The sequence below is a fragment of the Patagioenas fasciata genome, chromosome Z, assembly GCF_037038585.1.
Source record: "Patagioenas fasciata isolate bPatFas1 chromosome Z, bPatFas1.hap1, whole genome shotgun sequence".
In the NCBI taxonomy this organism is placed as follows: domain Eukaryota; kingdom Metazoa; phylum Chordata; class Aves; order Columbiformes; family Columbidae; genus Patagioenas; species Patagioenas fasciata.
Window position 1 is genome coordinate 10,704,506 of NC_092560.1, and position 144,179 is coordinate 10,848,684.

At 43.3% G+C, this 144,179-nt stretch overlaps 2 protein-coding genes across 2 annotated transcripts; both read right to left on the minus strand.

Moving 5' to 3' along the window:
* Positions 1 to 7,820: 7,820 nt before the first annotated feature.
* On the minus strand, positions 7,821 to 79,113 carry KIAA1958 (KIAA1958 ortholog). The gene is made up of 3 exons (XM_065861249.2): positions 79,024 to 79,113; positions 42,669 to 43,936; positions 7,821 to 20,754 (listed from the first exon to the last, which is right to left on the minus strand). Exons 2-3 carry the CDS (start codon positions 43,822 to 43,824, stop codon positions 19,709 to 19,711), a joined length of 2,202 nt encoding a protein of 733 aa, XP_065717321.1. The 5' UTR covers positions 43,825 to 43,936; positions 79,024 to 79,113; the 3' UTR covers positions 7,821 to 19,708.
* Positions 79,114 to 96,632: 17,519 nt separating this feature from the next.
* Positions 96,633 to 115,743, minus strand: HSDL2 (hydroxysteroid dehydrogenase like 2). Its single transcript, XM_065861269.2, has 11 exons — positions 115,666 to 115,743; positions 112,741 to 112,904; positions 110,945 to 111,043; positions 110,709 to 110,823; positions 108,203 to 108,306; positions 107,180 to 107,278; positions 100,088 to 100,282; positions 99,534 to 99,605; positions 98,036 to 98,215; positions 97,393 to 97,521; positions 96,633 to 96,933 (listed from the first exon to the last, which is right to left on the minus strand). The coding sequence occupies exons 1-11, from the start codon at positions 115,680 to 115,682 to the stop codon at positions 96,821 to 96,823; spliced, it is 1,287 nt and encodes a 428-aa protein (XP_065717341.1). The 5' UTR covers positions 115,683 to 115,743; the 3' UTR covers positions 96,633 to 96,820.
* Between the last annotated feature and the right edge of the window lie 28,436 nt (positions 115,744 to 144,179).

The window sequence follows — 144,179 nt, forward strand, 5'->3', positions numbered from 1 at the left end:
CAGGAACTGAAAGTAGAGGATTGATGGAGAATCTTTTTATAGATGTTCAGACATTTAATATCCTTTATGAAAGAGTAATACATTTTTATGATACCACTATAATTTTATTATATCCACTATACTTTAAGTCTGGTTTTTGCAGGGCTGAAGCTAATGGATATTGCTGTGCAGGGCTGATCTGAACATCCATGCACTGAGCTAGTGATCCCCAGGGTGACCACCTCAGCGTGGCAGGAAAAGGGTGGAGGTGGCACACTCAGGAGAAGAGATATGTTGGATATCTCCTCCTCACCTTCAATTCTGCAGCCTCTAAGCTGTAACTCTGCACACTAGGAGCAGGTGATTTTAAAAAGAGATTTCTATTGTTGCGGCTTTTGCTGTTAATATACTATATAAACAGTGAAGGAACTGCATAAACCCAATGAAAGAACCCATTGCAAGCAGAACAAGCTGGAAAGCTGAATAACTGCATGATGCACAGGCTAACAATGTATGCACATTGTCTGATCGATCCTCTGAGCATTGGACCCCTCCAGAACAGAAGTGCTCGTTCTGTGGCCTGCAGACCCCTCACAGCCCAGGCTGTCCTGGCTGAAGACTCCAAGAAAGGTTCTGGGAAAACAGGGACCCTCTTTTCCTTCTGTACACTGCAGCAAGTCAGTGGACAAAAATATAACTCGTTTCCATCTGAAAGTTAGGCTGCAAGTATTTTTTTTCTAAAGCGGGCTGTGTTTACAAACTTTGCGGATACCAAAAGTTCTCCTTCTGGCTGTGCTGATGACTGCTGCCTATGGTGGCTGTCTCTCCTGCTAGCACAGGGACCATGCTGCAGAGCAAATTCTGGTGGCATAAAGTCAGATGGAAGTTCCTCTGGTCAGTGGCTTCACAAGATCAGCATGGTGAGTTACTAGGCAGACAACTCTGCTAAAGAAAGGCTGGGATGCTCATGGAAATGCCAGGCTGTTCAGTTGCCAGCAGTCTCCTGAAGTCCAGAGCCTGACCATGTAATGCTGTTTGCCCTGGAAGATAAAACAGCACCAGTCTCACTGAAGTACTCTTACTGCAATTAATCATACAGGGATTAATTAACTTCTGACACACCTCAGTTTGAAAATTATGGTGGCCATTTCCTGAATCACAGTATCACTCGGGCAATTTATGGAACCACAACAGTAGACAGAGGCTTAGATTGCTTCTGGGTTCCCAAGGCAGAGTTCATAATGCACTGGGAAATTAAGTCATAGTTCCTGGTTTCTCAACTGAAACACAAAAGGTTCCACTTAAATTTGAGAAGAAACTTCCTTCTCAGTGAGGGTGACAGACACTGGCCCAGGCTGCCCAGGGAGGTTGTGGAGTCTCCTTCTCTGGAGACATTCAAACCCGCCTGGACACATTCCTGTGGAACCTCATCTGGGTGTTCCTGCTCTGGTGGGGGGATTGAACTGGGTGAGCTTTCAAGGTCCTTTCCAATCCCTGACAATCTGTGATTCTGCGATTAGGTGATTCTCCAAATTCCAGATTTTCAAAATTGACGCATCTGGTTTGAGCTGAGCTCTGGTAGTCGATAGCTTGTTAGTAGTGCTAAATCCTGAACTGGGACAGTGAGCCAAGTGCTGCAGCAGAACAAAATACACAGATGGCCATTCAGGGGTGTTTCATACTTCATGCATGGTGAAGCCCATTTAAGTCTGTATCACTTCTTCATTTTTTTCCCACCAGGCACCTTGTCCTCATAAACTCAGAAACTACAAAAATTGGCACGGATTGCCAATCAGAGAGTGATGGCTACAGTGAGCAGCGTGCAGCTCTAATAGTTGCACCAAAGGAGTCTTAGCATAACAAAATAAAATTGGAATAAAATGATAGCATTGTGATGGCAGGCATGTATCAGCTATCATGTGTAAGGGTTTTGTGTTCCACTCCTGCAGGAAATAGATCATCCTTGATTTTTTTTTTAATAAGCATAATGAATATTTGCCTTATTTTGTCTAAGAGAAAACAGTTTATCCCTTTCATTCTTGGACAGTGCAGAGGAGTCCTGGAAAAGGCTGGCATCTTGGTTCAAAGGCGCACCAGTGCACAGGCTCTGTTTGAAGATGAATAGTCCCATCCTGCCTTCATCGCTGACTTTGGTGACTGCACACCAAACCGCATGGCTCTTTGCCCAACATCACCTATCAACAGCCAGGTGATGCTTTAGGAGTTTTAAATGATGTTTGAACACCTCATGCATTACTTGATTGAGGTGTTTGCACGCTGCCAAGTAGACAAGAAAGAACCTACACCCTTACTGACCATGTACAGGAATTGTCACTAGGACCTGTCAGACAGAATTTGGAAAAGCATTGAGCAGCCAGGAACACACAACCCATTTCCAGAAGGGCCTTGCAAACCGTGGTGCTCTGGGTTATAATCACATCAACACTTGCAGGCTCCGGGTCAAGTCCTTATTTCCAAACAACACGTCAGGGGATGCGGGCAAGAGATGTGAATAGGCAGCACTTGAACGCCTCAGTAGTGATGGTTCCTTCAAAAAAGTAATCTCTGTGTTTTGCTCAAGCGATGCCACACTCCATGCAGAAATCCTGCAAAATCACATGAAATGGCCATCTGCACAAGCACCAGGCCTCCTGCCAACCTTCTGTCACTGAGGTGATACATTGCACAGGAAATAAACAGTTGTCTTTGACATTGCTTGCCAAAACATGCACACACCCCACATCTGTGCAGACAACTGCGCTATTATCTGATGGTTCGTAGGTGCCCTGTGCCCGACCTTTTAAGTTGAAAGGCACATGGTAATTGTCTAGACATCTAATGATCTGCTTCATCCTGAGGCTGGGAGTCACACTCTGTGTGTGTTTGAGGAGGGAGGAAGAGGAGGGTTGCACACAAAGTAATAAGATGCCATCAGAGCTTGTGAGGTCTCAGATCTGATTTATCTGTACATCTCTGCAGCCTTTCCCTAAAGCAGAGGCCATGCCTCACATGGTGCCTGTTGCTGTTCACGCTGCAAATGACTGTCTCAGCAGCACGGCATCAGAAAAGCTGGAGGACTGTATTCACCTTCCTTCTGTGGATGCAAACCCCCACCCATCTACCCTAAATAAAGAAGATAAGGACCTCTGCTATATCTGGATGTTCCTAAAATCCCCAGATTCTACTCATTTTTAATGGGCCCTTACTCGCTTTTGTGCTGTCCCATGCTGCGAAGATGCCACTGTGTATCCCAGGCCGCTGGCAGGTACCAGTTTTGTCCAGAAAGAGCAGGGGCTTTAGGTGGTGTTTAGAGGCCCCCTGGCTGTCTAAGGGTGGGCAGGAACACACTGCTGTCCTCCCGCTCGCTCGCAGGAGCCAGGCGTCTGATACAGCCCCGGCACGGCCTGACCGATCTCTGTGTGCTCAGCGGTTTGGTGACCACGTTTTACAATGTGTAACCAGTCCCTCTTCCAGAGGGGGCTCCAGACCCAGGGGCTGAAGGACACCGATAGTGTGGAGAGGCAACCCCCATAGCAGATGGCATTGCTGAGGATACAGCTTAGCTGTCTGGTTTTGTGAGACGGGCAATTCTTGTGTGCTCAACAGTTCCCCCAGGCAACCCTCTGCACCTGAGAACAGCTGGCCACCCTGCCTGGGCCTCCAAATTTCCTTCCAAATGCAGATGAATGGCATAGCATCCTATCTATCTCAACACTCAATGCTTCTGCCTGTCTTTCCCTCGGTGTAGGTTTGAAGCAGGTTTTTCTCAGGTCCTGTTTGCCATTTGCATGGGGACAATAACTAAAAATGTTGTGCTCGCAAGTACATGAGGAGCTCTGAGATGAATAATGCTACAGGCAGGATTTTCTCATCAAGCTCTTCCAAGTATCATTTCCTTACAGCTTTCAGAGAACCAGCAATAAGTGTCTCTCATGCACTGCCAGCCTTGTGTGTGCATTCTCTCCCAGGTACCTGTAGGAATTTGGCCCTCAGAACAAAGTGTCCATATACAAACAGACATATCTTCCTGCCTATAGCTGTCCTTCCTTCCTTCCTTCCTTCCTTCCTTCCTTCCTTCCTTCCTTCCTTCCTTCCTTCCTTCCTTCCTTCCTTCCTTCCTTCCTTCCTTCCTTCCTTCCTCCCTCCCTCCCTCCCTCCCTCCCTCCCTCCCTCCCTCCCTCCCTCCCTCCCTCCCTCCCCTCCTCCCTCCCCTCCTCCCTCCCCTCCTCCCTTCCTCCCCTTCTCCCTTCCTCCCTCCCCTCCTCCCTCCCTTCCACCCTTCCTTCCCTCTCTCTTTCTTTTTTCTCTGTGAGATCTAATCAGTGCTATCAATAATGACAGTAGCCATCAGGCTACTCTAAAAGGAAATAAACTTGGGGGTCTTTGCAGATATAGCTGTCAAGTTCTGCGTGTCTTCGGTGTGTGTTACAAAGTAAAGCACCAGCCAGTTGCCGATCCCTCTTTACCGTCTCCACAGCTTTATCTGTAGAGGCAACATGTCATAACATCCCTGAGGACCTTCCAAATCAGTTGCAGACATGATATTCTTAAGCAATGTCTCAAGCACAGTGTTCAGATATACTCAGCTGCAACTCAGCTTCAACCTCTGTGAATACAGCTTCATTCAAGCTATAGAATTCAACATAACAGGTTTACTGTCCATTGGTAGCCCTGGCTATCACCTGTCCGTACCTCACTTCTGTCTCTCAAGCCTCAGTTTTTGGCTTCCACTTGTCACTGGGACCATGGTAGCACCTTTGACATGATGTCTTTTACATGCTGTTGTGCTGAGCAACACCACACAGTCTCACTGCTCGCACCTAGCAGCAAGAAGGGGATTTATCTAGAGGAATTTGCTAGGTGATGGAAATGCAGTCCCAGAACATCTGGTGAAAATCGTGTTCCTCTGCCCCTCACCTGTGGTGTCACTGTCCTGCACTGATGCCCTGACACCAACACCAACACATTGCTGTTCCCTAGATGGCAGTTCCCTGAGGGATTTGGCTTTTTCCATTTTCTCATGTTCCTTTGGCAGAGCCTGAGACACTCTGACCTTGTCTGGCACAGTTGTCATCCCATGAACAGCAGCTCAGTGGAATTTTGGTGGAGCTTTCAAGGGATTTTTTTCCACTTGGGAAGTTTCTTTTTCACAATAAACAAGCTTTGTTAGCTTTAGATTTCTGGTCCTTTAAATTTAAAACCTCTTGAACAGAGAATATTCAGAGCTGACAAGCAACAGTCTTAAAGGATGCAAGTCCTTGGATGCACATCTAATTTTATTCTAGGTGAACAGTAAAAGAAAACTACGTGGAGAGCAGACCTTACTGCTGAAATTCTAAGTGCAAAGTACGTAATTTCAAGCCGAACTGTGTTTTGGAATTGATGTAACCAGCTCAGGTTCAGGGAAATGTCTTTAATCCAAAAAGGCTCGTGAGGAAGGCTTTCAGTCCTACCGAAGTGAGATTAAATGAGCACATGGTTCAAGCCAAATGTGCTTCTAAGTACATTCCTGAGCAGGGACAGATTTCAGCAGTTGTTCAGCTGTTTTCCTGAAACACAACCCCAGAAGTTAAAGAGGATATGACAGCAGCTATTTCTTGGTGAGCCCATTTGCACTCTGCTGATCAAAATGCATCACAGGTCCACGGGAACTTCCCAGCTATGCTGATACTCATACTCGAAAAGCGTGAGAGAGAGATGTGCCTTTTTTATACAACGTGCCTTGAAATGCCAAGTAAATTGTTTTAACTTGATAAAAGAAAGCAGTCGACTTTGCAGAAAACAGTTTATTAAATACAAGAGACTTGGCTGCTACACTTAGTTATAGACAAAATACCGTGAATAAAGCATGCATTTATCACAGACATCAACGACTACCTTGATTACTTTTAAATGGCCTTTAATTCTGTATGTTTAAGGCTGTACCAATACAAATTTCAAAAAGCAAAAATAAAAAGTCACACTACAATAGTGGCAAACATTGTACAGACAGTGAAATAATTCTCTAATGCAGCAGAACCAGAGTTCTTAAAGATTATCATAAGGGAGTAAAAATGGACCGGAAGTGCAGTAAAGATCAGAATATGTCTGGAACTTGCAGATCAGTGAAAGTGAATGTCATTCTCCAATCAGCACACAACTGAACCCATTCTTTTCAAAAGTATAATTATCTGTCAATTGTGAAAGGGACAAAACACACACCGTTCAAAAAAACCCAGATCTCTTGGTTCTGCTTTCTTCTTATTGAGGGCACTTTTGTATTCAAACACTGAAAGAGCATTTTTCAAGGAGACATCTGACTGAAGTGTGGCAGAGAGCAGTACAACATACATTTGTTTACTCCATCCCTGTTAAAGAAGAGTGTCTGACAGTAAAATAAACCAAAAAGATGCACAACACAAAATAAACAGTTCTCAACTGGCACAAGTGACAGCTTTGCTGACCATACTCATTTTCACCTGTGAAGGACATTACCCTGTATGAAGTTTGCTTCTTAAAAATACACTACAGAAATAGCAACATGGCATCCACATGGGTCAAAACCTATCTGGCTGACAAGTGAAATGATTACCAGCCCCAGAAGCCCTGGACACCCAGCTGGGGAACTGGAGCTAAAAGTAGGTTATGGAATCTTTCCTCATTAACAGCAGTGAAACCTTCTTGTTGCTCATTTTTCTTCAGGTCCCAGTGCAACTCCAGAAATAAGGTAATTTGAGGACAATGGGGTTGAACAGGTGGCTCTGAAAAAGGACTATAGTTGGCAATTATGTTCACATCTTCAGAAAATGATCTAGTAGTCTCTTCTTTCCCCTCAGATACTCAAGACTTGCAGAGCTTAATGCATTAAAATGCATCAAAATATTACTTCTCCCTAATGAATTATTGCACACATGATCTCCCAAATGCAGTGGCAAGAGATCTGTGTAAGAAGGTGCCCTGTGTACACAAAAATGTATTTTGAGTAGAAGATACATAGCACTGCTCAGACTAAGATCTCCACCTTAAATAGCCGATTACAGCTGGGGCTTGCAAAGGGGTCTAAAAAGAGCTAAGCCCCCAAATTCCACAGGGGTTTGGGTGGATAATTCTCTCCTGCCTCCTTTCAGCAGCACAGCCTAAAATGCTACTTTTTTTTTTTTCCTAAACAAAACCAAAACCAAAACAAACAAAGAAAAGAACCTTGTCCTGCAATATAATGCACTCCAAACCAAATGCAGTAACTACAACAGCGATTGCAGGACTGACAACATGCACACTGAAGGCATCACGGCGGTTGGAAGGTGTTACCTAAACCAGCACACCATTACTGTCAGCCAGTTTGCATCTTGAAACCAGTGAACCATGGTGAAAAAAGCAAGTAAATTCCAGCAGAGACCCTGACACGTCACAGGCAGCAGGATAAATCCTAATGCCACATCTGCACCTGTAGAACCACAACTGCATTTCCAGCGTGCAAAGTGCTAAATCAAGGATATTCAAACCTAAGCTAGAGAAAATGCAGATATACCAAGCTTCACAACAGAAGAGAATAAGACGGGGGAAAAGCAACTGCTGTGCTGCATGGATCTGGTGCATTTGGTTTGCAAGTTGTGGCAACACATAGAAGAACCTAGGATGACTAGCTGGTAAGACAGTTAGTGCCTTCAGTGGAGACTCAGATCTAGCTACAACTAGAAGAAATGCATGAAATAAGACCATGTATTGCTGCCTTGCATATTTAATATTAGGGCCACATAGGCAGGAGTTCTGCCGAGTCAGAGCTCTTCACTTATACTAGTGGAAGTGTATATTCATGTGTAAATGGCTACATTGTGTATATTCATGTGTAAATGGCTACATTGCAAAAGGTCCGAGCTGGCTTCTGGTCTGCCAGAAGGAGCCTGAAGAAGCTAGCAACTCTTAAAGGACAATAAAAGGGTATAAGATTCCTGAAGAGAGCGGTATTTGTATCAGAAATAGTATGGCCAGCAGGACCAGGGCAGTGATCATCCCCTGTTCTCAGCACTGGTGAGGCCCCACCTGGAATCCTGTGTTCAGTTCTGAGCCCCCCACTACAGGAAAGACACCGAGGTGCTGGAGAGAGTTCAGAGAAGGGCAATGAAGCTGGTGAGGGGTCTGGAGCACAAGTCTGATGAGGAGCAGCTGAGGGAACTGGGGCTGTTCAGCCTGGAGAAAAGGAGGCTAAGGGGAGACCTTACTGCTGTCTGCAACTGCCTGAAAGGAGGTTGGAGCGTGGAGGGGGTTGGTCTCTTCTCCCAAGTAGTAAGTGATAGGACAAGAGGAAATGGCCTCAGGTTGCACCACCGGAGGTTTAGATTGGATATTAGGAAAAAATTCTTCCCGAAACGGTTGTCAGGCATCGGAACAGGCTGCCCAGGGAAGCGGTGGAGTCACGATCCCTGGAGGGGTTTGAAAGATGTGCAGATGAGGTTCTTAGGGACATGGTCTAGTGCCAGAGTTAGGTTATGGTTAGGTTATGGACTTGATGATCTTGAGGGTCTTTTCCAGTCAAAATGATTCCATGATTCTCTCCAAGAGATGGGAACTGAGGTGCTGCAAAAGCCTTCTAAGCATTCTAATCACTAGTGGAAGGTTTAGGCCTTCAACTGGGGTTTTCAAACTCATCGATTTGTGAAGGACTGTCTTTAGACCTACTACATGGGACGATTTCCAGTGTGTTCCGGGCTGCATCGTTTAATATTGCTTTTGGAAATGTCTTGGGTACCATAAAAACGAGCAGCTACACTGAAAACTTTGGCATAAACATTTTTTTTTAATGGAAGTATTTTACATCACAAGGGCTGTAAACTGTCTTGCTGAGGAACAGAGATGAATTTAGACCAGTACCTGTGAGGATCAGTTCAATGTACTCTTAATTTCCTATTCACGCAGTTTTTCTGGCAACTTGTTATTCTTATTTGAAAAGTCTTTTCAAGACATATAATAGGCTTTCATGTCCCAGCAGAGATGGAAAAATGATGGTTAGTTTTTTTTTTTTTTCCATACAAAATACTATTTTAAAGACCATTCTACGTACAGGTGACCATGCCTGGTGGCTGGGAAACGCGCTAGACAAATGAACATCTTGTATTTCCCTCCTGCCTTTCTGTGTTGTGTGGCGACAGTATGGTACGAGTTCAGTCTGTCAAAATCTCATCAACATGAAAATGAACGTGTACGTGTGTTGAGTGTTTGCTATACTGCCATATTCTAAACGGAGGGTGCAAAAAGGAACTGAAAACGCAGTGTCAGAATTTTGATAAACGGAGCTTGTCTGCCGTGAAAGCAGTTAGAAAGAAGGAGACCAAAAATCTTGGGCTTGAATTTCATCCAAGTCCCATTTGGCAGCAACGTGCATCTTCAGCAGAGGCGGAACAGGGACCGGAATCCACCACTTGACTGGGCTGGCGCTTGTTTGCAAGAGCAAGCTCACAACTGCTCCGAGAGACAGCAGTTTCTTACACTAATCAGAGGATTACTTTCAGTAAACAGCATTTTAGCAGGCTCTACAATGACTTGAACATGTTTTGCTAATTACTGCACCAATTACCAACAGAACAGTTGAGTACAACGCATTCCCTTGTACCTCTCGCATTCGCAGTTGGCAGACTGCTGCTGGAGGAGGTGTAGCTAGGGAAGACGGTTTCTTGTCAACTCTATTAAGCTTGCCTTTTTTTTTGTCCAAATGAAAATTAATGAGAAGACACTGTAAAGAAAGACAGAGAGTTTTTTTTTTTTTCTTTTCTCTTTACTTTCTTTTTTTTAAGCTTCAAGCTGGTAAGTGATCATCTGTGCAGAACATGATATTAGAAGTTTGGCACCTCCTGTCTACCACAACGTATTGATTCCTTCTACAGAAGGCACTAAATACTGGCTTAAAACAGGAAATGAACAGCAGAACGCAGTTTTACCATGACACACAAAAAAACCTGCTAACTGGCACAGCTTCGTAGTACAGTTCTCAGTTACCTACAACAGTGGTGATTATAGCAGCAATGGTTAGCATTTTTACAAGTACCACACGAACATACAAATGTCAGAACACCTAGAAAACATGCAAAATTTCAACAGCAACATCACTGAATCACACAATGCATAGAAATATTATTATTATTTGGCAAGACAGTGAATATTTTTCTTATAAAACAAAAGAATTAGCAAAATCTACTTTTTTACAAACTGTTCTTAAAAAAAGTTGAGTTGTCATTAAAGTCAGTGAGTGGAAGTTAGCCTTAGAGAGAGGTTTAACTCAGAAGGAATTGGTCACTTAGGAGAATTCACATTGTTCGGTGGAAATGGGGCTATGTTTGAGCAAAATATGTTTTTCAACTGCTGTTTTGGGAGAAACAGTGCTAATCTTGTCAGTTTGCAAAATCAGAGAAAGCACATTCACATTAGAAGATTAGAAAGATTAAACATTGCATGCAGGGAAAGATAAAAGCCTTACTTTAGATGTTTCTCCCTAGCACTGCTCACAATGAGACCAAGGGTTGTCAGTAAAAATGCTTTTCAAAGGCAGAGTTAGAGCCAGCAGATAATTAAAACCAATGGAAAAGATTTTCTAATTCCAATGTAAAACAAAGTAGGATATTAAAGGATAAGGATTATGCTTGCCTTATTTAGAAAAAAAAAGGACAAAAACTTCCATTGTATTTGCCAGCCTTTCCTACTGCCTTTCCACTACCTTCATCACACTTAAGATATTCTGCAATTTCTTTTTCTACCAGTCTTTAATAATTTGGTCTACCCTGACAGGTCTCAAAATGACCCTGAGACAAATGGGTCACACAGGCAAAAAAAGACACTGACAATGCAATGATGGCCAAGAACCACCCAGCTCGCAGCCAATGCCATAAACGGGAGCAAACCTAGGTTCTCACCATTTCTTCCCCTGACAGCTTTCAGACTCGGTTAAGATGTTGCACGTCACGTTTTGTCTGCACATCCCTGAGTGCTCTGGGTGTCTCTGCACCTGCATTTCTCACCCATGCACCCGGCCTTGTGCAGAGTAACCCAGTCCTGCAAACTGCCCACGGAGAAAGCTCCTGCGGGAGGCAAAGCTTGTGAGATCTGAACCATAAGCACCATGTGGAAAAAACAAGGCCTCCACAAAGTGATTAACACCACAGTCATCGTTCAGTGCACCTTCAGTCTCAGTGTCACTAGGAGAAGACTTGTTTTCCTACACAAAAGTTGCCAAAATCAGTTTGAAGCCAAATACTATTGTCTTGCCTTCTGGATCTATACTTTGCATCCACCACCGAAGGTGGAGGCTGAAGTGTCTCCTGCATTAGCTTGTTTTCAGGTTTGATACTTCAGATGTAGTAGGCGTATTAAATACATGACAGCCCAAGGGAAGGAGCAACGTGGGGCAGACCAGGGACTACTTAAGGCTAGATATGATTTAGGCCAGCTGAGAACGGGCCATAACGGTAAAGAGGACAGTCTTGGAATGACTCCAGCCTTCATAAAGCAGATCTAGTTCTAGGCATGAGCAACGTTAGAGAGTCGTCTCTGTTCATGAAAATAACAGCTGAAGTGGCTGTAAAATTAATTATAAGAGTTTAGTTTTCTAAGGTAAGAATAATACATTATTTATTCCCCAAATAACTTGCTTTTTTGTTGATTCTTTTCCCCTCACTTGGCTGTTGCATATTTTTTGTATGCCTGTGGGCTGTATAAAATGGTAGTAACCAAAAAAAACAAAGGCAGATTCTTCAAACATTCTGAAAGAGCTAAGCAACTCATTCCCACTGAAAGTCTATGCCACTGAATGGCAATGATAGCCCCTACCTCACTAGTCTCTTAAACACTGTGAATGAATTTTCTGTTAATTACAAAAGCTAAAATTGACATCTGAAAATGTACTATTCTTTAGATACTAGTGATTGCTGTGTAATGAATACTGAGTACAGAATAAAAGATTAGGCAAAACCATCTTAATCCCTTTTGAAACAGTAAGTCCATTTCCAATGCACAGCTCATGTAATGGTGCTTGTGTAATAAATCAAATAGAATTCTGTGTGCATTACCAATTCAGTGAGAAAACAGCAGAAATAAATTCCTCATTTGAGACAAAACTCTAGAATTGCTGTGGTTTAACACCAGCCAGCAACAAAGCACCACGCAGCTGCTTACTCAACCCCCACCCCAGTGGGATGGGGGAGAGAATCAAAAACAAAACCTCATGGGTTGAGATAAAGACAGTTTAATAGGATAGCAAAGGAAGAGAGAATAATAATAATAGAAGAACATACAAAACAAGTGATGCACAATGCAATTGCTCACCACCCACTGACCAATGCCCAGCCTGTCTCCAAGCAGCGTTTGCCCTCAGCCAGCCTCCCCCAGCTGTTTATACTGAGCATGACATCATATGGTATGTAATATCCCCATGGCCAGTTGGGGTCAGCTGTCCTGGCTGTGTCCCCTCCCAGCCTCTTGTGTGCGCCTCACCTTCTCATCTACAGGCCAGTATGAGAAGCTGAAAAGTCCCTGACTGCTCAGCAACAACTAAAACTTCAGTGTGTTATCAATATTATTCTAAATCCAAAATACAGTACCGTATTAGCTACTAGGAAGAAAATTAACTCTATCCCAGCCAAAACCAGGACAAGAGGCTATGTTAAAACCCATCAGTTCAAGTAATGACAAATTGTGTGCAAACCAGTTTCTTCCTCCATCAGATCAGGAATTAAAGCTTTAGACAACACCACTGCTTTAAACATGTTCCAGTGTCAAACTTTTCAACGAGCTCACAGGCGTGTCTACGCTGTAGGGCTTTTTAGCTTCTCAGCCTTTCACCACTGTAAATGCCTCTCTGCTGCTCTTGGGAACGGTTGAGGTGCTGGAGACCAACTTCAGCAGAGCTTTGCGAGGCCTCAGCCAGAGACAGTGCAATGGGAAGGAATGAGCTGGCACCTGGTTCTGCACAAGTGGAGCTGGGAGCAGTGAAACCATGCAACTCATTGGGGACCCAGAGAAACCCATCTTGTCCTCAGAAGGGCCACTCCATTGCCGGCTGAAGGAATGCTGCTGTGAAAGAAGTGGAGCAGTGATGTCCCTGGTGGCCCTTGGCTTTCCAAAACTCTTGAGGAGATACAGCACCTCCTCATGTGCCAGTCGTATGATGTCCATGGGGAAAGTACCGTCAATTAGCTGTCCTTAGTGCCTTCCCCCTTCTTGGCTTGCATATGCCTGGCTGATAGGGGCATCCTTGACAAGCCAGCCCTTGGACCTTGGATTTTGGAGAGCAGTGCAACGACATCCATACTGGCTCTGCACAGAGCCAACAGATGCACAAGGAGACACCAGCTGACATGGTTCTGTTCCCGACCACTGAGGAATGCTCAGCACATGGGGACCATCAGCAGAAAGTACAGTTCAAGTGTTTTGGCTAGGAACACCGCCATAATTTATGCTGGACTGCCTTCTCTCCACAGCACTGAGATTGTGCAGATTCAGCACACATATGAAAGCACAGAAAGAAAATAAAATACATCCTCTCTCTTAAGAACAAAGAGAGCAAAGCAGCCATCTCTTCACACTGACTTTCAGCAAAGAATGCTCATTGAGAAGTTCAGACCCACTTCCCACCACATTTCATAGTGTATGGCGGAGTTCTTCTCTACTCTAACCCAGAGGCATGAATTGGCTCATTTCAGGCAAATCAAATGACATTCATGTAAGCTCTTCTCCTTCCCAAACATTTGTGCTGCCTCTGGGAGTTCAGGCAGTCAGGGCGGTCCTGGTGCCGTGTTGCCTGAGCCATGTGAGATGAAGTGATTTCCACGGCGCAGTGAGCCCGAAGTCGTCTTGGTCCTATTTTAAGGATGCCAGTTGAAGGCCCAACAGCACACAGAGGTGCAGCTGGTCCTCTACACAGGAGTGAATTTCATCTCATTTCATGATCTGAAAGCTCTCTCACAAAGAGAAGAGAGAGGGAGAGCACTCCCAGCACGAGAGCTGTGAGCCTCCAGAGCGCTCACATGCGGTAATCCCCCAAACCTCATGTGCCCAACACGAGGCAGTCCGCCCTGAGCACGTTATCCCCAAAGCACAAGGTCACTTGACAGGCAGGGAGGGAGCTCGCAGCCGAGAGCTGCCCTGCACAAAGTGGTCCCCTCTCCCCATGGTGCAGACGGCAGGGTTGGGAATATTAGAGGATCGAGGACTGTGAGAGGAGCGGGGGTGTCAGGGGTGGGGAAGACCAGAGGGTCAGTCAGTCACTTGCAGTTTATTGTCAGGAGGAATGATCAGCCCATGAACCACATGTGCTAGTCAGGTCAGTCAATGCACTTACGGGATGTACGCAGACACGGTGACAAGAAAGAGTAAAAATGAGCTAGACAGGGAGGAAACGTAGTGCAACAGGAATTTCAGTTTCCTTTAAGGCTGTGTTTGGTCCTTAGGACAGCCCAGGCTTCTAGAATGACAAAACACCTGCTCTTCCTGATCCCCATTTTCCCACCCCACATCACTTGCGCAAACAGCAAAACAAGATCTGGTCACAAACATCTGAAACAAGCACACACAGCAGCAAAACATGTTGTTTGCGTCTTATACTCTACACAGGTTTCTGAGAGGGAAGCTATGCAGTAGATGGTATATGGGTGCACAGCAGCTTCCAAAAACAAAAACACAAATTAGCTCAAAAGCGTTAATATTCTTCATGAAGGAGAATATGCAGCAGGGATGCTGTTTACATTATTAGATTGTCCCAAATGTCAATAGCCTGGATGCCACTATCATAGAATTATTGCACTATGCAAATAAACAAGCTATGTGCTATTATTTTAGACATCCTTTGTAATTTAGTCTACAATGTAGTTCACAACAGCATTTTATTCTTCTGCACTTGAAATCACATGCTGTTGCATAAATACATATTTGAAAATTAAACAGGCAGTTTGCAACACCCATATATTAAAGACTTCAGTTCCAACTACCTGCATGAATACACGTACATTGTGCAAACCCACAATATCATAAATACATGCATGAGTGACTGATAAAACAGAGCTCAAGCCATCCAAGTGCCCACAGCTCTGCCCAGCGAAATGTGCAATCACACAAACAGATCCAAGTGTGCGCATCGTGCACAGCTGCATCCAGATCAGCCCAGTGACCTCCCTGTATAATCCCCATGTCTGACTCTTGGTTTGGTGTCATGAGAAGGCCATGTGGCAAAGCCTGTGCTAACATCGGAGCAGCCTCCTTCACACTGTGTGCAGGCCTGTGCATTGGCACTCTGCCTCCTTCTTAAGTTCAAGGCCAAAATTTGCTCTTGGTAGCACTGAGGAGATCTCCCAAAAGCTGGGAGATGGTTCTGAGGGGAAGCAGTATGTCTGTGGATGATTCAGAAGGGTCTTAGTCTGCATTACCCTTGTGATGGTTTTCCAAGGCTGCAGTAGGGAGCCAGGCTAATGACTCTGTGATACTGGCAAGTAAGAACCTTCCTCTGCCTCCCCCACTGTCTCTGCACCTCGATTTGTGACCAGATTGAACTTGGTAATGTGGCAGAAAATTATCTGAATTCCCATTGTCTCTACTGCATTTTCTGATGGGTTAGTGAGTTGAAATGACTCACTGAAGAAGTCTAACACTGAAGAAAAGTGAGTGGCAGGAAAAAAGGAAGGGAAAATGGAGAAAAGTGAGCCCCATTTTGGAGTTGGCTATTCCTACAATACGGAAATCAAACTCTGTCCTGTGGAGCAAAAGCTCAGTTTTTCCATGGGAGCATGATGTGGTCAGGAGCACGGTCAGCCACCCACAGTGCCTCACAGAGCCACCCCACTCGCTAACAGACTGTGCTGGACGGGGGCAGTACCATCTTTTGCCCGCTGCCATTTTGACTTCATAGTAAAAGGTACTCGGTATGAAGAGCTGTGGTAGGAGATGCCAATCCTTCGCTTAGGCAGAGAGGAAGGCTTGTATGAGTTGGCAGTACTAGCCCCTGACCACACTGGAGTGTCTTAGCACTGCAATGAGCTTGCAACTCGCTGGTGGAGCAGGTCTGACACTCTCAAAAGTGTCTGGGAGTACTTGGGAGATAATTACAAGCAACTGAGTTGTCATCTGTCAGCTGAGCCACAGCCACTGGGACATTTACTCTCCCACCAGCAAGAGACAAAACCACAAGAGTGGTTTAAATCAAAAATGTCCCTCCCAATTTGTTCACAAGCCTCCCAGGGCCTTAATACAAATGGTAATTCATTAAGCTGTGGTCACTCAATTCCTTGCAACTGTCTACACATGCAGACTGAGTAGTATGTTGTGCTAAATGCCCTCCATGACCAATAAAATTATTTTTGGAGTATGACACTAATTGTGTATCATATTCTGGCCATATGTGTTTAACTGCTTCAACATAGTAGTCTATTTGGGGCTGCCCTGTCAGAATTTGCCATGCAATCTGCCATCAGCACCAACTGGAAGCTGGAGTTACTAGAGATGTCACAAAGCAGAACAAAACCACCCCTGTAATGTTGAGGCTGTCACAGTAAGCACACATAGTCCGCAGCTTATCCCCCAATCAGACAAGCAAAAGTTGCAGATGTGTCCTGCTAAGCCAGGGCTATCAGAGACATTGCCTCACCCAGCACATGGGCTGGACATGAGCACAAACCATCCCAATACTGTTGTAAACAACAGCTCAGACAGTATGTGGAGTCAAGAAATCATGGGAAATTCTTTTTATGACTTCCCAGTTCAAAACCCCAGAGTGCCAGCCCTTCTTCTGGGTCACTCTAAGCACTTTTGGCTCCTGACAACAGAGCCCAGGTCTGTGTTGGGGCTGCACTACAGCACTGATGCGAAGCAGAACTGCAGAGACCTGCATACAGCACAGCACATCCGCAGCCAGTGATATGCCTCCTCAGAGACAAGAATAATTGTGAAATTAGACACTAAATAGCCCACACAAAATGGCCTGCTCTGAAGCAACACGCCTAAGGCATACACACAGAAGATGTGAACTATTGCCAAGCTCTGAGCCTGATAATAGCAATCTGGTTAAAAGGTCTGGTTTCCTGCCTTGCGAGGCTTGAGGAGAGACACAAGACAGCCACTCACAGGGTGGCTTCTTTTCCCTACAAGATCCTCCTGCAAAGAGGGGTAGTTGGGCAGAGGAGGAGAGGTGGGAAAAGATCTGCTGCCCCACAAAGGCCAGCTGATACCAAGCCTCGTGTTGGAGCATGGGAAAAGGCAAAGTGGGGAGGCAGGTCAGATCCTGCAATTGCTGCCATTGGAAGTGCTGAGATCAGTGCCAATGGGGAGAAACAGAGATCGTGGACTTTTCTGGAGATTGTCTCCATGGCTGAGCTCTCAGCTGGCACCCCTAGGGAGCTCCTTGGCATGGGACCTCCCTACTCCCTAGCAATTACTAAGAGCAGCTGCATGAGTCCTCAGTGGGAAACAGCAGAGAAATCCCACAGAAAGCAGCACTGGCTTTGCAAAACTATTTTTAACTACATCACTAAAAGCACTGCTGTGCTAACAGTAATCAGATGGCTGGTCTTATCTGGAAGCTGGGCAGCTGTCTTGCTGGCTGTACCCCAAGACTTTACATGCTTCCCTCACCTTCACCTACAAGTCAGATTTGCTGTGGCACTGAAAGTCACAGGCACAGCTTGTACTCACTTCCACAGTGGCCACGATTTGGTTTCAAGCCCCAAAACCAAGTCACAGAAGTATCAACTCTGCCATATGAATAACCATCTGTGCCCACTGCTCCACTGCCTATCCTACAGCCCCGAGATGCAGCAGCCAGCAACTCAGAGGTGGCAGATTCGGCGTGGTTACACTGCCACAGCACACAGGACCCTGGGACAGCCGGCACACAGGAGAGCCAGGCTTTGTACCAGCCTTGCCATGTGCAGACCACAACGAGATCAGAACCAGGTGCTGTCACCTGCACAAAGCTTCATGGAAGGACAGATGTTTGTTATAGTGTAAAATCTCTGCTCTCAGACCTTCCAGTGGCACATCTGCTACCTACCACATCCCCTAAAGAGACCTTCAATAAGGCTTCAGTAAGGTGCAGGCATTCTGTCACCTCCCTCGCATACAGGAACATTTCGTCCTAGCAACACAGAAAACAGGTTTTAAATGCCACCAGTTGGGTTGCTTTTACTTCTGTGTGCTATTTTTTTTTTACCCTTTATTTGGAATTAGTGATGATTAAAATCACTGTGCAGTTGCAGATCTAAAGAATACAAAGGATGTGCAGGAATGCCAAGGAATAAAGACAAACAAGCATAAAGAAACACAACAACCACAAAACCAACCAAACAAACAAAAAATCCCCTCAGTAACAGTTTGATCCAACACCCATGGGTAGTCAGTTGAGGTTGACTCCTTCATTGACTTCAATGGGCACTAGATCACTCCAGTGGACTTGTCTAAAGCCTCGTCACAGCCTTAAGAGGTCCTAGTGGAACATAAACTAAGCTGAATTACTTGAGAAGTACTCTACATCATTTTAAAGGTCAAGAACTATAATTGTTCAATGAAATACTTAATTTGTTAGTGTTTTCCCTGTACTTAGAGGAGAAGAATAATTACACTGCAAAGTCAAATGCTGGAACAGTTGCACTCATTATTTCAAGGCTTTAAGGACCAAATTCTGCCTTCAGACTCACATGCATGTTGTCCGTTGTCCATTGTCTGCAATGGAAATAGATTATGAGTAGCTTTGTTTTCCAGCGCTTAAAACTACACAGCTTTTCCATTTTCTGTAGTAAATACAAAATTATCATTACTATCTCCATGATACCCTTTTTGTGAATTTCAAATGATGGCTTAAGACATATTTGATACATTTTTTCTGTATAGTTTGGGATATTATTGTGGATTTTTCTGCACTGTTGCATTCCCCAGAATACTGAAAGAGTGGGTCTAAGTCAGTAGATTTTACATTAAGTATACAAAGTGACAAAATACTAACAACCCGCGCTTAAACAGTTAAAATTATGTATATGACAATGGTTTTGCCATTATACTCTTGCATATTGTTGAAAACAATACTTTTTAGTCTAAAGACCAGCAACATTTTGATCACAGAAAATCATCAAAAAAAGCACAAGTTAAAAATAGCCTTTAGCTGACTACAGGAATTTTTTTCCCCATCTGGCACAAATGAGCCCCAGGAAACAAACAAACAAAAAAAACCCAGACAAAAACTGTTGTAAATGGTTTTATGAACTTGCATTGATGTATCTCTTATTTCTAGGTCTTGCTGATCAAGAATAAGCCAGCAAGTAAGAAGCAGCAGCCAGTGATAAGTTTGTCTCCTCCACTCTGGGAGGTGATAGTAAAATAAGAAGTTGAAAAATGCTTTAAAATAGAATTGCTATGTAAGCCTCCCTGGGGATTTACAGTCACTGATGTGTGCATGTTAAAAATGGTATTTCCAGTCTATCTTGTTTTGCCTGAGAACCATTTTTGTCCTTTTAAAATCTGCATTTATATTATAACCCATAAGTACCTTTCATTTTTGTATTAACACTATAAATACTATGTTAGTAATACTAAACTATTTCTATTGACTTATTTGTAAAAAGAAAAATATATTATATATTTATATATTTTTATAAAGTGAATTAATACTGGAGAGAGGGCTATGGGGGAATAGTGTACAATCACAGTTGATGTGTATTATTGGGCACAAATTCAATGCCTGAAACAAAAATGAAAAGAAAAAAAAAAGTGTTCAGGTGACATCCCTCTTTCAAGCTGTGTCAGAGGAAGAGTCATAGGATGCCGACACTATGAAGTTGCCGGTATTGGAGTGGCTCGCCATGGACTGGGCAGCCTGCTGGCTCAAGTTATTGCAGATCAGCACCAGCTGGTTGCTCTGCGCTTCTGAGAGCGTGCTACAGCTCTGGTAGACACTGAAGTTGGTCTTCCTGCCAGGGATGTTGCCTTTCTCGCACATCGTCTTTACCATCTTGGCAAGCTTGTTCTTCCCCAGGGCTTGGCAGTTGTACCAGTGAAGCGCAGCCAAGTTGACGACGGGTTTGATGGACAGGTAGAAAGGCGCGTCCTCATAGCGCATGGCTGGAGGCCGCCTCTGTGCATACTCCTTGTAGTCTTGCACGGGGCAGGTCTGTGGGGAGTGCTGGGTGGCATACACCCGGGAGTCCGTCCCACCCCTCTTGCTCTTGGCATTGACGTCTCCGTTGTCTGGCCCCATCCACTCCAGGTACTCCAACCCGGTCTCTGTCACCCGCAGGCGGATGTCTCCCCACTTGAGGGTAGACCCATGGAAACCCGTGCAGTGCCCAAACGCTTTCGTGTTGTTTAACCAGACGAGGTTCAGCAGCCCTTCGGGGTTGTACCGGCTCAACAAGCCTCTTTTGCGCAGGATTAGCTCATCAGCAAAGGTGAGCTTCATGGATTTGTGGGGCTTGTTTCCTTTCCCTTTACACCTCAGCTCTATCTGCTTTTGCTTTAGAGCTTCCTGGGACCTCTTGAACTCCTTATCCCTTGTAATACTGTATCCATACCTGTGCTCTTTGAGATACCGCTCCAGACCACACTGATAATTGGCCAGACTGTTTGGCTCGTATTCAGACCCATCTTTTTGTCTGGCGTCCACAAAGAAGGAAGCAAGGTAGGCATCAAGCTCTTTGCAAGGGATTACATAGATCTCCCGGGTCTCAGAGGGGTACTTGGAGATGAGGAATTCTCGGAAATTGCGGAGTGCCGTCTGTGTACTGCGAATGGTCTTCTCATTCTGCTCCCGGCTGAGCTCTGCCGCTCTCTCATCCTGGTCTGGAAGAGGGAGAAGGGGAAAGACAAAAGAAAGCAGAAGCAGTGAGTTTGTGTGGTGCTCTTTACTCCAAAGCGAATTTTCTTAAAATGTAAAAAAAGGGAAAAAAAAAAAATATCCATTTCACACAGAGAACTTGAAGACACCTTTACATACCTGCCACATGACTGAAAAGCCAACTTCGGTTTCACAAATGACATACTAGAGTATGGCACAAAACCAAAGTGAGCTCCTCATGACATTGAGGCACAGTTTTGTGCACAGAGATTTGCAGGAAACAGTGGGATGAGAGGCAATCTGTTTTTTAGAACAAATGCAAGGTAGAAGGTTTTTCTGTGCATCCCAATGGCATGCACAGGGCCTGATCTGAGTAATCAGCACATTCTGGATTGCTTCATTTGTGAAATCAGAGGTTGTACTGGTTCCAATATTTTTCTATGAAAAATAACTAAAGCATCATATTTATGACAGCAAAAGTCATCTTTAATCAGACACATTTTTAAAGAGCTGAATAAATAAAGACAGAAACATCCAGTACAAAATAATGCAGCACATCCTAACAAACGAGTTGGTAGGTAAAGGTACTATAGGGCAGCATGTACTTTACAAATGCACAAGAATTAAAACCAACGAACCAACCAAACAAAAGGTAATATGTTTGAATCAGAAGATATGGAAGCAAAACATGATTATAAAATCTATGTAATCAAGCTGTACCTTGACAGCAGAAGAACAATTGTGACCATTTATTTTCATCTTGCAAAAAAATAAAATTCTGGAAACAACCAGATATTGCTCTGTAAGGCTATACTCAAAGGTCCTTACACTCCATGAAATATCAAACCACAATATTCAGACACTACTGCTATGATGGTTGTTACTGGTAGCTGATTTTTGGGCTGACCCTAGGGTAAACATAAAAAGGAAAAGCTTTTTACATGTAAGTAAAGGACTGTTTTCTTCACATATGTGAATATCTGTTTGTACAAGGATGTACCTTACAAGCACATAGGTGGAACTGTCATTATTAATGTGACCTTAACGGTTTTAGAAAATGAACAGCAAATGCAACGAAGGAAAAACTCAATTACTTGACTTTTCTCTGTAATTTTGAGTGGAACATTCCTTTTCCTCTCTTCCACTTAATAAGGACAACACAGGGAAAAAGCAAGGTTTTTTTTTTCCATCTCATTGCAAAATCCATACATTTCGGTGTCCTTTCACCAGGTGTTTCCCACCCCACACACACCACAAAGTGCTACGAGACCAGGTGAAGTTCCCACTGCTGCTCTGTGATTCAGGCCAAGCTCCTGAGAGGCCATGCAGCACACCATGCTCTGCAGCAGTGCTCAGACACTTCTTCCTCATGCTCACTCTGCCCTAGCACAGGGAAGGCATCAGGGAAACAAATCATAGAATCATTTTGGTTGGATGAGACCCTCAAGATCATCGAGTCCAACCATTAACATAACTCTGGCACTAAACCATGTCCCTAAGAACCACATCTATGCATTTTGTAAAGACCTCAAGGGATGGTGACTCCACCATTTCCCTAGGCAGCCTGTTTCAATCCCTGACAACCCTCACTAGGAAGAAATTTTTCCCAATATCCAATCTAAACCTCCCCTGCTGCAACTTGAGACCATTTCCTCTTGTCCTATCAGTTGCTACTTGGGAGAAAAGACCAACCCCCTCCATGCTCCAACCTCCTTTCAGGCAGTTGCAGACAGCGATAAGGTCTCCCCTCAGCCTCCTTTTCTCCAGGCTGAACAGTCCCAGATCCCTCAGCTGCTCCTCATAAGACTTCTCATAAGGAAGGTGGCTCTATCTCCTTCCCCAGCCCACCTGCAATTTTTCCTGTGGTGCAGAAATGTCAGTGCACTGCTGGGCAGCTTCCCCTTCTGCCCATCTACTCAGGGAAGTTGAAGAGAGTTCATCCCATCACATCCATACCACAGCTGCAGACGGAGGCACTGGGAGCAACTTGCCCCAGGACTTGCCAGGAGGCCAAAAACAGAGCTAAGTTTATATCCCCTGGGACCAGGTCTTGTGTCTTCACTGTAAGGCACGCAGTGCATCCACTGCACTCAGTGTAACCTACTGAGAGGGGTCCTCAAACCCTCTGCCAAGCACAGAGAACCAGGGGTCTGCAGGTGAGGCCTCTGGAGGCTTCTGCAGCCACAAAAAAACGCTGCCACAGAGCACTGAGGGTTGCTCTAACTGTGCTCAAGGGGAAAAAGGAAAGGTCACCAGCCTACTTTAGAAACTGGTTTTAATATTGATGTCAGTACCAAAGAACTCCTAACAGCCTGCAGTGAAGTCTCACGCTTTAGGCAATGTATAGGATAGATCCTTTTATTATGGCTTTTATTCTTATACTTTATTTTATTTATTTTTTTTCATCCTTTTATTAGGCGCAGGTTGGAAATGAAGAGGCAACACTGTTTGAAGCTTCAAAATAAACATTTACTCTGGTACATTGCTCACTGCACCCACCAGCACTTATTATAGCACTGTGTATGTAATCAGTGCTTTGACTGACAGCCCACATTTTAAGCACTGTTTCAATATAAACAGCACATATAAAGGCTCAGTTTTATACATGTCATCAATCATTACTTCTTAGAGGATAGCCTGTCACAACACAGCAGTGACACCCAGTCAGTCATTTATGTTATGGCACATTTCCTTAATCTGTAAAGGAAATTGCCATATCTGCAGCTAACAGTTATAAAACCCATGCTGAATTAAAGACCCCTGAAGTTGCATGAAGGAAACAGCACCCCAGAAATACTGCAGCTGTGCAGTGCTCTGGTGTGTCACTCCACAAGGCAGGTGGGAAATGTTAAAGATAGTCGGTTGGCTCCTCATCCAGCCACATGAGGAGAGCTACATCCATTTTAACTGTGAATCCAGCCTGCAATGGTGGTTGATTATTTTCTTCCTATGAGACCATTCCAATATCAGGGATATCTCATAGCATGGGGATGAATGCAGGGAGGCAGTGAGACCCAAGGGACAAAGTCCAAGACAGCCAAGGTCATCAGATGTCAGCTGAGCCACTGTCATCATCTGCACACGCTCTTTATCTACAGCAGAGGCAGATGATGCAGCTGAGCCTAACTTAACTAAGACAGCTCTTCATAGGCTAGGATAGCTGAGGAAGAGGACATAATTCTTCATGTCATTAAAGTCTTACTTCTTCATTTAACCAAGGTGATTTCATAGTGCTGAAAGAAACCACATAATCCATCTCCAGCTACCATGGAGACATAAATTGTATTAACGCACACTTTGAGTATGACCAAACTTCGTGTTTTCTGCTAATTTCATAACCTTATTCTCCATTATTGTGGTGGTTGACCCTGGCCAGCATCTAAGCACCCCACAGCTTGCTCCCCATCTCAGAGGAAAAGGGAATAGGAAGAGCAAAAGCAAGAAAACCTGTGAGCTGAGACAAAGAGAGTTTAATAACTGAAGGAAAGAGGAAGAAGACACCCAACCAACAAGGAATGCACAGGCAATCACTCGTCTCCCATAAGCAGATCAATGCCCAGACAGTCTCTGAGCAATGCCCACCTCCCCCAACAACCCTTCCTTCCAGTTCTTATTGTTGACCTGATGTTGTAGCGCACAGAATATCACCTTGGTTAGCCTGGAGCAGCTGTCCCTGTTGTGTCTCCTCCCAGCCCCTTGCCCACCCTAGGCCTAGCTGCTGGGGAGACAGAGTGGAAAAAGAGAAAGTCTCACCACTGTACAAGTCCAGCTCATCAACAGACAAAACACTGGTGTGTCATTAACACTCTTTTAGTCACAAATCCAAAACACAGCAGGGTATGGGGTTGCTACGAAAAAGTTAACTCCATCCCAGCCAGACCCAGTACAATTGTGACATTTGGATTACAAATGGAACAGTGCCTAAGACCAGGCATACCTTGCATCCTCTCTATACAGCCTTTGACAGAAGGAGACCACAAAAATTATTATCTGGGTGCAGTCTGCAAATGGCCCTTCTAACATACTTAAAACAAATTCATCTACTCTACACCTCTCTACATTGCCTGCTGGAAATCAGTAGAAACAGAATGAAAGACCTTACCAGAGTCTGGATGTTTGGCAAAAATTGCTTCTGCTCTAGCCACATGGCCTTGTGACATTGTCAGAGAAGATGAGGCTGGTGTAATGTCATATTTTTTTCCCTTACAAATCCACCCAGTCCTACAGATAAGGATAGACTACATAAAAGTAATTCAGTCATTAAGAGCTAAAGGCTAAACGGCATCTCAACTGCCATCACAGTGTGTTTTTGAAAAAGTGTGTGTTGCGGTAAGGAACTGACAAGCGGGGGAATTGCTGATGTCCAAAGACTTCCTCTCCGGGTCTGCGTATTGAAAGCGAATGTTCTTGTCCTGAGACAGAAGTGTTTCCAATGCAATGGTTCCCAGATATTTGCTTGGTCTCACTTTGCTGCATCTTGCTGAGTAGAGACTGAAAGTTCTTTTGGCCAGAGCTTACCTTTTTTTTTTTTTTTAAATTTTCTGTAGTCCTGCTGGAAACTACTGAAAACACAAGTGGGGATCTATACTAGCTCCTGGACCACTGCAAGCATAAATTGGTTTGCTGTTGGGCCTGCACAGCTCATAGTATCAACTCCTCAGTGTGCATGGGTTTCAAACCCGGGTAAAAGCCCAGAGCAGAAATCACAAAGTGCTCCTCAAAATAAGAGAACATCTCTGTATCAGCAGGGCCTTGAGCTGCAAATTGTGGTAGGATAGTACAGTGGGGAGGTGTCATATACGCTTGCACCTTTATTATAGTCTTCTGTAGGTGTCTACTGTTAGGCTCTAGGAAGACAAACACTCTCATGTTATGGTCTAATTTGCCTCAGCCAGTAAAATGGCATGAAACAAGCAACCAAAAATTATTGTTATAATTTATCTACCAAGCCAAGTTATTCTTAATGCCTTTTCCTTATCATAATGCAACCTTTGCAGTTGGCAGTTCTGTTATCCCTGTTTTACAGACTAGCAGGAAAAACATAAAAAAATAAATTTACTTGGAGACATATCTCCTCAAGTCCTGGTCCCCATAGCTGCATCACTACACAAAGGACTTGTTTGAAGCTCTAGTGCTTCCTATCTGATTCCACATAGGAGTTTCATTTCCAAGAAAACCAGCGTGTTGCAGGAAAAGCCAGTAAAACCCACTCCACTGTGGAATCCAGGGTAAACTCCCAGCTAAGAGTTTGAAAAAGTGCCGAATAGTTTAGATGTTGCAGCTTAAACATAGCCAAAGAGATAAAGTGACCTGGCAGTCATTAAACAGAAAACCTATTAGGAGCTGAATGTCTCAGTCTAGCCCAGAACCATGCGATGGTCCCTCCCACAAAGCAACAGCTGCCTTCTGATCTTTTCATAATCTGATCTTAATGCAGCCAAGACTTAACATTATCAGCACACTCAGACTCCCTGAAAAGGACATGACCTCTGTAATTATGACAGGGGGGAAAGGCACTTGTTTTCAACAGACATATGCAGACTGTTAATGTTCAGAGACAGTTTGTAACATTAGCCGGAGTCATGAACCTGAGCTATTATTGCAAACAGTCTTGAACTCTGCTTAAGGTAAGCAGTGAGATCTCAGAAGAAACACATTAAAAGTAAGCTGGGTTTTTTGGTGGTCATCACACCACCAACCAAAGTCTTCACTGCTCAGTTTGTGTTCTGATGAGGAAAATGCTTTTGCAGCAGACCTGCTCCCACCAAAATGCTTTCATTCAGGTGAAAAAGCCTAGTTCACTGCACATGAGGCACCACATATCTTCATGCTGGAGCTAAGTACTCTCTCTCCACGCCTCAGCACTTTGCATGCTGGCTCTTGCCCCTGCTCTGCAATTTTTGAAAAGCAGTGATATCCAACTTATGGGCCATGGCCATACACAGCCCACTAAAACAGTTGACGTAAACCACAGCCTGCTCCTACCTCTCTTTCCTCCTGTCCCCTCCTCCTTCAAGAAGGTATTTGCAGGCAAGAGACATTATCAAGCCAACAACTGCAGTGGGCAGAGGTCGTGATGGTGCACAAGGGAGGTATGGTCAAGTAGACAGGACAAGGGGCCACGGTTTTAAACTAAAGAAGAGAAGATTCAGGCTAGACATGAGGAAGAAATTTTTTATAATGATGGTGGTGAGACATGGGCCCAGATTTCCCAGTGAGGTGGTAGATGCCCCATCCCTGGAGACATTCAAGGCCAGGCTGGACAGGGCTCTGAGCAACCTGATCTGAGTTAAGATGTCCCTGCTCATTGCAGGGGGCTTGGACTAGATGCCCTTTGAAGGTCTCTTCCAACCCAAACTATTCTATGATTCTTTGATTCTATGATTCTAAGTCATAGGGGGAAAGGCTGGGGGAAGCTCAGACAAACACTCCCTCCTGGATCAGGGCTACAGCTCTCCTGTCAGGAGCAGCTGAATGTCACCACCATATCACTGCATCCCTGAATATCAGTGTTCTTTCTGCACACAAAATTTAGAAAGCTGACAGCTGTTTTCCACTGTATCACAGGAGTAACCATGTGAAAGACATTCTCCTGTCTCAGTGCTGAAGAGCGAGGATGAGGGTAAGAGCAGGAGGTCTCCCTGGCAGAAGTGCCTCTGAGCACTCAGAAACATCCTGAGAATAAGAGACAGGAAGAGATACACACTTGGAGAATGTTATATTTGGCACTCTTACTGTCTGGCAAAGACTAGCTTCTTGGGGCAACTCCTACACACATGCAGCAGTCAAAGGCTTAAAAATACATATGTTTTGATGTAATTATTTCATATCCAACAATAACCATTTCTTCAGGAAGTCCTAAGGCCAAATAAAGTGCACTTCCTGTGCCACAATAATCATACTTATCTAAGCTTAGGCTTGGTTAGTCAGAGTCAAAAGAGGGGGGAAAACCTTGGGACCGGGAGAATGAAAAAGCGCCCACTGTGAAAGATCAGATTCAAGATCATCCAAGGAGCCTGAAGGTGCACAAGTCCATGGGACCTAATGAGATGAATCCACAGGTCCTAAGGGAACTGCAGATGAAGTTGCTAAGCCACTATCCATCATATTTGAGAAGCTGTGGCAGTCCAATGAAGTTCCCACTGACTGGAAAAGGGGCAACACAACCCTCATCTTTAAAAAGGGGAAAAAGGAAGATCTGGGGAACCGCAGGGCAGTCAGTCTCACCTCTGTGCCCAGCAAGATCACAGAGCAGATCCTGCTAGAAACTGTGCTAAGGCACACAGATAATAAGGAGGTGATTGGTGACAGTCAGAGGGCTTCGCTAAGGGCAATAATGACTGACAAACTGGTGGCTTTCTACAATGGGGTTACAGCTTTACGGGTACAAGAAGAGCAACTGATGTCATTTACCTGGACTTGTACAAAGCTTTTGACATTGCCCCACATGACACCCTTGTCTCTAAATTGGAGAGACGTGGTTTCAATGGATGGACCACTCAGTGGATTAAGGGCTGACTGGATGATCACACTAAAGGGTTACAGTCAACGGCTTGATATCCAAGTGGAGACCAGTGACAAGTGGCATTCCTCAGGGTTGGTATTGGGATTGGCACTGTTTAATATCCTTGTTGGCGACAGGGACAGTAGGATTGAGCGCACCATTGGCAAGTTTGCCAGTGACACCAAGTTGTGTGATTGACACAGTGGAGGGAAGGGATTCCATCCAGAGGGACCTTGACAGGCTTGAGAAGTGAGCACCTGGGTCAGGGCAATTCCAAGCAGAAATACAGGCTGGGTAGAGAATGGATTGAGGAGGCCCTGAGGAGGAGGACTTGGAAATGTTGGTCAATGAGAAGCTAAATATGAGCCAGCAATGGAAGCCAATCATAACCTGGGCTGCATCAAAAGAAGCAGGACCACCAGGTCAAGGGAAGTGATTCTGCCCCTCTACTGTTGGGGTTGTCCAGGCTGGAGAAGAGAAGTCTCCAGAGAGACCTTACAGCAGCCTTCCAGTACTGAGGCCTACAAGAAAGCTGGAGAGCGACTTGTTACAAAGGCATGTAGTGATAGGACAAGGGGTAATGGCTTTAAACTGGAAGTGGATAGATATAGATCCAATGTTAGGAAGAAATTCTTTACAATGAAGGTGGTGAGACCCTGGAACAGGCCACCCAGAGAACCTGTGGATGCTCCATCCCTGGCAGTGTTCAAGGCCAGGCTGGATGGGGCTTTGAGCAACCTGGTCTAATGGAAGGTGTCTCTGCCCTTGGCAGGGGTGTTGGACTACATGATCTTTAAGTCCCTTCCAACCCAAATAATTCTACTATCCTATGACTGCCTGGAGACTTTCATCAGGTTATGACATATAATAGCTTCTGCAGGAACTTTGTAATGAAACCCTTTTGATGAAAATGTTGAACTAGACTGTAAAATCTGTAATATGATAGAAATGTATTAATTAAAATCCATTTATGAGAGATGTTATGTTTTCTGGGGGGAAAAAAAAAAGCTTCTATTCAGTTAATGTGCTCCAACAAAATTATCAGTGAAATATTTTATGGTTCTAAAATTAAAGAGAGATTTAGATTCTATCAAAGGAAAAAGCACACAGATTTCAAGCAAGTGAACATGGGAATATTTATACATGGGTATCTCCATGAAGTGTCACTAAAATAAACTTCAGTCATCTGTCCATTTTTTGCAAGGTACAGAATGGTCTGATAAATGGATGCTCACTCAGACACTATTGCTGGTTTTCAGTTTGCATTCACTTTCATTACTTTCTCACCACAACAGCCTGTAAAGATACAGCCAGCAATGTGGTAGCTGGCAAAGTCAACAATAACATTCTCAACAATATTAATGGGACTACTGCATGATCCTCAGATGACAGAAAATTTGTAGCTATTATGAGGAATTAAGAATTATGTCCTCCTATGACTGACTGGATCAACCTTTTACGCAGTGAATACTAGCCATCACTACTGAACAGCGCAAAACAGCAGCACTCTAGGGACTTAGATTTATACAAGGCTTCCCTTCTTCTCCACCTGACTGTATGTGACATCTGAGCTGTTTCAACACAAAGGTTCTAAAGATGCATTTTCTAAATCAAAGATGTTGAAACTTGATGAAAGCATGATCTCCACTTTATCTAGTTGTCTGGTTTTATTTTTGTCAAAGCTAGTGGAAAAAAGAAGTGTTGCATGTAAGTGTTACCTCACATTTCACTTCTTCCACTGAACACTCACAGTGTTGTTTTCTGGAGTATAAGACTGTCCTGTGATGCAGTGGTGTGAACTGCTGCAATGCAAAACGGGATGCATTTCCTCTGTACCCTGACAGTGGGGCTATTCGGTTCATATTTACCAGATCTCACCTCCACTTGGTACAAACAAATACACCAACTCCAGCTCTCCCAGGCTTGCCCAGCACTGCAGCACTTCACAGCAGGACACTAGAGCTGCTCTGGGGGCAGAAGCTGTTCACCTGCAAGAGCACTAGAGAAACCATGTATCTGGTATGGAAGTGATGTCCAGGCAAAATGTACTCAGCTCACAGCTGGTCTGCAGTCTGCCCTGTAAGCTGCACTGGAACCACATTCAGGGTTACCTGTCCTGCCTCATCCCTGTCTTATTTCCATGCTAGCTATTGCCATTACAGGAGTTTTATAAAAACTAATTCTTTGAATCCTTATATAATTGACTGAGGTCCAGGGACCCAACTCTTCATAGAGGTGGAGGATATAGAAGTAATGCTTGGAGTTTTCTATACTGCAAGCCTAAAAACATCAGAAAACTTTAAAAAAAGGTGAAGCCCTTTTTCTTTCTAAGTAATTAACTACGCTTGCGTCAGTTATGTCCACTTCTAACTCGCAATTGCTTCTCTTTCAGAGCTTAGGTTAAAAAAATCAGGTTGATTCGTGAAATTAGGGTGGCACTGGAGTTGGTAAGTAGAAAACCTCTACTCATAATGTAGTGAAAACTCGAAGTACTGATTTTAGTTTAAGGCTGAAGACAAGAGGCATTTTTTTGCCGATGATCTTCTTCAGGTTCAATATATAACCCTGGAAAACAGAATTCTTTTTTACCCACGACTTTTTTAGCAACATATGAAATATTACCCTTTCAAAGCATGTTATTTACTTCATGATGTGTGGCAGAAGGAATTAAAGGATTATGTCAGCGATTGTCCAACCTGCCCTGAGAACTTTAAGCTGGATGATGCACAGCAGAAGTAATGCTCTCATTTTCCAAGAGGACTTGGCTGGATTGGCACCAGTCCAGAAAGTGTTGCACACACATCCTCAGGAGAATATCTGTTTTTCTTCCAAATCAGTTTCCAGTTCAACAACGCATATTTTGAGTGCATTCTGAATTAGGATCTCTGTATTTAAGTATTTGTTTATGTAGAAATCAACTGGGCTAAGTCATTATATGCTTAGAAGGTGGAAGAGGAGCACAACTGGATAACATTTATATGTATAAGATGACTCGATTCAAAAGTTGGTAAGAGAAAAAACAATAAGAAAAAATCAAAACGAGAAGAGAAAAAGCTGTAAAGATCTGAGAAACACCTCCTTTGTTGAATTAGGGGTTCAATACAAATTCTTGTGGCAAAACTCCGTTTCTTACATAAGAAAGATGCTACATTTTCCATAACGCTCCCCCTTTACACAGTCTTGCAGAGAAAGCCAGATTTACACATGCAAACAGATTTCACAAGCACCAATTGCTTATCCAGCAATTGAGCTAGTGGGCTGGCTTGCACAAAATCACAGGTACAAATTTTTACAGCATTTTGAAAAATTTGGCACAGTGGAATTTTGTGCCTGGTTGCAGCTGCAAGCCCTGTGGAAGAAGAGTGATAAAAAGGACACAAACATGTTATTCCCTTACAGTTTAGTCTTCTCTTTACATACTACCCTACATCACCAAAGGCTTAGCATGTTCCTAGTTATGGCCTACTGCCAGTTTTAATGTAATTGCACTTAAGAACTAACTTTAATAAGCACAGTTGAGAAAACAATGCAAGAGGTCTCAAAGGGATGAGCCAGGGCTATGAAGTTTGCCTGCTTTTGATTCACTCTAAAAAGCAGCTGAGAAGCAGAGCTGGAAAATATTGAAGGGAAATAAAGACATGGGGAGAGAAGGGAGAATCAGAACAAAGGGATGTGAAAAAAAAGAACAACACTGAAGAGATTAAAAACAGATGAGGATCCTCATCATCTGAAATCTAATTTATATCTCTGTTTCAGAATGAGGCAGTCTAACTGGGGCAACAGGCAGTGAAACAAAGAAAAGGAGAATGTAATAAATATTTTATTACATTAATCATAATAAGCTGCACTTCAAGTCATGGCCAAAGCATATTTTTAAATCAAGCTCAGAATGTGAGCAGTTTCAGACCTAAGAACATGAAACCCACATGACTGTAATTAACATAATAAATCTCTCTACACAGGCTGACAGCACTTAGTTGATACATAGCTTATTAGAGACTGCAGACATTTCTCCCTCTATTTTATTAAAGTGCCAGGGGTAGTGAATCAAAAAGTACCCTTTTCTGTTCTGGCTGAACTATCTACTGCAGGTGTAATAGGAAACGTGTTGGGAGCTTGAGCCATTGACTTCTGATAACACAGACTGCAGCACATGCATCTCAAAGAACTGTATTTTGGTACCTTTCCTCCCACCCTCATATTTAATTTAGCAAAGTACCTGAATTGCCTTTTTACTGAGCTTGCAGTTCTATTTCTGAAATTCTCTGTTGGTGATCTTGCCCAACCGGACCAATTTGCTTTTACCTTTCCCCACTGTATGTCCTCCAATAGGAGTGAAGCAAGCTATGAAAGGGGCACAAAGTCTGTGAAGAGCTCACAATTTACAACCTTGCCTAAGTAGTTTCAATGCACACTTTTAATGCACTTATTTCCTTTGTCTTCACTGGGTTAGAGAGCAGCATCTAAGGACCAACTCTTTATACAATTCTGCAGAGAGGATGGAGTGCAACACTTAAAGCGAACCAGCTCCTAAGGTAGATTTTTCAGCCTTCTATTGTGCCTGCACTGAGAGTCCTCTCCAACTCGTACTCCAGAAAAATATGATGACTTTCAACTTAACTTCAACCTTTGCCAACACAGCTCTCACTGTATAAGGAAGGGGTGGAAGTTCAAAGATGTAAAGGTCCTACAAGGCTGGGAGAGACTCAACAGCTAGGCAGAGGGCAGAGACATGAATACATCCCAACTAGGTGAAAGGCTGCAGACCTCAGGTGTTAGATATTCTGCTAGGCAGCTGCTCTCACACCCCGTCTGACCTGGCACACACATTTCGTTCCAGAATAGCCACAGTATGTCCTGGCATTTGCCAGGACCAGGAGTCCCAAGAAGCACAGGAGCGGCTGGAAATTCTACAGAGAGAGGAGATGAAAAGATAAGAAATGTGAATTTGTCGGGAACCAGGATGTTATTCACAGCAAAACTCGTTTATTTCTGCCCTTGAATACATGTTTAAACTTACTTTATCATAGTTTAATTGAATATTTAGTCACATTTTGCAGGTCTACTTGAGTAAAGTCTCTTTAAATACATTCAATTTTTTTCTAGCTATGTACACAGACAGCATACACACACACACCTCTTTGCTACTCAGAATATTGTTATTATCTCTCTCTGTAATTACCTTGTCAAAATTTTCCTGCTGGGATTATATTGTTATTTCCATTAAAATAACTTATTCTTCTATATAGGATATGAACAATCAGTTTCTGTGCTACTGAATGAGTTCATAGCAAAAAACTACATAAGTAATTCATGTAAGAGGTGATATGAGGTATAGTTTAACGGATACAATTACAAATGTGTGTTATTCATATATATATGGCTATTTTGTTGTTCACTAGCACAATAAACTGAGTCTAATGTATTTAACAATAGTACAAGTGAATGGTAAATAGAACAAGTTTTTTGTCAAACCATAAGTTTTCTGAGGGCTATTTGAAATCAAGAGAGAGCAAACAGAGGCAAAAAGACATTTCTACAGAGAGAAAAAAAGAAATGTAAATATGTGAGCAAAAAGCAATCCATATATCAGCATACAAGCATGAATGCTGTGCTGTGATGCCAACAAGAGTTTCCCCATCTGATAATTTGTGTTCTTGGATGCATAGTCTGTAAGAGAGAGCAAGTACCAAACAACTGGCATCACTTCATTTCTCAAGAGTAAGGTATGGAAAAAATCCCCATAACCTGGCACATCCACATGACTGTAAGACAGAGCTCACCACAGCAGAAGAGGGCTCCAAGCTCTGGACGAAATTAAATTATTCCCATACAAAAACATCCATGCTTCTGTGGCTCATTCTTACTCCTATCCTTGACCAGCCACAGTAACGCAGAGATTAGACAGACACCCAGTTAAAAGAGCAGTGAGTGTAAACAGAAAATTGCATCAAGCTATTCAAAGATCAGAGATGAATGTCTGTATCTTTCACTGGCTTGATGTTTGGGTATGGGCATGTTCTGCTTGAAATAAATCAGTAATAGAGCACATTCAGCTTTTGCACTGGGGTGATGTGACCTGGGTCAGAATAGCTCAGTATCATTTTTTTTTTCCTTCTCTGAACAAAACAGAAGCCCAGTTATTTCCGCCAGCCCCCTCCCCACCCCAAGACCAAATCAGCAAGAGAGTAAGTATTATTAATCCATAGTTGTATGGCTCCAAGTCATGTTTTTATCATGAATCCCTAGTTAAAGAAAAGCAACATCAGACCAGTGTTACTGCCAGTCTAAATATATCCTGAGTTTAACCAACAGGAACACATGCAATATTTCTCTCTTTCTGTGTGTACACATACTGTTTAATAAAAGTTAACAGGACTGACAGGTATATGTTAGAAATAAGATGCAGTTGATGCATTTAATGGTCAATGTATAATCAAGCACATAACATAAAGCTTCCATGAGATTCAGCAAGGTCCCCAGCACCACTTTTTACATGACCTGCATGCAGGAAGCTCTGTCCCTGGCTCCCAACAGAGAACCGTTCGGTGGCAGCCAGGACTTGGGAGCTGCCACCTCCAACACAATATTGGTGTGATGAGCAGCACCCTGCCATTTTTGCAGGGCAGCATTGCTTCGCTCCAGACAAATGCAGACTCATTTGGGAAACAAAAATGCAGCTCTGCCCTCTCGTACCACAGAAGCCACTAGCCACGCTGAAACTGTTCAGAGCAACCCATGTTCAAACCAGATTTTGTGTGACCAGACCATGGAGCGCCCCCGCAAGCAAGGCTGATCAGCAAAAATAGGTGCTTCAGTTTCTCTCTCCTGAGTCTCTGATTTAATAGCCTGGTTCAACACTTCCTGCAGACAGCATGAGCATATGCTTCATTTAAGCACACTTTATCACAGAAAGATGGATTTCAGCATGTTTCAATGCTTTCAGAATATGGATGTTTTAGCAAGCACCGCTTTGCGCTGTGCCAGTCATAATAAAGTACCTGCCATCATGCTTCTGTTTTTTTTTTTTTTTTTTCTGGAAATATCCAAATAAGAATTTCTGTATTGAAAATTGTTATCTTGCTTAGATAGACAGAATATACACTCCAAAATTTTTACTGACCTGTTTCAGGCTCAAGAAGGTTCTAGGATCACTGCAAGCACAAAAAAAGATGATGTGACAGAACAAGACTCACTAAGGGGGAAATAATTTAGGTATGAGGAAAATGGGACAAATTAGAAGAACCTGTGTGCTGGCTTCACAGAACAGCTTATGCAAAAATAGCACACTCACATCATGGGGACAGGTGAAAACAGTTCTCCCCAAGGTTTACTGCTGCTATTAAAAGCTTAACCTTGAACACACCCATGAAATAGTTACGTGGATATGTTTACTGAAGTACCAGCCTCATCCAAAGCAGAAAAACACTCTTGGAAAGTATCATGACCTAAAATGTCAAGTCCTGTACTCCCTTTCTGTTCCAGCACCCCAACCGAAGTGCAAAAGGAAAGTGCATACCTGATGCCTTTCCAGGGTGAGTGTATCTCAGTCAGTGCCTTGCTGTGCCGCATCTCCTCTGCAGATCCCAATCTGATCCTGCCTTGCCTCTGTTTTCTTACTTAAGAGACCAACAAATCGTAAGATGAAAATAGCTCCAAGAAGAGCAATTGCAAAGACCAAACACACACACAAAAAAACCCGCAGATCTCTGATCAAAAACACCATCTTACATAATTTTATATTTCCTAAAAATAAAGTGATGGTCAGCACAGACTTGTCCAGTTTCCTTTGTTGTTTCCATATGTTTTCAGGACAGCTGGAAGCAGCAGAGGCCTTATTTTCTTCCTTTATGTAAAAGCATCACAAAACACAGCACTTTACACAGAACGGTAGTCTGTTGAAGGTGCCTTTAGCAAAAGGGAGAGCATATAATCTAGATCACGTTGGTCCTGCAAAAATGCTTGTTTTCTACTTCTCACTTGTGTCTCTTTTTTTTTGCTTTTCTGCCTTTCACGTTGGGGTAATGGGGTTGGGGGTACAGTTGTAAGCCTGAAATGAACAGTGATGCTCCAAAACACAACCATTTATTGAAGTGGGCAGTTTCTCTTCTGATATGACACACCTTCTTACTTAATACTGTTTGTGCTATGGCCCTTTGAACTAAAAGTGTATATTTAAATGAAGTGTCAATACTTCTCAGTGATGCAATTCCTCTATTCAGAATCCCACAGAATATTCCCGACTGTTCAGCAGCTGAACTTGGCATGCTTTACAGACTTAATCCTTAAAAACTGCTGTGACCTGGCTGCAATAGGTCTTTCTGAGGGTACAGATTCAAATCACTCCTAGCTACAGGGAAGCAGCTTCCACAGGCTGCAAGGAAACTACCATCCCTCACCTGCTGCAGAGGACCAATAGTCCTGTGCAGCTTTTATTGCACGAATACAACTCAAAGTCCATCCCCAAACACCTCCCACACCAATCTGCTTTCAGTGCTAATACCCATGAATGGTTTCCTCCAAAATGTACATGTACAGCCAGTAATGCTTCTGCCAGGAGATGTCTCTCTGTGCTGCATGCAGGAGGTCCAGTGTGAACAGGGGAAACAAGCCCTGACATCAAGAAAAGTAGCAGTCTAATCTCCTGTGTGCATAGCTGCTTTGATAAATACTTAATATATTTAGGACAGCAAGATGATTGCCATCTACATGACAAGTCCACTGCTGGTTTCAGGGTTGCAAAGAGGCTGGCATGAGCCTTCTGTATTTGGAAGGAATTTCCACTAAAGAAAATAGATGTGGAATCCTGAAAGGATGATAAATTTCTTAAGTACAGAGAAAATCTAAAGATGTTGTAATTCTTGATGAGTCTTCATTTCAGTGCTCTCCTGAAAGAACTAAGAACTTGATAAATGCTTCTTGTAGGAATAGCTTCATAAAACATACTCTTGTGTTAGAATTATTGGTACTATGGTTTTTCCCTTTTTTTATTTTTTTTTTTTTCCAATTTGATTGTCATGCTTTATACCCAGATGATAAAAGCAAATAGATGACTACTTTGCCAAGGCTGAATTTGTCTCTTTTATGATACTGGCCTGATTTTAAACAGAACTCCCTTACAATACTGTAAAGATAAGTAATATCAGCCTCATTAGCAGACCTTTTAAAATAGAGCTCAAAAACATTAGTTTATAATTTAACAGCATTTGGACACAGATAATTAAGGGTGGGGGTGGGCTGGCAAATCTATGCTGCAAGATCAGAAGGCAGTGGTAGTGCAGGAGGTGGTTCATCAACTCACTAGCTTGCTTTTTTTTTGATGATGAAAACTATAATGATCTAGTTTTATTCTTCTAAATAAGCCAGGCTATTGCAATTAAAAAAAAAAGTACTATTCTTTTTGTAAGTATGTATCTCAGCACTTATTATTTTTAGTTCAGCTACTAGAGCAAGAATAGATATCAATTATGGGACCTAGTCACCAGTGGATTCTGAACTCTGAAGTCACACAAGGAGAGGAAAAGACTGTCTTTCCTCTACATATGTTTAATTGTTTACTTGACCACTCTGAGCAGCGCATTCGTTTTTCTGGGGGCAGGCTTCAGTAAGAATTACATCAGGGATAAATTTGTCCTTTCTGTATGCATGGCTGATGCTTTGTATATCTCTAAAAACAGGTATTATTTTTTCTTGTCTGCACTTCTTCAGAATGTGCGAGTTGACACATTTTTTTTTCCTTGTAGTGCACAAAGTAATTTAGGAGTTTAAGCTAAACCTGGTCTAAACCGGCAGTTCACGATGTGTGGCACACTTTTTTCTCCTCTAAGCCTTGTAACATTTTGATGCTTATCTAACTGCTTCTAATCCATGAGTCTTATGATCACGCGACGATCTCAGGTCCCACTTAATTTAAACTCATGCAATTGCAGAGAAAGAGAGAGGGGGAAAAGAAGAGGTACTATTTCTTTCGATTGCAGAAAAATACTTCAAAAATATTCCACCATCCATCACAGCATGCATTCAAACAGCAATACCATTCAATAATCATGGCGGAAGGACAGTTGTGACATGCTGACTAAGAAAGGAGTGGTGCTTGTGGACAACCTGTTTCCTTTCCAAATTCAACAAAAACCTGTACATGTACAACGCGACCCAGCAGCCTGGTGAGTTCAGCCGTGGGTATGTGATGGTACCCGCAGAATATGATTTACCACACCTCTGGCAGAACCAACAACCCCAGTCACTTCACTCACAGGATTTTTTATTTTGCATCTCTACTCACTATTCTTTGCATTCTGCACCTTTTGTACATATGGATTTGACAGCTTTTTAGTGTATCCTCGTGAAATTGTTTTCTGCTGTATTTACAGTGTTGGACTAGCATTTGACCAGAGATGTCTTGCTGCACTGTCTTGTTAATCCAAACCATATCTTCACCCTGAGTCTTCAGAGAGAAACTGAGTATTCTTCATAAATACTTCGACAGTTCCATTTATGAAGTAACTCCTACCTTTCTGAGAACCAAAACTTGCCTTCCTACACAACAAGCACTATCCTCCTCTGAGATATAGTCTTCCTCCGTATACTTCTGCAATAACACCAAATCTTCAATTCATGGCTTCAGACATCCAAATGTCACTAAGTAGGCTGCAGGTACTACAAGCTAAAGCATCATTTTTCTCACCTTCCATCCTCACTGACGTGCCCTACCTTGCCCTTGCTGGTTCTTGGACATCAAAAACAGAACAAGTATTAGCAAAAGGGAAAGATAAAAGAGATTGTTTGGGAAGCGGAAATTGCAGAAATTCCCTGCTCTCCACCACTGCAAAAATTTCTCTTCTCTCAGGTGTAGGTCCTCTCCTTTTTTCCACAAGAAAAAAAGGACTGAACAGTTCCTACATATATTGTTGAAAGCTTTGCTAATGAAGTGGTAAATAACAATCTGAAAATTCAAAGAAGAATGTCCACTTGTAAGGGCTGAAGTTTAACAAAAATAATTTGATATATATTCCACAATGCTTAGATGGAGATTACCCAACAAAAATCAGTGTCTAACCTCACTGAATCTTCATTGGGATGCCAGTTCACTTTTAAGACATAAAAATAGCTTTGTAAAGTCCCTGCTTACATATTTGGTGGCCACAGCTTAATTAAAGAGAGTGAAAGAGGGCAAGAAAAAGTTTGAAAGAGCTACTAGTCCAAATGTATAATGTGGCTTAAATTGGCTTAAGCTAACATAGATCATCAAGATTTTTGATTTCATGGAGAATCTCACTCAAGCTTTAATGATCTATGGGATTACCATGCAGGGAAACTACCAGCTGTATCTGATAAAAATGCAAAGATATGTGACTTAAGGTAAAACTCAAGGCAATATTTCTTGTTGGTTGGATAGTAGCCTCTAATCATAACTTATCATCTAAGGTTGTAGTCCTGCAAAGACCTCCTGAACACACAACCAGTTCTAATGGGACCGGGACCAAAGCTTCACATATTATTTTAAAATCAAGCAACACTTTGTAGCTCCTTGGTATAATTACTTTCTGCCTTTTTTTACATAAGAATTATACGAGGCCTTGTTTCTATCAGTTTAGGACAGAAATATGTTTACATAGGATAGATATACATTCTCTCATTGTTCAGTATTGCTCAGATTTTATGTATCATGCATCACTTCCAGTACATCGCTCTTTGTTAAGAGACAACCTAACAAAACCATTGTACCTGAGCAATCACCCTACTCTGTCTTCAATCAGACTTCCACATTTCATCTGCAAGGATCTGCTATGCAGAAATACGCATCTGTCATAAATTCACTTACCAACATTGCCCGCTTTTCTGCAACTTGAAGATTTATTAATGCCAGCAATTCTTTCCCAAAGAAACAGGCTCTATGGAAATTGGAGACTTTACTGATGTGAGTATTGGGTTTTAGTTGTATGTCAGTCATTTTACCCTGGCTAAAATGAAGCTACTTCTGAGTACTGTAACAGCATATTATAACAATACTACATCAGCCTGAGGAGAGGAACTGTGTAACACTTTTTGAGAACACCACCAAGAAATTTAAATATTGAGACCATAACTGACTGCAGTGGAATTCAGACAGCACATGGAGGTAACACTGCTGACTATGCATGAAGCACTAGGAGGTTTTGAGGGTTGATTTGTGCAGTGAGAGTAAATCCAGATGCAATCTCACTTGGTCCCCACAGTGAGACACTAGACACAGACCAACCCTGCTCTGGAAACAATAAAAATGTGAAAATGTGGCACTGTGTCCATTCTTGTAAGGTTTAACCCTAACCAGTGACAACTGCTGATCATGTTTGGTTTCTGAGGACCTGACAAAAGCAGTTTGAAAGGTTTTGTGTTTTTTTAATGAATCTGTTGAAAGTAAATCACTCTCCAAGATAACACACACCTACATGGACAAATTCTGCCTAGGTTTGTATTCCATCATCCCAACTTGCACGTTTGAAACTAAGCAAGTTGCAAGGACAAGTTGGTAGAAACCAGTTATAATGTATACAGCTGTGATATTATACAAACTGAGGAATGCAGAATAAGCAGGATTATCACACAATTCAGACTGACATCTGGCATCCTCTATCTCTCATATTTAGCTGAGCAGAGTCAGTTCTAAACCAGAGTTTTGTAAGGAAATTTCCACAAGGGATGTTACTTGACAGGACTACTGCAAAGTAACACCTCAAAGATGCAGCCATGCAGAAATGGGTCCCAAAGAAGAATTTGCTTTGCTGTAATTAAGAGAAATATCATGCTTTCTAATTTCTAATTGTTAGTGGGGTTTTACTTAGCAAAACTGGGTATTTAATTTTGCCCATTGTTTTATTTTACAAGATCTGCAGGCTCTTGCCAATTAATAGTTTTACTGACATTCAATCAGGTTTGAGGGTGTCCACACTGAAGTATCACCCAGGCTACTACAGTCATTGCTTTTAGCGCTTACAGTAGCTGCCACAGGACTGCATATAGGCATCACTTTTCCCCCTCCACTGCCTGGCTTCACTGTGTCTGACCAGACACTCCTAGGCTGAACCAGCAGGGGAGCAGATGGAGAACCTGCTCCTGCCCACACCTCCTCCTGGGATGGCATCACTCACCAGCTGGAAGAGCAAAGCCAGCACTGTCTGCATTCAGGTCTAGAGGGTGCTGGCAAGTCTTCTCAGAAAACAGACTTCCTCCCCCTCCAGAAGACCTATGAGTTATTCTGCATGTAGGATAATCATTCAGCAGAAGTATGCTGTTTTAACATCCTCTTTATCCAATAACATTGATCTGTTTGAGCCAATTCCCAGCGCTCTGGCAGCAGTAGGAGATGAAAAAACGAAGGACATGGGATGATAACTTCCACTGAGAACAGGGAAATTTATTTTTTTTTCCCCCTTGGATTAAACTTTGAGCATTATCAGTTCCATGGTTAAGGTTGTGGTTGCCCTTCTCGTCTCTGCAGGCTCCTCTGATTTACGGGTCAGGAAAACCATTTAATTAAGATTTATAGAAGAACAAACCTCTCTCGAGGTACTCCCCTTGTGCCCTCCTTTGCCTTTCCATGTCAAACATCTCTCTTCTGAGAGAGTGAAGGCAACAGCCGACCCCCACCTCTAGGCTACAGTGGCTGAGACCACTTATTTCAGTTTCACATAGGAGTGCACAGCTGGGTGTCATGTCCTCCCCAGCCCATGCACACAGTAAGGCAGCTGCATGATCTCTCCCATGACACAATTGTACCCAAAACAGATCTATAAACCTGTCCTAAAAGAGTGCTTTCCCTACAGCAGTGGTGCACTTTCTCACAGGGGGTGCTCCTGGCCTCCACTCAGTTGAGGTCTCACAAACCCTCTTGCAAGTGGGGAGAGTTTCTCTGTCTATTGACTTAAGAGCTGGAGGGAGACTTGGGTCTGTTCAGCCTGAAGAAGAGGAGGCTGAGCAGGGATCTCATCAATGTTTATAAATATCCCAAGGGTGGATGTCAAGAGGATGGGACCAGACTCCTTTCAGTGGTGCCCAACAATAGGATGAGGGCCAACGGGCACAGACTGAAGCACAGGAGGTTCCATCTGAACATGAGGAGAAACTTCTTTACTTTGAGGGTGACAAAGCCCTGGAACAGGCTGTCCAGAGAGGTTGTGGAGTCTCCTTCTCTGGAGACATTCAAAACCCCCCTGGACACATTCCTGTGCGATCTGCTCTGGTGAACCTGCTTTAGCAGGTAGGTTGGACTGGATGATCCCCAGAGGTCCCTTCCAACCCCAACCATCCTGTGATTCTGTGATTAGGGCACCCTCATGCAATGCAGCACGCCCTCCTTGGCCGCCTTCTCACCAAGACGTGCCTGCAGGGGCCACGCCTAAAATGCTGCCGCCCTTCGACTCCTGCCATGCGTCCTACCTGGCATCGACTGCGCTGCTGCCTCAGGGGTGGCGGTGGGGACGGCGTGGGGCTGCTGCTGGCTGGAGCTGACCTCCGGCTCTGCACTCACCGCGGGCGAGCCGGCTGCCTCGCCACCCGGGGCCAGCGGTGGGGCGGGCGGGACACTCTCTTCTGCGGCCGGCAGCTCCTCTTGCCCGGGCAGCTGCAGGGCTGACAGGGGGATGCTGATGGGTTTCCCAGTGGTGGTGGTGGCATTGGAGCTGGTGGCTGGCACCTGTAGGGCGGCCACGGGGCCGGCGCCTGCCCCCCGTGCTGGGGAGGCCAGGGGGCCGCGGGGCAGCCTCTGCGTGGCCAGCCGGGGCAGGCCGGGGGGCGAGGAGGAGAGGCGCTGGGGGTCAGGGTCGGGGCCAGCAGCTGGCTGAGGCAGCGCCCGGGTGGTGCCCAGGCAGGAGGGCCCGGCCTGGGCCTGCGGCTTGGGCTTGGACATCTGCGTCAGGGCCAGGGCCGGCCCGTCGGCGCCGGCAGTCAGCTCGGCGTTGGCCACTATGTAGTAGTCCTCGGGGAGCTCCTGCTTGATCTTCTTGAGGAGCACCTCGCCGCCGCCCTCATCAGCAGGCTGTGCCTGGGCGGCGGTGGGCAGGCTGGCAGCCGGCCGCTTGCGAGGGCCGGCAGGGGCCCGGTGGGGGTGCGGCTCGAAGTCGCTGTCCTCGTCAGTGACAGAAGACTCGCAGACCATGTCGAACAGGGTGGCCTCGTCCTCGTACTCCTCCACAGGCTCACCCAGCTCCGAGGGCTCGCTGCAGTAGGAGAAGTCACAGGAGTCGCGGGTGCGGGTGCAGTCCAGCTTGGCCTTCCCTGGCTGGCCTGGGTAGCGCTGCAAGGGGCTGGCCTGCGCCTCCGAGGGCACCCCCAGCATGCTGGGGCTGTCCGAGTTGAAGCTGCGGCTGTCCTGGAAGCAGACACGCTCCTGGGAGCCAGCCCGGCACGTGGCGGCTAGGGGCCAGTGGTAGGCATGGCCGGCGCTGCAGCCCCACATGGCAGTCAGGTTGCCATGGGCCCCCTCGGAGAGCAGGTGCTTGAGGTTGGGGATGAGGCTGCAGATGGTCCCGTGGCTGTGGGCCCAGCTCACCAGCTTGGAGAGGTTTTCCGAGGAGGTGTGAAGGCAGTCCTCCATGGTACAGGATCAACAGAGCCTCGCCACGGGGAATTCGGCTGAAGACACGGTTCAGATCACAGGGTTCTGGCACTCATGGTCGCATGTTGCCAGGCTCATGTTTGCTGCTCACCTGCAAACACAGAGCAAAACCCTGCTCTTCAGCACTCCCAAAGCAAGACCACGTTTGCACAGGCAAGTGAAACATTTGTAAGCTCAGATAAACGCATTTCACTCTCACCTCATGCATTCCAAAACACATTTCTCAAAACAGCTCCTGCTTTTAAGCAGTCTCGTTCCTCATTCTGCCTGCAAAACATCTGCCTTTAAACCCAAAGGAAGAAATATCCCCGCAATACACAACTAAAATTAGATAAAACAGATTTTTAAGCAAGCCAGTATCAGTGGCAACATGATTTGAAGCTTAAATCTCCAATAATGCAAATGCAGCCCATAAGACAGTGTTGGTGTCTTCATACTTACAAAATGAAATACAATCTTACAACATACAATTCATCTTAAACACTAGGGTGGCAATCAAGCACCAACTCAGACGCTCTGCACCTGATGAAACTTTATGACATTTTATATCATTCATGCATGTTTCTCAAATGTATCAAATTATCTCTTTTTTTCAGCTGAATTTGAGAGGCGTGGTCAGAAACTTTAGTTTTCCATATAAGGAGAAAACAAGTTCATCCTTTGCTGTGCTATATTGACAGTCATCAGTTGTCCAAAGGCTTAAGAGAAGCTTAACGGACCTACGAAGTTAAAGTTGCAATTTTCCTTAAGGTCTGAGAGTTAACCTTTTGCTTTCTCATATTGTCTGTTTTCCCAGATCTAAATCATGATTCTGTTCAAGAAAAGCACTTGCCATTTTCACCAGAACTATTTAGAAATTTGCAGCACAAGGCATGGACCACTGGGGCCAAGGTCATGAATCCTACCATATTTCAGGTCAAACATAAATATACAAAACCTATCGCATGGTCATCTTTTCCTGCCAGAAACCGCTTCCTGCCCACAAGGCACAGCTACTTTCCAGGCAAGGTCTCATCCTGCACAAGACTGCAAAGCCTCAACTTCTCAGTCCTTCAGCACTAGGACTTCCTAGGAGATCCTGCAGTTGTTTCTCTGCTCTGGATTTCTTCTATCGTTATAAAAAAGACAATGAAACATGATGAAGGTGATGCTTCATTTTTTTAAGTGAATAGAGGGGAAAAGAAGGAAAAAACAAAGTAAATGTAAAGATTAACCATTCTTTCAGTAAACACAGAAGAGCAAGGAATCATAACACAACTCAGCTAAAAGTACTGAATTTTTTTACAGGTAACTTCTTTTCCCTGAGTGGTTTACCAAGGTATCTGGTATCGAAATTCAACCATCTAAGAAGTAAGCTACTGATAATTCAATAATTATTTTTTTACCTTTATTTTGTTTATCATGTTCTGTACTCTGTACACTTGCAGATTTAAGCTGCAAGCAATGCCCATTTTCCTGTTATCCAGGCATTTTATTACTTCACTGCTGCACTAATAATTTGCTTGTTTGTTTGTTTGTTTTAAATCACAAACAAATCATATCTAGTTAGTCAATGGTCCATACAATCCTAGAGCAATAATCACACTGAGAAAGACAGCATGAACCAGTTTTGACACAGATGCCGCTACTGGGATAGGGGACCCCTCAGTAGCGTGTTTCTGAGGTGCGAAATTATTACCTCCTACTGTGAAGATCCTGAATGACCATGGCTGAAATACATCAAAGTCAACTGTGAAGCTCTAACTGACCGCAACAAGCACAGGTAACTCAGACTCCAGAGGTCTGTAAGAAAGTCAGCACTTCACAGATGGATCCCAACACATAGCCCTCACCCAGGGCCGTTATTAATACATAAATGGACAGTCGCTCTTTCTTTACACTATTGTCTTTTTAAAATTAAGGTTATTTGAGTTGCTGGAGAAGATCAGTAATAATAGAGCTCAAACAATGCAAAATTTCATGGTTGCTGGGCTGAGAATGTTTTGAGGTTACTGCTCAGCTAAATCAACAGAGGTTAAATGTACATTTATATTCCTTTAACAACACTCATATTTTCCTATCTCACCAGCTGTTACTTACTAGAGGTCACTTTTTCAAACAATGGATCACATCTCAATACAATTTCAATTTGGTAAACACATATTTTAAATTATTATTCACTTATGTAGAACTTTTTTTCATTAAAGTAATCAAGGGATACCAGAGAAACGGCAGCACTGTCCAATGGTAGCGAAGTCTGAGCATCCCTCTTTGTTTACACCTGATGACAGAAAAATCACCTCCAGTGACTTTCTCAGATAGCTAAAGTAACTGGGAACTCCTGCTCATTTCTTCAGGTCTGTTTGGAGGCTCCCCCAAACCTTTTCCCTCCTGTGCTTCATGAACATGACCTGCAAGACTTGGAGCTCCTGTTATTCTCATCTCACTTTTATTTTCATAAGGCAGAAAAGCCCTTTTTTTTCCCCCAACCGACATGCAACATTCATGTCAATTTTACACCTCATTTTGTTCCCTGTCCTCTTCTACACAAGTAATTTTAGATACAGAATCAGCTGCATCATGGTTTGAAAACAGAGCTACACGGTGGCTAACTGTCCCTGGAGAATGCTTTCCCTAAAAAACCCACAAATTACTACCTGCCTACTCACTTGCTCTTCAAGGTCACCTGCCAGGTAGCAGCAGGTAAACACGTTCAGCATGTGCCAAGGGAGGTGAATGAAGATGCTGTATTCCAATGGTTTTGCAGCCTGCCCAGGCACCTTCATTCACCAGGAAAAGGGTGGCCTGTGCAACCCAAAACTGGAAACAGAATGGGCAAGTACTGCCTACAGTTCCCTCTGCAAAGCTTGCCATGGGTCTTTCGAACACACTCAGGTGCCGTGCCTCACTATTGGCCTCAAGAATGGGGCCAGCATGAGAATTTCTAGATATTTTGCGAATTTGTAAGTATTTTTTCAACATCTTTGAAATCAAGCATGACATGGAAGGAAGTCCTGGACAACTGACAAACAGGAGGAAGCACATCCTTAGGAAACAGAGTGAAAATACTGTAAAATTCCAGCTTGGTTTTCAGATAGCTCAAGCTAGAGTACATGCACAGAGAACAACTGATGCAATAAATTTCAGCTTCTATTATTGCCTACAAGAAACCCCAGCAATGTTACAGATCTCACAGCACAAAGCTCCTAGCATGACCAGTGCCTCTGTGCAGCACAATAAATGCAGTAGGATACCCCTTTGCAGGCCTTTTAGGCACTGGAGAGGCTCCCCTTCTCAAAGATATAGCTTTTAAACATCTAGAAGTTGTTTGTTATATTTGGTTATTTGTTTTAAACCTTTTAAAAGATACATTGCCAATCTTGACAGGGGTCAAAACTCCCAGGTCATCCACATTTCTGTTGACTGGTATATTCAAAGATACAGATTTACAAAGCACCTTGTCAAAGAAAGAACACTAAAAGATGGAAGGAGTAACACCACACTCACACAAGACAGAGAGGACAATCTGGAAGGTGAACAGGGCAAAGGAGAGAGAGCCATAGCCATGGCTATAGTCAGAAGCTACATCAGTGCAAACCCACGGGAAAGCATCGAACTTCCCAGTTGCTGCACGACCAGGATATATCTTGGGAAGACAGAAAGCCCAGTTTGGCTGAAGAACCATTTTCCCCATAGGGAAATGAGATCACGGTTAGATTGTTTGAGCAGGGCTGAAAATCCAAGATATTGGTTATTCGGAAGGAGTGTGTCTTCGGTTCACCTACTGCAGCAGAAGCTGACAACGCCACTTTGGCAAGGAGGGACTCACCCTGAGGAAAGCACAGCAAATCCATCATTATCTACCTGGTTTCCTGAAGAGGGACCTTGCCTGCTCAGTCAGCCAGCATGCTGCTTGCTAAATCACATTTTAAAGCTTATAGAAGTCCTTCATTCAGACTGGCAAGATTCAATAAGATGACTCATGCTTAATAACCTGCTAACACATATACTCTGAAATCATAAAGTAGCTGGCGAAAACATGCTACAGCTTCAGTGTGAATAACACTGGTATTTTAGCTGCCTTATGAGTGGCAAAGCCTTAACCTTCCACAGCACTTTTCTGCAGTTCAGAGCCAAGCAATATCTAATTCAGAGTGAAGCATGTCTAGGTGCTGGAAATTCACTGCAGCTATCTGAATCTTAAATTAAGAATCCGATTTTATGGCTTGTTTAGCTTTTATGACCTCATTTGCAAGATGTTGCTGTAGTGACTAATGTGTATGGAAATGCTGTATGAGAAAGTGTTATTGTTGCAAAACCATTCCTTAGGATCCATTAATGCAGTAACTGGAACATCATTTGTTTTGTGAAAGGGAGTATTTTCTATATCCAGCACAAGGGGTTTGCCATAGGGGATCTACTTGGTGACCAAAGGGAAATAAAAAGTAGCAACCTGTAAAGAGTATCTGTTAAGACATCTATACTGTAAAGTGTCTATACTGTGAAGAGTATCTCTTCCATGTTCTAGGATGTGACTTGGCTTAGCAAGTTTCATGCAGGCAAAATTCTTCCTGATTTTACACACAGTAGTAGCAGCAGAGAAAAAGCACTGACACCAGGCAAGTCCCAGGAGCAACAGCAGCTGGTAGCTGTAGCTACCACGAACCCTTTATCCCATGCAAAGAATGAACCAATAACAGTGGGGAGGGAAGACCTGACGATCTGAACTACCTCTCTACCTTTCCTTCCTTGTGGATGGGGCTGTTGCAGTGGAGTTTCAGTTAGGACCTCGTGGGAAGTTTCTCGGGACAAACGGGAAGATCTGTGATGTGGCTCCCCCGGAAAGGAGACAGCAGAGGTGAAGATGTAGTGAAGGAGGTGAATGCAAAAAAATAGGATGGAACAGCAGTATGCAGTGGGAAACACATGTCCCCCAGCAGCATCTGTACACTGGAACATCTGTTTCGTGGACCTACAGCTCAGGGAAGGTGACCTGTGCATTTCGTTGTAAAGAAGGCAAGAAACCTTGCTAGGATTCTGTCCTCTCATGGACGCACAGGCAGTTAGTAATGGATGTCCTTCCCAGGGTAACACTGGACAACACAACACAGACTAACTTGCATCACAGAAATGTATGTTTGAAATTCTGTTACTACTACTGATTATTAGCACTTCAGGAACCGACACGCTAATTTTTATTCAAGGGAACAGTACAGACATGGCTACACTAACCAGTTCTTGGTGCATGATCCCAAGGCTGATAATACTGGCCTTCTAACAGCCCAAGATTCTTAAGTAAGACTATGATGCAAAACTTACTTTTGTTAATAATAAAAAGTAGTCTTTCTAGTCTCACAGCTGTAAAAAACTCTAAAACCTGAATCCTAAAACATTAAGAGATAAGTGTAAAAACCCCTGCATTTTGTCATTTTACATAGCATGGATTTCAAATCTTACAGCAGCTGAAACCTGACTTTGAAGTGTTTTTAAGCAATGTTGTATCAGCTCCTACATTCAGAGGTTACCAACCTATGTGTGTTGGGCTCTGCTTTCTCATAACAACAGAAGCAGCTCAGAGTGTCTTAAAACCCTCTTTGTTTGCAGCCTCTGTGCCATGGTCGAACTTACTGGTCTGTTAGTCCACCACCACCACCTGAGGGGGAAGCACTTCTTCATTTTGAAGGATCTTCGTTTTCATATTTACAAGTAAGGAAACACAATTGTGAGCTAACAGACTGAGAGCACCGTGAATTAAAGTTTGGTGACCATCTGTTTCATTCAAGATTTTGGCCAGTAGACAATATTATGGCTTCTTTCATCATTAGCATTTATTGAGCTGAATGCTTAACATGGCTAAAGGACTGAAATGAACAACACCAGAAATCCAAGTGTTCATTCGTCAGAGAGGACTGAGCAGTACTGAGGTCCCTGCAAGGTCCTGCTGTGGCCCATAGACTCCACTAGCTGTCAGTCCAGGATCACAGCAAGAACTGTATTTCTCCTTCCCAAAGTAAGAGGCTGGAGCAGACTCAGCAGGAGCTGCTGCCTCCCCCAGATATCGCTCCGGCAATGCCAGAGGCCTCAGCCATGCAGCAGCCAAAATAACGCCACTGCCAGTCACCTTCCCTGCTACCTCCTACAAGGGGACTGCTACTAACAGTAAAGATCAACCTCTTTGACCCAATGTTTTGATTTCTTGACTTGATATTGCTAAGGATGTCATCAACTTCTCAAAAGACTGGGATGGACAGCCACTCATTCAAAACAGGCCAGCAAATTGGAATGACTGGGAACAGGTCGGTTCATTTTCTCTAATTTTAGACTTCAGGAGTACAAAACTTCCATGTCAACAATTATTGTATTTCCTTTCTGCTTGAAAGACAGACTATGAAGAAACAGCAGGGAGTGAGAGGCAAAAAAGTATGTAGAAAAAAATGACATTTAATAGCCCAGGTATGAATCAACTAGGTGTCCCACTTTACCACAGGAGGAAGGGGCAGACCTCCACCTCTGATACAAATTGCACATGGCTCCCTTCAGTTAGGAAAACATGTTTTTAAGTGAAAGTCTCGCCAGGAAACAAAAGCGTATAAATTACAGAAGAAAGGCTCACAAATTCTGGCAAGTTCTGCAAGCCTCTGAATTTGGCAATGTCATGTATCCTTAAACTAGATAATTTCTCCAGCTTTGTTCATTTGTCACTGTTCCCTTACCACTTTTGGACAGCCTCCAGCAGGTGTCTTCAGGGGAGAAACAACTTCTCACCTTAACAAAATAACCTACTATTTCCAAATTTTATGAGCTTATCCTATTTGTTCATGCTTTTAGCCCTGTAAGAACTGATTTAGAAATAAACTGGGATGTATAGCAGAAACAAAACAAAACCTTCATGCCAATTTTCCACCTTCACAATTCTAGGCTCTTCCTGAATTTTATATCAGTTCAATCATTTATGTGCAGCAAGTGCCTTCCCTTTTGTGTGTCTCAGAGCTTCTGTGCTTATATTTTGGTCTTTCTAAAGTCAGTAGGAGCTCTGCTATTGAGTAAGCAGGCCACGGTTTTACCCACAACGAACAACAATCATAATTCCTATCACCAATGAGCAGCAGTAAGAATGCTTTCCTGATGGGAGTGCAGGGGGAAATAGAAGGAAAAATAACCAAAAGCAACCAAGTGCTGTTCTCCATTCAGAAAAATCTCACGGCTGTCTGTCACCCTTGCTGCATGAGACCGCAGCTCCTCCTCAGCTGATGGTTTGTCTTCAGGGAAGATGCTCCCCTTGCCAAGTGTGGCACGCCTTCAGCTGCAGCTGTCATCACAGCAAGCCCGAGGAAAGCAGCAAAACCTGTTTGCTGGTGAAACTCCTTCAGTTGGCTGCAAATTAAAAGGTTTTGGCTGCGATGCAGCATTTGGGGGTTTCCTTGCCTTTTTACATGGAAGACTACCGCAGAATTATGAGCCTCGCAAGAGCCTGCCTCATTCACAAAATGAAATGATTCATCCATTGAGACAGCAGAATGGGCTGAGGAACAGTCTGAGGGATCCATCATTAATCCATGTGTAAAGCTACGAGCACCACTGCTTCTATTTTTGTGTTTTTCCTCCATGCCCACTAAACAGGAGCTGCGTGAACCTTGCTCTGCACAGCATGGCTGACGGACCGTAGAGGGACCAAAAGAGCGCCAAAAGGAGAAGCAGGTGAAAAGGGAGCAAAACAGATGGTGCAGCAGATCTGAGCGATCTGAGCAGCATCTCATTGCCTAAGAACCTCTCTTCTCATCTAGATGCCAACATCTCAGTTTAAGTTTCCTCAGACTAACTTGTTCCTCACGCTATTCCCTGCAGCTCACTGGGCCTCTCTTGACAATCACTCAGACATGTTAATTCCTTAGCATGAATCCCCTATCAAGACACTCCTGTGCTGGTACTTCCTAGTCTTGAGCTTCAGTCCTCAGCAAAATAGGCCTGATTTGGTTGTTCTCATTTGTAGTAAGTAGAATCATCAGCGAGGGGTACAGAAATGCATGGGACTGCTGCTTCTTTCTGAGGAAGTATCTTCTTTCCAAGGAACATGTCAGAAAGGAAAGTGAGCTTTCTACAGTTCATGAAAGTATCTGCAAAGCTGATGAGCACCTCCAGCTCCAGAGAAGTCAAAACACTTGGCAGTGCTATGCTTCATTTTTTTCTATTTTGTGTCTCATATCTCATAAAGGACATGTTCTGCCATGCTCTTCCCAGCAGCACTAATGTAATCCTGTCAAATATTAACTCTCCACACTGCTTACAACTAAGCAGTGTATAGCTGAACCCAGAAAAGATTTTAGGATTTTGAAAGCACTAAGTAGTGTAAACATAGTTGTGGGAAAGCAAAGACATGGGAAAGCAAGATGTGCAGTTCCAGCCACCTGGATGATAAACAAAGATCAATACTAACATGACCATCTGGATGGTCAAAGAGGTAGTACTAACATAATTAGATCATAATAAAATATAAAGGGCCTTGGACAGATTGTGCTGAAGTACGTTTGTCATAACTGTAAAGAGTGATAGCCCAGACTCGTGAGAATCGTATCTTGGGCTGGATGGTCGCCCCCAAGTGCACAGGATGTGTGAATGCCCTTGGGCCTTGTCTGTGAACGAGTGGGAACATAACAGAAACAAACATAAGTGTGGTGTGTTTTTAATAACAATTATTGGAAAAACATCTTATGTAACATCTTAGTCCAGGCCTGTGTCTGTAAATCCTACGAACTGTCACTGGTTAATAAAGAGGGCCGCAGCCTGGCTCAGCTCTCTGCTTTGCCCAGCTCTGCACTCCTTTCTCAACACGATCTCTGCCTGTGTGTGCGTCTTTGTCTGCGTCCCGTTGTGCGTCGTTCCTCATCGCAGCAATAGTTATAGCGCTTGAACAGCGTAAACATGGAAGACAAATAAATCCTGCTTGTTTTGTTCGGTATTTAGCAAGTGCATGCCTGAAACTTTCTCTCAAAGCCTCAATGAAACATAACTTGTTTTCTTAACACGTGCACTTGTCACTGTAGTCTGCAGCAAAAGACCTGAGGGACAAGAGGGACCCTACATTCTGGCTTGCAAACTATGCTTCCTCAGGCTGACAAATTAAAGCAAATTTTAGCACTAGCAGTTCTGTGGATTTGCAGACTGTTAGATGAACTATCTGATGACCATTGCGTGCCCCCAGGTTAGTGGCAGAGGCTGAGGGGAACTGCAGGGACCTAACATGGAAATTATTTCCCCCTCTGTATTTGCTCAGTGAGCTGCATTCAGATTTGGTGTTTCACCTCACCAACACGCACCGCTGGGCAGCATTTGTAGCTGCCTGCATCACTGGGGAAACCCAGCGTGCCTGTCTCTCCGTGCAGTCACTACCTCTGCCTCAGCACTCCAGTTAAAGTTGGATCTCCATGTCAGAATTTAACTAATAAGCCCTCCCTTTCAAAACTGTTTGGGGCTTGTTGGTTCTTGTTTCATTTTGCTTTGTGGGTTTGGTTTTTGGTTTTTTTTGCATATGTATGTTCCACTGAATGAACACAACTGTGTGCTCAGAGCACGTATGTGGATTTATTTCTGGCTATACCTTAAATTTCAATGCTGGAGAAAGAAAAGGAGTAAGAATTAATTTTCAAGTCTTCCTCATGTCATCAATCAGTTTTCACAAGGTTGCTCCCATGTAACAGTTTTCGATGCACTTTTAAAAATGGCAGAGTTTTGATGGAGGGAAAACACAATTGGTTTTAATTGGCCTTGAGCTGAACACACAAATGAAGTCCTGCTTTACTGAACTGCGAAAGCATCACGCTCCTCCTTCAGCTAGAAGTAATTTAGCCCTGCCTTGCACCTCTTTGACAGACTATGAAATTTACGTTTACATTTCAGAATGCTGCCTGCTGCAGTGGCCAAAAATGGCCGAAGACATAAGTTCAGAATGCCTCTATATAACATATAACTTTCAAAATAAAAATATACCAGCTGGACCAGCTCAAATCCTGCTTTTAAAAACATAAATGCTCCCTCATGACACAAGAAATGACAATTTACTCACTGTTCACTCCAGCGTTTGTTGCTACAATGGCAGAAAGTCCTCTGGAGCAAAAGCATGTGGATTACAAACATTTTCAGTTGCGCTCATGGCTTTCTCCACCAGCAACAGCTGGGAAAATGGAGAAACAATGAAGATCAGGGCAAAATCCATCCTGGCTATAAGCCCATGAAAAGCTGTGCAACTACTACTGGTTTGCATTAGCCTCTGTCTTCCTTTGAGGTTGTAATGGGTCTCACAATGAACTTTTCCACACCTTCAAACCCCATTTTTCCCTTTCATAAAGTGTCTTTCTACAGCAAAGTCAAAATGAAGGTTTCCAGCTCTGATATTTTGATCACTGCACTGTTGCTCGCTCCTTGAATACAGGTTGGACCATCACTGTGCAGAAATAAACAGCTGTTACGATACAGCCAAACTACCCACCATCAAATTTGCTCAGGAGAGCTTTATCTAATACCCACCAAGGTGAAGACCCCCTTGGCCTCAGTAGTCATTGAATCAGGCCTAAATATCTATTTTACAAGTTTGTAACCTGCTCAAGGAACAATGTCATTGCAGGCACTCCCCTGGTGGGTGAATTTTGATCTCTGTTATTTGGGTAGCCAGAACTGATTGAAATGAACCTCTGCTCATATAATTCTTGTATCGTTATCTTTCATAGATGGCATTTTTAGCTGAGTCATCAGTTACATGATCCCTCTAGTAAGCCAGATTCTCTTGTTTGAGTTCACATTTTGTCTACCAAAATTTAATACAAAAAATCCCAACCAGTTAAAACAAACAAACAAACTAGCAGGACAACCGATTTACCATGCTCTGGCTCCAACAACATTTGCCTGGAACTCAGCATGGGTGAGCAGCCCCACACACTACAGCAATGCTTGCTCATGGGTTTTCCACTAAAGCTCTTTCCACAGCTTTCCAAGTCATGTGTAAACATATAGGCTGTGCTCAAACACAGTTACAGAGGTGCGTTGCAGCTCTGGAAAACAGCCTTTTTGGACCTGTTTCGTTTCTGGTCCAGGTTCAGATTTTCTCCAGGAATTTCCAGCTGTTCATCAGAGCCCAAAGCTGCTCCTGTAGCCCTCAGAGCAGGGATGAAGGGGTCAAGCCTCCAGGAAACAATAATAAAACCTCTTGTTCTATTTCTCTCAATCCAGCATCTCTTATAAGCGCTAGAAACCGTTACCTCCACTTTAAATTACTGCAATCTATGCTTCATACAGGAGCTAGCATCCTCAAAGCAAGCTATGGGGGGTGACAACAGCAACGTGGCTTTCCAGAGCAAACATGTGTCCCTGTTTGTTTCTGCATGAGCTGGGTCTTAAAATAACCAAGCAGAGACTCTCAGGTACCTCTAGTAATCGATGTGGAGCCTCTGGGATAAAAGCTGCTCTGGGGATGAGGCAGAAATGCCTGTGACCAGGATCTCTGCATCCAGCCAACATCCAAATAATTTAACAGCTCTGCTGAAATAGTGCCAGGGTAAAGACCCCAATACTCACAGCACCTACATGAGTTTGTCCATCAATAGGACTGTTGGCAGCAATGGCAAGGCAAATATGATGGTGGCATCAATGTATGCTGCTATACCATGCAACCAACAGCACAGCTCAGAGGTGTACTTGAGAAGATGCTTGTCCATTAGGATTAGCAAAATGTGGCAGGGAGATTTACTGTGGCCTTATCTCAGCCTCAGCCATTTCTCATATTATACTAGCTCTGAATTCAGCAAGGGACATTTTTAAAGAAAGAACACATTTTCTAGTAAATAATTTCTGAAAAGTACATCAACAATAAGATTTTTAAGTGTTGAGTGTTCGAAAAAAAAGCCTAGCTTTTACTTAGCTACCAGGGGTCTTATGCATGCTGGCTTGGTTATTTTGTGTTGTTTATTAGAATTTGTTCCCAAATTGCATCTTTCCTCACACCATTTCTCAGGATGACCTGAATACAAAACCTCACTATATCAGAGACACCAGCATTTGACTCAGCTTGTGGTTCATAATAATTCTCTAATGGAGAAATCATACTACACATTTGGAAAGTCTTTAAAATACATAATTTCATGTGTTCACAATGAAGTGTGTGTACCCTCTCTAATTTTAGAATTAAAATGAGAAGAATGAAGCACACACAGCCTGCAGGCAAGATGTTTTTCCCTGGTCTTTTATTTTCCTAGAAATTGTATTAAGAGAAAGTCTGCACATAATTTACTACAAGGAAAACAGGAATGTTATTGTTGACTTGCACACAAATTGTGAGGACCAAACTCTCCTATATTCTTAGTGGAAAAACAATGCCTTCAGTTCCAGTCCATACAACATAACTACACCATGCTATTCCTCACAACCAAACACAAACAGCTTCTGTTGATGAAATACTTTACCATGCCTGATTTGGCATATATTGGCTTTTTTGTAGGATTTCTCTCACTTCAGGGGTTTTCTAAACTAAGGGAAATTGAAATAGTGCACCTATGGCAATATTGGAAACATGCATTATTTGGCTAAATAGTGCCAGTGAAACCACATTATTAACCATTTACACAAAACAGAGGGGTCATTTTCTGTAGAAAATTAGATCTCAGCATTTCTGTGTGAGTATGAAATCCCACCTTCTATACTAGAATTTCAGGGTTTAGGTTTCCCTTTTTTTTTCTAAATACAGAGATGGTTTTGTATGTTAAATGGTTTTCCGAGGACTTAATTCTCAGCAAGAAAAACATTCTGAAACTGTCTTTACAGTCACTTATCATTAAATTACTGGTACCAGACTGAGGTTCTGCCATGCAGTTTCTTTTTTTTAAATAAAACAAAACACAAAACCAACCAACCAACCAACCAAAAAAAACTTGGAGAAGAGTTGCAAAAAAGAACAGACTTGAAAAAAATAAAAGAAACATAAAGACAACAGATTGTTTCATGAACTGGCTTGTATCCAGCTGTGCATAACAGATCACATGCAGCTGAGTCCCTAATAAAGTTCCTAGAAAAGACTTTGACATGATATAGAAAAAACAGTAATATGAAAACTGCCCTTGAGATGAGCCAGTAAAAGCAAGGATTTGCATTCAAATGTAAGCCAGTCAGAAATACTGGGTAACATCCTGTAGTCAACAGCCAGTGGATAACAAAATTAGATATGCTCCACCCAACTATGTACCAATTGTTATGTTACCCCTGGAAACATTTCTAGCTGTGTGTCTCTAACATACTGGAATTTACCAATTCAGATTATCCTAAAAATTTAAACTGTGGTTTAAAACAGATGACATTTTAAGATTACCAAGATGGGTTCCCTGAGGAAGCCTTATGATGCTCACCCTACATACAGGTGAGGAGCTGGTGGCAACCCCACAGGACAAGCAGCCTGAACTGCCGTTGCTCTTGGTGGAGAAAGCAGGGAGCAAGCCACAGGGCAATGTGGAGATGTCACGGACTGTTTCGCATCGTCTTTCAAAATCCCGCAGGTCCAAGTTCAGTTGGACTGGAGCTCCAAACGCTTAAACATATGTACATGGTAAAGGTCCCTATGACTTTTGACTGGCTCAGTCAACCCAGGCGCCAGGTCTTAGAAGCATTTATGTAACCAAAAGGATGTACAAGCACAGGGTGGGATCCTCAGAGGTCTCTATAGGCATGTAAGCATCCATAAAATCTGATCCTGAGTGTGTAAAAACCTGTAAAATTTACAGACAGGCAAGTTGCAAAGCTTTGGTCAAAAGAGTTAAATCTGTGTTCTCAAGCAAGCACAGTCCTTATCAACATCAGTGGAAGATTTGGCATGTACAACATGGAGATTTAGGGATGGTGGGTGATTAGAAAATGGAGAGAATGTCCAGAATATTCACTTTTTACATACAGAGGCACTGGTGCCTGCCACACAAAAGACGACTTTGGAAGAAGAGCTCTATCTGCCATGGAGAACTCTCAAGAGTCTCAAGAGCCCTCACTGATTTCCTCTTGGAGATTCAGAGACAGAAATGTAGCCTTTGGACAACTGGAGTTCAGAAGAACATGTTACTTACATTGCTGAATGTTTGGCAAGAAAAAGAAAAATAAGAGTATTATCATGCAAGCAGTAATATATTGTTGCATATATTGTTACATTGTTGCATTGCATTCTTCATTAAAGTCTGTTCTTGCTGTGCTTTATTAGTGCTGGATCTATAACACCAAATCAGACGAGGAAATTACTTCTAAAATTACCCATTTCTGCTCACACTGGTTCATTTCAGGATTAGAGTCAGAAATGGCCCTAGACAAAGTGCACACTGGTAAGAACAGCTGAATAAAAGTCATCACAAGCAGGATAGTAATTTATGTTAAGGTACACACCTCAAAAGCGCAACACTAACCTCCTTCAAGAAATGCATCCAGATAAACTTCTTAGTCTCTCCAAAGATAACAGAAAAAAAACTCAAAAAACATACATCCTTCCATCTGTGGTACTCCAGACTTTCTCTTCTCTTGCCAATTAAAAGATAGACAATAAACCAAAATATTTCTTAAAACACAGTAGGTTTCAAAGAAACCAGAAGATGTTTTACTATATCAACTTGACAAGGTTTCCAACTAATTCTTTCTTATGCTTGCATTTATTCCAGCCTTCATATAGAGTCAGTAGAAAATACACAGCCATTGTTCATTTGGAAAAAAAAACCAAGAAACCTTTATCCCATAAATATGAGCTGAAGTGTCATAACCTGTAGTCATACCAAGGACATTGATATCAATATCTTATTTCTTCTAACTCTTTCCAGATATTAATAACTTGTTAGCAATTAATTATAAACACTGGAAAACATGCTAAGAATAACCTAAGATCACAGTCTAGGTAACACAGAGCTTTCTAGCATGTATAATTACTAATCCAATTTTTGTAAGCATTTTCAGCAAGGACATGAACACATGAGATACCCACTCGTCCCACTGTGTCACGGAGTGTATTTGCATTTGTAGCCAGCCAGGTCTCTTACACATGCAGACTCAGCAGATATCTGGACATTTCTTGCTTGGAGGAATAAATCACGACCCAGAAGGGATATTTTGGAATTACACTGAGGAAAGACACAGTCTCTTATCTATAAATTAGAAACCAAACAAAAAGGCAAAAAGGTAAAAAAAGAACACGCTGATGTTACTACAGGGGGTAAGCGTCTTGAACTGCCCTGACCAGCTTTATTGAATTTCTGCTGACATTTTTCCAAAAGGATTTCTTTGGCACTGTGCTTGGACAGCTTCCTCTCCTCCCACAAAGAGCTGCTCCAGTAAGAGCTGCTGATTATTTACTATCAAGGTGAGTCCAGCTCACCTCAGTGCAACTCTGGACATAAGGAGAGCAGACTTCAGGTTGCTCAAAGAACTGCTTAGTAAGGTTCCCTGGGAAAAAGCTTTTGAAGGTGCTGGGGTCCATCAGTGCTGGTCACTTTTTAAGTACCAACTCCTAAAAGCACAGGAGCAGGCAAAAGTCAGCTTGGCTGAGCAGGGATCTTCTTATTGAACTGCATTGAAAAAAGAAATTACATGGTCAGTAGAAACAAGGTCAGGCAACATGGGAGGACTACAGAGATGCTGCTCACCTCTGCAGGGAGGAAATTAATGCAACCAAAGCTCAATTATCGTTGAAGCTGGCCAGTACTGTGAAGGACAATAAAAAGGGCTTTTAAAATATGTTAATGGCAAAAGGCAAGCCAGAAATAACACTGGCCCATTATTTGATAAGCATGGTCACCTGATAAACAGGGACACAGACAAAGCAAAGATGTTTAATGTTTTTTTCTCACAGGTCTTCAAGACCAAAGATAGGCTCTGGGACACCCAGAGCCCCAGGCTAGAGAACCATGGCTGTGAGAATGATAAACTCTCAATCAATCACAAATTTGTATGAGATTTGCTACTCCAGCTAGATCCCTACCAGTCAATGGGGCCTGATGGGATTCATCCAAGGGTGCTTAAAGAACTGGCTGATGTCATAGCGAGACTTCTCTCTGTGATTTTTCAAAGCTCTTGGGAATCTAGAGAGGTCTGAGATGACTGGAAGCTGGCAAACATTGTCCCAGTCTACAAGATGGGCAACAGGGACGACCCTGGCAACTACACGCCTGTTGGTCTCACTTTTGTGCTTGGCAAAATTACAGAGAAGATTGTTCTGGGAGTTATTGAAAAACATCTGAAAGATCACACCTGGAATATTGTATCCAGTTCTGGGCCCCTCAGTTCCAGAAGGACAGGGAACTGCTGGAGAGAGTCCAGCGCAGGGCAACAAAGATGATGAAGGGAGTGGAGCATCTCCCTTATGAGGAAAGGTTGAGAGAGCTGGATCTCTTTAGCCTGGAGAAGAGGAGACTGAGGGGATGACCTCAATAATGTTTATAAATATATAATGGGTGAGTGTCATGAGGATGGAGCCAGGCTCCTCTTAGTGACAACCCATGGTAGGACAAGGGGTAACGGGTTCAAACTGGAACACAAAAGGTTCCACTTAAATTTGAGAAGAAACTTCTTCTCAGTGAGGGTAACAGAACATTGGAACAGGCTGCCCAGGGGGGCTGTGGAGCCAACAGTGTCCCTGGCAGCCAAGAGGGACCCGTGTCCTGGTGCATCCAGCACAGCATCACCAGCCTGGCAGGGAGGGGATTGTCCTGCTCTGCTCTGCACTGGTGCGGCCTCACCTGCAGCACTGTGTGCAGGGCTGGACACCACAGGATAAAAAAGATATAAAGCTGCTGCAGAGTGTCTAGAAGAGGGCTATGAAGTTGGTGAAGGATCTGGAGAGGAAGCCATATTGAGGAACGGCTAAAGTCACTTGGTTTGTTCAGCGTGGAGGAGACTGAGAGGAGACCTCATTGCAGTCTACAGCTTCCTCACAAGGGGAGGAGGAGTGGCAGGCACAGAACTCTTCTGTTTAGTGACCAGTGACAGAACCTGAGAGAACGGCAGGAAGGTGTCCCAGGGGAGGTTCAGGTTGGACATGAGGAAAAGGCTCTTCACCCAGAGGGTGCTGGACACTGGAACAGGCTCCCCAGGGAGGTGTCACGGCCCCAAGCCTGACAGTGTTCAAGAAGAGACTGGACAATGTTCTCAGACACACGGTGTGAACTGTGGGGGTGTCACGTGCAGGGACAGGAGTTGGACTGGATGAGCCTTGTGCATCCCTTCCAACTCAGGATATTCTATGATTATATGATAACAAAAAAATCCGTATTGTGTATTCTTGTATTAATGCCTTGAACCATTCTTCATGTGTCTGCAAACATGGCTGGCTTCTTCCAACTGGAAACCATTACCAGTGAGAGAGAGCTCGTGTGGGGGAGCAGCAAGTTGGTGGGGCTCTCACCAGTGAGCTAATTGGTGATGTCAAGATTGGAGACAGCCTGGGCTGCAGTCATCATGCACTGCTGGAGTTCGCAGTCCTGAGGGCCATGGGACAGCAAAGAGTAAAGTCAGGACCCTGGATTTTAGGAAAGCCACTTTCCAGCTCTGCAAGGGGTTAGTCAATGGGACCCCTGAGAAACTGCCCTCAGGGACAAGGGAGCAGAACAGAGCTGGCAGATCTGTAAGGAGGCTTTCCACAGAGCTCAAGAGCTCATAACCCCCCTGTGTAAGAAATTGGGTAAGGAGGGCAAGAGGCTGGTATGGCTGAGTCGAGATCTGCTGGTCACACTGAAGAGCAAGAGGGAGATATACAGGCGGTGGAAGCAGGGACTGGAGTCCTGGGAAGAGTACGGGGATACTGCCTGGTTGTGCAGAGACGGGTCAGGAAGGCCAAGAGACAGCTTGAGCTGAACTTGGCAAGGGACACAATAACAAGAAGGGCTTCTAGAGGTATGTCAACCCAGAGCATGAAGGTCAGAGAAAGTGACCACAAGTAAGTGTACCATAAAAATGATCAGAGGCTGGAACAGCTCTGCTGTAGGGACAGGCTGAGAGAGTTGGGGTTGTTCAGCCTGGAGAAGAGAGGTCTCCACGGAGACCTTATCACGGCCTTTCAGTATTTAAAAGGGGCTTATAAGGAAGATGGGGACAGACTTTTTAGCAGGGCCTGTTGCAATAGGGGTGATGGTTCTAAACTAAAGAAGGGGAGATTCAGATCACACATGAGGAAGAAATTTTTTACACTGAGAGCAATGAAACCCTGGCCCAGGTTGCCCAGAGAGGTGGTGGATGAACCATCCCTGGAGACATCCCAGGCCAGGCTGGACGGGAATCTGAGCAACCTGATCTGGTGAAGATGTCCCTGCTCATGGCAGGGGTTGGACTGGATGAGCTTTGAATGTCCATTACAATCCAAGCTACTCTATGATTCCAAATTTAACCTACTTACTGTCTGCCAGATCGGAACAAATGGACCTAAGAATACTTGTAAAACAGATAGGAACAAAAAGAAAGCCTTGCAGAGCATTTTAAAAGGCTTGTGTTTAGAATAGCTGTGCAGCATGAGAATAAATCTGCCAAAGACAAAAAGGCAAGGAATTAAAATCTCTCGGTTGTACACTTCTGAAAGATGGCAGATAGGGAAAGGGCAGTCAAAAGATTTCTTGCTCTGCAGTACAGCTCTGCAAGTTAAACATTTCATAACTAAGAGCACTGTGCTTGTTAACTACTCATGAAAAAGAGTTATTTAAAGGTAAAGCTTCTGGTTGTTCACATTCGGAGTCCAATCCAACAGAGAGAGCAAGAAGGACATGGTGGAGGAGCAGGGAGGAGAGCAGCATGTGAGACAAATAGCATTTCAGAGGCAGCATTGATTCTGTGCCAGCAACTGAAAGTGATACTCATAGAATCACAGAATCATTTTGCTTGGAAAAGACCCTCATGATTATCAAGTCTAACTGTTAAGCTACTTCTGTCACTAAACCATGTCCCTAAGATCTTCATCTACACATCTTTTAAACACCTCCAGGGATGGTGACTCCACCACTTCCCTGGGCAGCCTGATCCAATGCCTGAAAACCTTTTCTGCAAAGAAGATTTTCCTCATATCCAATCTAAACCTGCCCTGGCACAATCTGAGGCCATTTCCTCTCATCACCTGTCACTGGGAGGAGAGGCCAACACCCTCCATACTACAACCTCCTTTCAGGCAGTTGCAGACAGCAATAAGGTCTCCCCTCAGCCCCCTTTTCTCCAGGCTGAACAGCCCCAGTTCCCTCAGCTGCTCCTCATCAGACTTGTGCTCCAGACCCCTCACCAGTTTCATTGCCCTTCTCTGAACTCTCTCCAGCACCTCAGTGTCTTTCCTATAGTGAGGGGCCCAAAGCTGAACACAGGATTCAAGCCAACCCTATGAAGTATTTGAGCCAGCGCTGTGAAGATACAAGAAATGCAGAATAAACCCTCTGTCCCATTGACCTCCAATGCATGGAGACAGTTCCAACCAGTACCAAGGGGTGAGAGAGGGAGATACCACCAGAGATGACCTCGCTGCTGAGCAGATGATGCTTGGTAAAACTGACCTCCTCACCTGGGTGGCTGCAAATATGGGATGTTCATCTCTGGAGCATGGTCCAATCTGAACCACAGCTGTGCAACATCCAATGTTGAGCTCACCTAGAGCCATATTGTTCAGGACTCCCTGTTTTGCTGTTGTTCTGTATTTGTTAGTTTCATGAATTAAGAGCCACCAGCTCACTTCTGCTACTTACGGAGTATTTTTGATGCAAGTAAAGTAAACTTCTATGATACCATCAGTCAACATTAGGAAAAGACTGACTTAAGAAATGAATGTCAGCAAAAAGCCCACAAAAATACCAAAACACAGATATATTTTGAACAAATGTCCATGAAGAACACAGGTGGTAATGTCACCGTTGCAATAAACTGTTCAGTGAAACAGAGCAACACCACCACCTGCCTCTCCTTTAACAGATGCTTCCATAGGTAGTTAAAGAACTACTTCAATAATTGCTGTTAAGAAATTTACTCTTTACTTAGCTGCCTAACTCAAATACTCACTGCCTGTTTCAGTAAGGCTCACATATGCCTGCAACTTTCATAACGCTTGCTCATAGCGTCTGACCACCCCAACAATGCTGGTGGGTCTACCATTAGGCGTAAAGGCAAAGAGAAATATCTGAGATTTCCAGGCCTGTTCTGAGGGACTGTCAGAAAGCAAGGTGAAGATTTTGTGCCTGGCTCAGCTTCATCAGCTCCATCCAGCCCCTGCACATTCAGGGCCTGTGCTGCTGCCACACACATCACAGCCACGTGCCAGACCCTGATGCATAATGACAGCACTCACTTGATCGTCCTTGCACCTCCCCATTCACACCACACTAAACTCTTCTGCCACTGACATTAACATAAGCAAGACGTATCTCACTAGTTGTCAGCCTTGGAATCGGGGGGGATTTTGGTCAGAGTGCAAGAGCTGGAGCAGTGTGTGCTCTCTATGCCATGCAGCGTGGAGGGAGCAGTTGGAAGCACCACAGATCCACGGATGCCTGTAAAATTAAACTCACAATGCCTGTAAATCTTCTCAAACCACCCTTACCACAGAAAATCAAGGATTGCCCTTTATGGTAAATTCTAGACAACCTTCTCTGTTAACTGTGAAGAAAAAGCTGGCAACCAGACAGGCCATGGGTTTCATTTACAGCAGCAAAAGTTCCTGAAAAACTGCTCTCCCCAGCAGTCTGCAACCTCCCACTCCCAGCCCACTCAATCCCCAGCATGCACTGCAGAGGCCTTTATGAAAACAAACCAAACAAGAATAAAATAGGATTTCGTCAGAACAAACACTGTGTCTTGCCCCAGGGCATGCACAATCATTCTGTCTGTCTGTCTGCCCAGGTTACTCCATGCTCCCCTAGCATAAAAAGCAAATGCATCCCCCAAGGAAGAACAAAAATATTTCCATTTCTGTCAGCAAAATGCAGGCATATTGCCTTGCACTGGCAAGCCTGGTGACTTAAATGCAGGTGCAACGGAGCACATTAGGTCCACATATACCACACACTGCAAGCTACATCTCCTGGCGAGCATCTGGCAGCACCATTGCCCATTTTTCATCTTTTTTTCTGCCTCGCTGTAGTCCGTTTCTCCTTAAGATATCACTGGCTAAGGTATCATCTTCAAAAAGACACTGTTGAATATTGCTCCCTCCTCTTACCAGAAAAACCTATTGCTTTGACCCTGTTTGTGGGGAAAGATATTATGGAATCATAGAATAGTTTGGGTTGGAGAAAAGGAGGCTGGGGAGACCTTATCACTGTCTACCACACTCTCAGCCCTTGCTGACCTGAGAGCCAAGAAAGCAAGAGGAGCAGGTTACAGCCATGCTGCCGAGACAGCTCATGGTGCTGTCCAGATGCAGTCTGGTTTGCAACTGTGCATTTCTGTCCTCCCTGCTTTACCCTTGTTATTACACAGGTGTCCTCCACAGCACAGTTCTAGAGCACGAATTCAGTAGGACTGAGCCTGCTCCTTGGGCACCGCCTGGAATCCACCCCCGGTGGCTCAGACTCTCTTTAAGATCACAAAGCATTCCTGCACCTTCTTTTTTGAGCACTTTTCCCCTCCACCCAGAGGAGTGCAAGTTTCACCAGGGCTGCAGAACATGACACTCCTCAATGGAGTCGTGCATTTACCCAAACACATTACTCGTTATTTTTGGCCACCTCTGTAGCTGAGCAAGCCTCTTGCATGCACTTCCTCCTCAAATGAATTTTCATGTGGCTTTGGAGAAGGACCTAGTTGCTCATGGTGGTGCAGGTGGGAGGGTGGAAGTTATTCTACCCATTTTGTGCCCCTCTGACCTGTTAGGCCACCAGACCTGTAGTCACCATTCTTCAGGAGCTGGATTACGGTGGTTTTGTAACAGCCCTGATTTTGAAGCAGTGGGGTGGCAGTGGTGATCAGGCTGCTTTCCTTTAATTATAAACCTGACACTAACTGAGAAAACAGCCATGTGATTAAGAAAAAAGCCTAAGAGACAGAGGTCTGATCTTTGTGTCCAGCCTTGGGGAAGGTGGTCTGTTCAAACACAACCCTTTCCGAACTCCAGGACAGACCCATGCAGCAGATTGCAGAGCTAGAGCCCAACGCTGCGACATCCTTCTTCCATCCTCCGGAGCTCACCTCTTTGCAGGTAGGAAGGAAAATCACTGTAGTTGTCAGCACTCTTGAGCAGAGCAAGCCAAGCCCAGCTCACCACCCCAGATGTGCCTCTCACCTTGGAGCAGTCAGGGGCTCAGTGGTCTCTGCCTGCTAATAATGCCCTTTAGCAACAAAACATCCTTTACCCCAAGTCTCTCTGACTCAGCTTCTCCTTCTGTAAAATGAGAGCCATAGAGCAAAGGGACACTGTGGACAGCCCACATTGGGGTCTTCAGGGTCAACTGGATGAAGAGTGGACATGACAAAGGCAGATCATTGCTGACTGCACTGTTTGAGAGGCGACTGTAGTCTCCTGCCTAGAGACTCTGACTCAAAACTGGTTTTCCCATGACAGATTTATACCCAAATACAGTAAGCTCTTTCTGGAAGCACCAGTCCTGACTTATGTGACTTTTGAGGCAAACTGGAGTTTCAGAGTCCCACCTCAACAGCACCAAAGCACGCAACCACCAGGTTACCTGGTGGACCAGACAGTTTCTTACATCAGTTTATTTCCTACTCAAACAGCTGGAAACTTCCCCCCTTTTTTGGCGCTACTTTCTTCCTCCTCTCATTCTCCATCTAAGCATATTACCGACATCTCTCTCTCCACAGCACTCAAAGTACTTTTTCTACACTTCAGACTTTTTTCCCCTTCACAGTATATTCTGATGCTGAACTATCGTAAAACTGTCTTCCTGCAGTCTCCCACCCTCAAAGCACAGGAATATTGGTTTCTTATAACAGCTGATCAAAACTGCTGCTTTTCACAGTGTTGAGTTAAAATGCTGGGACTATCAGATACTAATAACCAACTACTAATGCAAATCTTGTCTTTCGATGACAGAACTACAGCCTGAGAAAAGAAAGCAAATTACCCTGAAAAGCAATAGCAAAGTAGACATTTACAAAAATGCTTTTCTGAGGTGATTCTTGTATAGAAAGCTCAGATGCAGATGCAGTATCTGATATCAGGCAGCTGGCGGTAGTATCAGGTATCTGCTGTACGCTTCTATCAGATACAATAAATAATATACAAGTAATGCAAAATATTCAGTTTCATCCTGTCGCTACTTACTTGAGATCGCACTGCATGCATTACCTTATCTCTAGCTGAATGCAACACATCTGCCCAAACCCATCACTGAAGACTGCATTAAATTTCCTTGGCAGTAATGTTGTTATATATGCAGCATGTTTATCTAGTGCTGTGTTTTCTATTTTCTGTCTTAAGTGTCTTGAAAATGTAAAAGGAATTCAATTTGCTGCCTACTCAAATACTTTCTACCAAACAACCTAATGGGTCAAACCATGTGAAAAATGGTAATGCCATTTTCTTCTGTCAGTACCCTGAAACCCGCAAAAAAACCCCCAAACAAACAAAAAAGCCACACAACAAAAACAAGGCATTGTTTCTCAAGTGGCATGTCGTATCAGCAGAAATTCTACTCTGACATCCTTCTGAACTCCTTATAGTATAATTATAAATACAGCAAAAGTGATACACTTCTATTATTTTTGCAAAAGTATCTTGCACAGGCAGCGCATAAACAAATGTAGTGCAGCACTTAAGTGGAACCAGACAGGATCACACTCATACAGCAGTCATGAAGGAAAGCTGCTAGACCGCCGACAGCTGTGAGAGCCTTTTGAAGTAGTCATTAAACAGAGAGGAAAGGTGAACCAAGCAGATTAAAGTGACCTATATGACTTAATTTACTTGACCTTCAATAAAGCTTTGAGAAGATACCTCATGCAGGTGTGCAATGGGCACAGAAGAGCTTCCCACCGTGTGAGAAGGACCTCGCTGACAGAGGACACTGGTGTTAGTCATGGGGGCCTGGGTCCAGCTCTCCCAGTTGCCAGTTGGCTGGGAGGAGGTGTTTGCAGCTTCTGCTGAACCCAGCCCCAGACTCTCATGTCATGAAAGCATAGAATCACAGAATCATAGTATCAGGTAATAGTTTGGGTTAGAAGGTACCTTCAAAGCTCATCCAGTCCAACCCCTGCCATGAGCAGCGACATCTTCACCCAGATCAGTTTGCTCAGAGCACCGTCCAGCCTGGCCTGGGATGTCTCCAGGGATGGGGCATCCACCACCTCTCTGGGCAACCTGGGCCAGTGTTTCACCACCGTCATGGTAAAAAATTTCTTCCTCATGTCTACCCTGAGCCTTTTCTGTCCTAGGACACCATCCCTGGACAAAAAGTCCATACAAGATGACAGGAAACTCACTGCACCTCCAAACTGTGACCTGTGCAAGATGGGCAAGAACACAGAACCCAGAGGAACAGATGGTCCACTCACACAAACACCCTAGTCCCTCTGCACAGCCAGGAAGTCCCCACCTATAGCCCTACCCAAGCCTACCAAAGGCTGTATTAGTTTTACAGGAAGGTTTGCATAGTACTGTCAGGGCAACCAGGTGTGTCCTTCAAGCCCTCCTAGTGACTTGCCAGCTCAGTCCCAAAACTCTGGTATGTGTGAGGTCCACAGCAAAAGTACATTTGAGTAAAGACTCCAGCTCCCTCCTTTACACAGGAATCTCAACAGCCACAGGTAGATGCCCCTCCATCTCCTCACTGAGAGGCACAACGAAGTCCCCTCTGATGAATGACGTGGGCAGGAAATGGAATATACACTGGTCAGCCCACTTTCCTCTGAAAAGCTACAGTCTGCCAAAATACAAAAAAAAACACCAAAAAAACCTGGCAGCTCCCTCGAAACATGTCAATGAAGGTCACTGCCCTGTGGTCATTAGAAGTGGAAAAAGGGGCATTGGACGAAAAGGATTTATATAGCATAATATTACAAATTTACCCCAGCTATGCCAGTGGGAACAAGAAAACCACACTGTGCAGTGTGGGCAAGCAGAGCAATTCACAGGTCGAGGCAGCCAAGGAAAGATACTGAGCACCTGATGACTAGATGTGTCACTCAGACTTTTTGTTTTTAGTTGTGCCAGAACGGTGCTGGTGCATCAATTCTAACCAAGTAAAACACAGAGCAATTTGCTCTTATCTTGTTAAAAAGCATATTCCTCATGCCCATTATGAATCTCACAGGGAACTGCTGCAACGATGGAAACCATCACCTTCCACTGAAGAAGCAAAATCAACTTCTGCTCCAGAAGAAAAATAAATCATTGAGCCCAAAGGGCAAGTCCTGAGATTTCAAAATCCACATGCACACACTGGATTAATTTCTCTTTGTTTCATAAAGCCCGCTGAAGCGGTTACAGGTTTTCACTTCCCCCATCTTAATCTTCCCAGTATTATCCCATGTAAATACTTCTGCACCAGTTAAATGGTCTGTAAACTAAGCTAATCAAACACAGCCAAACAGTTTAATCAGTATCTAGGAGGTCAGTAGAGGTGAAATCAGTTTTAGAGACGCCTGACTGCAAAAAGGTCACTTAGCTTTACAGAGCTAACTATCCAACGGGAAAGTATTGAATGTTAACACAGGCACACAAAAAAAATTGAATTGCAACGGTTAATAGTGCGTATCTTTGCTATATAGCTCCGAGCTGCTATTTCTCCTTGACTCCTGGCTAGACCAAAACAAATTTTAACCATCTTTATGAGACTGTTCAAATGCATATAGCAAACACAATGCATTAAAGCAGATACAACATATGGAATAGAGTTCAATTAAAGTGTGGAATGTTTCTTGCAAATAAAGGGCTGGGTGAATAACTGCCCTCCATATAAATTGCCTGATGCTGTATTCCAGCAACGCTCCACCATCTTGTGGAGCTGTTCCAACACAGGACTTACTTGTGATGCTCTGTATAATGTATTCTCTTGCAGTCCAAAAGAAGCTGTAAATCCAAATTTACAAACTTTTACTTTTTTACCTCTGCCAGACAGCAATTTTTTTTATACTCATGAATGCATTAAGAAGAGCTGCTGTACATTTCCATACTGAAATCAGTCTCATTATTTCAGAATAGATTACCTAACCAAACAAAAAAGCTAGCTGAAGGGGAAACACATTCACAGGCAACTTCAGAAGAATATAGGAAAAAAAATGCACACAACTTAATTATCTACTAAAATTTGCAAACATTTATTGACTAGTGCTTCTGTTTCTAGGAGGATCATTCACCTGTATTAAGCTGGATTGCACCATAATGTCTAATATGTTATATGGCTGAGCCCTTAGACTATTTATGGTAAGACAAGGGGGAAAAAATATGCATACTGTGGATTTATATATATCACATGTATATTTTTCTGGCTTTCTTCACTCACTCGCATAATAAGTATCTTCTCTCCCTCAAATAAAGGCAGATTTGTAATATTAAAATATCCGACCCAGCTCTCCCTAGCCAAAAAAATCTTCATCAGTCACCAGTATTTCAATTAAATCACGCTGCCTGTTCAGCAAACACTCAGCATTGTGCCTGATTTTAGGCTGATACCAGGCACGAGGCACCAGGTCACACAAAGTGGGTGGAGTTCTACATTGCTTGTTTAATTCACAATATTCAGTTCAGCAAAAATACACCATTTATGGGGTTCTTAGCTATACCCTGCTATGAAGTGAAGCTGTGTGCAGAAAACAGGATTTAACCAAAAGAGTTTTTGGACACAAGTTATTTGCATGAGGGGTTTTTCCATAACTTGACATGGGGCCACAAGTTTTAAACTTTGAAGGAGAATCTACACTGAAATGTAACTTGAAATCCAGAAGGTTTGGAAATTATCAATCTGCTGGTCGATATTCAATGTTCATTCACTTGTTATAAATACGCAACACTTCTTTTTAACTGGTTTAGTTCCACAACACTTATCTGTATTTTTGGAAATCAGAGATGGAAATGTTAAAGCTGCATGGTTTAAACTGAAGTCAACACTCATCAAGTCTGCTAAAATTGCTAGGATTCACACATCTGGCACACACTATGCCAACCACTTTACAGAACAGTTTCAATTGTAGTCTACTGATTCCTCAATAAATGTTTGCCTCCTGGGTCTGAAAAATTTAACACTGAGCCTGTGAGTAAGAGCTCTGTTTTTCAAAAGCCACCCTTTATTTTGTAGTTACAGGTAGGAAGCTTAAAATATGCCTTAACTAAAACAAAACAAAACAAAACACCAAAACAACAAACAAACAGTATGCAATCTAAGTTTCAGGCAGGAGATACTTTCCTAGTTAAAAACAAAACAAAACCACAAAAACAAATCAAAACCAAAACCCACAAACAAATCCCTTTCAGTTACAATAAAATCTGAGCAGATATTTATTTAGAACGGCATGACCTGGTACGACTATGGACCGCTGTAGAGGGACAATCCACACGACCGCTAATAGAAAATGTTCTACTGAATGAGAACATCAGCATCTCCTGTGCAAAACTTGATCAACAGCAAGGATCAAAATCTCACCAATAAAAAAAGTGTCACCTCCTACATTTTGAGAATAGTTCACTAATTTTGTTCCATCCTGCAATATTTTGAAAATTCTAAGCTATGACATTTGGAGTGTTACCAGCTAAAATATGCTGGCTCCTTATGGTGTTTTGCAGCAGATTTTGCAAACTATCACGGAGTGGTGAGGGTTTTTTCTACAGCTTCAGGAGAACACTTAGCAGAGAACATAAACACATCCTCTCCCTTCTGTAGTCAAGACAGCAGACACACCAGAAATACAGAAATTATGGACCGCAGCTTCAGGTTTAAGGAGAGGAGACAAACAGAAAGGTTAAGGAAACACTGCAACCCTGAGTGCATATGAAAAGCTCTTCTTTCTCTAATTTTGGCTGCCATCCTGCAGACTCTCTGTGCACAACTGCACAGAAGCACCTGCCTGTAGCCCAGCTAAGGGAAAGAAGCCAGAGAGCCGTGGTCAATGGGACAGAGTCCAGTTGGAGGCCAGTATCTAGTGGAGTGCCTCAAGGGTCAGTACTGGGGCCGGTATTATTCAATATATTCACCAATGATTTGGATGAGGGAATAGAGTGCACTGTCAGCAAGTTTGCTGATGACACCAAGCTGGGAGGAGTGGCTGACACACCAGAAGGCTGTGCTGCCATCCAGAGACCTGGACAGGTTGGGGAGTTGGGCAGGGAAAAATTTAATGAAATATAACAAGGGCAAGCGTAGAGTCTTGTATCTGGGTAGGAACAACCTCAGGTTCCAGTATAAGTTGGGGAATAACCTATTAGAGAGCAGTGTAGGGGAAAGGGACATGGGGGTCCTGGTGGACAGCAGGATGACCATGAGCCAGCACTGTGCCCTTGTGGCCAGGAAGGCCAATGGTACCTGGGGTGTATTGGAAGGGGGGTGGTTAGTAGGTTGAGAGAGGTTCTCCTTCCCCTCTACTCTGCCCTGGTGAGACCACATCTGGAATATTGTGTCCAGTTCTGGGCCCCTCAGTTCCAGAAGGACAGGGAACTGCTGGAGAGAGTCCAGTGCACGGCAACAAAGATGATGAAGGGAGTGGAGCATCTCCCATGTGAGGAAAGGCTGAGGGAGCTGGGGCTCTTGAGGTTGGAGAAGGAGACTGAGGGGTGACCTCATTAATGTTTATAAATACATCAAGGGTGAGTGTCAGGAGGATGGAGCCAGGCTCTTCTTGGTGACAACCAATGATAGGACAAGGGGTAATGGGTTCAAACTGGAACACAAGAGGTTCCACTTAAATTTAAGAAGAAACTTCTTCTCCGTAAGGGTAACACGGCACTGGACCAGGCTGCCCAGGGAGGCTGTGGAGTCTCCTTCTCTGGAGACATTCAAACCCGCCTGGACACCTTCCTGTGTAACCTCATCTGGGTGTTCCTGCTCCAGCAGGGGGATTGGACTGGGTGAGCTTTCGAGGTCCCTTCCAGTCCCTGACATTCTGTGATTCTGTGATTCTGTAAGGTGTGAATCCCACATGGGTGTGCTGCTCAAAAAAGGGAGGAGGTTTCTCACTGTCAAAGCGCTTTCCTGCGCCGGGACTGCTTCTGGAGAGATATCAGTGCCATCACCAGGACAGAGCTGAAGATGCATCAGCTGAAAAGCGCTTGCATTTCACCATGGCATTTCCCTCTCCATGCCATTGACATCCCTATGCATAACCACTCGCACATCACAGTGGGCCACACTGCTCAATGTGGTGAGGTTGTGCTTTGCTGTCACTTACAACTTCAGACAGGTGCCACTTCTCCCCCATCTCTCTATTACCTATTAAAAAAATCAAATTTCTGGTTGTCTTTCTTCAGCCCTGTTCGGAAATGTCCACTATACTCTTTCTAGAGAAAAGCTTCCTACAGACAAGGGGTTTAATCATGAAAGAAAAATCACTAAAAGTCAGGGGTCCTCCTAAGCAGAGCCACAGTTCCTCTCTCCCTGCCATCAGACGATTGTGTAACTTCGTGGTGAGGATTTCCCACAGCAGCATCCTCGCACATCATCCCAGAGCTTCCTGAACCTTTTTCTTAGAGACCACGTTCCGATGTCCAGCCCTGACCTTGCCTCCTACTGAAAATTACTCTTTCTTCTCCCATCCACTTTGACAACGAAGCAAAGTTATTCCCTTCCCTTTTGCAGTGTGGGGTTTTTTTGGCTAAAAAAAAAAAGGAAATTTGGCAAAAGAATTGCTACCCAGCTTGTAATTTCAGCATTTCCCTAATCCTACCAGAGAGCAGAACCCTGCATTTTACACCTCACTCCCTATCATCTCCAGCCCAGATCTCTAACCTGTTGAGATGATTTCGAAACTTGATTCTGTGCTCCCAGGTCTTTGTGGCTCCTTCCACCCCTGTGCTCCGTGTAGGTGCCATATGGAGGGAGGTGCGTTATTCCTTCCACTGGATCATTCGGGAAAATGCGGGATAGGACTTGGAGCAGGAGAGGTCCCAGCAGACACAGCTCCCTCACCCCGTAAGTCAGACACATTCTCTGTGAGATCTCCTTTTTCTCTCACATCTGACTACAGAATAGAATACGTATAATAATAATAAAGTATAATAATAATGAATAACATATATGTTAATATATGACATTATGATACATTAAATAATATAGAACACATAATACAGTATCAACATAGATTACATTATTTACATGTAGTACAAATATTATATATTTTTATATTACATATATATAGAAATAAGGATAATATGTTTGTATATTATTCATATTTATATATGACACATCTTTACACCTTTGTAAAACATAATAGTAGTTATTTTGGGGGGCAGACTGTTAAGTGATTTCTCAAAACAGCTTGTAAACCACAGCCCTTGACCATGTGGAAATTTACACCCACAAAATACAGGGCTGGGTTCAGCAGAGGCATATTAGAAACTCTGCTTTTTTGTGTTGGGGGTACGCGTGCAGGGGCAAGGGACGGCACTTGACACCGGCAGCCCAAGCAGCAGAACCAACAACAGCTTTTAACAGCCGCAGCTCCCTTGTTCGCAGGCCAGCAGACCCCAGCTCGGGGAAAACAGCTTTAAAATGCTGTGACCTCTGCAACTAAAGGCAACGATCCAGAGCCCAAAAGTGGTGTGTCTAGCTCTTAGCCATTTCACAGCTTTCCACTGGAGTTTTCCCTCCAAGGTGGATTTCTAAACCCAACACTTGTTGCAGATAGTTTTATTCTGTCTGTCACACCAACCAGCAATCTTTAAGCCAGGATAGGTTAATACACAGTTAAGTACCACAGGTCATTTAGAGGCTGCTTCTGGCAGCCAAGGCAAGAATTTCAATGTAAACTACTAGACCATCAGTGGTTTTTCTTTCTCCAGCCTTAACACATGACAGGATAGCCACCAAAATTTAGAATTACTTAATTCAGTTGCAGCCAGCTTTACACAAATTTTGAATAAAACTGCTGTAGAAGATAATTTTATGATGGATAACTTTCTTGTGTATTTCTTTTGTTAAGATGCAGCTGCTCATAGGTGAAGGAACTAAACAACAAAGCTTTCAAACTATAGCACTGGTGATTCAAGCAAATAAAACTATTTGGATGTTTAAATGTTTTGACATTTGCCCACCGCTATATGCTTATGTCCATGTTTTTAAAAAACATTTGGCTTTTTGTTTTATTTTGTTTTCTTGATTGTCCACACTGATGGAAGACAGCCACCTTACTGAAGATCACAGAGGAAAATAATAGGGTAGATCATACAAAAAAGGGTGGGGAAATTAATGAAATAAACAAAGCTGGAGAGAAAAAGGGAGAGGCATCTCTCACCTACCATCATCTCTTCTAGTTATCTTAGGTACTATTTAGAAACTATGTATGTAAAATACCTTAGGTACAGTAATTCTTTCTAGAAAATAATTACTTTGAACTCTTGCAGTGGAAATAAAAACTTGCTGACGGTCACAGTGCTCACTCCATGAACATCATTAATCTAATCCTGTGATTTTGCACTTACAGGAAAACTTTTGTTCCCCTAACTTTTCAAAGGACTAAAACCCCAAGATGCCTGAGTCCAACAGGACTCAGGTGATGTCTCTGAGCTAACCTAAGTCACGTGAACAAAAGTTTGCAGATCCTGCTTGTTGCTAAACAATAAATAAGAAAAGGGAACAGAGTAATATGAAGGAACTCTCCAGCAATACAAGGACTGTGATAAAAACTGAAGAAAACACATTACTGAAAGTTACCTGCTTACATCCCATCCGTGTATGTATGACTGAGGTTAAATTACTATACATTCTCACCGTGCTGAAGGCATCTATTCTTTTATTTCTGTTTCCATTTCGACTGCTTGAGTCCAGGCAGTCATATGAACAAAACCTTTTATTTAATTCAGGGCCCAGAATTACCAAACCAGAAAAACACAGACTACCAGTGGCCAGCCAAGGGTCTCATTAGGCAATCTGTGCAGTGCACTCGTTACCACGGAAACGAGAGAGAGCTGGCACGCTGTAATTTCTATCTTGCACGAGAATTCACCAACCCTGCCAGTAAATAAAGTTCATAAATCAACAAATCATAGCCAAGGTCAAGTAACTGAGGATGAAGCAGTTGTGGTCCACAGGTCTTCTTCATTATTAATAGTACTAACGTGTAAGTCTTTCAAGTTTCCCTGAGCTATTAGGAGGATCCATCATGGGAACATTTGACTTAGTTAAACTAACACTGCTCTTTGAATGTTTTTCACAGAAAAGGAACCAGAAAAGCCAATAAAAATTCTCACTGCTTTAAGTCGCTAACCTTCATCTCACACCGTTTTACTCTGCAGAAAGCTGTGCAGCAATAAGCTTTGAAAACAGGGCCTTCCGTTCAGCTAGTTACACTTGAATTACCAGATGCATAACAATCCTCGAGAGGACTAATTGCCATGCATGTTTCTGTCAAGTGCCTTACAAACAGTAGTTAATTTTCACACCACCTCTCTGAGCTGTGCATGGCTGGGTTATCGCTCTCGGAGTGCAGATGTGGAAAAACAGCGGAAACAAGTGCCAGGGCTGGGATTACACATCTGCCCACACTTGAGGCATTCAGACCTCTACACTCGGCCTTTTATAACTGACAGGGAAGGGAGTCAGAGGGGCATAAGGTCCGAAGGCTGAAAATACTGAAAGGCACTGCTGAAACTCCGAGTCTGCGTTGAGCTTGAGCACATGGACACGGCCGCCCAGTCAAACTGGCACCACGGAGAGGTTCGGCGGCCACTTAGCGACTACCAGGTGTGAACTGCTAACGAAGCAAACCACTACCGCTTTGGGAACTCGGTGACTCGGTAAACCTGTTATCATTGCATGCACGAAGCAGAATTGTACTGTGCTTTTCAAATTTTCAGTAAGTTCAGTTACAGGAGACTTCCTGGTGTAGCACAGAGACATAGATGCAACAGTACACAAGCATCATCGATATATATTTGCTTAAAAACATACAAACAAAACCCCAAAACATCTTGCTAAGAATTGCTAAAGCAGCGCTTGAGCTGTTAAGAGTTTTTGCACAAGTTTTAGGTTACCTTCTGGAAATGTAGCTATTTTAGTGGAATAGAAAGAATACCTGTGTTATGCTCTTGAGAGGCATTACTGGCAACACCAGAAAGAGTAACTCCACTGCCTATCTCAGAACAAGCTTGACACTGCATGTAAGACCATCTACTATCCCCCGAACACCTTCTGTTAAAAATTAGTTCACACAGTATCTTTCTGCCAGTTCTTACGTCTTTTTTACTTGCTTGGGTGCGAGGTTTTTAAACTATCAGGTTGGTTTGTCAGTTTACCTACAAAATATTTTGAAGAGCCGATAGTTGAGCACAAGGTTGAGAAACAGCTTTTTGCTGAAAGCCACAGACGGAGGGGGATCACTGAAGCAGGTCGCCTGCCAGGCTCAGCGCAGGGCTGCAGGTGAGCGCATAAACCACGCCACTTCCGAGTTGGACTTTGGTGTGTGGCCTTAGTAGTGGGCAAAAGTAAGTTCAGCCAAGCCTGACATGATGTTTTAAAAATCAGGCAGATCTGGCCCCCAAGGTGGTTTTACTCGCCTCCTGGTAAGGCCGGTCATTTGGAAGCAGCCCAGACGGATGCTCGTGTGCTGTGGGGCAGGCGTGCAGCCCGGCGGGTGCTGGCTGGGTTATTAGAGTAATTACAGTGCCACACAGGTACAGCCATGTCTGTCCGAGCACCAGGTTACATGGAGGGGAACGGGAGCAGCCACAGGGTGAAACAGGAACTGGTCACTCCTGACCTGAAATGACCTTTCAGGGTTACTCTGTTTAAAGAAGGAAAAAAAGACAAACAAGGCGAGGCCATGACCTGAAAAGTTGCCATCCAGAATGTAGCAAAGGGATGTAATAATTTGATTTATGCAAATTCTCACTGCTGCTACCAGGTACACTAAGGGTTTGAGCCCATTTCTTTTCAAATCAACAGAAAAAACCATTACTGTCTCCGGCAGTTCACATCAAGCTTAGGCATCTATCACAGTTTTAGTACTGCAGCAGTACTTGCAGAGGTGTTATTTCTGAGGATAGCAGGGGAATAGCAAAGAAGGCAGGTAAAAGCAAACTTCATGGATTAACAATTCAAATGTTGAAAGCCAGGCATATACAAGGACTTCATTTTTACACAGCATATTGTTTTGTTTCTGGAACAGATCTTCATTCACTTGAATGGAAACAGCCTTACTCCACATCTAGCACTACTGGATAAGCAGCTGTATTCAGGGGATATTTATAACGATTAACACTGCAGATGGAAGGTGAGTTCTAACGTATGTGTCATAGTTATTCCTTTGGCTGGAAAGTGGCTCTGTTTCTGACAGCCAGAATTAAATTGTGGAAGGCTCAATGTACGTCTCCACCGTTTTCACTCTTTTCCTTTGCACTTGACCATCTTTTCCAAGCTTGTTTCACAGTTTTCTGGCTTCCCTTATCGCTCCTGCCTCGTCTTGGTGCCAAGCCAAGTTTGCAAGGGGCTGCCTCTCCCTATGTGCACCCCACTGCCTGTGCCGGCTGGAGGCAATAGGGACCCCCTGTGCCCCCCTGCAGGAGGTGATGGGGGGGCTGAACACCCCTTGCGGGGGGGGGTGGTGGTGGTGCAAACCACACCACCAGGTATGGCCCCTCCACTCTGCCGCTCCAGGCAGCCGCCAGACCCCAGGGACCCCAAACTGCAGCCCCCCTGGCTGCTCCCCTCCCGCCTCTATTTCAGCACAGGGCTGGAGGCGGGGGGGGGGACGGAAGGGACGCGTTTTTTAATTTGTTTGGCTTTTTTTTTTTTTTCAAGAGGATGCAACGGGGGGCAGCGGGGATCACCCCGCTCCCTATGTTGTGCTATAACCAGACCCCCCTGCCAGGCACTCCTGCCCCCCACGTCCCCATGCGCCGGCAGCTCCCGTGCAGCACGGGGGGCACAGCCACCGCTGTCCTTGCCCCGCTGCCGCGCGGGAAGGCCGGGGGGCCGGGGTATCTGCCCGGGGAAGGTTCCCGGAGAGCCCTCCGCTGCGCACAAAGGGAGAGACGGGGAATATCGCCCGCCACCCCGCCTCGGCGCGCAGCGCTGGATGCACACACGGACACACGCACACACAGACAGACGGACACACGGCGCAGCCGGGCGGGTCACGTACCTGCAGGTGCCTGTCGGTGAGTGCGTGGCGTGGGGAGGCTGTGCAATATCGCCTGTATTGCATGGGGGGGATTACTGTGATATTGCTCGGGGGCTGGGGAGGGGGGGCTGCTCTGCTCCCTCCGCCCTCTTCCTCTTCCCCCTCCTCCCCGCTCCGTGTGTCTGCGCTGCCCTGCGCGCTGGTACTCCGCGCCAGAGGAGGCAGCGACGGGCTCCGGCTCCTGTCAGCTACCGGAAACCGGCGCCTGGTCAGGCAGACCGCAGGAAGTGTGCAATGGCACACCCGTGCACCGCCCCGCACACCGGGCCCGCCGCCGGCCCCGCGCACGGGCCCCGAACCGCGGTCCCGCTGGCGGCAGCAGCCCCGCCATGGCCGGGCCCGCAGCGGGGGAGCGGCTGCAGTGTGGCTGGAACGGCGAACGCAGCCAGAGGCTGGTCGGGGGGCACCAGCGCCGCCAAAAAGCCCTGTGGGGGTGGCGATCGCCGTGCACCCTGCGTGAGCGCGGGCAGATGGAGCTGCTCCATCTGCATCGCCACGGGTAGGGGTGTTTGCCTTTAAAAACGGGGAAAAACCGTGCACACAAAACCAGGAGTGTCTCAGTGAGGAATGCATTCCCAACTGCCAAAAGTAATCTAATTATCCTGATGAAGATCTGTTGGCTTACACCAGCTGAATTACTCAAAGTAGCTGTGTCCGAACTGCTAGTCAATTGTTTTCTGCTGGTAAAAAAATTGCACTCTTTTTACATGACGTCATATGTACAACACCATATGTTTATTAATTTTGTATGGGGTATATACATACGCACGCATATATGTGTATCCCTCCTATGTATGCATATAGGGCATTAAAAATTGCGATTTGCCTATTGTGAAAACTGCAACGTTCTGATTTTGGCTGCAACGCAACGGCAACATTACGCATATCTGGTTTTTTGCTCACTGTGTGCTTGCAGCATTTTCTCTGTGTGTTGGTTCTCCCACAACACATGAGGTAGATGCCAAAGCAAACTCTGCTCATCTCCTCAGTTGGGCTTTTTCCCTTGCCTTGTTGCATCACTCCAGAGGAGACAGGCCAGGCTGCTGCTGAAGGAATGTCAGCCTTCCAAGCTGGCTGCTTCATGCCCCAAAGGTTTCCTTTCCTCATGTTCTTTATGCCAACATTTGCTAAACTTGAATGGGCTAACACATGCTGCTATCTACAATGGCAACAATGCTTACGCAAGAGTATAATGGAGGCAATCTGGAAGTATATTCGTGCCAAAAATAATGCTCTTTCCGGGTTTGCCCATATGCAGCAGGGGAATTTGGTAGCAGCGCTAACCTCGCCTGTGGAAGATTGCCATCCATTCTGCTCTTGTTATTTTCAGTAAGATGTCATTGCCGTGCTGCTGCAACACACCAGAGGTCTTTAATGCTTTAGAATTAAGGGTTCAGTGTTAAGACTCCTAAAGATCGAGAAACCTAAATGGAAGAAGTAATTACGCCAGGGAGTAAAGGGAGAGTCTGCCTCCATCCATCATGCCAAACACATGACACCCTGCAAACACATCTTGCTTTTCATGCAGGGACCTAGAGTCAAAGCACTGGCAACGTTGAGGACGAGACCACCACCTTCCTGGACTCTGCTGCATCCACAGGCTCCCACCAGGCACTAGGATGGGCTGTGCTTCAGGGATGTGACCCCCAGAACCCCACGGGCCACCAAACATGCCTCCTCAGCAGAGGCTGCACAGGTCCTACTGTTCAAACCAGTGCTCTGTTTGCTGCCAGGATGGGACTGCTGAGCTCCCTTTTCAAGATCAAATAGTTGTATTTTCGCAAATGATGTCACTAAGGAATTCCTGGGAGAGCTGCCTTCTAAACAAACACTTTAACTCCAAGGGCCTTAAACCCAGGCACGTCTCGTGCAGTCAGGCAACAAGAGGAGCTTGCTCTTCATTGCTGGTCTTTGATCTTCTTGTTGGCCTCCTTTCTGCAGAAGGAGAACTGACTCTGCTGGCCATAACTTCAGTGCAAACTGCTGAAATGAACACTAACTTTCTTTTTGCAGTCAGCTTTGAAGAGCACTTGGAAGCAGTCAGCAAGCCACAGTTTGAAAACCATTACCTGTCTTACTTATATGGCTTCTTCATTCTCATTTCTGATCCCTCCTTCCTTTCTCCTGACTCCTTTGCATTTTTGCTTTACTTTTCTCTTTTTCTCTCATACTCTACTGTGTCAACAGGACAAAGTAGCCTCCAAACCTGTCCTTTTCTGCCTACCTCTTTCTACTCCTTCACTTCTCCATTGTTAGGAGCAACCCCAGGTCAAAGCTGTGTCTGCATTTGTTAATTAAAAAGAGGGTTTGAAAATGCTTCTGAAACCTCTGACGTGGTTGCTTGGCTGTTGTGCCCTGTTATCATCACAGCATTGTATGCGGGGCTGTAATTGCATCAAGAGTTTCTGGTTTGTATCATGTGCACTGCCGAAGAGCTCAGCTAGCCTGGTAATGTCATCAGCACTTCAGTGCAGAATTGCAGTTTTAGGTGGGCTCATGTTAGCTCATTGTCTGTATCAGTAGCTGCCCTGGAAGGGCAGTGAGCAGTGTGCACTGATGTTCCTGCAAAAACAGTGTTTTCTCCGGGAAGCAGAGCTGCCGATGTTGACTTAATGGGACTGTGCTGGCCACTGCAAGGCAGACAGACAGACTGACTGCCCTGCTTCTGCACAGCCGACGGACTGCCGCCATGAGGGGGTGTTATTGTGGATCATTTATCTTCATGTCCCCTACTTGGCATGAAGCACACAGAGGCAGAGCTCTGACTGTTGTAGGGTCACATGCCAGGGGTGCTGAGCATCTCTCCATCAATGGTCCGCATGCTTGGATGAGACAGCAGCGTCCTGTCATTAATGCAGTGGGCTGAGGAAGAATGTATATCACATCCTCAACCCAGACCTAACGCAGACTTTCTGTGGTGACCTTGGGCACCTCACTAACCTCTGTTTAGCCATCTGTGCTACGACCATTTATCAGCCCTATCAGGCTGTGTGACAAGGACGAATTTGCTCAGTCCAGGCCTCAGTGCCAGGAAAACTGCAGCTCGTGGTGCTCAGCGGAAGCTCATGCTCTCCTCTTCTGAACTGCTGGGCAGCCTGATGGATTATCTGCCACCCCATTAACACCAGTGCCACCAGCAGACCAAAATCAATGGGCAAAGGCAGAAGAGTCCCAGATCCCACAGGAACTGAGTCTTCTGCAGGGAGAGACTGGCTGGGCCAGTACGCTGTGAAACAGAACGTACAAGTTGCCAAACAGGAGGGAAAGGAATCACTGGCCTCCTGTTTGGAAACACCTACCTGTCTGCTTGAAGAGAGGTCCAGTGGTCACAGCGAGTTACAGGGATATCAGAGCACAGCTGCCACTACCTCACAAAAACATACGGATGCCCAGTGACCGCATGGCTTTGTTATGAACCTGCTCAGCTTCTCCAGCATCCCTGCAGCACCACATTGTGTTCAAGCAGTAACAGAGCTTGGCTTTTCCCAGGGACGTTGTCTGCGAGAAGAGACAAGTCCCAACTCACATGAGTGTCATAGACAAGGGCCTGTTTCCTGTTTGCGAGAGGTGGCAGGTGAGCTGGGTTACGGAATCACAGAATGGCTGGCGTTGGAAGAGACTCCTGGAGATCATCCAGTCCAACCCACCTGCTAAAGCAGGTTCACCAGAGCAGATCACACAGGAAGGTGTCCAGGTGGGTTTGAATGTCTCCAGAGAAGGAGACTCCACAGCCTCTCTGGGCAGCTTGTTCCAGTGCTCTGGCATGTCAAAGTAAAGAAGTTGCTCCTCATGTTTAGATGGAAACTCTTGTGCTTCAGTCTGTGCCTGTTGCCCTTCATCCTGTCATTGGGCACCACTGAAAGGAGTCTGGCTGCATCCTCTTGACATCCACCCTTGAGATACTTATAAGCATTGATGAGATCCCCTCTCAGCCTTCGCCAGGCTGAATAGGCCCAGCTTTCTTAGTTTCTTCTCATAAGAAAGATGCTCCAGAGGTCTAATCATCTTCATAGCCTGTCACTGGATTAACTCCAGTAATTCTTTGTCCTTCTTAAACTGGGGAGCCCAGAACTGGACACCATACTCCAGATGTGGCCCCACCAGGGTAGAGTAGCAGGGGAGGAACAACCTCTCTCAACCTGCTGGTCACACTCTTCTTAATGCACCCCAGGACACCATTGGCCTTCTTGGCCACAAAGGCACATTGCTGACTCATGGTCAATCTGTTGTCCACCAGAACTCCCAAGTCCTTCTCCACAGCACTGCTCTCCAGCAGATCTGCCCCTCACCTGTACTGGTGCCCGGGGTTGTTCTTCCCCAGGTGCAGGACCCTGCATGTCACCTTGTTGAACTTCATCAGTTTCTTCTCTGCCCAGCCCAGATCTCACTGGATGGCAGCACAGCCTTCTGCTGTATCAGACTCATGCTGAGAGGTTTGTTTCTGCTGCCCAGCTCTGCTCGGCATTTCACCCAGGCAGCAAGGAAGCAAAGAATGAGTCACGTCCCTGCAGTTTGTGTCCTGGCCATGCTTGCTCGCTGCTGCCTGGTTGAGCAGCGTGTGCCAGCACACACATACCCTCTCCATCAGCACCCGCCAGTGCTCATGAGCCTCACCCTGTGTCAGAAGCTTTGCCAACTGAAACGGCACCCCTGTGAAATCCCCCAGCTCTCCCAGCAGGAGGGAAGCTGCTGTGGGAGGTGCTGAACAGGCTGGGAGGGAGACAGGGGCAATCAAACCATGCTTTTGTTTTCAGCAGAAGGTTGACCATGTGCCAAGGATCTACCACAAGAGCAGCTGGGCTGAGAGTGGAAGATGAGAAAGGCCAAGAGTTATGCTTTTGACCACATATAGGTTTTAATCAGGACGGGACTGGCTGCATTAGAGGAAGATGGGCAGCATCAGGCCACTCTCACACCAGGCTTCTGCATCACTTCACCACAGGCTTCCTCTGGCCTGTCTCCTCTGATGGCTGCTGATCACACTGGCACCAGCCAAATGCAGATCATGAATCACAGTTTGATGGAATGGTTTGGGTTAGAAGATACCTTGAAAAGTCATCTATTATAGTCCAACGCCCTTTCAATGAGCAGGGACATCTTCACCCAGATCAGGTTGCTCAGAGCCCCGTCCAGCCTGGCCTGGGATGTCTCCAGGGATGGGGCATCCACCACCTCTCTGGGCAACCTGGGACAGGGTTTCACTGTAAAAAATTTCTTCCTCATGTCTGATCTGAATCTCCCTCCTTTAGTTTCAAACCATCACCCCTTGTCCTGTCGCAACAGGCCCTGCTAAAAAGTCTGTCCCCATCCTTCTCACAGGCCCCTTTTGAGTACTGAAAGTATGTCAGTCTGGAGCACTGCTGCAGTCCCCTCTCAGAGTACTAAACTGGAGGCAGACCCACTCAGCCTTTGTCACACACCTCTCTGGATGAAAAGGCTTGGTGAGAGACAGCTGCCTGCAAGCCAGTGTTGGTGGGTTGGCCCAGAGAGGGGTCCCTGGTGAGACATCACCGCTCTGGATGGGCAGAGCAAGAGGTGGGTCTGTGGAGCAGGTACAGATCCAGACACCCAGCTGTGAGGACTGGAAGTTAAGGACAGCAAGATGGGTGGTAGTTTCCTCCCCAACCACGAGAAGGCAAGTGGTCTGACTTGCAGACAACTGGTGTGACAAGTGGAGGTGGGTATTGCAACACTCTCCTGCAACGCTGGGGTTAGTGAATAATGAGGCAGAATCCTTCCCTGTGCAGAGGGCTCTCTATCTCTGCATTTCAGCAATGCAGAGCTACACAGGTGTAGGCAAGACCAGAATAAAAACCATCAAGTGGGCCGAAAGCATCTCTGTGGACACCAGCTGCCTGGAGCTGCCAGGGAGTAAAGTGTGGACAGGATAGGGATGCTGCTATTGGGAAGTTCCCTGGAAAATTGATAATGAAGAGAACAGAGTATAGCAGCGAATAAGATGTTTGTCTGATAGGTTTTCTTTAGGTTCTCTATTGAAAACATTGGAAACTTAATGTTTGAAAGGTCAATTTATTTAACAAAGCATGGCAAAGCAGCATCACAATATGATCCATTTGCTTAAGAGGGATCCTTAAAGAGGAGGAGCAACCAGGCAACGTCTCCCGCACATCCCCACACCTTCTCTTTACATAAGGGAAGATTTTAAAAGCAGAGTCTGTGGAGCATCATACTCATATTCCTGGAACAGCTGTAATTAAATACACACAATATTTCAAAGCAAAGCACTGAAAGTTAATTAACCCTTCACTTACCTGCCAGTCCAAAAATTACTTGTGAGGGCACTGCATGTTGCCATAAGATTTCTGTCACTTCTGGAGATGATTTTGGAACGAATTCACCTTTGGTAGATTGTGGTCCTTCTGCTGTGCCAGTCCTGCCACCACAGTGTCTGCTTGTACCCTGTTCAAAAGTACTTCACTACTTGCAATGTTGCGTTTAACGCTGACCCTGGATCCCATCTCCAACAGGTCAGAAACCATGGAGAGCTAAGGGGAACAAGAGAGGAAGACGCGCTCCCTTCTGGGTCAGTAACGAGACACCAGCCCCCAGGAGCCTGGTTCAAACAGGGAAGGTTGAGAAGAGTGGTCTTCTGCTCCAGCCACCAGGATTGCAATGGTGAGGTGTTGCAAACGCTGCTCTGCCTGGCTGGGGCAGGGCAGGTTTATGCAAGTGCTCAAGCAGATGTCTTTCTGGTCCTGGAGAAAACACCAAGCCGAATTAGAAGGGGTGACCAGGCAAGGAGTGCCCTGAGCTTGTTTCCTAAGTAGAAGGCAGCACCCGAGGAGCAGAGATTCAGCCATCACAATGCACTGCAAAGGCTTTGTCTTTTTTCCAGTCACCACTGATGAACAGAAGACTCCCGCCCTTCTCAGACTCCATTTGGAGATCACAGCCCAGCCTGTGGCACACATGAGGGCACTCGCATTTTCCACTGGACATCCTGAAGGTACCTGGGGCAATAAGTACCATCACTAAAGACCGCCTGACTCACCGCGACTGGATCTGTTAACATTGCAGTTAGATGTCAACTTGTTAAAATAAAAAGGGCAAATCACCTAGCTTCAAGTCAGAGTTAAGATCAAAGTGATTAAGAGTGTGTACTGATGAAAAGCAAAACAGATAACAGCTTTCAAAAGCCTACTGAGAGATGCCACAGTGCAGGAAATACACCCAGCCTTTGAGTCAGCTCTCAATTTTCTTCTTGCCCTATCTGGGGCAGCTGAAAACCCCACAGAGGTACCTGTTAGCTTTCTCCTGGCTGAGCAGCCCTTCTCGTGTGCATGACACTGTTGGAAACGCCGCAGACAAGTCCCGTCATCATGGGCATCACGAGGCTACTTCGCATTCGCACCTGGGCACATCAGAGCAGAGCTGACTTCAGCTGGTCCTTCCTCTGTGGTATTTGTTACTAGACTGCAGCCAGCAACTAGTAGTGACACAGGAGAAGGCACGTGAAGATCAGCCCCCAAGGTGCTTTTGAAAATCCTGTGCTATTCACCAGAGGCTTGCAGTACCTTCTAGAACCTGGTCTGTGCGTTTTCAGAGTTGTGACCGCACGACTCTGCTTTGTATTAAATTCCTGTGGATTTTAATTTAGTTTACTTTCCAGGCTCCTCTTGTCTGATACAGCTTCAGAGAGTTCAAGAAATCTAATTTTCAGCTCTCATTACACTTTTTTCTACACAAACGAAGCAGTTTCAGTCACGTTTTCTCATGTAAGAACAGACAAGGTTGACTGTGCTCTCTGCTTGTAGGTCAGCCCGAGTATGAACTGCTGCAATACAGAAAAACTGCTGATTTCTTCAATGTTTGCTTGGCTGAGACAACCCTTAACAGAATGTTTTAAAAATGTAAAGAATGAGCTGCTTTCAGAATTGAAAATTACTTCTCCTTTAGAAGGTGAATAACATAAATGTCTTACAGGAAAAAAAAAAAAGAAGAAAAGACCAACATGCAAGATAAAATCAAGAGTGAGAAAAAGCCTTGATGAACTGCATGCAAGGAGTATTGTACAGCTTCCCCAGAGCAGCCATCTGCAAGAAAGGGTTGAGACAGAAAAGGACGAGGCTGGAGTTCTCCCTTTCATCTTTAACTTGGTAGCAGCCCTCTGTTTGTTCTGGGAGGACTCATAATGATAGCGGAGACACCTGGGGTTGTGGTGGAACACGACATGTCTGTGGCAACAGCAGGTGAGTGTCACCTGTTACATGACAGAGATACACAGGTAAAGCAGAGCAATTTAAACAAAAGCCTGAATAATGAGTATGGTAAAAATGTATAATAACAGCTCAACAAGAAACCCACTGGAAAGAAAGCAGGGGACTTGGCACTGTAAGTATGTGCTAATTATAGGATGGAGATTTGGCTGACATTAGTGAGAACATACAGTGTGTAATTTCTATGTATAGGATAAGGACAATGGGCTGTTTTCTGTGTCTAGGAAACCGTGACACTTTGGTCTCCGGCCTGTGGCCTCAAATTATTCCCTAATGTGCTTTACAGCACAGAGAATGGCTTTAAAACTTAGCTGGCTCCTGTTCTTCACCCCCTGGCCTTGCAGGCTGTGGGCGCAGAAAAGGGGGCGCTGTCTGCAGGCGGGGCACGCAGGCTGCAGCGGACCCACAGCACGTCCCCTTCTGCTCTCCTGACGCTGCCTGGGAGGGCAGACCTGCTCTTTTACAGGGTGCCTCGCAGAGCTCACTGTGCACCCACAAAAAGGTGGAGGGAGGGTGGGGAAGAGCTTTGCGAGGACAGAGCGGGGCTGGTGTGGGGGTTGTTTTTCGGTTCCTGGGGCCATTTCCAGCCTCTGGTGCAGTGGCCCGTCTGTAACGGCTGATAACGGTGCCTTGTATGTCGTGCCTTTGGGGGATCTTTCTCAGAGAAGAGAAAAATGATGGCATCCAAGGTGGTAAACGTGACAATGCAGCATTGCTTACTAAGGATATGTTCAGCTGTCACCATCACGAGCGCATTTATTCCTCTGGCAAAGAAAATAACCAACTGAGCCAGCTGGGCTTGTTTCCTGCCAGCTCTGTGTGAGCCAACTGTGTTATTCTTTTATTTTCTCTGTTTTCAGCCTGGTAAACTTAGAAGTTCATGAGACTGGAGTTTCAGCGAATAGATGTGACCTCAGGCACTCTTTTACAGAAAAGTCTGGATTACAAAATTCCTCTGTATCACATTTTATTGTTTAGCAGAAATAGGAAGCTCTTGGCTTATAAAGAAATAGCTGACAACATCCTTCTGGATAAAATATTTTTTCATGGAGTATGAATTATACTTCTAGGAAAAAATTCCAGAACTCTTTACACTTGATTTATGCTATTAACTTTCCCTATACCGTATCTCACACATACACACCATTAGGACAAAGATTACAACTGAAGATAAAGATTTGGTAGCTATCCCGCACCCTGCTAAAAGTCTAACCGCTGATGAAAATGTATGTTCTGAGAGTTGATGCTCATGCCATGTGGTTCCTATCAACAGGAAAAACTAAAAACAGGAAAAGAAGCTTAAAATTACAGTTCACATTTAAGAAATTTAAAAGAACCCACTTTTTCTTTCTTGCATAGAGACTGAGTTTAACCACAGAACTTTAGCTCAGCCATGCCATGCAGAACGTTAGCTCAGCCATGCCATGCAGAAACCACGTGTGCATTTTCCTGCCTCCTTGGTTGTGAAGTTCTAACGTGCAGGTCTCCAAGTCCAATCTTGCAATTACAATTTAGTTCTATAAACCCACTTTTAGCACTGAGCAGCAAGTGCCAGACATGTCAACTGCTGCACATCCACGTGCACAGGGGCCTTTTTCACCTTTGTGCGTGTTCCTGTGGCCATCCTTTCACTTGCAGCCTTCCACCTGAGCTGCTCTGTCAGTCTTTTTCCCTTCTCCTTTCTATACTATTGCCCTGGTGCTGTTATTCTCATAGCCTTCCACCTGCTCATCTCAGTATTATAATAGGTTCTCTCGGAAAGAAGTTGCTCATAGTCTGAGAACCCCCCCGTCTTCACACTGTGTTTCCTACCTCTTTTGTAACTTCAGTCTACATTAGAGGGAAAACAAGAGTTAGCAAATAGAAAAGTAGATAATAGTCATGTAAATATCCGTAAGCATTACCAGCCATAAACCTGCATAAAATGGAGCAGCCCACATGCACCATCTGTGACTGATTAAACGTGAGCTGGTCAGCACTGACTGCGTCACCTGCAGGAACAACCACGAGGGACATTGGCTGGGTTCTAATGCAAAGTTAACAGAAGAAAAAGCCTGACAATAATAGTCATCTTCCTCATCATCCCTGCTTGCTGACACTGGAAAGGACACTTTTCTGGGGACCCCCTTGCTTCCCTTCTTGTCTGGCCACCGGGCAGTCTCCCCCTTCCTTCTCTTTCCATTGTTTTTCCCCCAAGGTGACTTGAAGTCACCATACCTTACCTACTCTGTGCAGGTAAAGCTGTCTCAAGAGGTGCAATGGTACTGTCCCCACACAGCAGGCAGTGTGCCCCCCTTCCTTCAGCATCAGCCGGCAGCTGAAACAGTGGGAAGCAAAGCTACAGAGGAATAGCTACAGCCCAGAAAAAAATACTGACTCTATGTATTATTGCTTGAGTTAGTTATATTTAGCTAGTTATTGCTTAACTTTGCTATATAAAGCAACAGCTTAGACTAGGATAGACTACACAGAACTAAGATTAAGCAAAACTCCATTGTAAGGACTGAGATTCAATGATTTTATTTTTTTGTTGAAGTTTTAAGCATTCAGATTAATATTCTTCTAAACCAAGTCTCTTCCCTGACAATAAAGCATTACACTCTCACTGATTATTTCGGTGGGACAAATAATTAAGACAAGTCCTGGTGCTGTTACTGAGAAGTATGCCCTCACTGCTGCAGGGCGACGTCCCAGGTCACTGCACCAGGCCATGGATTGTCCCCAACTCTGAATCGGGTCAAAACACACAACGGGAAGAGCTGAAACAGAGGAGGTGGGAGACAGACACGGGAACGGGGCCTTTGGGCACACGAGGTGTGGGCTCTCACTTCCTTCACAGTGCGATAACCGTGATCATCACCAGCGTGCAGACAGCATTTGTGTTTTATGTAGGTAGTAAGAGCTGTTTTCTTAATTTACTAACTGGACTGGTCACCTGATGGACCTGCAGCTTTTTCCTCAGTTATTCACAGTAACAGAACAGTCACAGCTTGTTTAGTCACTTCGTTTTTATGGACCTCAAAAAGATGTGAACTGAGCAACAGATTAAAAAGCAGGACATTTCTGCCCTCATGCACAAATCCTCTGCAGAATGCAAATATCCGCAGTAATTCCTCCGTTACAGCACCTGTTGTAGTTCTCGTCATAACCGTGCACAGCAGAATGGCATGTATTTCATGTAAACGTGTCTGTTTACAGTGCAAACTTGAAGAATGGTGTAACGTGAACGTTTGTAATGCAAATATCCGCAATGCTCAGCATCACCAGGTCCCACAGCACCCACCCCGTGGCACAGCCACCTCCCCTAAGCGCCCAGGGGAAGGCAGTGGGACCCCCACCCCCGCGCCTGGGGTGCTGCTTGCAGGATGCACACAGCCTGGGTCAAGTAGTGCGGCATAAATACATTTAATTGAAAAACGGAGTTCCGAGTTTTCTGTTTTTCCTTTTTCTTGCTAGTGAATTGCCTGTGCTGTTGGGTGTGAATCCATAACCACTCATACCAGTTGAAGAGTGGGATGCAGTGGCTCCTGCCCCACTCTCCCTGGCAGGAGCAATAACTCGCACAGCTGCGTAAGTGGTGAAGTGCTGCCGGCAGCAACCAGTGTCCCCCAGAGCAGCACGGTGAGCTCTCGCTCGTCCACCCTGCCGCCACCCCACTCGTGTGCTAGAGACAGAAAAAACACTGAGGCCAGCTGGAAGTGGGTTGTGCTGCTCTGGCTCCATCTCCAACAAAAGCACTTTTCTTCACCTTTCTCTGGGATGGCACAGGCATCACAGCCCACCGCCACATGACGTTCACGACAACCAGCCGTCCTGTGCAAGAGCAGTGACTGCACAAGAAACATGCACAACACTGTCTGCAGAAAAAGGCAGAGAAGCAAATAAGCACATTTTGCCTTTGGGTACCAGGACAGAGTTCATATTGAACTGGATGCTGCACAACTTTCCCCTCCACCTCCATAATCCTGAAGAACAAAGTGCTTTGGCAAAGAAGTTGCACTGAAGGGAAAACGGCAAAAGCATGGGGTTGATAACGACATAGGTATGGAATTAACCTTCCTCCTAATACCCAAGTTCTTTGAGCTGCTTCAGCTCTTCCAGTGTTACAGAACAGTATCTGGAAATGTACTTTGAATGCCTATGTTCACTTGAAAAACATTTTCTAGTATCTGTATCTGGTTTCAAAATATGCGTCATATTTTAAGGTAACAAAATCTATGTGACCATATTTTACACAGGAGCACATAACACTGTGTTTTCAAATAGCTTGAGATTATTGGCCTTTTTTAAAAACATCTGATAGATTGTCAGTTCCTACAAGCTTTGTGAAACTGTTAGCAATCAAGGACACATAACCACGGGCCTAGTTATATGCAGTGCTTTATTTCAGCACTGGGAAACCAGGTGTTCGCACCCAAAGCTGGCTTCCTTATTCCATTGCAGGTGTTTCTGGTCCACAGGGTCCAAGTCACGCACGTCTCCTTGGTTCTAGTAGTGATTAGAACGTCATCCACATATTGTAGCATCTGTCCCTCATCAGACGAGGCTTCCCAGGATTCAAAATCTTTAGCAAGTTGATTTCCAAATATTGTCGGGTTATTAGTGAATCTTTGTGGCAACACCGTCCATGTGAGTTGAGTTTTACATTTATTTTAGAGTTTTCTCATTCAAATGCACGTATTGTCTGGCTAGCTTCATGGAGAGGGAGGCAAAAGAAAGCATCTTTAAAACGATAAACCAAGTCAAACTGGACTCACATTCCTTTAATAACCCCATTTGCAGGAACCTGGGTGAGAAGGTGTATAGCTAAGGGGAAATCCGCGTACTCTGTGCACGTTACACACACCCAAGCAGCCCAGCAGGAACGGGCCAGGCGGCGACTGCCCTCCCTCGCTTCATTCCCCGCGGGCGGCGAGCCCGGAGCAGAGGAGCTGCAGCAGCCGCCGCTCTCCTCCCCCCTGTTCCACCGCTTTAACAGGCTAACAGGCAGTCAGCTTGTCACCTCTTTTTCTCTCGCCGCAGCTTATCAAGGGGGAGCTACCGGGCATAGGCTTGGGCTCCTCTTGCCCTTTTTCTCTCTTCGTTTAATTCCTGCAACTATAAACTTTATGTGCAATTTCAATTAGCTGAGCAATAGTTACGTCCCTCAGCTCCTACCTTTTGTAATTTCTTACAGATGTCAATAAACAGCATATTAAGCATCAATCCCTTACATTAAGTTTAGATCCAACTCAGTCTATCCACAGAACAACACTAACTGCAATACAGCTAACTCAGAATTTCACATTGAAATCACTTCCCCCACTAATTTACCCTCATGTGTACAGATGCATCTGAAGGGGGTGGTACTTCAGTAATGGAACCGGTTCTCATTTTGTAATTATCTCCCCAAACAAATTCTTTTGGTACCAAATATAAACATACAAACTAAAATACCAAGCTCAGACACGCAAACCAAATACCAAGTTCAAATATGTGAACAGATCACAATTACACTTCTTCAAGCCTATATCTCAATTTTAGCATTGCACCTTTGAACCGCTTACTGCTCAGCTGGGTGGAGGCACCGCTTGGGTCTCCCTGACAAAACAGGTCAGTGCGCGCTGGAGCCCCATCGGCACCTGCCCCCCACCGCTGCAGCAAGCTGGATTGGGCAAGGCTTTTATCAGTGTCTCATCTGGTGTGCTACAACTGTATCCCAAAAACAAGATTCTTTACAAAAGAGCCAAATTTAGTACACCGAGAGGAGACACAGCCTATCACAGAGTTGCACAAGTCTGGATGCTGGAATAAAGCTAGCGTGCTAGAAAGAAAAGTAATGTCTATCACACACAAAACTTCATCCCATTTACCTTCCCTCTGACAAAATCTCATTAATTACTGGGGCCACCAGTGGGTACAATATTCAATTAACTTCTTTTTATGCATTGATTGTCCAAATCCACCCTCCTTCCAATGTTTCAACAAACAATCTAATGGTGACACCTTGGTATAGCACGTATCAACACAAAAGAGTAACACACAGACGATTAACACAGAAAGATAACACACTGATAACTTTGCCAGAACAACAGTAAATACGGATCAAATCACCAACTTCAACAGCAAATACAGATCAAATTACCAGAACTACAGACCAGGTGCTCAACAGCATAAATAACCAGACCAAGTGCTGAGCCTGCAGCACAAATAACCAGACCAGGTGCGCGCAAATAACCAGACCAGATGCCGAACCTGCAGAGGTTTCCCTCTGTGTGACGGCCGGCCGCCTAGGCGATACCCTGGGAGCTCCCTGCCCAACCGAGCGTGGCTTTTGCCGCGTCTGACCGGCAGGCTACCAGACCAGAACCAGACCAGATGGGTACCCAATAATCCAGATAAAGCAACAAATAAAGCACCTTCTTACCAGTCAGAGGTCCGTCGTGAGCAGCGGAGGGTCGGTCGCATCCGATGCACTCCCCAAGAATACCTCGGTGCTAGCCGGAGCAGGATCGAGACGCGACTCGCCCCAGCAGTGCTCGCGAGGTCCCATCTGGGTCGCCACAATGTTAGCAATCAGGACACATAACCACAGGCGTAGTTATATGCGGTGCTTTATTTCAGCGCTGGGAAACCAGGGGTTCGCATCCAAAGCTGGCTTCGAACAGCTGATTCAGACTGTACCTTATTTATACAAGTTAGTCACATACATATTCGTTACAATTCTTGACAACGATTAGCATATTCCACACCTATTCTAACACAAACTGTCTATCTAAGAGATGTTAAGTAACATTTGCATGTTTATCAGTTATTTCTAAGGTACCAGCTTTAAAAGAATATATCATAAATCTATGTCAGCTTTAAGAATCAGGCTCAGTTACAGTTACCTGCTTTAAAAGAATATATCATAAATCTATGTCAACTTTAAGAATAAGACTTGGTTACTAAGTACAAGAATTCTATGGTTACAAGGTCTGCTTATACAAAGATTCTATAGTTGCAAGGTTGGTTGCTATCTTGACGTTAATCCAACTGTAACAGATCCAGTGATATCCAGGGCAGAGCCAGCAAAGGCCCATTCTGTACCTGTTCCAGAAGGGAACATCTTATAAAATTGATTCTGTTACTAACAAAACCAGAACAAGAGAGAAAAATGCTGTTTGTGTCCTAGTCAGAGGAAAAGTGTTTAGTTCAATTCTTACAGTACAGTGGAAACGTGCTTTGCATCCTGGAATCAGATCTCGCATCTCAACAGACATCAGGTAATTCAAAGACAATATTATAGGAAATAAAGTGCTATTAGGCTACACCTTGCAGTAACAGAGGACAGTTTGCAATCAAAGGAAAAAGTGAAAATGAAAAAAACTATCCTTGAAACGTCAGAATTTTGAGACTTTTATTTTAATCATTCTAGCAAGTTATTAAGAAAAATATGCTCATTGTTGGGCATCGCAGTCAGGCTGAGTTGTTTCTTCTCTAACAATTACGAGTTTTATTGAGAGTCACCGAGGCTGCAGGCGGGCAGGATGAGGGCGCTGAGCTGGGTGCTGAGCTGGGTGCAGTCCCACAGCCCAGCAGTGCTGCCCCGTCCCACGGGGGCCGCCCACCCCTCACCACGCCCCCAGACCTGCATGTCTGCTGGGACAGGAACCTCTCTCCATATTTTTAAGGATCCCTGAGACCGCGGAGCATAGAGGTGAATTTGGCATTTTTTTTCTACCAGAATTCAGCTGCGATGGAAGCAATAAAAATGCAACCTTTGCAGTACAGATCATAAGCAATTTTAGATAAGCACATGCTTTAAGAACTTGTGAACTATTGGACTGCTCAGTGAATTAGGAAATAAATCGTAAGTCTTGCAACCTTCTCAGCTTGCTTTGCAGAGTAAAATGCTCTAAATTTCAGGCAGGTCTTCTGGGTGGGACATGACAGTCCCCAAAGGTATGGGTGGGGGAAGTGGTGACTCAGGTTCACGGGTCCCCTTGGTTGGAAAACAGTGTACACAATACTTAAGGCCTCTAGACAAAAGGCTTTTATTTTGCAGCTTGTCCCAACTGGAAAATTATTTGGTGGCAGAAGGATTTATGTTATTTTAGGTTCAATTGGTAAACATAAAAAAGTTTGTGGCACATGTGGGGCTGTAAATCTTGTTATTACTTATAAAAAGGAAAGCAAAATAATAGAAGTACAGGAAAGAGAGAGAAAAATTTCACCATCCTTATGGCTCTGCTTTTTGGATCACAGTCTCGGTTCACAGTCTTGGATCCAGTGATGTGCAGCGTCCTCCCATGTCTTGTTCATTTCCTGCAGTGAGACTGACGGGCGGAGTGGTGCTCAGGATGGCGGGTGGGCGACACCAGTGCTTGCACAGGTGGACTCTTACAGTCTGGACTGCCTGCTTGTATCATCTTTGGTCTTTTGTGCAGGCATCACTGGGGGGTGATTGTGAATGATGGAAAAGTCTAGAAGGGTCTCAGCTTTGCCATTAGTGCCATGCTGGGCATATCAGAAGACAGGAGCTATGCGCTCTCTAACATGCGCCCCACCTCCTGTGTCAGCCAGCCAGCTCGTCATTGATGTGTAAATCACAATTCACCTTATCCCTTACGTCCCATCTCCTGCAGCTGGATGAACTGGTTTTGCCACAATGTTCGAGCCATTATCCTCTCAGTCTCTGACAGGGACACTGAACAAATATTTTATGAGGTGGGCGCATCTGGCTTTGCAGATGCTGTCACACAAAGTTGCAGACCATGTGTGCAGTTGTCCACTTACAGAGTGGGGACGTGTGCTTTCACTAGAGAGCTTCAACCTTTACCAGCCAAAGGGAAGGAAGGGGAAGTGGTGGGCTGTGGCAGTGCAGATTAACCCTTGTAATGCAGCATGAAGGGGCTGTGAAGGAAGCACCTTGTCTGTGGCAGTCAGGGACAGGGGACTGTATGTGTGTGCCTGTCCGTGCTTGTGTGTCTGTGTGTACGCGGAGGCATCTTTTCAGAAAAAGGAAACTTGCCTATACTCCATGTGTCTGTGCAGCCTCAGTGCAATACAGAGTATGAGAGCTAAAGCAGGTAACAAACTCAGGAAAGCAAAAAAGAATTACCAAGATGTTAATTTACCAGGGGTAATTAGGGCCCTGCTAAACTGCCCATATTGCTTCTACTTCTAAGCCAGCTCAGGAATCTCTGCATGGCACTTCTGTCACAGAAACAGATCTGCAGGGTGACATTTGGTCTCCCCACCTTTTTCATGGGACATGTGTGCAAGCAACTATGTGAGGAAAAACTCACTTCAGGTGTCCAGCATTGATCCAGAAGAGCAGAAGTAAAGAAAACACCTGCAACCTAATGCATGTATTCTTGAAAAGGAATTAGTTTAATCACAAACACCTTCTTGCCTTAATCGGAGTTACTTATTCTTTAAAAATATCACATTTTATCCATACTTCTTATATTGCATTAGAGAAGAATTAGGACAACCATTTTAAAACAACATTGCAGTTATATCTGAAAGGCCACTGTTCTGCTAGTAAGGGTTTCCCCTCACAGTTTAGAGTTGAACTGTGTCAGCATCTTCTCAAGCTTTAGTGCTAGTGCCATGTTACCTTTAATCCTTAATTTTCCTGACATGAAGGCCATGGTGGGTTTTAGTTTACCTAAAAAGAAGAAACAGAACCATCAGAAAATGAAAAGGAACTGGACACAACCTGTGCACAGGAAAATGTAATGCCACTACAGTGAGACCTAGCAACTATATTGCTACAGAGTTCTGCTGTAAAAGCTGTGCACTTTTGGAAACACAGATTAGAGATGTGAAGAACAGAAGTCCAACAGATTGACTGTATTCTTTCTGAAGCTACATTCCCTGCTAAAATTTAAATACTTAGTTAAAAAAAAAAACAAACACAACAGTATAAGCTTTTGTGGTTTTGCTGTTCACAGAACATGATAGTTCAGAAAAATCCAAGAGGTTCTATCCTACACTTTCACTTAAGCCACAGAAAGCTCCTCCATCCCAGGACCACAGAGTGAGGAGGCTGTCTATTTGCCATCAGCAGAAGGTTTTCTGGGCACCCATACCCCTGCCTGCCCTGGCAAATGCCTTTGTCACTCACCTGTGAACATTTTCACAAAGTCGTCACTTGACATGCTCATAAACACATCAGCCGTCACAGGAGGCTTTCCAAAACCAGCGCTCCCACCGTTGGTTTTCAGGTCAATATACCAAGTGCCTCCTTCATCACCTAAACAGACAGTGGAAAGAGGTGACAAGGCAGCAAAAAGCGCTGTGCCCTCCCTGTTCCTCCCTGCCCAACGGCTGCTGCCGTGTCCATTTGGAGCAGTGACTCAATACTACAACTGACAGCGGTGCTCTGCAAGAAGCAACCACTTGCCCCACGTTCTGCGTTCAGGCAGAGCCAGCCTCTGGCAGACACCCTGCAGCACGACAGGCAGAAAAGCACAAAAGCAGCACTTTGCTGGCAGAGCTGGTGGCAGCTGGCACTTTAAACAGGACCCTGCGACCACCCCTGTCGATGGTCACACTGACCCTGTGACAAAGCCTGCCTGCATGCACCCAGAGCAGCAGCAAGCATACTACCTGCTGAAGTTGGTTCTGAGAAGGAATGTCATACAGAACAGAACACAAGGTGGTCTGTTTTGGGATCAGCTAGGAAAGGTGAGTGTTTCTGTTTGAAAACACTAGTGCCTTTTGCTAGGAGTGTGAGCATATCAAGGTTTTACAAGCGATGGTCTTACCAGATAATTCAAACTGAAAGACACCCTGAGTAGTTCTCACATACTCTTCACTCATTGCCCCCTGAATAACTCTGAATGTTTCTGCAACAGGCTTGGCTGAAGTAGATCCTGTGTTAACCTTAGGTACTTCAGGCTGGGATCCACTTAATTTCTTCTCCTCTTTGAATTCTTGAGAAGCACCTACAAGAATGACATTATTTTTCTCTTATAAATGCAAAGCAGTTTAAAACTGTATGTAGAAATATTGCACAGAGAACTCAGTTTGAAAAGACACAAGCTTCACAGTAGGGAAAACTAATATTTTCCCATTTTAGTATGAATACTGATAAAGGACGTTTTTAGCACCTGGGAATCTGAACAGGTGTAGAGCACTAAAAGTAATTCTGTAATATATTTCTCTTCTTAATATGTCAAAAGAAAAATGAAAATAAAACCACAGCAAAATTCTAATTCTGACTGTTCACAGTTAATTACACTTAATACAGCACATCTTTTTCTATTGCAACCCACACACTCCTGACATCACTCACAAAAACTAGTGTCTTTAATAAATACCACTTTCACCTCAAAATACTTCTGTCTTCTCTGTCTTGCTAAGAACATTGGTATTTTCATTAATGCTCCTGCAAAGGCTTCTAAGCTCTACATTAATTCACTGCTTTAATCAAAGTTTCACTATACTGCCATGAACACATATATTTAACATGAAAGGACAGCATTTGCAATTTACAAGGCTGATCAAGTTGAACAGCCTCTGAAAATATTGTAGAAAGTCTCACAGGTCTCTTAAATGCAAAAAAATAGTTACGACTATTCTGTGAGTCCCTACCAAACAACCTGCATTGTGATGCCCAGGGAACTCACACCACGTGTCCCTGGCAGAACAGTCCTAGTGCGATTGCTCATACAGTATTTTCAAGGGAAAGGTACTGTTCAGACTTTGCCGCCTCTGCCCTTCTCCTATCCCTATTTTGGCACTCTTCTGACACCTCATCAGTATTCTTAGTTGCCCTTCTACTTGACACAGTACAATCCTGAAAAAGCAAAACCAGTGCTTTTCTAAAAAGGACTTCTCCATTTAATCGAAGAGATATTTAAAATGTGTAAACCTTGCAAGTTTTATCTAAGAAGCATTAGAGGCCATACGTTGCATTCTTTTACTGCTGCAAAATGTGCTGTTGCTATTTATTTTTTCCAGCAATATCTACCTGTGACCTTCATACTACCACAATTCAGATGGTTGAAAAAAATCCTTCAAAATAAGGCACTGATTTTATAACATGAAAGTCCTGCAGGAGGCAACATTCTTTCCCTAGCTTTAAATACAGAATCATTTCCATAAATCATACCCTCCAAATGAGAAAAGGGTTTTTGCCACATAGCTTGAGTGGAGTCCAAGCTCTTGGGAGAAAAGAAAACACAACTTCAAGTTTCTCAATAGAGAAAGTATTAATTATTGTCAGAAATGATCGCCTTTAGCACACAGTGCTTTCCCTACCGTATCTTCCTTGTTTCACGGCTGCTGTGTCAATTGGAACATCCAAGAAGAAGTCAGGTATCAGGGGCTGACCTAAAATGGAAGAAAAAATCTAACAGTAAATACAAGTAAAGCTGGACATCACAAACAGGAATCTATTGTGTAAGAAACTACAGTAAGGTTTAGAAGTAAATAAACTATAGTTTGAAGGAAAAACACAGCATGAAATAACATGTTTAGAATTTGTTTCATTTAAAATCTGACCTAGAATACTCTTGCAGTTGCAATGAAAAACATGTGAAGAAGAAAAAAAATCTCTCAATAGCTGGTAAATAGTAATATATACATCTACAGTGCAGGTCCATTTTGTTTTCATTAAAGTACTTTTTTAAATTGAATAGGCACTTGCGGATTAGAATTTCAGTGGACTCATATGTGCTTTCCAGGAAGTCATGTTCTGAAAGCTGAGGCAATGCAATTTTTTAAAGACTAATTTAAGAACCCCTAGAAACAAAACTGTATTAATATTCTCCATACTTCCTTTCCGAATTTCTCATGTTAAAGATCTGTTTTACCTGGTGCAATTGCATAGACATCAAAATCCTTAACTCCTTCTTCTCTCAGCAGATCTTCATCAATAATGAAGTTTCCAGTGAAACTTTTTGGTTTTGTTAAAATGCAATATGCAGCATCTGCAAGAATGTCGGTTTTCCTGCACTGTTTTTCTACTCCAGATCCTCCCAGCATATCCATAGCAGCTGTATGTATGGCTAGAAAGTTTGGAGAATAAGAAAACAAAGCTTTAACACTGACAGCATTAAATTCCTATTTCTCTGGCAAGTATACAAACTTTGTTTTGCTTTCACACTAAAGGAAATTGTAGAAAGACAAAGCTACGAAATACTACCAAGGAACAAATAATTCTCTACATGCACCAGTACAAACCAGAAAACTATTAAAGGAACCCAAAACTGGGATGACAGCAGGACTTTTTATAGTGGTCACATTTGTCTATCCCCTCCTGCCTCGAATTTCCTTCTCAACACACAAGAAACAGGACAACTGATTTCCTCAAAGTGAACATACAACACATCAGTCATTAAGAGGTTATCTCACTTGGTGACTATCACACTGAAAATCTTCATGCTGAATTTTAGTTTTGTAGTAACTCCCATGAGATTCCAAAGTGTCTCTCATAAGTTGATGAGAAACCAAGTAGCAAAAAGTCAAATAACCTGTTCAATATTCCACATAAAGGCTGTGTTAGACCCAAGAATAAAATCCAGATCTCTTTAAGTTTCTGGTTGTTTTATTAACCAATTCTAATAACTTCTACACCATTCCATTAGTCCTCTTCATGCTTCCCCCCAAAGAGGCTACTGACATTGTGACAAAGGGAGGGCTACAGATGTTGTCTGTCTGGACTTCTGTAAAGCCTTTGACACCGTCCCCCCACAACATCCTTCTCTCTGAATTGGAGAAGTATGGATTTGATGGGTGGACTGTTCGGTGGATGAGGAACTGGCTGGATGGTGGCACCCAGAGCGTCATGGTCGATGGCAAAATGTCTGGTTGAACACTGGTGACAAGTGGTGTCCCTCAGGAGTCTGTACTGAGACCAGTACTGTTTAAGATCTTCATCAATGACACAGACGGTGGGATCTCAGCAAGCCTGCAGATGACACCAAGTGGAGTGGTGTAGTTGACATGCCCCAATTTGCCTTTCTTTGGTCCTCTGAAATGTGACCTGTCCTGCAAGATTTTTTAATATTTTTTAAATAACTACCAGCAGTTCAGAGAATACTTCTGTCAAACACTCTGATGAAATTTACCACGTTCTGTTGATGTGAATATATTCCACTATTCTAAGGATTCATTAATCTGTTCAGTTTTTCTAGCCCATGTTTCTGCCACTTCTCTGTTAGTGTCAGCTACTGCCCTTCTGAGCAGAATAAATCTATGTGCACAGACTGAAGCAAAAAGGTTTTGAACAGCTACTATCTCATAGCCTAGCTGCAGACTGTTTCACCTGTTTCATAAAAAGTGCTGCTGTGTTTCCTTTAATGCACACAAAGAGTCTTCCAGTTCAATCCCAGGACAACTTTTATTATTCACACCCACTCTTAGTGATGGGCTTGCCCCTTATCCTTTTGGTAGGCTTCCTCTTCCACTTTTAGATAAATGGAGAGCTCCTGGCATCCTATTACCAGCACACTTTCACATGTTTAGAGTCAGATTAACCAACAGATATTGGCATCCATATTAGCACCGAGGCAAATCACATTTGCATGAGATTACAGTGGATTTTTTAATTAAGAACTTTGCAACAGTATTTTAGATACCACGGAAGCCTGTAGCTCTGTCTCTCTGGTGATCATACAAAAAGTTATTTTTTTCACTTTTGGAAAAGAACTTTCAAAAGAACATTTTTTTGTACTGGAGAATTTGCTCATCTAATGTTTCTAACAGTCTTAAACTGAATGAGCAAGAATGGATTCAGCAAATACAAAGCCCTGTCTGCACACCTTTGATTTTATACAAAACTTAATTTATTTTTAAATTATTTTGCAGCATCTCACAGAGAGAAATCTTTATTTAAAAAAACACTTATTAGACTATACTGTTGTCATTTGTAAACTGAATCTTCCTGCACTTCTAAGCCTCATGTTCTGCAGGTTCCCGAGGAGAAGAGATACTAGCTGCACTCTGTAACAAGTGCCAGCTTTTGCACTGTTGTCGTCTTATTTATTTTAGCAGGTACAAACACATTATCAAGAACACAGTGGCACTGTAAGGCACAAAATACCACTTTCTTTGGTTTGGCTTTCCCCTCAATAAGTCAGTCAGATCTTGTAGAGGCTTAATCATAGATACCTTTTAATAGCAGAACACATCTGGGACACTGGTTCTATTACTGACTGTATGGGGATGTAGTGGAAGATTTGGCGAGGAGGTTAGTTAAATGTAAATACGCTCAAGTGACTTGCACCTGTCTGTAGAAAAAGCACACACATCACACTAATTGTTTTACTGACCTTGTGTGCTTGATGAGTAGAAGCTCTGTGTTAGATAACAAAGGCCTGGGAGAAACTCTGGGCACCTTATCACTGTGTCTGAGATTCCTGCTTTGTTGTGAGAAAGAGCGGGAGGCTGCGCCTGCCTGAAGCCGTGAAATACAGGCGAGCTCAGCAGGCCCAGCGATCTTCCAGCAGGGCTGAACTGACCAGCGCCTGCGTCCCCGTTTGTGTCACCTCTGCCTGGGAGCTCAGGTGTGGCTTCGGAGATCCCCCAGTAGAGAGGTAACTAAAATAAAACTTGCTCTTTGCAAATGCATCCGTGGCCTCTGGCTCTTCTTGCGATGTGCCTGCGTATGTGCACACATTTGGCGTAGTTGGCAGTCGCTAGAACCAGCGATGCTGTGGTTTGCAAAAAAAACGGGGACAGGGGAGGCCTCGAGGGTGACTCCCCAAATTCCGGGATGGCCCAGTACGGAGCGCTGGGCTCCCGTGGCTGCTCTCCTGTCTGAATTCGCTCCACCGGAGTCACGGCCTCGGTTTGATGATGGGGCGGTGATTACCCCCCAGGTAATTCAAGCAGCTATGCTTAAGCTTCCATGGAGAGCAGCATCAACTTCTTCTCGCAAATTAGCGGGAAGATTGGGATGGTTATTTGTTACCGGTCTTAATGCTCTTGATCGTGATGTTGTTGCATTGAAGAGTAAAATAAGAGAATTGGAAAAGGAGGTTGAGATTTTACAGGATGCAAAGGCGATCGCACAAGAAGTAATTACTGTTCAAGCAGAGCGGTGCTATGAGCTGCAAGATAATGTAGACCGGTTGCTAGCATGTATTGCTAAGGAACAAAAGGAAAAACATGCCAAAAGTGAGTTTTTGTGTTCTCAGGTTTGTACTCTTACCACAAAACACTCTTGGAATCCCAAGGAATGGGATGGAAATATTTGGAGTGAATCCTCAGACTCCAATATTGAGTCTGAATTTGACCCTGACTTAAATGGCAGGGAAGTGGTGGAAGCACAACCCCCCATACAAATGGTGCTGCAGCAGGAACAAGCAGATGAGGGGGGCAGATAGCACATACTCACTCTCCGAAGGAGTTAACGGCATTTTCAGAGATCTCTCAGCAAACGAGTGGGGAAGGAATTCCGGCACAGATTTTGCCAGCTTGGGATAGTGGAGCTGTGTCTATCCATTTATTAGCAGATGAAAAAGTTTTCTTAAGCCCTATAGCCTATGATGATCAGATACAACAACAATATGCTCAGCTGCAAACTGTCAGAGGTCCGGACAGGCAAGATATTATTGCACCTGTGCTGTATCAATGTTTGTGTGCAGCAGTTTTAACGGCATATGCTGAACCTCTTGAATCTGTGTTGTCCCGTGGAAATTGGGGCACATTGGAGGAAAGTCTTCATTTAGTGCAGCAGATGGGGGTGGTGTATGCATTGATTATGGGATCCGATTCGGACAGGGTAGCAGTGAAAAGTGCTATAGGTAATGCAGGCACTCCAACAAATGCCTTGAGCGGAATTGGGGCTGTAATTTCAGGACCCTCTGTTTGGGTGGTGGATAATGGAAATCTGGCAAAACTGAGAAGAGTTACAGCACAGGTGATGAGAACACTAATGTGGAATGATTTAGTACAAGCTGGTATCCCACAATCAGAAATAAGCGGGATCATGCCATCACAAATTTTTTGCTGCTTGCAAAAGTTAATGCTTATGCAGAAAAGCCAACCAGCCCTAGCCCCCCCGCCAACACTGCACCCACCCTCCACCCCAACTGCCACCTCAGTGCAAGACCAGTTTGCCTTTACCTGGCAACAAAAGCAATATACTTGCCAAGTATTGTCTCAGAGATACAAACACAGTCCCTCCGTTTGCCACCAAATCATAGTAGCTGATATAGCACTATGGTCGGGTACTGTTACTGATTGCCATGATATTGATAATCTGTTGATCATGGCAGTGTCACAACAAGAAACTGAAGCAGCTGCTGAATTTTTGAAGGTGCATTTGCAGGACCAAGGCTGGGCAATTACTCTGATGAAAATACAGGGCCCTTGTGCTACTGTACTATTTTTAGAAATAGTTTGGCATAGGCAGCTTAGAGAAACACCAGTTGAAGTACAGCACACAGTCCAGCAGTTTTCTGTACCAGCTGCAATAAAACAATTACATGCCCTTTTAGGATTTTTAGGGCCTTGGAGAATTTCCATCCTTACATCTTCTGTGGAGGAGGATTCCCCTTGTGAAGAGTTAATAGCAGAGCACAATAAAGTTGATTCATTTGAGTCTCAAAACAGTAAGAAAGCAGATAATATGATCTCTGCTGAGCTGCATGCTCAAGCTCTAAATGTGCATATAGCTTGTGGACATGGATCAGCTTATGCTGCACACACATGGGACACTGGTCACAATCAAACCCCTTTGCTGTTATATACTTGTAAAACATGCTCACATCATTGTGCTGCTTGTACACAGCTACATTTAAGAGCACAGGGAAAGGTAAAACGGGGTCAGTGGGCCGCAAATACCTGTCAGGTTGATTATATTGGCCCCGTATCCCCATCTAGGGGGTGGCAATATGTATACACTGCTGTGGATATAGTGTCACCACTAACTACAGGGGAAATGAAATTATTCACACCAATGGATTGTGAAGTGGGACTGCAGCCTATTGATCGAGATGTAAAAATTTATATGACTCCAGAGAATGCTGTATGGTTTTGTACCCTGACTTCTCCTCTTATGTTACATCCTTTACTAATATCAGATTCTCGAGTTCTTGTATTTCAGGTATCTTCAGTGAACACCTGTGTTTTATCTAGAGGAGACAGCACTGGAACAATGTTATTGGTGTCACAGACTCAACATCCAACTGAACTCCAATCTGACAAAGTGCAGGCCACGACTTTCCAGTCTGTGTAAGCAATTAGCCCACAACAAGTTGTTAAACCCAGTGATACCAGCTGAAGGAGCTGGAGCAGCAGCGTATGTATTACTGGAAGGTGACAAGCCCCATAGCTGTGTTACAGAATTGTGCTATGCTAAGGGATTTTAATCTTTCTTACTGTTGTTTCTCTGAGTAGGCAGTAGCTGCAAATGCTGCTTTGATTTTGAAGTCATGTGTTCCTTCAACACAGATGATGAACTAGCCAGCATGGAAGACAACATCTTGCATCTTTGGAACTAATGGCTGGCTGAATGACTCGTTTAATTCCCTGACAAGATGAATGGGACACCTGATTATTGTAGAAATATGCTTTTTCCTTTTTCTGTATGTGTTTATTGTGTGCCCCTGTAAATTGCTCTGTGCTACACCTCACAAGCCCAAATGAACAACTCTGGCTTTGTTGGCCCCAGCAGAAGCAAGTCACGTGAGCGAGGGGGTGGAATGTATGGGGATGTAGCGGAAGATTTGGCGAGGAGGTTAGTTAAATGTAAATACGCTCAAGTGACTTGCACCTGTCTGTAGAAAAAGCACACACATCACACTAATTGTCTTACTGACCTTGTGTGCTTGATGAGTAGAAGCTCTGTGTTAGATAACACAGGCCTGGGAGAAACTCTGGGCACCTTATCACTGTGTCTGAGATTCCTGCTTTGTTGTGAGAAAGAGCGGGAGGCTGTGCCTGCCTGAAGCCTTGAAATACAGGTGAGCTCAGCAGGCCCAGCGATCTTCCAGCAGGGCTGAACTGACCAGCGCCTGCGTCCCCGTTTGTGTCACCTCTGCCTGGGAGCTTAGGTGTGGCTTCGGAGATCCCCCAGTAGAGAGGTAACTAAAATAAAACTTGCTCTTTGCAAATGCATCCGTGGCCTCTGGCTCTTCTTGCGATGTGCCTGCGTATGTGCACACACTGACATTTGGAATGCCATAGCATCTGCAAACACTGGAAACAAATGATGTATGCAACGTCAGACTAAAATAATTTTTGCCTATAAAGTTAGCCATCCCTCTGAAAATCTTCTCATAGTAAGTGGGTGGACAAATTCTCCCATGTTCCATTTTCCCTTGCCATGAAAAACAGGAGGCTGAATTATACCTCAAACAGCAGACCTGTTCCTCACAGACCCATAGACAATAAACTGAAATTAATACAATGCGGGAGTATCGGGTTGTTTTTCTTCCATAGAGCTCTTTGATTTCCTGTGACTTGCAAGCAGATGGTTCTGTGAAGAACCATTTGCTGACCCATTATGCCAAAACTTCTTTAAAAAATTATTTCTGCATTTACAGAGGTATATATCCTGCCAGTTCCATCTACACTCTTGCAATTTAACTAGGAAGGAATTCTAAATAGTACTACATACACAGACGTTTAGTACCCACTAATGAAAGCATGCCAATACTTCTGTGATTCTGTCCATACCAAAACTCCAGGTGCATGAGAACAGACAAGCCAAACATTACACAGATGCTTCAGCCAACTGAAAGGGTTGCAAACTAGCTGAAGATGAGTTTAGATCAAAGTGACAATGGTCTAGTGAGAACTAGGAATGAAAACCAGCATCCATACAAGATGAATGAAGAATAAGCAAAGTAACAGCTCCGTATCCTCAATCAATTCCAAAGAAGTTTGAAGTATAATCAAAGTCAAATAAAACAAGTTGTGGAAGACAACATACAGAAAAAAAAAAAAAAAATCACCTGTTTTAGGCCATAAAGCATTGACAGCAACTTCTCCTTTAAATTCTTCTGCCATTCCCAAGACACACATGGACATCCCGTATTTAGAAATGGTATAAGCTAAGACAAGAAGTACAAAAAAATATAAAGTTAACGCTCTATCAACCGGACCTCAATTATGAAGGAAAGAAAAAGCAATTTATTTGTTCATAAGTAGAATTAAGTTATGGGGGACATCTTCCTAGAGTTAAAACCTCTGCCTTCTTCCCACCACCTCCAGCAGATACAAACTGCAGTCTACTATCTTTTCACTACAAATAAAACGAGAGCTACGCATGTTGTGAGAAAAGCAAGGACTGAATCTTAGCCGTATGGTGGTTTTGTTGCACTTTTCATACACAGCACAGTTTTTTCAAGAGGCCTAAGGTGTACTAGCTGCTAACAATCAAACTAGTGTTCTATACAAAACAAAAAGGGGAAGAAAAATAATAAATGACAAGGATTTAGAAATTGCTTTGACTATTCTGAGAAAAGAAACTTCTTGGGACTTGCTGGAGGAGTTTAACACAAGAAGCGTCTGAAATTGAAGGTTTTTTTTACAGTTTTAAAATGAGCAACACTAACCTTAAGACAAAATGAGGTCCTTTTCCCACCTCAAAGTTAATTTCCATTTTAAAAGATAACATTAAACTTTATTAAATCAAATGTGAGGTTGAACTAGTAAGAAAATAGATTCTGGGTTTCAATCTCTATTTGCAACAGAAAATATTTTGTAGTCTTACGACGTCTGATGAAAAAGCACACACCTTGAAAACATTCTTGAAAGTACAGAGGATGTATTAGGCCATGAAACTTGTACCATGTTTTCCCACAAGACAATTTACTTTAGATTTGGTAGAAAACACTTTGGGAACCATTAGTGCCAGTCTGTATAGAGTGCTAAGGATTTATGATCTAGCATTCTGGGCTGGAACTCCTGCGCATTTCACCAGGTATTTATGTGGTTCTCGAAAAATAAAAACAAAGGCACTGAATGCTACTCACCACAATGATTTTTGAACCACATGGGATTCAGATTCAAAGGTGGGCTGAGGTTCAGGATATGGGGGTTCCTACTCTTCTTCAAGTAGGGAAGGCATGTTTTAGACCTGAAAGATATTCAGACAAATCAGTCATCTCTTATTTTATGGAACACAGGAAAATCCATACTAACAGACCAATATTTTCATTTACATGAAAGTCCAACACTAAGCTGAAAACCTGCTCTTGTATCAGTTATTTACCTGATATAAAGAAAAACAAACAAAAAAATCTGTCCTAGCTCATTTATCTCAAGCCCAGTATTCATTCCTGCTACACTGGACCACATTGTCCAAATAGTGCAGAAGCATCTCCTAAAGCCAACCTTCCAGGTGCTCAGGAGTCATAATCTCATTGTAATAGTTCTGGTAAGTGCAACAAAACACTCTGTGGCAACAAGCAAAATTAACAGTTCAAAGCATCATTTAGTCATAAATGCTTTGCCCTCTGATCACATACCTATTTCTTCTTTAAAATAATGTTGAAGAAATATACTGAATAGTGAAAGGCTATTACAAATATTCCAAGCAAAACTAAAAACCTATTCTCTGCTGATTGGAAGACTCACTATTTCATTCAGCTTAGAAATTAAATCATAACTTTAAAGAAGCCATCATTTGACTTCACTTTTAGCCGTAGGGTGTATATTTACTTTTGATGTCTAGTGGAGAATTTTTAATCAAGCTTCATAGCGAGAATGGCACCGCAGTGGACTACACTACTGACCTACTATTCACACATTTCAACAGAACGCACCTATACTGTCAGTCACAGACAGGCCACCTTCAAATGCAAAATCATTAAAGTAGTAAATAATTTACCACCCGCTTAAATGTTCTGTGGTCTCAAATCTTTTCAGCGGCAGTGTGTGAGGTTCACTAACAGACAGATGTCTCAATTCCTTAATGCACAGGAACCAAGAATGCATCAAGAGGTATACTCGGTGAGATGGGACATCCTCCCTACCTCCTCCACACAGACAAAAAATCCACATAATTTTTTTTGGCCTATTATAGCTTTCTCAATATTAAATTGCAAACAGATCTCTACAAATTACAAACAGAAGCAAAGTACAAAGCAAGGGGAAGAAAAGTCTGAAATGCTTGACTAGGTCTTCCCAACTAACAGCTATAAAAGCAGTAATAATTTGTAACTTCTCTTGAGAGGCATTAATCTTTCGTATACTCTTCCGCCTGCAGCAACACAGAACCTGTTTTTTAATCTTTTCAAGGCAGAGTAGCACCCAAAGGAAAGATACTTTAAGAACACTCCATTAATATGGAATAGCTAGATGTACCATCAAGAAAGTGATTGTCCCTGTTGGGTGGTGAGGGGTAAACAGAGCTTGCCACTAGCAATACAGTGGAATCCACTCAGAGATTTAGCAAGATATATCCACAAAGTGTTTTCTGGAATGCCAGTTTTGCTTTCTGCACACAGAACCATGTACACTTACAGCCTTTCAAATGCAGACATCACAGGGTGGAAGCACAGAAATCCCACTCTGCAAGCAGAGGTTTTCATTCTTCCGCCCTTTCACTCTCCATGCCATCTACATGCTGCGCACATGTCTCTCTGATTCAGAAAGCCGCTATTCAACCGTGTTTTTAAACTATCATAATGGCAAATCCCTTCACTGATTCTTAGCAAACTAACATTAAGGAATATAATCATGATATCCGATAATCAGATTCATCTGCACAAAGGAGAATGACAGACACTGTTATAGATAAAAATTGATACAAAAACTCCTGATCACATCCAGCAACAACTGAATTAGAGAATCTGCATCGTTCTAAGGGCTTTTTTTAAAAACCACAATGCTGTCAAAATTGAAGTTTTCATTTTGGAACAGAGGAACTTTAAATTGCATCCTAAAAATCTAAGGATGAGCCCACCTACTGAATCCATTTCCAAAAAATAAGCAAAACAAGGACCACAGAAACTGTGAAATCAAATCTTGGTATAGTAATTTAAATAAATGACAGAACTGGTTAGCTGAAAGCAGGTGGATAACACTTTAGATCATTAAGTTACATCTAAGATTAAGTTATGTAATGTCTCTAAAGATGAGAAAGAAGCTTATGAGAAAGAAGCTGACAAACAAGATGTTGCGTTTGATGTATGAAAAGAGTTATGTCATTTTGCCTGAAAGAGCAGGCAGCATTTAAAGCCAAGCTGGAGCTCCATTTGAAATAAACAAGTTTCTGCATCCTACCTGCATGGAGGAGCTTCTGAACACTTACTGACTACAGTAATAAGGTTCCTGTTTTCTCCAACTTGCAATAAATTCTTGCAGATATTAATTCCAAATCAGCTGGCAACTAACTGAGCAATTTCCTGTAAGCACATGTAGAACACTTGCACTCCACATCCAGGGCAGCAAGTCAGCTAAACAATTTCTCAGAAAAACTGAGATAACATCATACGTTTTGTTACAATTACTTTGCTTCCCTCTCTCAGCACTTACGTAAGGTAGGTTCCTCGTACATTGACCTCCATCATAAGATTGACTTTCTTCGTTTCTGTTTCCAAAGTGCCAGTCAAAGAGATGGCGCTTGCATTGTTCACCAAAATATCAATTCCTGGTTTCAAAATAAGCCACTTCACGTTAGCATTTAAAGACAAAAAGCACAAGTAAGGCAGGCTGTTGTCTTTTTGTATGAACAATCTGCCTGTTACTGTGTCCTCCACACCAAGGCCTACCTCCAAATGTCTTCACAGCTTTCTCCACGGCATTAATGATTTGCTCTTCTTCCCTCACATTAACAACACATGGCAAAGCCTTTCCTCCAGCTGCTTCAACTGCAGAATTAAAAAATTAAACATTTAAAAATTTGCTCTCAAATGGAACAAATAGCATAAACCTCCTGAGATCTCTCATTCAATGACATGTTTCTAGAAGGCATTGAAAACTGCACTTTTAAAATGTGACCATTTTACATGTTGTATAAAGAATAGGGAAACGAAGCCCAAAACTTAACATTGAGAATGTGTATAGTATTGTGGAATAATAATTGAGGGGGCAAATTATTGAAACTGATTACTGAAGGTACACTTATTGAGAATAAAGTTATATCCACATCCTCAGCACGTAAGGCAGCTGCTCAGCACACAAGGAATCTGCTCTGCACAGTTCCCACCCCCCACCAGTTCTTGGATGTCAGTATATGGGGGGAGCCCAGTGTGCTAGCACCAAGGAGAACGAAGGGTGGAATGGTGTGGAGATATCATGACCAGTCTCTGTGTACATGGCAGGTACAGGAACCAGATGGTACTGTGCATATAGTTGCTGTCAGATAAGAGAGAAATATTCCAGTCCATCCAAAATGCTAATTGCTGAGCTAGCAGGTGTGACAAAATTTGTTCTGTGGATGAACTTTGCTCATTATAATCTCATTATAATCCCAAAACACACCTCCAATTCAAAAGCTACCTGCCTCTATCATGCCTCTATTCTCTCTCAAGCATGCTCTCTGAATTATTTTAAGTCTATACCTTTGAAAACCACAAGAACTGTGCAACAATCAATAACAAAGTTATGTATGACTAGAGTCACTCAAGCTCCACCTAAATGTAGAGAATAGTATAAAATATCCTAACAATAGGGAAAAGTTAGGGAAGACAGCATCACTGAGAAGTCAAGGAGTCAGAATCACAGACTTCTGGGATCAGTTGATGGGCTGAATCTATCTTTCTTTTTTTCGTTTTTGGCTAAGATTTGCACACTTGGTTATACCATTTTTCCAGGAAACTTACGATTACAAATACAAGCTTGAATTCTATTCGTAGTGATATACAGTCATCTTAAAACATACATATATTTGGTACCAAAGTGTATTTTTGCAACTAAAGTGTATTTTTGCAGACAGTGTATTTTATCAATGGCAATCTAAAAGAACTTGTACCTGTTGCTTTAATAAACCTCATTATCAATGGATCTAGATGTGAGAATCTCTCATTGGATGCACTCAGAATTACAGTATATTATACTATCCGTGAATCTGTGCAAGTGCGTAGATTCAATGACTGTGACCTGATCCTGCACTATTGATGAATCTGTAATCATGTGAATTCAATTTAACACTGGACTGCCTGTTGAGCATGATCAGACCTATAGTGGTGATTTGAGGTCCCTTTAGTTTAATGGGCATCACTCAGAAGCTAAGCTCAGCTGCCCCCAACCCCCAGTAATATACTGAGGACAAGCTGGAACACAAGGGGGTTTCATTTCTGCCAAGTTAACCCTTTTAACGCAATAAGTGCACACATACATCTCAATTACCATAGCATTTTCACATCTATACACTTATCTCTTAATTGCAGTAATATTTTGATACCTCCCAGCATTCCTGGGAGGCAAGAGAAGCACTAAGCTTATTTTATTAAAAGTGAATTGGAGCTAAGAGAGTCTATGGAGTTTTCCACTCGGGTGTAACAATTAAGGTAGGGCATAAACCTAGCCTAGCACTTGAAGGCCACCCTTATTTATTCCAACTTACTCTCTGCTGCAGCAGTGTAGATAGTCCCTTGGAGCGTACGATGGGGCTCGGCTGTCTTGGCAGCTATCACAACGTTCGCACCATCCTTGGCAGCTTTCAAAGCAATGGCTTTGCCAATGCCCCGGCTTGCACCTGTGATGAAGAGGGTGCATCCTGCTAGTTTCCTAAACGTTGAGGGTAAAGGGGGAGAACAAAGCAAAACCTGTACATCATCGACTTGAAATGCAAAAGTAACCAGAGCAGTCTTCCAAGCAGATGAATGCCTTTGTCATTTTACTAAGCAGCCCCTAAACACAAAAGAAACGGCTACAGCTACAATCAAGTACAGCGCTGCTGAAGGTAAGACCACTCTCCAACTTTGCAAATACTATAAAGCAAGAAGGTTACACAGGTCACTCAATTACAATTCTCACTTTTCATAAAATGATCCAACACACTACTTACAACAGAGCTGCTACGTTCCCTAACAACAGAAAAGGGGTAAGTTGTAGAAATGAAATCCCAGTTTCTAATGAGATGACACACCTACACAGCTCTAATTTATTAGTCACAGCCCGCTAAACAAAAAGAACTGCTGTCTCAAAGGGGTATAAAGTTCAAGTACCAAATCACAATGCCAGCACAGGTTGCCACATGGGAAAAAAACTTGATTTTCAGAAATGGCAATTACTTCTCTTGAAGGTTTTACACTAAACTCAACAGTTTCCCAGTAACCACATTTAATCCAATGGGTCCCCCCAAAAATGGGTTGCACTTCTCTTTAAGAAATCTAAACATTGTTCTGCAGTAACCAAAACCCTAAATTACACCCCCGTGACAGAAGAGGGAGACAGAAGCAGAGTGCTCAGTTCATATTTGACTAGTAATTAATAAATGTATTGTAACTAAGAAACTAATCAATTATAACTAACTTTATCAATTCTTAGTATAGATATATTGCATGTTAAAAATCTCAAAAACCTGTAATTAATATGCAGTAATAGTGTGGATGCTGTGGTGCAGCGCAGGAGGATGTGAGACAACCAGCCTTTTGAAGCTGGATGAAGAGAGGTTCAAACTGGAGAAGTTCAGACTGTCCTCCCCATGACGAGAGTCAGGAAACAGAGCAGGGGACTGAGCTGTTTGCAGCCTTGGAGGTTTTCAAGCCCTGAAAGGACAAATTCCTGAACAACCCTGTCTGATCTCTCAACTGACCTGGTTTTCAGCAAGAGGCTGGACTGGAGACCTCTCAAAGTGCCTTCCAAACTGAAGCATCCAATGATTCACTCTGGACAAGTTCAGCCGCAGATTCAGTTCCTTTCCCCAAATTATTTTTCTATTCAAAATGTCAGCAAACATATTCTATTCATTCCAGTTATGCTCTCTCTATTCTCCTCCAACCCTTCCTATACTGGCCATAACCCTCAAGTCTTTTTTTTCTCAGCACAACTCCATCACCAGCCTACATAAGCCTCCTTTTTCTCCCTAGGTTTACAATCACCACTGATTATATTAATTTCCTGGAGTTCCCTTCCTTCAGTTCTAGCTCCACAGTCTCCAGTTCTGTCCCTGTAGCCCACAGAAATAGTGTTCATCAAAATTAGCAAAGCCCTGCTAACAGGAAAAAATAATTTTTACTTTATCCCCTTTGAAACACCGAGCTGACTTGAATTTTTTTTTTTAAATTATTGCTTCTTCCTTAATTTTACTTCTAATCATGTCACTCAAGAAATTTCATTTATCCTCTGCAAGTTGGTGTGACAGCATCCACAAAGCCAGATGTACCAACCTCTCGAGATACTTACTCAGTGTCCCCAGAACAACTGCCTAGAATTTAAAGCATTTCACTCTCCAAAGCAAGCTGAGAAGATTAGGATTTATTTCTTAATTAACTGAGCAGTCCAATAGTTTACAAGTTCTTAAAGCATGTGCTTATCTAAAATTGTTTATGACCTGTATTGTGAAGGCTGCATCTTTATTGCTTTTCTTGTAGCTGAATTCTGGTAATAAGATAGAAACATGTCAAATTCACCTCTATGCCCTGTGGCCTCACAGATCTTGAAAAATAATCAAGATAGGTTCCTTTCTGACCAGGCATGATTGCTGATACTGAAACCTGCAGGCCACATCAGGGACACTTTCAACAACTTGCTTCCACATACATTAGGAATGTAATTAATAATCCTGTTTACAACATAGAGGTACAAATAACACCAACTCCTCTTCTCAGCTGTTAGCAGTACTGGCTCATAAAAAATGCTGAAAATGCCTCTAAACCAAGATCTTATAACAGAAGAAAATCTGACTGCCAAGTAAGAAGGTACTGGCTTAGAATAACAGGGAGCAAAATTAATATATATGAAATTACAGACACACTACCCAGCTTGGACCAAAGTCCTCCAACAACCACTTCCATTGCAAAACGCTCCACACAAACCTATGACTCTCACGGAGATGCCCAGCAGGTCGGCAAGTCCCCACCTGCCACCTTATCTCCTGGACTGTGCTGTTGAGAAACTCCTCGGCCCACACTTCCGGTGCAGCCCAGGCTGCGCAGACACCGCCCGTGGGGCGGGCAGGGGAGGCCAGCGCGACCCTAACCCAGGGGACGGCCGGGGCCCCTCACACACCGGCTGGGCCGCGGGGACGGGGCTACAGGGCCCTGCGCGGAGCAGCCCACCACGGCAGGAGCGCTCGTATCCTGCGGGATAGAGCCCATTTACAGACGCCTGCAAACGCTGTCCTACGCGACCCGTCTGGAGTGCCCAACACACCATCCAGGCCCCGGTCGCAGCTCCCCGCCCCGACAAGCCTCCCGCGCCTGAAAAGCTTTTACCTCAGCCTCGCCCCCGGCCCCGCAGCTCTGCCGCCGCCACCTGAGGAGGGGAGAGGGGTTTCTGGGTGGGCGGGGGACGCGAAAAGAGAGGAAACAGCTGGGCGTCTTACCCGGTGTTGGGCAGCATGGCGGCGCGGGGACGGGACGGGGAGCACCGCCCCGCTCCGCCCCGCCCCGCCCCGCCCCGCCCCGCCCCGCTCCGCCCCGCCCCGCCCCGCCCCGCCCCGCCCCGCCCCGCCCCGCTCCGCCCCGCTCCGCCCCGCTCCGCGCAGCCGCCGCGGCACTGAGAGGTGGAGTGGCCGGGCGAGGGTGACGGCGGGTGACGCGTCCCGCCGCCCTTCCCGGCCCCCTGTGTGTGTATGTGTGTCTGTGTGTCTGTCTGTGAACATGAGCCAGCAGTTTGCCCAGGTGGCCAAAAAGGCCAAGTCCCTCCTGGCTTGTATCGGGAATAGTGTGGCCAGCAGGAATAGAGAAGTGATCGTGCCACTGTACTCGGAGCTGATAAGGTCCCACCTTGAATCCTGTGTTCAGTTTTGGGCCCCGCGTCGTAAGAAGGACATTGAGGTACTAGAGAGAGTGCAGAGGAGGGAACGAAGCTGGTGAGGGGTCTGGAGCACAAGTCTGATGAGGAGCAGCTGAGGGAACTGGGGCTGTTCAGCCTGGAGAAAAGGAGGCTCAGGGGAGACCTTATTGCTGTTTACAACTATCTGAAGGGAGGTTGTAGTGTGGAGAGTGTTGGTCTCTTCTCCCAAATAGCAACTGATAGGAGAAGAGGAAATGGCCTCAAGTTGTGCCAGGGGAGGTTCAGATTGGATACTGGGGGAAAAAAAATGCCTGGAAAGGGTTGTCAGGCATTGGAACAGGCTGCCCAGGGTAGTGGTGGAGTCACCATCCCTGGAGGTGTTTGAAAGGTGTTTAGACGAGGTTCTTTGGGACATGGTTTAGTGCTAGAGTTAGGTTATGGTTAGACTCGATGATTCTGGTGTCTTTTCCAACAAAAATGATTCTATGGCTCTATCTCCCACCTCCCCAGTTCATCAGAATGCCCGTGGCAGGACTGTCTGTCTTCCGCTTGCCCAACTGTATGTGTCCCCTCTTTCACCTCCTCATGTCCCTCTCTTATTTCACAGTAACTGTGAGGCTGGCCCTTGCACCCAAATCCTGCACCACCACGTAAAGCTGATGTTTTACTGTCACTGCAGTTCACATTGTCACATAGTTGTGGGCTCCTGTAGGAACAATGCATGGACCAAGCCAAAAGGCCCTTCTGTTTCAAAAACTACTTGAACTTTGCAGGGTCATGTTTTTTGCCTTTTAATTTATGCAACCACTGCTGTAGCATTGCAGCAACACCTCCTTGGCTGCTACTGCTCCACTTGCCATTGGGGATTGCTGTCTCTGCCAGTTCCCTGCTCTGACAACTGTTTGTAATTTCCTGGCCTTCAACCACAGGTGACCTGGGTTCACCTGAGGAAGGTGATGTGAAAAACACAGCCATTCAGGGGGAGGTAGCAAGAATGATCCTAGTGAGCAATGTCAGCCGGGCTCCAAGTGTTCTCAAGACAGTGAGAAGATCTTTCAGGCCAGCGATCAGCTCTGAAAACACTACGTCTGCTCCAGCTGACAGTCCCAACAAACTTGCTTATGCTCTTCCAGTCTCTGTGTCACTGGCACTGTCCTGTATATTTGAGCGGTGTGAGTCCCCACAAGGTTCCCCTGCCTCGGTTCCATTAACTCATGGGAAAAAATTCTTCACTGTCTTTCTTGCACTGTTTAGGATTGCATCTTTGTGGAATGGTAAGTTTTGGCTGTATTTTGGACACAGTTGCTCCCACAGAAATCTCCCTCTCATCTGGTCATTGAACCAGCTGTCTTTGGAGTGCACTTGTTTTCAGGAAAAGAGGAAGGACTTCAATTACTTAATTTTTTTTCCAGGTAAGAGATTTTTTTTTTCTCATGGTGTAAACTTATATGGGCTAATTTAATTGGAAATATTTCTACATTACACTGACCACAGCATCTAATATAGGCTTCCAGCTGCTCTGGAGGATGTGGAAGCATATTCAGTCCCGTCAGCACTACAACAGCCAGTCCGGAGCTGGTACACATGCTTTTCAGTGAGCCCCACCAGCCGCTCCACAGCAGTTCCCTCAGGGACTGATCAGCCGCAGGTAATGAAGAGATCAAGTGGCTGTCACAACTCTTGTTAGTTCAGTCTCGGGACTTTTAATTGAATTACCAAAGATGGCAGGGTTTTTTTTAGAACTGAAATTTTTAAAAGGCAATACACTTGTCCCATCAGTGTTATGAACAGCCACGCAGCTACCGCTGGAGCATGTTCTGTGGAACAGCTATTTTTATAGCCAGCATTATTTGCTAGCATCCCCTAACACACACAGTCTGTTTAACACAGCAAGATTGCATTTTCAGCTCATAATGACTAAAACGTTAAAGACCTGTACTGTGTATTGTAAAGTTTTATGTCTGTTACCAAAAAGGGAAAAAAACAAGGTAGTTTCATGAGTAAGTTACAGTCAGTTATCTACTAGCACATTTAATTTATCACCAAAGAGTTTATTGGGATTTTAGTATTTCTTTCTTGTTTTCCTCTTGGTCAGTGATACAAGTACATGCAGGAGACTAGTTACCATGTCAAGCATTTGCATGTTTTCTGACTGTTTTACCTTAGAGCAACTCCTAAAATGAAGGTCCTGTTTAATCATAATTACCTTTCTTTAAGGGAAAAAAAAAAAAGATATCTTGCTCTGATGATGATTCATATACCTAATGTAACTAATACATTTTCCTTTGCTTGTGGCCCTGTATTTTTTTCACATCTTGCACCAGCATTTGTGAACTATGTGGGCTCTTAGGATCGTCCGTTCTCTCTCTTTTGCCCGTATACCATACTCCAACATTTTCTGGAAAAGCCCAGGGTATTTTAATATCTTTGACTGAACTGAGCATTCCCTCAGAACAGCAGAAGAAGGAAAAATGTGACAGCTTAAGTATGTTTTAAGCTCCATTACATGAGGAGCATCCTTTACACTCATCAGCTCTCACAGTTTGGCTGTTCTTTTGGAAATGTTAATTGTGAGCATGCTGTTAGGAATACTTCATGCAGTTAGATTTGCTGGAAAATGTAATGACTGTCAGTTTCTTTGGAGCAGAAGGAAGAGTGCTGTATTATGTGTTTGTATAATGTCTAATACCACAGAGCATTCTTAAAATGCAGATAATAAATACCACAGACCAGATTAATGGAAAGACAGCTCTAATATATATTTCTACAAACACTTTAGGTTAAACTGGTTTACTGAAGCTGAATTTTATGTGCTTTCTCAAATAAGATCAGCCACCCTTCCTCAATGAAAAACCTTCACTTAATGTAGCTTCAGGTTTGGATTTTAAAAATAAATATTTCTGTGTGGAAGGGAACCTTTAACTATTTTGCATAGACCTAAAATGTCTTTCCAGTCCCTAAATTAACTTAAGCATGGTTAAGCATGTGAAAGTATAGCCAAACTAGTCCCAGTTGATGTCATTATTAGCTACTCCTCACTCTCTGTGACCACCACAGCTGTGTAGCATCCACAACAGAAGAGTTTAATGCTCTCACAAGGGGGAGTAACCTGCTTTAAACACAGGCAAACACAGGTTTTGGCAGCAACCTTTAGTGATGCATCACATCGGGTAGAGGCAGAAATACCAAGAGGTGTAGAGAAGGCAGCACAAAGCACCACTATTGTGGTGTTATTTGGGGCATTATGAAGCCCTTTCCATCATAGAAAGTGTGTTTACAGATTCAAGAGAGACCTGTGGAGTTCTAAAGATCCTCCAGGAGAACATAGTCTGGGATGATTTGGTCTGCACAGACCACATGAAACAAAAGATTTGGGCACTTATATTTAGGTTCGATGTTCTTATGTGCCAGGGCTGAACTCTGTGATTTTGTTAGCTAAGCTCTCCCGTCCTCTGTGTTTAGCGTGAATAGGCAAATTACAAACAGAAAAACCTTCCATTGCCAGCTGAAGCATTTCAAGCTCCCTCCAACATTTTCTGCTCTGTCCTGCAGGCTGCTTGTGGCTCAGCTGTGCTGGTATGGAACTGTGTGGTCCTGCTGTGAACCAAAATGGGAAATCCAACCAGCTAAATTATCTCCTTTCTCTTCAAAGTTAAGTCATATAAATTCTGCAACTTGGTTAACCGTAAAAAACAAACAAACAAAATATTAAAAACAAAACCAAACCAAACAAACAAAAAAAAAACCCTACACCAAACCAAACCCAAAACCCACAACACTCAACAAAACCTCAACAAATAAACAAAACCAAAGTAGTAGAGAAACTTAGTTAAATTTTGTTCCATAACCGTAGGACATAAACAGTGGAAGACATGGTTCCTTGTGCAGAACAGCGAGCATACTGTGAATTTGGACCCCTTTAATGCTAATGCTATATTATTTTAAATTATTCCTTCAGTTTGTGGTTCTGATTCATCTGAAGTCAGCAAAGGAGTCCTTACTTTTTCCTAATCATATAGGATTTGACTCCAATGGACAAATGAAACTATTTGACTAAAACATTTAACTCCGCAGGATCTGCAGTGTCCTTCTAGAGGAACATTCTTACCACCTACTGCCCTTGATTATCTCTGTCTGATTCAACATTCAGCTACGTTTGTCCTGAAGACTATTAACCTACAGTACAGGCCATGATGCCCCACTTATTTACGCAGCTGATTTGGATATTCTGTGACACTGCGATGATTAGTACCAAAGTCAGTTATTTTTACCTCAGAAACAGTTAGCTTAATTGCAGGTGTCCTCTGATTATTACTGTGCAAAAAAAAAAAAATATATGGAATAGCAAATATCCTGAGTTAGAATACGCACAGCTGAAATACAGAATTCTGTCAGAGTTCATTCTCCTGCCATCTTCCACTGCAAAATGCTACACTCCCTATTTTAAACAATTTTTAAATCCTTAAAAAAGGAGTGCAACAATTTTGTTGCAATGGAAATATCCTTCTGTACGTTCCATACTCTGAAGTCTGAGTCTGTCAAAGAAATGGATGATAGACAAAAAGATGTTTCATAGCAATGTATGAAAACTTCCGAAACTGATAGAAGACTTAAGAGCTGTACGATGGAACTGCAGAAACTCGTTACAGATTTTGCTGTTGTTCCAGCAGTTTTTTCCTCAATGTCATGAACAAAGAACATATGGTATGGTGTGGTATGGTACGGTATGTAAAGACCATCATGCTCATAAGTAAAATGCATAAGCCTGACCTGACTTGAAATAGTTTCCCTCACGAAATGAGGCTGCAAGTTGGTAATGCACCTTTGCAAAGAATTTTCCCTCTTGTCTAGGGCATTTTGAAATCAGAGTCTCTTTAAGACCTACTGCTCCAATTTTGCTGTCTAAAGCATGACTGCAGCATTTACAGGTAAGACCCTTTTTCTCATATTCATATATCTAATTCAGTCATACTGTGCAAGTCATAATAGTTACATAGGTTTATAAAACCTACTAAAGGATTCACACCATTTAAAGAGGTTTTTTGTCTTTATCAGAGATCCTCTCCGTGTTTTAGAGGATGCCAAGATGGGACAGCAAGACTCTTCAGTGATTTACTCCAGAAAACCAGGAGGAAGAGGGAGTGACACATTATTCGCCCACACGAGGGTGCGTGTGAGCAGTAAGGATGAGGTGGTCGCCGAAGTTATTTCAGGAAGCAAGACACTCGCTCATAGAGCCCACTGGAACTTGTGCGGGTTTTTCCACTCACTTAACCTAGCATTCGGTGGAAATAAACACCATATTGCATTTCTCTATATGTGTTCTAAACAGCACGGACATAATAACTTCATGCTGAAAAGCAGTCATGTAAAGCACTATGTCAGATGAAAAGGATTTTTACCTACAACAGGAAGATGAAAGATCACTTGGATAAAATAATAAAAATAAGAATTAAAAAAATCCAGGACAGCACAAAAACAAACCCCAAAGACCTTACTTTTACATGTGTACTGCTGTATAAAGGAAATGATCCCTTAACATCTAGTATAACAAGAGCAACACAGTGGCAGGGAACTAATCTCCAGAAGATATCCTCCTGGATTTCTTAAGGAAAAAGGAGAGTAGACCTTGCAAATAGCTTACGAGGCATGAAAATCTAAAAAAAATATGTAACAGAGAGAGAAAGCCACTCTGGAGCAATAGCATCCTACAAAAATATTCGTTGTTAAAACTCATCAAAGAAAGATGATGTTTTAAACAGCTTGAAAACTACGTATGGTTCTGTCAGTTTTGAAGCTGCTGGAGGCTGTTTATGCTGTTTTCTTCTGAGCCTGAGCACATTGCTTAAATTTAGAACAAATAAATGAACATTTTTATGTGGGAAAACACTACAAGGCCATCTTGAGCTATCTCAAAGGCAGAGTGTATTTCTAATCCCTTGATGTTTTTACCTGACCTTGGAGATAGGAGAAGAATTCCAAATGAAGCTAGCAGTAGAGGACTGTTTTTCCAGTTATGAAAAACTGTTAATCCTTCTTGACTCAAACCCTTACAAATCAGGTCAGGAGGCTTAAGCTAAAGTATTACAACAATTCTGAGGGGAGGACATCAAAGTCTCTTTCTTGTTTCTTACTAATCAGTAGATAAAGGAAAGCCTTCCATTATTTCAAATTTAGTGGGAGAGTTAATTATTATTAACTTGAAGCCAGGAGATGAGTATCACATTCAAGAGCTACAGGGTATGACACGGATACTGAAGCAGTGGTGATAATATAAGAGGTGTATTCTTTTAGGTTATATCTTGTTATATTCACTGAGCAGGTATTAGAGACTGGTCTGAAGCCAAGAGAAAGTTTTAAGCAAGATATACTGTTAAGTGTTTTGGTTTTGCCTCTTGTTTTAATAGACTAAAACCATTAAACCTGTAGGGAACGAATCATACCAGACTATTTCAGATTAAAAGATTTAAGTACTTTCTATTTTAACAGGGTAAATAAGGAAACTCCAAGTTGTACAAATTGCTGAAGACTACATTGATGGTGTCTAATCCTGCAAGCACTTAAGTACATCTTTGCTTCCAATGTTTTCAAACATCTCACAGACACTGGAAGAAGCCACAAAGTTAAGCATGTAGCTTTTGAATAACATGAGTAAAGAAACACTTTTGAAATAGGTCAGAACTAGTTCTTAGGAATTGTACTGGTATAAACAGCCATCAGACTTAAAAGCCTGACAACTGTATCTCCTACCGGTTTCATTAATTTGTATGTATGATATTCTTCAGTTACATTCCGAAAAAGCATTAACAGTTGCGATTTCCTATGTAAATCCATCACACTATTTCATAACAGTATTGCAGTTCCATCATGCAAATAGATTGTAAAAATGTGCCACATAGCAGAATGGGTTTGATTTAAATGTATAGCAAGATATTTCTGTGAAATCAGAACTGCAATAACAAAGCCGATACCTGGCCACAATTGGCTTTGTTCTGGTTGCTGTACCCTGCATCACCTGCAAGGCTGTTTAGTTGTGAAAATAGGTGGAGTACAACTTGTCCTGCTGCTGTCCCCTGGATCCTCTGGTACACATACAGGATATACAGCCGAATCTCAGGTTCATGCTGCAGATCTTTTCTGTCATTCATACATGCTATAAAAGTTGAATCTTACAAGTATAGTGCTGCAGGAAAGTGCTCTGATACTTGGACACAGAGTTCCGGTTTCCCACTTTACCTCATCTGTTCTGTGGCTTTCACGCAAAAGCACAGCTGTCAGCTAAGTCAGAGAAAACGCAAATGAGGGAGCAAAAAGGTTAGGAAAGGCTACTTTTTCCTCTTCAAAACATTCCACCAGCATTTTAAAATTAGAGTCTATTTAAAAAAAAACCCTCCTTTGTTGACATCTTCGAATGAACTGTCAGTGTAATGCTATCAAGTCTGCTGCATCCTGGGCCTTCAGGCAGGTATGCAGGGAGGAGGGTACAATGCTTTCCTCCCTCATTCCTTGGCAGAAGGATTTAAGACTATCCGACCTCTGTGTGAAAAGAAAGGCAAGTTGTAATGGACTCTTACTATGCATCCTTACCACAGGCAGCAAATATGTATTTGATTCATTAAAGGTTCTGTGTGTAGTTTTCTCTTTGATAACTCCAAAACCAAAGCTTCTTGTTTCTTAGAACCCACAACAAAAATTCAACAATGTACATTTCACAGCAGTAGAGAAGGTAAGTATCAGAGTACAGAATTAACTAGCAATTATATGGGGCTAATATAGCCAAAGTATGGGTAAGAACCACAATTAGAACATGTATTACAAAGCACAAAGGTTTCAAAAGGAAGACTATGATTCATTTACTTAAGATAAAGTCAAATTAAAAGCCAGAACTGAAGAAAAACTTTATACATTACCCACTGTTGGTTTTTTTTTTGCTAGCAGGCAGTTTATTTCTGTAGTGATGCTGTGCAAGTTACAAGCTATTAAGCAGGAATACAGAAAGCAAAATCCTGTATTTGCAGAATTTCCAGCATTGAAACCAAAGATACCTACCTAATTACTGCCTTAAAGCTTTAGCTCACCTGCTTAAGAAAACTAATTCAGATTTTACAGTTAGCAGACAGTTTTAGTCACAGGCTAGAAAAGAAGGAGCAATGCAAGTAATCCATAAAATGTCATGTACAATAAATATTGCTGGATTTACCAATTGCTTTCAATGCTATCCAATTTTCAATAATGCTACTATTTACAGTGTTTTCTGACTGTATTCAGTATTTGCCTCACTAATGTATGTTAGGCTGTGCTTGAGAGTTGACTGAGAATGACATTCTGCTTTCACTCACTGTAGCCCTGAAATGAAACTATAGGTAACATTATATGCAGAGTCAGAAATTAAGCTAATGTTTCAGCTAAGAGCTAAGCTATAGCACAGAGAAATGTAGCTCAGCTCCAGCTAGCCTTTCTATCAGCAGATTTCTTTGGCCCCAAAGCAGAAGATAAAAATATAGTATCTTTGCCATCCATGACAGACTGCACCATTTCATCTTCATTTTTTACTTCTATAGGGTTCATTCAACCTCGATAAGCACAGTAATGGATACGTGTGTGGATGAACTAGTGTATTTCCACTTGGATAAAAGGTGAGGGTGAGAAAAGCTCATTCAGAGGTTAATGTGGTCTCAGTGCAGGAAAAGATTAATAAATGCTGAGTGGTTTGCAGTTAGCTAGGGACTTCCAACGTGCAGCAAAGACATTTGCAGGCTGTTATTCTTTTGGCAATTACTACCATGAAGCATGTTCCTAAAAGCCAATGGAAAGACTTTAGAAACTTAAAAAACAGGAAAATGTGCCATGCTGTTGTCTGCCAGGACAGTGGGCTTCTGGCGAAAAAATATTGATGGTACTAAGAGAGATTTAGTGCCACACAGAGCATGTATTGAATCAAACCATTACTCTGTCACACTTGAAAAAACAAACAAACAAAATAAAACACACAACAACAACAACAAAATCCATAACACAGATAACATTATTGCTGTGTTACAGAAAAGGAGAGAGCTCCTAAAGAGGCCCTTTAAGAGGCATCTGGACAGGAGAGCTGCTTTTCCAGTCCTTCAGAGTATGGGGTCACCATCCATGACTGACTGGATGTCTCGTCTGTAGCAGATTTGTTACTGCAGGTGTTCACAAAAGACAGCAATGGGGTTGAGGGGTCTCCCATTATCAGTCCATCTAATCTGATTTGAAAACAGAGGCCTCCCGACTCAAACCGTTGCCCTCTCATCAGCCTTGCTCTTTGCGTGGGAAGAACTCTCTGCCTTTGTGGCCACATCCTCATAGGTCTGTGGCTGGAGACGTGGGCTCCTCCACATATTCAGATGGCAGCACAGTCTAGGATCTCTACTGTGAACACCCTGACCAAGAAAGCAAGAAAGGCAACAATTTACCTTACGAAGCAAGGGAGAACACAGAACAGGCACTGCTACCAGAGCTGTACAAAGGGGTTGTTTCCACTGAAATACCAGAAAAGGTTGTGAGAGTTTATATAAAGCCAAACTGCACACATTCTGCTGAGGGCCTTTCTCATGTGTCCTTATACTTCTGCAGATCCATACAGGTAATACCAGATTTACTGTACAAATAGCACAATGCAAGTTCTTTCTTCCATTTCCCTCAGGATGCTGTTGCAAAGTCTTTCATTCTGCATGTCTTGGTTGAGCTGGTACATTTTTCAAAGCCTTATTCCAGCATACAACAGCAAGGATCCGCTAACCATTACATTAATGGAGTTTCAGTGTTGCTTATACTGCTTCAAGTGGAAAGGAGCAAAAGGAAAGCTCCTCTTTGCTAGCTAACAAACCATTCAGCGATATTCAAGTCCAGTCCTGGAAGCTCTTGAGAATCCCTCGTTAAAAGTGAAACTCATTACAAACTTCAACAACCCATCAAAAACAGTGAGAAAATAAAGTAAACTTTGGCTTGGTGCTGTGTATGCTTTATTTAGAGATATATGCAGGATGATCTTAGTTTTCCAAATCATGAGAATGAGAATAAACCAAAGGAACAAACAAAGCCTGCAGGATCAGTAAACTAGTCAATCTTTAACATAATTCTTATTTTTTTCAAATAGTAGCACTCCTGTAGATTCTGAATATCAGATCTTTCTAAGTAGTCCTATTGTTGTGTAAATCAATCGGTGACTCCATTAGTAACTGCATCCAACAAAGTCAAGGTCAGTATAGGATTTATCCTGACATTTGTCACTGAAATAACTTGCCTAATTTCATTCTGAGCATGCAAAGCTGAAGCAAATAAAGCTACATCCTCTTAGCGTGGTAAGGGATCTGGCAGAGAAGTGGGAGAAGTGGCTGTACCAGTTCCAGTTTTTCTTAGAAGCAAGTGAGAACAAGCAAGTGCAAAGGCAAACACCCCCCCTTCCCCCCCGGAGATACACGCTGCTGTCTGTGAAGCACCCACATCCACTAAAGGACCATACAGCTCTTTGCAGAAGCTGAACAATGGCTCACCAGAATTGGGGGTTTCCAAACTAAGAGATGCATCTTGTTAGTAGTAGACAAACTTCTCCAAAGTCACAGGCACAACACTGCTTGATCAGCCAACTGTTTCCTGCTGCTGCACATGCACAAGGCTGTCACCACTTCCAGCCTCAGCTCCAGAGAAAACTCGGGCAGGGAACGCTTCCACCAGACAAGGCCAACAGCTTCAGCCTTTGATCCATGCAGGAACCTCTCTGGGGAGAGGCAGGTTTCATTAACAAGAAACTGCCTGAGAGGTCAGCTCACAGAACAGTTGTTTTATAGATGAAAGGGAAAAGAAGGGAAATGTGCCAGCAATCAGAATTACTATCTTCTGAGTTACATGGTGTTCTAGTAAACAGGGCAAAGAAAAATTGTGAGAATAGGTCTAAGCTGACTGCAATGGTTATCTGAACATGATTAAAAAACAAACAAAAAACCCCAACAAAACAAAACACTACAAACAAACAAGAGCAAAATAAAAATCAAAACAATCAACAAACAATTAATCATCAACAACAAAACCACCAAACCAAACAAAACCCCCAAAACAAAGGCAAAACAAACAAACCAACCACAGAATAAAGATTTCCAGAACAAGACTAAAAGCCAAACAAGTTGAAAGAAGATCTGATTAGAAATTCAGGAGAAGAGAAATTAAAGAGAAAGTAAGAAACCTTGTTTGATAGAATAAACATTAAAGATAGCTCTAGAACAATGATATAATATCAAGTACCAGCAGGACTGTGTCAAATATCAAACAAAATTATTTTTAGAAAAGGAAGTAAGTAAATAAAAAGCCACAATGAAACACAGCAAACAATTATCATGGTTGGAGCAACGATTTAAGTCTGAATATTCATTATGAAGAAATACGTATTGGAGGATGAGAAACAAATTTAAAAGACAAGCATTATCAGATGCATAGGATTAGAACTGAGCAGGACAACGTTACACAAATATTAGTAATTACTCTAATTAAAATAAACCCAAAACCTTACACATAAAGATGCTACAAAACTGATGCTTTGAAATACTAGCAGGGTTTTCTACACATGCTAAGATGGAATAAAAATAGTCCTGGAAACAAAGGCAATAAAATGGGTGTTAAAACTAATCTAAAACAAGGAAAAAACCTCAGGTTCACACCTAAACCTTTCAGAACACCTCAGATCTGCACCAGCAAACACGCTGATGCTCAGTTTGTTTAGTTTTTCTAGATACATTGTTTCTTTCACTACAAGGAGGAAAACAAAACCCATTATAGTAACCTCAATCTTCTTTTTAATGCAGCATCCTTTCTTCCAGCTCACTGGAAGCTGAATTCCTTTCTTCTAAGCAGCAGAATTCACTTCTCCTCACCCAGCCACACATGCTAAAAACTGTAAAAGCAAGCAAATAGTTTGGCTTCTTTTTGTAAGCCTGCATTTCCCTTCTCCTCAGTTGATTCATACAGGGTGCTGGGGTTACAGAATCACAGGATGGTTGGGGGTTGGAAGGGACCTCTGGAGATCATCCAGTCCAACCCACCTGCTAGAGCAGGTTCCCCAGAGCAGATCACACAGGAATGTGTCCAGGTGGGTTTGAATGACTCCAGAGAAGGAGACTCCACAGCCTCTCTGAGCAGCCTGTTCCAGGGCTCTGGCACCTCAGAGTAAAGAATTTTTTCCTCATATTCAGATGGAACCTCCTGTGCTTCAGTCTGTGCCCATTGCCCTCATCCTATTGTTGGGTACCACTGAAAAGTGTCTGGTCCATCCTCTTGACACCCACTCTTGAGATATTTATAAGCATTGGTAAGATCCCCTCTCAGCCTTCTCCAGGCTGAACAGACCTCTTCTACTATTTTCTGCAAGCAAACAAGTTCTCTTCAGAAGCAGCTAATTGTTTTTTTGTTCCAGCTCGCACTTTATGATAGAGAACAGAAGTCGTAGGTCTTTACCGCTATTCTCATGCCACCAACTCTGGCATTTTGCTGTGAAATCATAGTGAGCAGGCAAAGCAGCTGAAATGGGACCAGCAATTTGACAACTACCTCTGGAGTCCCCCACCAGTGGCAGAATCCATGGTGTTTGCAGGCAGACTCCCAGAGCTGCCTTAGGCCTCCTCCTGCATTACTGACCTGGGGCTGGGCAGGAAGCTGCCCATAAACAAATACACCAAGTATGAACCTGTACACCATCCTCTGCTTTATTGTTTTTACAACTGCAGCTAAGAAGTGACTGGTATGCTGTGGTACTCTATAAAAGCAATGCAGAGCTCTACTGACACAACTAAAAGCAAGCCTCCTCTCCTGTTTGCAAGCAAGACATGTCAAAGATAATCCTTTTTCCAGTCTCAGCTAGTTTCATATACTGGCAAGAGGATTTTTTTTTTTTTTTGCCAGTTTAGCTGTGTTTAACTGAGCTATAGTCAGCTATGGGGTTAAGCAATCTTTCCAGGCTCCTTCTTAATCTATATTACTCATGTCAGAAAAACTTTTTCAGTGTTGATCCCATGCACGTAACAGGCAGTCTCATTATGGGACTATTTCTATTTCAACTGCATTTCCTTGTTGAAGCAGTGGTGAGGACTGTGTGTTGCATTCAGTTTGTGGACTCTGCATCCTTTACCACATGTATATATCACACAGAAAACAAAGGAAACAAGGTAAAAGCAGTAGCTATCCTATAATCTTTTATACTACCATGTCTCAGAATAAGTTGATAAATGAATACAGATTGTAACAGCACACCTAAATGCAGAGGCTAGAAAAATGTGTGACTAAGCCAAGTGTCCAAGTATAATGTCTTATTTCTGTTTGATATTTCACTGATGGAGATCTTATAATTTTTGTTTTTAAGAAAGTTAACAAGCCCATAGCAAACCAAAACAAAAAGCTGTAAAGAATTCATTGCCCTTTTCAAAGTGAAGCTTTTTAATAAGTCTGTAATAAATTACCAGTGAATACAACTACCATAAAAGCTAAGCTGAGAAAAGAAGCAAAATCTCAGTACACAACATATTAATGAAGGTGCAGCCTCTCCTTTTTACATTCACTTACACTAGCACACAAGGAACTGAAGGGCCAATGTAAACATGAAGATTAATTAAAAAGACTCCTGCTGCTACATTCTTCCGTCATCTGATATGCCGAGGCTGACTCCAGACAGGCGCAGATCACATGTACCAACCACAAAACTTGCTGTTCTCATTTCCAAGTGACTTTAAAAATAAGGCACCCTTCTACCAAAAATTCTTGACAGCTTTGGATCATGCAGGCTCTTAATTAGTCTAACTTTTAAAATGCAGCCTGAAGCATGATATTACAGGTGGCAGTTTATGCAGAACACTTTGCATGTTCTTTAAACACCTTGTGATTAATCCTAGTGTGGCTCCTCTGGCCAATTTCTTCAGAAAGCTCCATTTGGCAGGTATTGTTTTAAGTATGGATATTGACAACAGGATGGGCAAGGTGATTCTGCCTTCTACTCCCACCTGGAGTCCTGTGCCCAGCTCTGGAGCCCTCAGCACAGGACAGACATGGACCTGTTGGAGAGGGGCCAGAGGAGCCACCAAGGTGATCAGAGGAATGGAACAGCTCTGCTGGGAGGACAGGCTGAGAGAGTTGGGGTTGTTCAGCTGGAGAAGAGAAGGCTCCAGGGAGACCTTATTGCAGCCTTTCAGTACTTAAAAGGGGCCTGTAAGAAAGATGGGGACAGACTTTTTAGCAGGACGTGTTGTGACAGGACAAGGCGTGATGGCTTTAAACTAGGGAGGTGAGATTCAGGCTGGACATGAGGAATAAGTTTTTCACAATGAGGGTGGTGAAACACTGTCCCAGGTTGCCCAGAGAGGTGGTGGATGCCCCATCCCTGGGGACATCCCAGGCCAGGCTGGATGGGTGTCTGAGCAACCTGATCTGGTGAAGATGTCCCTGCTCATGGCAGGGGTTGGACTGGATGAGATTTGAAGGTCCCTGCCAACCCAAGCTACTTGATGATTCTATGATTCAGATAGGATGAAAAATAGCACAGAAAAAGAGGCTGAATCTCATCATTTGTCATGATGTCAGCATTGGGAAGAAGCAGGGACATGATATAACCATGCAGTTCTTGATTAAAATCAGAAAAGCGATTTCAAAGCAGGTACAAATGGGTAAATCCATTTCACTGAGACTAAGCAAAGCTGGCATGCAAGACACCTATGAGGTGAAGAGGATGCTGTCAGGTTTCAGATCCAGCTCCACTGTGTGACCTTGAACAATTATTTCTATGCACATTACCCTATTTTATCTATCTATATGTCTTCAGGGCAGACCCTTTCCCCACTGGTTTTAGAAAAGGTATCTGTGAAAATGGGCCATATTTCTAGCAAGGGGTAAGAAGATTCTAAAGGAGTAATGATCACCTACCACATTAGCTTTAATATGTTCAGGAGAAGGACCTAAATCTTGGAAGAGAGTAAATATTCGGTGTTAAAGTTTGAGAAATACTGTTTGTTTCTAAATGGGAAGTTTAAACAAAAAATCAAAGTACCATATTATACAAACCCAAATTTTCCAAAACTTGAGAAGGCTTGCAGCTTCAAATAACATGTACAGCCAAGGAAATATGCATAGTAATAAATAACAGCCAGCAAGGCTGCCACTGCTTTCTTGTGCCTGCTGGTCCACACAACTGATTGCAAAAATAATCCACAGCAGGGTATGCATGAGGCAGTTATTGGTGACCACATCCAATGCACTGTACCATTAGGGAGCGTGCTAGAGGTTGAATATGTCTCCTACCACGTGAGACAAACTTCAGAAACCTAAAAGTATGCAGCCTACAGTGCTTGCTTTAGCCAGGATAAGGCTCTTCCATTTCAGAATTTACTTTCTTTGTACAACTTTTTTCTTGCAATTCTGACATCTAGAAAGAAGGGAGTGTCCTGCAGCATATCTGTCCATGGTACACGGTTTTGCAGGGCTTTACAGGTGGAATACCTTTTACTTGAGCAGGTGAAATACACTGCAGGCCCTTACAAAATTAGTATTTTGCAAGCTTGGGTTGTATTTTAACATGTCAAGGTTTAGTAAGGCTCCTCCCTCAGTTGCATTGATACCCTCAACAACTTCTGCCTCAAAATGTTCCTAATTCTACATTTAGAATGAGCCCAGCCTAGGCTTTGAACATACAGAGAGGTCTGTCATCCAAATAAAACCTCCGTTTCTCTCTACTCTCATTATCTCTTTGTCCATGTGATACAGAAATTCGGCTTTATCTTGAAAGGAGAGGAAGAGAGGGGGCTGAAGAGCACTGAGAAGCACAAATTGCCTCTCTTCCATCCTTCATATAGGAATAAGAATGTCCAACCATGCCTTTAATGTCATGTTGGAGGATCAATGCAGAGAACCACTGCCAAAAGCAGCAGCACATTTTATGTCCTATCAATTTTCCTTCAGATAACGGAGCTCCAGGAGCTTTATTCACAGCATTTCTTACAATCTCTGTGAAGGAACTCCAAAACCGCAACAGTTTTGGAAACACCCTGGACAATGTCTTTGTGCACATCTCTGGCAAAGGCAGACATGCCTGTCTAGGGTGCTCTGCCTCAAGGCACCATTAAGACTGGTCCAGTTCCCTTCTAGAAACTTGTCAAGAGTTAAACCAGTATGAGTGACAATTTGTGACAGCACACTCCTGGTTTTGTTCCCACTCTAGGCTGTATCAGCAGGAATTAACAAGGGTGCTCACTACACATAAGGTCTGACTTTGCTCAGAAGTCTTCTGGGAGGAGGTGAAACACAGACTATTCTGACACTCCCAACTTGAAATGAGTCCATTTTGTAGGTAAAGAAACAGGACAGCTACCTGTTAGGTCCTGTTCGTGCAACAAGTGCTGGAGGTCCCACTGAGTTCTGTAACACTGCTTGAATGTATGGAAAGGAGGATTTGGTGTGGCTTGAAAATATTAACTTTTTAAACTGGTGTGGTGGTGCTGCTGCTGTTTGTTTTGTGAGCATGCATGCACATCACTCTTGAAGGGTAGCAAGAAATAAATGACTTCGCTGGAACTGTGAATCTCCTCTGGGCTTGCAGGATTTGCTCGGACCGTATCTATGACTACTCTTTCATGAACAAAGGTCCTCCTTCTGAATATGTGAACATAGACTTTAGAATACTCACAAATATGATCTAAGTGAATGACAGAAGTAAGGATTCTCTCTCAAAAAAGTTAATTACTACTTAGTAGTCTTCAAAATAGTATTTATGTTATAAAAGCTTTTAATAGTTTCTTTTGTGTTATGACCTTTGTCTGGAGTTTTTCAACAGGCATTTTCTCTTACATTTTTACCTTGAAAAGTGGCACTTCTGTGTAGATTTAGAATTATTAGAACAGTCACAAATTGGTTTTTCTTCTTCCCTAATGTGGTTAGATTCAGACAAATATTATCCCGTGCAACAGCTGGAATGGTGAATTTTGTAGGTGCGTTTCCATGCAATTTGTGAAGGCACTTTTGCAGGGTATGCCTGAGGGTGCTTGCACCATGAGTAAAATGTACAAAATGCTTCCAAAAAATAATAGTAGTAGCATCCGTAGCCTAATTCTTTTCCATTTATGATTTCAGCACATACTTCTCATTTCTGTTTAACAGGAATGAGCATGTCTAATAAATCACAAAAGCACTGTTCTTTTTGACAGCAAAGAATCAAAGACATAAGTAACCAGCTGAAATAATACTGTATGGCTGCCAGGTGTACCCTCCTGAACATAATAAATTAAGGTGAACCATTCGTCCCTGTCTCTCCTGTCTCTCTTAGTTTACAAATTCGCTTTAGCCTTTCCCACCCCGACTCCCCAACACACAAAGCATTCCTCGGCCACTTTTGCAAAAATAATACAAGAAGAACTTACAGTTACTTAACCTGGTTCTGACACAATGCCCCTTAAAGCCTTCTCAAAATCAGGGAAATTCATCACTGCAACAACTGACCATATCTTAGAGAAGTTCTGAAAACAGACCTTGAAACCAGAAGCAGGTATGTAAACATATTTGAGGACCTAGTCCGGTGTTCCCAGCTCAAAATAACTCTTTGACCCTGTATCTCATAGAGCCTGAGTTAAATCCTTGGGTCCCTGTGCAAAAGTCTTGGAGAATTAAGCTCTAGTGGTTAAAGCATTATCCATACAAGAAGTCAGACTAAAAGACTGCCATCCAGTGCATTATATAAATTCAAGCTCTATCTCTAGATATACAGTAAGCCTCTGCTTTATACTACATATTTTCTTCCTTCAGCTTGTAAAGGTCTCTTGGTATTCCACCATGTATTATAACTGAAATGAGCTACAGATCATCATCCTAATCCGAAGCCTTCACACTATGGTCAAATTATATCTGTATTTGAAAACAATGGGGAACACATACTCACCAGGTATTTCTACTCTGAAGAAAGAACACCAAGAAATGCTACAAGAAACAGAGAAAGAAGGGAATGCTTACTGCGATTGCTTGACAAAGTTTCTCAGTCTTCATGCAATTCTCTGGAAGAAGCAGAAATATAAGCCTTTGAGTATAATGGCAGATTGCTTCACTAGTCTATCCTATGAGTAGTTGGTATCCAGTGATAAGACATGTTGGAGTGGTTAAAGATGCACCAGGAGATGTTCAGACTGGATGTTAGGAAGCGTTTATTTACTGAGAGGGTGGTCAAACACTGGACCAGGCTTCCTAGAGAGGTGGTCAATGCCCCAAGCCTGTCAGAAGCATTTGAACAATGTCTTTAATAATCTGCTTTAAGTTTTGGTCAGTCAGTTGGGCTAGATGATTGTTGTATGTTCCTTCCAGTTGAAAAGTTCAGTTCAGTTCAGTTCAGTTCTATTCTATTCTATTCTATTCTATTCTATTCTATTCTATTCTATTCTATTCTATTCTATTCTATTCTATTCTATTCTATTCTATTCTATTCTATTCTATTCTATGCTATCCTATCCTATCCTATCCTATCCTATCCTATCCTATCCTATCCTATCCTATCCTATCCTACTCTATCCTGCTCTATCCTACTCTATCCTACTCTATGCTATATCATGCCATGCCATGCCATGCCATGCCATGCTATACCATGCCATGCCATGCTATACCATACCATGCCATGCCATTCATCTGCTTGTCTAGAATATACTAAAGGCTGACTCCCGCTGGTCCAACTGCTGAGCAAACACAGAGTACATGACTAACTCTGCCTTGAAGAATCCCAACAACAAGGCAAGCAAGAGGGTGGGTATATAAAAGAGCAGAGCAACAATGCAGTCATTAACAACAGGGCTGCTAAATGGTAACTGTTTCACAGATTACGATTTTGACAAATGGTGATCACCTTTTGCTAGTATTCTCAGAGATACGTAGCTTTCCGCAGTGAGCACCTTCTCCCACCTTTGTTGACGCACAATAAAACACAGACTTGATTTGTCATTCTCAAAACTATGAGGGGAAAAAAAGAGTGATTAAGGAAGAAAAAATAGAGTGGAAAAGCATTCTCCTAAAGGCTGTGCCAAATCTGTACTGGACAGTTCCGATTCTCCACATTCACTTCATCCTCTGCCAAATTGTCACATTCTCTTTAACTCTACTGGGTCAAGTGTTTGTAAGACTGGGCTTAATCTGAACTGGCAGAAGCAATCTTCTTAAACAAAACTGGAGGGCACCTTTTTCATATTATTTTCTAGTTGGACCTAGAAGGCAAAAGAACTCTACTTCTCACGTTTATTTTGTAATATTCTTGTTCAACTGACAGTTAATTAAAAGAAAAAAAAGAACGATGAATGGAAATGCATCTTAATGTAGGCAGATGTAGCTTGCTGAATTAGCCAGGAATGTGGATGGTTTGCTGAGCAGACGGGACAGGGCTTAGGAAAAGGTCATTCAGGAGAGAGCCTATGAACAATTTGATGCATAGGAGAAAGCCTAGGTTTAACTCTAGGGTACACACTGTTATCAGCAGCAATTAAAAGCTGTTCCAGTGAAAGAAGCATAAGACTGAGCACAAAATTACCAGTTGGGGTTTCAGTGCTCCAGCACTTTGCTAGGCATTTAATGCACGTAGAAAGCTGGGTTTTCATGAGAGCAATCTCAGAAATACCGTATGCCATCTTGGAGCCATTTGTGGCCACACACGATCATGATCCATGAGTGTCAGTGGGAAATCTGCAACTCTGTGAACTCTTTAATTCCAAGTAATTCCAAAAAGTTGTGGAATACAGTTGTTAACTATAGTCAAGCAATATATATAGATATTGCATTAACAAGCAACACTGTGCAGTTACAAATGATCCTTATTTCAGATGTCCAGAAATCAAACATATTGCAGATGTTTCCCTGGCTAAGACTCCTCACCCAGTAATGTGTACGTTGGTACATTTAGGTACTCACAAAGTTCATATGAGATAGTGTTTCTTCAACTATAGTGAAACCAAATCCTGTGGAGCTGGGAATAGTAATTTGTAAAGTGTAATGTGGGAGTGAACTCTAAAATCACACTGGAGCATCCTAAAGGACAACTAATGAATGAAAGTTGTGTAAAAGAAAGAAGTCATAAATAAGATGCTATGCAAAATTAATCAAAGTCTGTAAGGTGAGAACATAGATATAATAGAATCTTGTACTAAGATATATAGATAGATAGATATAGATACAGATATAGATATAGATATAGATATAGATATAGATATATAGAATCTTGTACTAAGAAAAGTGAAATTGATGGTTACCTACCAAAACCAGATTATTTAAATATTTGGAAGGAAAAAAAGGAACATTATTTAGTATGCTAGAACTGTAAAATAAAGATGTGTTTCAACTTACTAGAGAGATCTACTGATGGGAAATTGGGTCCATTAATGAAACTTGTTATCATAAACTCAACTATAACACTGGAAAAATGTCAAGGAAATTCTCCGTGGAGAAAAAAGTTGTTGTGTGATGATGACATTCCACTAGGAATGTTATCAGCTAACTGGCCAGCTTGGAAGTTCTGCTGGTTCCCTGGCACTTTCAAATATGCAATAAATAGATAGATAGATAGATAGATAGATAGATAGATAGATAGATAGATAGATAGATAGATAGATAGATAGATAAAGTTTACCAATATAGCGTACTGTTACGTCAAGCTGTAACAGAAGGGATCCTGGAGGTGCTAACAAATCTACTATATATGTGTTATGTCAAGTAGTAACAGGAAGGGACCTGAAGGAGGTAATAAATCTATAATACTGTGTGCACATACGCAGGCACATCGCAAGAAGAGCCAGAGGCCACGGATGCATTTGCAAAGAGCAAGTTTTATTTTAGTTACCTCTCTACTGGGGGATCTCCGAAGCCACACCTGAGCTCCCAGGCAGAGGTGACACAAACGGGGACGCAGGCGCTGGTCAGTTCAGCCCTGCTGGAAGATCGCTGGGCCTGCTGAGCTCGCCTGTATTTCACGGCTTCAGGCAGGCGCAGCCTCCCGCTCTTTCTCACAACAAAGCAGGAATCTCAGACACAGTGATAAGGTGCCCAGAGTTTCTCCCAGGCCTGTGTTATCTAACACAGAGCTTCTACTCATCAAGCACACAAGGTCAGTAAGACAATTAGTGTGATGTGTGTGCTTTTTCTACAGACAGGTGCAAGTCACTTGAGCGTATTTACATTTAACTAACCTCCTCGCCAAATCTTCCGCTATATCCCCATACAAATACCCATACAGTACTGTTGCCACATTGAAGTAAAAAGACTTCTCTATGGAAAAGGTATGACCATTTCTGCATTACTAGGCACAGCAATGGCCCCAGCTGAAGAAAATTCAGAAAACTTAGCTGCCATGACTTTGAGAAAAAGAGTACTCAGAGAGGGCAATGAATGACAAATCTTCATGCAATTTGTTTGTAATTTTATTGAACTGAATAGAAGCTGTATGAGAAAGCCAGTTCACAGAATGTCAAAATTCAGGTACAACAAATTATTCTCTGTCCTGAAAAGTGGATTGTTAAAATGAGCAAGATAGAAAAAACAGCAACAAAAAAACCCCCAACATGTTTCTCTTCAGTCAACAACCAAATCAACTAAGAATCCCTATGCCACATGATCTCCAACGTTCAGAGTTTCGTTAGTATTACCAGAATTATTAAACCATCAAGATATTCTTGTTAGTTACATCATGACAGTAAATACTGTTCAAATATAAAGCAAATCACAAAGTCAAACCACTTCCATCTGGGGAAAAAATGGACTACATGGGTCACAATGTTTCAGTGTTATCCAGAGGGCTTGGGTGGAATATTTTGAATAAAAGATGCTCACATGACTCTATATACCTCTAGGAAAAAAAAAAGTAGGAATATTTCTTCATCCAAAGTCAATGTCTGCTCTTCCATCAGACATTCTGCTCAAAGGAAGCTCTGACCATGAGCTTTCTTACAAACAGCCAGTAATTACTTCTTAACCTTTCTGCTGGCTTCTCTTCATTTTGATATCCCATCTTCTTTCTGGCACTGACCTACACAAGCCAACAGGAAAGCCCGCACTCAGTAAGTCCCTGTGAGGAACCCAGGTGACAAAGAGGCCTTGGTGCCCCTGACAAGCCTCCCCCAGAGGCTCCACCCAAGTCCTCTGACTGGGGTCTCCATTTAACATCATGCCTGGGCCTTCAGTCGCTGCCTGAGCTACATCTTGAGTACACTTGCCCCTAGCTCTGTATCTGAATCAGCATTTGTATTTCCTAGATTCAGCCTGGACCTAGCATGTTACCTCCTCTCTGCCTGATGTTCACCAGATTACCAACAGGACCTGCTGCCATCACCAGCGTGCTCTGCTCATCACCACCAGCCTCTAGTGCCATGAGGCTGTGTCCTGCTGCTGAGGCCACCACCCAGGCCGCCCTGTGGCCGCTCTCCTCTCATCCTCCTGCGGGGAGCAGCTGCTACCTGACCATCCCATGGAAAAATTAGGCTTGGCTTCCTAAGAGAGTCACACTTGTCCTCACAACCTGAGCAGTAGCTTCTGCCTCTGGAAGCCCTCCTTCATATAAGCCCTTGCATGTTTTTCCCTTCTGCCCCATCCAGTGACTTTCAATAAGTTTGTAAACAGTGTCAGTGAGTAACCCACTTAGGCGTAATAAAAATGCAATGAGAAAAAATGGAAAATATTCATCGACCACTTCCAAGTATGTATGATGAATTACATTAAGAACATGCCACAATTTTACATGCACCCCCCCAACAGCTACCATATTACCGATATATTACACACACCCCCAAGCTTCATATGAACTGGATCCTGGAAGAAAGACAATGAAAAGTATTAGGGATGAGATCTTTGCTGCCATATTCCTAGCCATTTTTTTCCTTGCAGGATAAAGAGTGTCTTAGAACAGGCAAACACAACAGGAAATGTTTCACACTGTCTTATCAGCAGTGAAAAATGGTTACCTAGGGAGGTGAAACAGCAAGTCCTGCACTTACTCTGTGCCTGTCTTTTGTCTCCTTATCCCCTGCTCTGTGATTCAAATGGTCATCTCTGAGCCAGATGTAGGGTGACAATCTGAGTTTCCTCTAACTGTCAGATGCCCAATATTTAATTAAAAAATATAAATTTCTTTACCTCCCTGGGGAGTGGTATGTTCACAATTTTACACATCCTGGCAGTTCTATTTATATGTACAAATGCTGATTTTAGAGTATAATTTTACAGCCCAAGTTTATTAGATCTTGCTTCAAAGTTTACTTTAAGTTCTGGTAACAAATTATACTTTGGTAACAACAGACACAACTGAAATTTATTTCCCTTTCTGCCATTCCTAAATATCACACACCATTCCCTAACACTCTTAACATCTAAACTCTGCCAAAGCCTTTTACTCTCCTCACCTGCCCTTTTGCCACATTCTGTGACTTGGATCTCTGCCATGTATGGATAGATCTTGCCATCCCTAAACTAAATTAGTGCAATGCACTCCACTTAGGGCTGTTGTTAAGACGTTAACTGCCTTGTTTCCATCACTCATTATTTAGTTAGTTCATTCTCTTAGCAATGAAGACAGACGTTAACTTGTTGCCATTTGTCAACAACTGCTGTTTACGTTTACTGTGGTCTTAGAATAATTTTGCATTGAATTTGAGAGACAAAACATAACCTTGAATAGTAGCCAAATCCTAACTACGAGTACATTTTCCCCATGTGAGGATATTTCAGACTTCATAGTGAAGCAGCTGTAACTAAATCCCTTAGCAGTAACCTAGTGTGTGACTATTGCAATAACACATGTATTTTAACACATGCTCACCCCAGCTGAACAGAAATTCATCAGGTTTATCTCTCAGGGACTAAAAAAATAGCTGCTTTTGAACTGTGGCCACAGAGTGATTTAAGTCTAATTAAATTTAGCTTTTTTATAAACACAGCTTTTAGTAGTCTAGCAAAATAATGTATCATTTTTCTTCACTGACAGTAAAACTCTGCTAAGATTCTGCACCAAGTTTCCACAACGCATCAGGCTCCTTGTGGATGACACAGACTCGTAAATCACTACATCTAAATTGTCACTCTGAGTGGTTCACCCAAAGGAATTGTTTAATTCAGAGGAAGCATCTTGTTCAGTTTCTCTCCAGACAGGACCAGTAGAGTCAAAGATGCAACTTGTCCTGCTGAGCCATGGTGCAGTGGGCAGTCTAGAGAAGAGACCATAAGTCCACCTGGAGCTGCCCGCATCCCACTGCATGTGTGCCAGATAAGGGTTGGCCCGTAGAAGTCCACAGCTCCTCTCTCCAGACATCTGCTCTGCCTCACTGCTGGAGATTACTATCCCCACTTTGGCCAACCCAACTGAACCCAGCGAGAAGGTGGAAGAGGAGGATGATTCTTTTAATCCAGTTTGTGGAATAACCTTACCAGTAGCTGAGTCGGAACAGCTCAGGAGCTGGCAAGTTGAAGTGAATTGTTAAGTTTCATTAGAACTGGTATTTCTTGAGCTACAGTTGATAGTGAAGGCCTTGTGTTGTCGAGTAAGAGCAAAGCTGAATGTCGTAGTCAAGGACCACCCTAGTAAGAGTCTTTTATTTTTTTCCCATGAAACTAAACAAAGAAGTTCCTTCTGGAAGTTGCATTGTACTGTATTCCCAGAAACACAGCACCTGACTATGTACATATAACATTTTACACAGAACTGAGATGTTTTAATACAATTACATGAAAAACAACAATGTATCAAAGTATCCTGAGTAAACAGGAGCTAAATAAAATCGAGAACAGGACACTCTCCCATTAAATAAAATGCAGTTTAGAAGACATTTTAGCTGACAACTGCTTGTTGATGTAAAAAAAAAAAAAAATCTTAAAAGCATATGGTAATGAGTTTGTTCCAAAGAATTAGCACTCATGCAGCAACTACTTGATATACCTGGAAGGCAAAAACAAGAAGAAAATGCAAGAAGGATGTCTAAACTACTGATTTACTATGATGACTGTATAATTTAATTTAGGAAAAAATTATGAAAGCTGACAATTTGCAGTAATTATATGTATTGTTTAAAAGGATTTAACAGTAGATGTTTCAAAAAAGATGGAAAGTCATATTTTTTTATGTGTTAACCTGGCAAGAAAACAGCAAAGGTGGTACTAAATTGCTCACTGAAAAGATCAAACATATTCTTTCTCAGACAAGTTCATCTCCCTGAGGTTCATAATAAGTACAATTTCTGTCTTACGGATGTGTAAACTAAACCACAGAACTGCAGGTAGTCATGCCAGATGAGACCCAGTGAAGAAAGACAGAGGTCTGGAACCAATGGTTCTGTGTCTCTTTTTGTTACACGGAATTTCACATTCCTGGTTACAGCACATGAGAATGCTATGACTTGAAGATCACAGACTGATTTCATGTCAAGAGTTAAAAACTGACCTAATCAGAAAAGAGAAATTGTTTCAGCATTGAGAATCTGTAAAAATTTTTCCTCTGTGATAACAAACTAAATTCCAAAATGTATTTGTGCAAGTAGTTTGACAGAACAAAATTACAAAACAGAAAAACAGGCTTTTTTTCATAGTGTAAGAAAGGATTAGTAATACAGACAATAGAAATATCTGTAAGATATGAATGAGAAAATAATGGTGGGTGTTAATTTCTTCAAACCTGACATGAATAGCCTCAAAGACAAGTCACTTTCAATAAAATGCTGTGCTGCTGAAAACAGATAAACATAGTTTATTTAGAACAGATCACAGTGACCGATTGTGTCTGTCTAATCATATTTGTATGCTGAGTAGGCTAATTATTGTGCACCCAGACCCTGATGCTATAATTGGATCTGTGCATTCAGAGCTCTGTTCTTGCTTGAAGTTCTACTTAATTAAATTACACCATATACCTCTTTAAAGTAAATAAGACCATCATTTATGTGTCCTTATAAAAGAAGCAGCTGAAACACAACACATCCATTCAACACAATCATTCACACCTAGTTCATAGCACAACTTCACCAGCTTCCCAAAAGTTGCAAGAAACAAGAATCTGACAAAGATCAGGAAGAATACAATTTAAATAAACTGGGAAAAGAAAAAAAGAAACTGACACAACCAACCAGGATTGTGAAAGCAGACCAAAAAAAAAAAAGTAAAATAAGTGGAGCAATTAAAAAAAAAATCACTAAAAACATCACAGAGAAAGTAGGAATATAACTCTCAATGACAAGTTTGATTCCTAGAAGTGCTTTCCCTCACATTATCTTTATCTCTATCTTCCTCACTCACTCCTACCTCCTCAGGAAGGGAATGTTTGATTTTTTTTTTCCTTCCTTTTGTTCACTGCATGTGTTAACAACCAGCTGGCAGGCCCCATCAGAAAGGATTTATTTTCTTTTTATATCATACCAGTTTATCAAAATTTGAGAATTGCAGTTGGAAATTAATTTAAAAGCATTCTTCAATGGCACCATGGTCTAGATTATTGGTGAAACACAAGTATTTCTATGATTATATTATACAGACCAATTACAGGAGAACCCCACAGTGAGAGACTGAATCCAGCTCCGGTTGGCTACAGAGTCTAATCCAGGACTTTGGGTGCTGGCTCTGCAGTTGCTGAGACTTACAAGATTGGTTTTGTATATTTTGTGTTATTTTCTCTATTCTTATTAGTAGCATTAGTAAAACATCTTTAACTTTTCCAACTCTCTTCTCTCTGTCCTTCTTTCCCTCCCGATCGCCTGTCCTGAGTGGGAAGGGGGGAGAGGGAGGGGCAAAAGGGGGAAGTTGGGGGGAGAGGAGGTTAACAACACATCTGCCAGGGTTTGATTGTCACCCCGCAATTCTAACCCTCGACAGATAATTGGCGCCCAACGTGGGGAAAAGAGAAAGGGGTAAATTTGGAGATTTTTGGCTTTTCTACTGCTCTGACGTACCTTTCAATTTTCTTGGCACGGTGCCAACTCATAGAGTTGTGATACTCACGCGTCTGTTTGCTTCGGATATTATTTAGTGGTATTAAGGCAAAGTGAATTACATTGACTTAAAGATGTTGTGGCATAAGTTGTATCAGTTATTTTCTACATTGTGCTCGCTGATCCCATATCTGTGTTGGTGTTTCTTTCTGAATCGAAGTATTAATTATATAACAACAAGAAACTGGACAGCGGTCATGATGATTCTGTGTGGTTTGGCATTGGTTTATTTTATTGTACTGCAGCCACTAATGAATTTCTACTCGATTTTGCTTTACCTTGAAAAACCTCCAGGAGAGATTAAAGAGCAGAATGGCTCTATATTTGCTAATTGGTCAAGCGAATCTTTAGAAAGGCTGACTAACAATACTTTTGTGTTTTCGCTAGGACAGTTTGCAAATGTTTTAGAGAACTTTGAATATCCTTGGAGCTTTGATAGAACTGTGATGGTGTTATCTGGTTTGCTGAATGTGTGTCAGTTTGTGTTACTGTTAAGACAAATGAGGTTCAATAGGAAGTTTGCGTCTCTTCTTAGTCCTGAGATTTGCAATGCGTCTTCAGAAGCTTTAGCAAAAAGCACTCCTAGCCGCTCGAGAAAAGGCAAAACAGCCAAAGCTGCTGCTGCAGCCACTGCCCCCCCAACCACGGCTTCACAGGCTGAAGCTACAGCTCCTCCGCAGAGCTCCTCTGCCAAGGTCGCTGCAGATAACGTTACTTCTCCAGCCTCAAAGGCTAACAAGGCAGCCCCCCTGTCTTCACACACTGGGCACTGTTGCTGCTGTAACCACAGCAATCACTGTGACAGTCATTCAGACTCTGGAAATGAATCAGATGATGGTGAACCCATATCAGCATCAGTTGCTGGTTGTAAGCAAGTCACTAGAAAGACTACCCGTGCAGCAGGTGATGGCACAGGGCCAACATCAACCCAAGAGGCATCATCAGGACAGGGTGGAGATGAAGTGACCACCACTCGGTCCTTTTCTCCAGGTGAGCTGAGAGATCTGCGAAAAGACTTCAGTCGTCGTGAAGGCGAGAATATTTTAACCTGGCTGCTGCGATGCTGGGACAATGGGGCAGAAACAATTGAATTAGAAGGTGGTGAAGCCAGGCAGCTGGGATCTCTGTCAAA

Excerpts from the sequence above, each read along its gene's own strand:
- KIAA1958 (XM_065861249.2), bottom strand. The coding sequence starts at position 43,824 with ATGGAGGACTGCCTTCACACCTCCTCGGAAAACCTCTCCAAGCTGGTG. Across the intron at positions 20,755-42,668 it reads AGCAGCGCAGTCGATGCCAG|ACCAGGATGAGAGAGCGGCA; the intron begins GTAGGACGCATG and ends TCCCTCTTCCAG.
- HSDL2 (XM_065861269.2), bottom strand. Across the intron at positions 100,283-107,179 it reads TGCTTTATGGCCTAAAACAG|CCATACATACAGCTGCTATG; the intron begins GTGATTTTTTTT and ends CAAACTTTCTAG. Across the intron at positions 99,606-100,087 it reads TGTCTATGCAATTGCACCAG|GTCAGCCCCTGATACCTGAC; the intron begins GTAAAACAGATC and ends CTTCCATTTTAG.